At 45.0% G+C, this 144,179-nt stretch overlaps 3 protein-coding genes and 9 pseudogenes across 11 annotated transcripts; 10 read left to right on the top strand and 2 right to left on the bottom strand.

The window, feature by feature from the left end:
- LOC146175787 (iris pseudogene) overlaps positions 1-7,440 on the bottom strand; it is a 9,816-nt pseudogene extending 2,376 nt beyond the window's left edge.
- A 7,081-nt stretch (positions 7,441-14,521) lies between these two features.
- Positions 14,522-15,658, bottom strand: LOC146175786 (iris pseudogene; annotated as a pseudogene).
- A 6,510-nt stretch (positions 15,659-22,168) lies between these two features.
- Positions 22,169-27,529, top strand: LOC146175785 (iris pseudogene; annotated as a pseudogene). 2 transcript variants are annotated; one of them, XR_014701469.1, is made up of 2 exons: positions 22,169-22,524; positions 26,252-27,529. The product of XR_014701469.1 is annotated as an iris pseudogene, transcript variant X1 (transcript). The 2 variants fall into 2 exon arrangements; XR_014701470.1 differs by having other exon boundaries at positions 22,499-22,597.
- A 2,449-nt stretch (positions 27,530-29,978) lies between these two features.
- LOC146175784 (ipis-1-like) lies at positions 29,979-33,726 on the top strand. Of its 3 annotated transcripts, none has more exons than XM_084582150.1 (2): positions 29,979-30,120; positions 32,392-33,726. In XM_084582150.1, the coding sequence occupies exon 2, from the start codon at positions 32,403-32,405 to the stop codon at positions 33,540-33,542; it is 1,140 nt and encodes a 379-aa protein (XP_084438276.1). In that variant the 5' UTR covers positions 29,979-30,120; positions 32,392-32,402; the 3' UTR covers positions 33,543-33,726. The 3 variants fall into 3 exon arrangements, with proteins under 3 accessions (XP_084438276.1, XP_084438275.1, XP_084438277.1); XM_084582149.1 differs by having other exon boundaries at positions 29,999-30,385; XM_084582151.1 differs by having other exon boundaries at positions 30,004-30,201.
- A 3,202-nt stretch (positions 33,727-36,928) lies between these two features.
- On the top strand, positions 36,929-43,183 carry LOC146175783 (iris pseudogene; annotated as a pseudogene). The gene is made up of 2 exons (XR_014701465.1): positions 36,929-37,423; positions 41,259-43,183. The product of XR_014701465.1 is annotated as an iris pseudogene (transcript).
- A 12,481-nt stretch (positions 43,184-55,664) lies between these two features.
- Positions 55,665-72,326, top strand: LOC146175782 (ipis-1-like). Its single transcript, XM_084582154.1, has 4 exons — positions 55,665-55,802; positions 61,111-62,189; positions 68,522-68,532; positions 72,087-72,326. Exons 2-4 carry the CDS (start codon positions 61,146-61,148, stop codon positions 72,181-72,183), a joined length of 1,152 nt encoding a protein of 383 aa, XP_084438280.1. The 5' UTR covers positions 55,665-55,802; positions 61,111-61,145; the 3' UTR covers positions 72,184-72,326.
- Positions 55,667-100,964, top strand: LOC146175778 (iris pseudogene; annotated as a pseudogene). The gene is made up of 2 exons (XR_014701468.1): positions 55,667-55,802; positions 99,182-100,964. The product of XR_014701468.1 is annotated as an iris pseudogene (transcript).
- LOC146175776 (iris-like) lies at positions 55,667-111,826 on the top strand. Its single transcript, XM_084582152.1, has 2 exons — positions 55,667-55,802; positions 110,247-111,826. The coding sequence occupies exon 2, from the start codon at positions 110,247-110,249 to the stop codon at positions 111,387-111,389; it is 1,143 nt and encodes a 380-aa protein (XP_084438278.1). The 5' UTR covers positions 55,667-55,802; the 3' UTR covers positions 111,390-111,826.
- Positions 55,670-78,850, top strand: LOC146175781 (ipis-1 pseudogene; annotated as a pseudogene). The gene is made up of 2 exons (XR_014701467.1): positions 55,670-55,802; positions 77,404-78,850. The product of XR_014701467.1 is annotated as an ipis-1 pseudogene (transcript).
- Positions 55,671-83,807, top strand: LOC146175780 (ipis-1 pseudogene; annotated as a pseudogene). Its single transcript, XR_014701466.1, has 2 exons — positions 55,671-55,802; positions 82,461-83,807. The product of XR_014701466.1 is annotated as an ipis-1 pseudogene (transcript).
- On the top strand, positions 90,338-91,741 carry LOC146175779 (iris pseudogene; annotated as a pseudogene).
- Positions 101,184-103,902, top strand: LOC146175777 (iris pseudogene; annotated as a pseudogene).
- Positions 111,827-144,179: the final 32,353 nt, after the last annotated feature.

The following is a 144,179-nucleotide window of genomic DNA, read 5'->3' as shown; positions in this document are numbered from 1 at the left end:
CAACGTCGGCGGCACCGATGTAAATGTCGACGAGAACAAAGGGAACAAGAAGGTGGCGGTAACACAGGTATCCCCAAGAGCAAGTGGATGAACATCCGTGAGCAAAACTTCGAGAACGTTCAGCAGAAAGAGGCGGGAAGTTGTGGAAGAAATTGCACATTTCGTGCCATAGGAACTGGGGCTGCTAGCTTTCACAGTAGTTGATCACGCTGCGACGCTGTATTGGCGACGACGGTGGACGGCGAATGGCATCACGGAATGCCCTGGTGGCCTGATGAGTTGTGGAGGGGCTCGAGTGATGTCACTGAAGGTGGGCGCAAGGTGTCGTACCGATAACAGTAGTCAGGTGTCGTGCGTACAGGGACAGGGTGCAGAGCACGGCGACACAGGCGGCCTACGTGGCCTAGAATTCGCAGGCATAGGTGATATGCCGATTGCCATTAATTGCGCCAAGGATTGTAGGAAGGTGACGTTGACCGGAGTCGTGGAGCGGCAGACGGTGGCGCCACAGTCGACACGTATGCAAGTGGCTGCTGCGGCGATTGTTTGGCGGTAACTTCGGCATGCATGGAGGCATCTGCGCCGGCACAGAGAGTGGCGGCCCCACAACAATGGGGCCGTAGCTTAAAGGTGCAGTGACAGGTGTGGGTTGCAGTGGAACAGGGTCGACATCAAATGGCACCGGCGCCTGCTGCCCAAAACTAGGAAGTGTACCGGCAACCTCCTGCTTGATGCTGTCGGGTCCTAGGGGTAAGCAAATCAGCTATAGACGAAGGGCTTATGCCACAGAGAAAGCCAAGGTGCCGGGTGACCTCGTCCCGGACGACATTTTTTATTTCAGCCAAAAGGTAATCGCGCACAGCCAGTCCAGCAATGGACGCTGCAGTTGCGGGAGAGTGACGGGTGAATAGGCACTCCTTGCACAATCCGTCGACACTGACACAGGTTGTAGTGTGGTGGGCCTACTTGCCAACAGCAAGTGTAGTACATCATTGTCAATTCCCTTTATTATGTAGTTTATCTTTCCAGCCTCATCTATTGTTGGGTTGACGCGCTTGCACGAATCAACCACATCTTAAAGATAGCTAGTGATGGTTTTGCTTTCCTGCAGAGCTCGCACGCTCAAGGATTGCTCAGCGCGTAGTTTACGCTCTTTGGGGTGACCAAAAACGTCTGCGAACATTGTCGTGAAGGTAGAAGATAGTAAACTGGCCTCCTGTTTCCAAAACCACAGGTTAGCAACGTCGGTGAGACGATGCCCTTGTTGATCGTCATGAAGCCATCCAAATTGTTATGATTACTCACCCGCTCGTACCAGGCCAAGCAGTCTTCAACGTCATGGTCGCTGAACATTGCGGGGTCTCGCTGTCGAGAGCATCTGAGCATAATATGGAGCTCAACGGGGCTAATACAGGCTTATGGCCTACCTAGTTGGTCGCAATGAGTATCGTATGGCTGGGGAACTCTACGCTGATCGCGTACGGGTCGCACCCCGAACCTTCACCAAATGAAGAGATGTTTATTAGAATGTCCAAAGGACTGGAGACGGCGACCGATGGCACTAAGCGATCGTGTTGCAGAGCACAACGTCGGGTCCGACGATGACAGCTCAAGATTCAAGTGGGCGTTATTGTTGATTGGCGAATAATCCAAAAGCCTTCACCGTGTGTCGGTGTAGTAGCATTTTCTTTACACTGAGAACATACAGACGCTAATTATGGGAGTAGGGAACACGCGAGTGGAATATCCGCGCGGGATTGATGAAATTTTAGCGAGGGCCCGCTAGACGATCTGCTGACCGACGCGAATAGCACTATGGCATCATTCTATGAAGGGGAAGGCATGAAATAGATGTCTCATACTTTTTACAACACAAGAAGCGTGGGTAAAATGGGCAGTGTCGCTCACCGTATTTCTTTATAATAAAAAAAGATCGAAATATTCCGATTCAGAGCGCTCTCTTTCTGTTCACACTTTTTCTAGAAAGCCGCAGTTATAGAATCTTCTTCTAGATAACAAAGCCGTCATATTGAACCACTTATGTATCCTATCCACAAACTCAGAAATACCAAGGCAGGAAACATAGCATCAGGCAAGCAGATAGACTTGATTCAACCAAACCACATACCGTGAGGGTTCAGGCTTAATATCTGATGAGGGGTGATTAATAAGAAGGATATTACAGCAAACACACGACTAAAAATGGCATCTGAGTAAGTTTAGGCTGGATGGGCTTTATATTGTTTCTTGGCTTGTGCGCGCCTGTTGCAATTTCGCTCTGAATAACCGACAATCTCGTGAAGCTGTTCCAAGAGCTGAATACAAAAGATACGGCGTGAAAAGGCACGCCGTGAGACAAAAATGCACAGGGTGAAGTGCACAAAGCGCAGCTGTTGTGTAGCCATTATACAATTTGTGCGCAAGGAAATGGCGGCAAAGTTCTTCCCGATTCGATGCGCTCGCTCTCATCCTAATGCAATAGCCTTTCTCGACACATCAGGCAGCGGTGAAAAGAACACACGAGGATTTACGGCGCTAGAATATTTTCAGGGCGTGTTTTCAAAATCTCACTGCTCTCAGGCAAGGGCTCCCAAAGCCTTGATGACGCGGTATTCGTAGTCTTCTCCAGAGGCCCATCAGAATAATACCTTGGAGACAACTGTTAACGGAGAGCAAATAGGTAACGGGGGCGAACATAGGGTGAGATCACGGTGTACGATCCTGCACCATGGGTCAGACCTTGCAATGAGCAAGCAGCGTCGCCGCTGTCGAAATGTGTTCACCATGCCCATCTCTTGAAGACGCTGATTGTTTACTTGGAGGTCGAGAGCGCGTTTGATAAACTCACGGAGGACGACTTCGAGTGCATCATTGTCTTGCTTTCGCAGGTGTAGGTACGAAGTCTACTAAAGTATTCGGCTGTTTACAAAGGCACGCGCAAACCTTAAGGCGTCCTTGCATCGTAACCCCCGCGCTGGTAGGTAATCCGGCAGATCATGCGGCCCACTTGGCCCCCATCTTATGGAGCTTGGCCAGTGTTTCTTCTGACCGTCTGTGTTGATGTGTAAGTGGCCCTATAGTACCCGGACTTTCACACATTTATGTATTGTACCAGTCTCGACTGTACTGTAGTGTAATTTTGGCTGGGCACTTTGGTGATGGGTGTATATGCACAAATTTCGACTGTTCGGGGTGCATTAGATCGCGGCCTGCTGAAGGTTGGCCGCAATGCCTCTGGGGGAGCCTTGCGTCTCTCACCAGATGATGTCAGCGGCGTACAGCACATGCTGTACACCGGTGACAGTACCGAGCTAAGTTGTCAGGTGCATCATGGCCAAGCTGAATAACGGAATAGAGAACGGCGCTCTGAAGTGTACACCTAGCTCCTTAATGAGAGGTCCATGCTCCGTATCCTGAATTCGAATGTAAGATTGTCTATCGGTAAGAACTGCCGAATGTATTGCAACGCCTTTTTGCCGCAGTTAGTTTGAGAGAGGTGCATGGGAATCACCTCGGGGGTAACGTTTTCGAATGCTCTCTTCAAATCCAAGGCGAGCACGACCTTATCATTTTGGGGTGTTCGGCGGGTCGAGGACAGCCCGAAAGAGTTATATCAAGACATTCTGTGCAGATCTGTGTGGGCGCAACCCGAACATTGTGTCTGCGAGAGGGTGTTGGGATTTCATGAACTTGACAACCTGTCGGGTAACATCGTCTCCACCACTTTCGCCACACAGGAAGTCAGAGAGATCGGACAGAGGTTCCCCGTGTTTATGGTCTTGCCAACTTTAGGAATGAAGATGACCAGGGCGACCTTCCAGTCTATACAGAGTGGAATTTCTCCAATCCAGATTGAAATATTGTAATCAAATAAAAATAGGTACGCCGGAATGGAGAGGCTGGCTAATAATTTGACTGTAATTTTGTCCCGATTCAGAGCAGTACCACATTTCATTTTGGTCAGAGCTGCCCTTTGGTCGGGGAGGTAGAACGGTTTATCCAGCTTAACGTTCTCAAAGCCTGCATATAAATAAGCCGTCCCGTGAGGGTACTAGGTGGTGCAGAAGTACTGGTCCCGAAGTTTGTGCGCCAACTGGGTTGAGTTGCCCTGAAAGCTTTGTATTGCCATTTGGAGGTGTTTTTAAGTTTCCATGCGTGTTTGCGTTGGGTCAATTAGGGCGCGAAAGGTCTCCAGGTGTTACTGCTAGAATTTCGCCTCACGGCCGTATTCCATCAGACCAACCAGTTGTAGTAGGTGAGCTGGGCCGCATACTAAGCCGCTCGCTGAATGAGATCGGCGATGCAAGCTTTACTTTTTGGTTGTACTTCTGCCGGCGCCATCTATGAATGACGTAATGCCGGGCCTCCCAGAGGTGGAGGAGGTGGTTGGATACCTCCAAGAGTGCCTCTGAGAGCTGAATTTGAGTTTCGGAGGAGCGAAAGCTATAGTCCAATTGTTAGAACCAAGACTGGTAGCATTGCTCATGTATGTGCGTTGCAGTGTTATAATTTTGCATGAACTTGGTCGGATCTGGGAGTAGGACTTGTGTTGTCGGTGGAGCGAAAGGAGGCACGAGGGTTTCCTCTTTGTTGACCCAGTCTGAATGCTGAACGTTGATCATGAAGGTCAAATCCAGACACGTATGCCAAGTCACCTATACGAATTGGGTGGACAGGGTCAGTGCGAAGATGAGACCGAGCGCTGACGCAAGCTCCACTCTTCAGAGCAGAAATCCCTCGTCTGACTGGGAGCGTTTAAATCGCCCACATTCAGAAGGGGTCTCGACCAGAAACTCCCACCGCATGGCTAAAGAAGTCCGCGAATGACACATTCGGCAATTTGGGCGGGCAGTATACATTGATTATGTGTAACGGTGGGTCCTGATTGCCGAGTGGGAATAGGGTGACCATTACGTAGGAATATTCAAGACAGGTCTTCGTCACCCTGGTTAGCTGAACAATTTCTATGGAGGCATAGACAAATCGACGGTCCTGCTTGAATGTATTATAATTTTTTTATTATGGCATCTCTCCATGGCTGTTGGAGAGCGACCATGACTCTCTTGACTGACTGTTTCGATCGCTGTGACTGCAACTCGGTAGTATATGTGAATGCGCATTCTTTCTGAATAAAGATTTGTAGTTTTCTCTTGTCTTGTCGCCCTTATGTGTTCCATTAAAAACAATCCGCTTTGAAATCATGAACCAACTAGCCTTGAAACAAGCGTCACTGAAATGTATTTCTTTTCTGTTGAGTGTAATTCATTTTCGATCCATGAATCCTCGCACATCGTCAACCAGATCACAGTCGCTACTTGCCGTGCGCCACTGATCTGATGTTCTGTCTGTAAATGCGTAAGCTGAGCAACATTACGGAGTTGCTCAGCTTTTCAGAGCTCTCGATCAGTCTATTCTTTGCCCGCATGATACAAAAGTGTTGTCTTTATATTCGTTCTATGTGTTAGTGCGGTGAAACCACTATGAATAACCAACTAGACCCAATTCTCGCCATTTGAGCGGTTAACTACACCATCATTCTATTATTTAAGCTAGTATGCGTTTGACAGAATCATGTCAAACGCATACTAGCTTCATCTTCTAAGTATCGGCTTATTTGAAGGGGCATTTATCTGAACTACCCTGCTGACCCTTTCAGGTTAAGGAATACGGATGAGCTCACTTAGTTCCTCAGGTGGTCAGTTCGAAACCCACCGCCGGACACCCACCGGTAAAATTGGGTACAAGCGTCTCCCGGCCCGGCGCCCGGCTCTTTCAGGGGTGTGCGTTTGGAAGAGGCTCTGCTAACCCTGCTGTGATCCTTCGGGGGCTTAGTTTAGTTAGTTAGTTAGTGTGGTCTGACAATTTCAGTGTTTATGTGGTGGATTTTTTTTCTCCTTTCCTTTTTTCGCTCTGATTACTTACGTAAAGAATTGAATTGTGACATACAATGACGAAGTAGCCTGCCGCAATAAGTGTGGTGTATTTGTTTAGGTTTTTTTAAAGTTATAAAGCTTTTACATTAGTTTAACGTTCTTGAATGAACAATATGGCCTTTATGAACAAAAAAAAAAGTCTGCATAGACTTTGCGATGCTTCCGATTCTGATCTAGTGGTATTTTCCTGCTGTGCGTAGAACGAAACATAAAGGGCAACCTAAATTGGCTTTGCCCTGCAAGTGCTCATATGCGTGAACGACTAGCGGTGTTAAGGTCTACAGGCCAGCCAGTGAGATAGGTGATGAGTCGAAAGTGTTTAAGGATCAAGGAAGAGGATTAGAATTCACTGTTGAACTGCCCCAAAAATAGTGTTTGCAGTTCTTTGTCTAGGGTAAATTGTGCACAATGAAAATGTATCAGTTCAAGTGAAGTCTATTCCAAAAACTCGCTGTTACATTTTGTCCTGAATAATATCAACGTACCGACCACCCTGTGTAAATACTCCCACCAATTCCAAGACTGGCATAGATTTATGGCTTTACACATACATGAAAAAAAAAAAATGCTGCGTCTTTTTTTTTTTTTTCGGTAATGATTGCTGACGAGGATCACGTCGTTACGGCATTCCCTTCATTCTAATTACATGGTGTTTTTCTTAATACGTTCAGGATTTCGCCTTCAGATTTAATTCTTCGGTGGTTTTAAACTTTGGTCACGCGATAATTTTGAAAATGTTTATGGTTCAAATAAAATTGATGCTTTCAGTGTTTTTAGTGACAATTAACCCGATCCTTTACACCTACTGATTCTCCTCGCTGTTATATCTTTATTAGTAATTTTTCCAAGAAAGTTTTTTAAGGCAGTCGAAGCTTTTGACCAATACGGAATATGCAATAGGACTCGCTTTGTAAGTTTCATTTCGACGCCGGTCCTCTTCGATGCTTCATTGACGTGACGGTGGATTACGGACTGACCCCATAAATAGGATCAAGTTGTCATTGTTGTTCTTGATGAGAAACATGAAAGGATGATCCACGCGGAAAATTATCCTTTCATATTCTTTTCGATGGAATGAGCTTCCAACCATATTAACAGATGTAGCAGCCGCGGCCTCCGTACCGTTCTCGTTGACTTCGACTACAGCTTTGTGGATAATCCCGGAGACCGCCGGACTGTCGCTCTCGAACATTCCCGAAAGGTCCACATGACCTTCCTCGAAGAGGTCATCCACGCCCAGTGCCATGAGGATCTTTTTAACCTGCATTTCGCGTTCCATCTTGAACCTAGGAAGGAACAGCTGTACGTGCGGATACTTTTTGAGGCTGTCGAGGAGAGAGCGCAGGTAATAAGCCGTCAGTCGCGGTTCCATGAAGGACAACCCTTCGACTTCATCTGGAAGAAGGATCACTATGGAGTACTGTCCTCCCTTGTATGCTTTCTCAAGGGCTCTGCACTTCAGCTCGCTGGAATGTGCTATCTTGAAATTCAACTGCTCATGCATCATGTCAACGTTGATACTGTCTTTATAATTTAGCTGGAAGTTGGCAGGGCTTGTATGTCTTGAATTGAACAAAAAACGAACTTTGCCAGTTAGCCTTGAAGTAAATCGTGTTAATCAAAATAAATGTGGTTTCACTATTGACGCTGCCCGAGGGAAGAATATTGTTAATTTTGTGCTGTGTTTCCTTGGGTACCCAATCGTTGGCTTCTTGCCTGACGGCCTCGTGGTTCCACGCGAAGTCAACAGAGTTTATGGTGCTCCTGTAGAACTCTTCCAGAAGTGCCACATACTCTTTCCTAGGAGGGAACTGACGAGAACTGTACAATCTGTTCGCTATGTGGAAGATGGTGCTTCTGGTTGAGAGGCCGCACGAAGCTTTAGAGAATCTTTCCACGTTCTCATCGCCTTCCTCGACGTGGAGTGCGTCGGACAGTTCATCGGCAGTGTTGCCCCGCCCACCAGCGAGGATCATCGACAACGCGGTGGCGATGCTGAAAGGGGAATAGGCGATGTTTTGGCTTGAATTTTCGTAGGCAAAATGTATGTAGAGTTCTAAAGAAATATTGAATAATTGGTATCCGAGTCTCGTTCCTGGCATGATTTGCCTGGTTCTGGAAGAGAAAAAAAAAACAAAGTGCATTGCTTAAGAAATTCCAAACTTCTGTTTAAAATTTCTGCGCCAGATTTGAGCAAGAAAAGCATTAGTTGCGCATAGAGTAAGTTGTTGATGAGTGATATTATCGACGTTCCTGCTTCGAATATGAAGGATCGCAATCGTAAAAAGGTGACTAGAGCATACATATGAGCTAAGATTTCTTGAGGCAGTTCTGCGAAAAGTAGGCAGATGAACAAGAAGGCAAAAGACAAAATCGAAACGTTAAAAGCGACCAAAATATAGGTATGGAGGTGGATGAGTTAATCGGACTCATCAGTGTCATTAACTGACCGATGCGGATTCAGACCACAGTGAACATGGCAAAGATACTGTTCCGGCCAAGGACATCAACCATTTTGTTTTCGCACAATGTGTCAAATGATACTTTCGTTTTTTCCCGCCTTGTGCGATTAGAGTGAATGAGCTTCACTCCATTAGTATGCTTGCACCTGTTGCTGCGGTACAGATTTACTACGTGTTAGAGAATCTACTGGTGCTGCCCGTACCCGAAGAATCCGTAACATGTGAATGATAGTTTTGTGCACGGCACCATGTCAGCGTTGACCGAACACGTAAGGTAGTACATTCTGCGCCAACTAAAGGAAGACGAGTGCGACAGTTCTGACGATACGAAGGCGGCAGTGTTCAACAAGCTTAATCTGACCTCGGCACAGTGGTTTGAGCAGCCTGAGAAGTCCTTAAATGGATGCACGAAGAGTGGGCTGTACTTCGCTCATTACACATGGGTACTTAGAAAGTTATCTCCAGATAAGGAAATCGAGAAAAACATTTGTTCGCTCATAATATTAGCCTGCATTTAAAACAGCGTTAAGCAGAGCTCATGGACTAGAGCACATTAATCTGTGCGAAGTTGAAAATTGACTCACACCTAAAGAGCTTTCGCGCGAGCTCGACAGTGTGATGATGCGAAGGGTAAATGTCAAGGTGCGTGGCAGCTGGTGACACCGCTCTAACACGCAGCGAAACGTGCGACCAACAATGCAAAAAGACCGGCTGCTTCGTGTGCCAAGTTAGGGTGCCGCTGCTGAAAATCGACCCCTTTCGGAGCAGGCCGACAAGAGCAAGAAGAGCAGCACGCTCGCGAAGGTGACGCCTACCGGTAGTGCTCAGGCAGCACCGAAGAAAGCAATCAGCCATCTGAGCGAGTTGACTGCGATGATGCTCTCGTCAGGGGTAGTTGAGATAAAAGCGCCGGCAGTTTGTGCCGATGTGCGTATTCAAACTTACTGTATTGTATTGTACTCCTGAACTGTGTTGTATTCTCCAGTGTACTTACCTAAGTTACAGCTCCGAAAATATTTCATGAAAAAAAAACAACACACAGATCATTACCTACCCCGCAAGGCGTTTTGTTAAGCGAAGCTTTTCATCATGTCTAGTACATAAATATGCCCTGCAGAATTATGACATTAGGCACTCGGCCGCGTAGACACTGAATCGACTAAACGAGAGAGAGACTTTATTCACGCTGCTCACAGCTGTTTAGAGGCGTCCTAGTTACATTAATTGTCCCTCAATCCCGCGTCGACGTCGCGCTGCATGCTATACTCGTTCAAAAGCGTAAACATGCTTAAACCAACACACCTACGATGAGCCTGAAGGCTAAAAGTCTGGTGCGGCCTACTAGCATCGAAGACTTGTGCGGCGAACCGTTGGGTCAGAAGAGCACCTTATGGCTGGATGGCCTTATATTGTTCCCGTGCTTGTGTGCCTCGTATTATCTTCTTAACAGCTGACCATCTGCAACGCCACTCAAAACGTTGGCTATTAAATTTGCATGATGAAAGTCTGTTCATGCGATATAAAAGGATTCGGAATTCGAAAGTGCTGCATGGGGAAGGACATAAAAAGCCTGCGTATATTTCGGTTAAATTTACAGCGTTAGGACTGTGACCGCGGCTAGTTGTTTGAATGATCCTGGTTACGGGCTAAGCTCCCTATTTGAGCGCATAGAAGAAAGTAGCTTCTTATAAGCTGCTAGCACATTTTGCTGCACGGACTGTTCCGCAATAGGATAAGGTCCGGTTTTTTTAAGCTAACATCATTAGCATGCTCATTTATTCGCCTCTTAAAATTTCCACTTTTCCAAAAATTTCCAACATGGGCAAAAACTTTGGTTTTTGTCTTGATTTTTTTTCCCCGATGACCCTGAACACCAAGTGAAGCGCATTGAAAATGTGTCTTTGACTCGACCTACAGCCAAGCAAAACATCTTGAGCCTATGTCCAGTAAATGCAGTTGCGACCAGAGGTCCCCGGAGGCGTGTATAAGTTCATTCGGATGTTTATAGGAGAGCTAAATGTGCTCAGGATCTTAGGGAGACCATTTTGAACAGTACAGTTACCAGAGGCTTTGAAAATCATTTCAGTGATGCCATATCATCAAGCCCATTGAGGCGTATGGCAACGCTCGATACACCTATCGAAACCAGACAACACTTTCAATGAAGTGTTCGCATCATTTAATTATGCTCCTGGGCCTCCATGCTCTGTAGAAACCCAAAATGCAATTTGAACATTCCGAGCCCGTTGTTCGCCACATAAACCACAATAGCTATTTGGGTCAAACAGAGAAAGGGTGGGCCTATGGTGATTTTCCTGTGGCCTTCGACCTGGTGAATCGCCTTCAGTTCAGTTCAGTCGTTCAGTCGTGTCCGACTCTTTGTGACCCTATGGACCATACCACGCCACGCTTTCCGGTCTCTCACTATATCTTCCTCACATCACATAACTTCATCTGCAGTGCCTCGAGAATGCCATCTAACCATCGCGTTCACTGCCTACCCCTTCCCCGGTGACCCTCAACCTTTCCCAACATCAAATCTTTCTCCAGCGACTCCTCTCTTCTCATCAGATGACCAAAGTAGCTGAGCTTTAACTTTAGAATTTGACCCTCCAATGAGCAGTCAGGGTTTATGGTCGACAATATCGACTGATTTGATCTTCTGGCAGTCCAAGGAACTCTCAAGAGTCTCCGCCCGCACCACAATTCAAAAGCGTCTATTCTTCGGCGGTCAGACTTCTTCACTGTTCAACTCTCGCATCCATACATCACAACTGGAAAGACCATAGCACGAGTTATACGGATCTTGGTTGGCAGCCTAATGTCTCTGCTCTTTACTAGGAGGTCAAGGCTAGCCATGGCTCTCTTTCCCAAAAACAGGCGTCTCCTAATTTCATGGCTGCAGTCTCTATCCGGGGTAATCTTGGGAACCAAGAAGAGAAAATCTGTCACAGCTTCCACTTCTTGTCCCTTGATGGTCCAGGACTTGATAGGGCAAGACGCCATGATCTTTATCTTTTTAATGTTCACTTTAAGCCCAAATTTCTCACTCTCTTCTTGTACGCGCATCAGAAGTCTCTTGAGTTCCACTTCACTCTCTGCCATTACAGTGGTATCATCCGCATATCTAAGGTTATTAATACGTTTCTAGCAATCTTCACTCCAGCTGAAGACTCGTCTAGACCAGCCTTCCTCATGATGCACTCAGCATATAAGTTAAATAGGCAGGGCGACAGTATGCAGCCTTATCTCACTCTTTTCTCAATCGGAAACCAATCAATAAGACCATGTCCTGTTCTGACTGTGGCCTCTTGCCCTTCATACAGATTCTTGAGGAGACAGATGAGGTGAATCGGAACTCCCATCTCTTGAAGAGCTTGCCACAATCTGCTGTGATCTACGCAGTCAAACGCTTTCACATAGTCAATAAAGCAGAAGTAGATGGGTTTCTGGAACTCTTTTTTCCATGATCCAGCGAAGGTTGGCAATCTGGTCTCTAGTTCCTTTTCAATCTACGGTTTTTTTCTTGTAATTTTCTTTAATAATAACAATAATAATAATAATAATAAGAAGAAGAAGAAGGAAGAAGAAGAAGAGTTTACAGAAAAGGAAACTCGCAGAATCAGTTTCATTTTTTTTTTCTGTGGACACATGAGCCGCGCCGTAAAGGAAATGTTTGGTTTAGGTTGGTCTACTGGGTTTAACGTCCCAAATTTGTGACGCAGTCTATGAGAGACGCCGTAGAGAGGACTTCAGAAAAATTTCGGCCACCTGAGGTTCTTTAACGTGCACTGACATCGCACAGCACACGGGTGCCTGGCTTGTCGAAAAGCGAGGAAGGTGAACATGACAGAGGAGAGAGAAAAAGGGGTGGTAGTGGATGGCTACGGGTATTTTCGATCACCTAGAGAAAATTAACGTGCACTGGCATCGCACAGCACTCGGATTCCTCTTCATTTCGCCTGCATCGAAACGCAGCCGCCGGCGGTCGGGACCAAATTTCCTCCATGCATTTACGTCACGTTAATATGGAAACTCGCTGTGCGGACTATGGACAAAGAGAAAATGCACAGATATCATGAAGGTCCATGTATTTTTGTCGCGTTAATATGAACCGGTATGAAAACCAAATCGGTACACTGCTTCAAAAGATATTTTCTCTTCTAGATTATGTTGACAGGCGTCACATGAACGTAGTGTCAATCACTGATTGACCACCCTTTTCGCTTGTGGTTTCATATTCCAAACTGCGAAGTTGCGCAGTCGATGCATGTTATGTTTTTTTTGTTTTTTTTTTTTTTTGCATTCCATGAATTAGCTTGAACAAAACTCTAACAGCAGCTTGTGCCTTGTAGAGAGTTGGATTCAGCAACTTTCAGCCGACTGAATGCTGATACGTAGCAGGGGTTCGTGGGAGATGAAGAGTAGAAGTCAAGTAATGTATTAATGAAACGCCATCCATAACAACATGCAACTGCATCACAATACGTTTGAATGGCATCGCATTTGAAGCATAACGGTGATTCGGATAATGTTCTTGTAGCTCCTAATACCAACTTCGCTGGCCTACATTATGTTCTAAAGCAGACCTTATCCTTAACGGTCTTGTTGTTGTTGTTGTTGTTGTTTTGTTTTTGTTTTAAGAAGAAAATATCCGATTCGTTACTACGGACAACTCGCTTCATGGACAGTTTTGTGCGCAAGCCAAAGTGTCTATATTAACGAGACACGACTTATATCATATAGCCGCTCGGAAATGAAATCTCGCAACCCGTTGCGCGGAATACAAAAGCACTCCTTTTCACGTTACAGTTTTTCTCTCTATCCTTTTCCAGTTTGCTTTCGTTACGTGGGCACAGACAGCATACCGTACCTCCAGAAGTCATGTCATCGCGGAGCCTGTCGTCTGTGCGTGTAAGTCGACATGGTATAAAAGAAGCATCATGGTACCCTGAGAGCCGTAGAGAGCATGTTTTGGTTACGATGGCTGTGTGCGGTCAGTTTACGCCGTTTGGCGGAGCTGGTTCCACAGTATTTTGTCATTCAAAACGGCCAATTACTGATGTTTCTTTTTCGTTTTTTTTTTCAGTAAAGAACGTTTTTGATGTTGACAACTTTATAATTCGACATGCACTTATTTGTATTTTCCCGGCCATGTGAAATCAGACTGAGTTTTGCATCATAACTTGGCTGTAGGAATCCCGGATACTAAGGTTACATAGTCGGCTTTGTACCTCAAAGATTCCAGCAGGGCAATGTCCTGAAAACTCTTAGAGAAAGCGTATGGTGAAGACACCTGATACAATATGCCATAGTTACACGATATTAAATGCACATTCAGAAGTTGTAGGTCGCATCGATTACCTACTTCTACTTGCTGTTAATGACAGACAAACTCAATGTCCTGGCATTAATAACCACACTGCGGTTTTTTTCCGTTAATTTTGTTGTCAGACAATGTAATTATTTTCCCATCCTTCTCTAATGAAAATGATTATTGCACTTCGTTCTTTTCTTTCTTTCTAGTAGCTATTCAATGCGCTTCGTACAGTCACGTACTAAAAAAAAAGTTGAAAAATAATATTAAAAAAAAAACTATCTATTGAAATAATATCGGGTTCTGAAGTCTCCCTAGTTTATATTAATTAAACGTTGTCCAGTTAGAGAGTTCTGGTTGCGAGGAGACATGTTCTGTCTTCATGGCTTTATTCATTTGTATTTGCATCAAGTCAGTGACATCTTATAGGGCATAAAGCATAAAATAATAAACGAAGACGGGAAGACGTGATAACACCTATATTATTGACATGTTTATTGCGGTATTGTGGAGTAATCACGAACTCAGAAGACAACAAAAAATAACATGATAGGAGTCGTTACTTTTAAGAGCTCTATGCGCTGAGTTGTGAGCTTACCAATAGCCGGTACCCATTGTAATATCGTTCAATATCAGCACATTTTTCCCTTGCCTTATCTTGCTCGATTATATGTACTTTTTTTTCCTTATACTAACGCGTTTTTAACTAATCAATCTACCTTTTGTGAACACTGAATAAAATATATTTAATTTGGTGCACACACCTAAATATGCCCGCTTACTCATTTCTATCTTGACAACCCCATCTCCTAAAGTTTGCGTATCGATCCCATAAACAGGATCATGTCTTCTTGGATTGCCCTGATAAGAAACATGAAAGGATGATCTACAACAAAATTTATGACCTCATTATTGTCGGGAGCGGACGCATCAGCTCCAATAACCGCGGTAGCTGCAGCGGCCTCCGTACCGTTCTCATTCACTTCCACTAACGCTTGGTGGATGATGGCGGAGACTGCCACAGAGCCGTACTTGAAGATTCCCGACAAGTTAGCATAGTTATCGTCGAATAGGTCGTGAACTCCGAGTACTTTCAGCACATCCTTCACCTCAACCTTCCACTCGACCTTAAACTTTGGAAGCGAAAGCTGCACCTGAGGCCGCATTGCCAGCGTATCCAGAACTGAACCGAGACTTCTCTCCGATAGCTTCTTTTCGAGGAAAGATAATCCTCGGACTTTATCCGGGAGTAGAATTATCATGGAGAACTTTTCTGCTTTGTAGGGCATCTCGACGGCTGTGCAGTGCAGCTCGTCGGAACGGCCAACCTTGAAACTGGACTCCTGTTGCATCATGTCGACCTTGATCCGGTTCTCCGAGTCGAGGTGGAAGTCGGCCTGTCTCGTATCTTTCGGATCGAAACTAGACTGCCAAGTGGCCTTGAAGTAGATAGCGTTGATCAGTATGAACAAAGTTTCGGCATTAACAGTTCCAGGGCCAAGCAGATTTTGGATCTTGGACTCGGTCTGGTTGGAGATCCACTGGTTTGCTTCGTGCCTGACCGCTTCGTAGTTGCGCTGGAAGTTGACCGACTTGATGGTGGCCTTGTAATAACGCTCAAGCAGCTCCACGTACTCTATCCTGACCGGAAACTGTTCTCCACTGTAGAACGCGTTGACTATGTGGAATCGTGCGTCGTCGCTTGTCAAACCTTTCATAAGCTCTGCGAACTCGGCGTGCACTCCGTCAGCGTTTCTTTCGATCCCTAGCACGGAGGCCACTTCGAAGGCTGTGTATTCTCGCGCTCCAGCGAAGACCATGGAAAGCGAAGTGGCGACACTAAAAGGGGACCACACGATGTTATCATTCTTGTTTTTGGAAGACATTATAATGTAGAAGTCTATGCAAAACCGGTACAACAGGTAACCAAGCTGTGGCTCCCACATGACTCGAGCGATTCTGAAAAATAGATGAGAGTACAGGGCTTAAGCTATATAATTTCAAATTCGTGGGCTTTCTGAAGCGGCCAGTTACATTTGGAAGACTCGAGAGGCGCCTAACTTGAAGACAATCAAGTAGTATCACTGGGTACACAGTAAACATAAAAAAAAACTGGCTACACATTCTTTTTATGGACTGGGAAGCTAAGAAATCAGTCGCAGTTATGGAGGCGTAGTATTAGAACTTTAGTTGAGTGGTTTATCCAAGGAAGATTATTAGATCATGCGAAAATTGTGTTACACATTTTCTGGAAGAGGAAATTTGTTTGCATTTATTCAATAAAAGATGTATGTGTTTCCGTGCTCTTTTCCAGAAGTAGGCGTTAAGGGGTTGTAAATGAAAAACGGCAATGCCAGTGACTGCGAACCTCGCATATGCATGTGAAACTGTGAAAACAATTCTAGTGCGAAATACAACCTCAACCGAGCGTTTTTTTTTTCCTACCTATATTCTTCTCTGCGACCTATCTGCGTCTTCCCGAGATACGTCGATTCAGTTTGCGCATGTGGATTGTGCGCCAAGGCTGAGATTACATCCTTGATAGAGCGTAATGGGCAGAATTAACTTAACAGCTTATTTATTCTAGCTCCAGGATAACTCACGGTGTTATGTCTGCTCAGGTGCAGTAATTCGAAAGCATTTTGAGGTCTGTCACGCCACCTGGTGAATTCGCCCGACACTATGCTAATGGAGCTCGGCCGCACTTCGTCAGATGACGTAATTATATGTATGTGGCGTATTTACTCACGTTAAATGAAAGGGCGCGCAGGTGGAACTTCATGTTCACTGCACAGTGCGGGAGTGTACTGCAGTTGGAGCTTGATGAAGACGACTATGTTTAAAGCATAGCGCGAGAGTGTGTTGCAGTTTTGCACGAGATCGGTTGCGGTGATAGCATATTCCTCTCGTGCGTGGGAAAAGGCCCGGAGAAGCTGATCGGTCCTTTCTGGCGCTGGTCAGAAACCAGTGGGGGCGATGCTTTTTCTCTATTGGCAGTTCGTGGGACATGTTCTTACCACACATCTTGACACTATACAGCTCTATGAACACAACGACTGCCACGTCACTGTAGATGAAATCTTAGTAGCAACAAAAGGATACTGTGACGCCACCAACTGCTGAAACCTGACTTTCCTGGTCAATTAAAGATATAAATGGCTGGTTAAACCACGAGTTCTTCTAGCGGCACTGCCACCAAATGGTAAGGTCTACCAGAATATGCCAATATTTTTGTACCCGTCTGTGGCAGTGATTGTCCCTTCAACAGCCTATTGTTACAAATCACACTAAACAAGGAAACGATGCACGGAACACAAATACCAAGCGGAAGACATTAAGTAATATATTCTAGCTCCAGATTTATGAACTTCCCGAAATGAAGTATACTTTTAATGAGGGAGTAATTACACACTAGCATCCACCCGACCGCAGCCATACGGATACGAAGATCTAAGGTGTACAACTTCCGCAGAATCATCGTACAAAAGTAAAAATTCACTTTGAATAAATGATCAGTTCGCTAAATTGGCAGAGCGGCTACCTCAGCCAGGCGGCGGTCCCGAGTTACATTGAGCCAAATTGCTTGGTTTTTCTCCTACGAAATTCCTGTGGAGCAGTATACCCTACCTGTGCAGACGAACGACTGCGCTTCGGCGGATTCTGACGAGTAAATACTTTTTATCATGAACACTATGCAATGCTGTAAACAAAGAAAAAAATTTAATTGAACAGAAAACACTAACAAAAAAAAATGTCCCGGAATACCAAAAACAGGATGAGGGTAGGTACGTTCACTCATTGTCTTTCAGATTAAATAGGATTGCCTACTGCTAAATGGCACTCCTTGGAGTCTAGCATAAATAAACATACCTTCTGAGACAATATGACATAATGACATTCTAGGGTAGAACGAGAGAAAGAAGATGGCTACACAGTACGAAAGTTCGCAGATCAAGTGTTGAAGGGTATAGCCTCAGCTCGTGAGCAGAACCAACGTTTTGACAGGTGGACTTGTCTTCGTCTGGGCCATCCTAAGCATTTCTGTTTCACCTTTAGTGGCCTAAAGCATAGCTAACACTATGTATATAGGAAAAGAACACCTCTTACATGTAGACTTGCTCGATCTACGACACTATTATAATATCATGGCATCCTAGGGTCTTCAAACTCCGCGCGTCAATGCAGAGTGCAGGATCATCCACTTCTAGCACACGGTCACTGCATTCAAAGCAACGTTGCATCTGACGCCCATGGAATTGCGACCAAGAAGTGGTACTTCGCATGGCCTAACACTTGGCTCTTGGCTTTATTGCATGGTCTGGTCGGACGTAATGACACTTTGAAATCAGTGACCGTGTTACAGCTTGAAGTGGACGACCCTGTACATGTATGGCTACAAAACAAAGCCGATACACGCAAGGCTCTTGATGATTATATATATATATATATATATATATATATATATATATATATATATATATATATATTCACATGCAATGCATATTTACACATAAACGTTGTAACATTTCAAATTTGGACAGAAATAGCGTAAAATCTGTGGGCCTAGTTAATTACACACCTTTAGGTCGCTTTCACAGTCAGGAACGTACTGCTGCGAGAGGTAATGGCTGTCGGAGGTAAACTTCACGCCAAAGCTCAGGTTACTTATGAGCTCCGTGACACACATAGTTAAATGGGCGTCCATATGTGCGCCGTAAAACCGTATCGTAAAACCTTGACCAGCTGGATCCCTGTATGGAACGTCGGATGCGCAAACCACATGCATGCAGTGCGCGGCGTCATGGACTCCGTGTTCCTTGAAACATAAAAAGATTGTTGATGGTAAGGTAAGTGTTCGTTTAAGTTCGAAGTATGCATGCCACCAAGGGTAAAGGAAAAATTTATTTTATTTTCTAAATGTTGTGGCTTGTTTAGCCGGGAGTATAAAGGAGCCCCTGAATGGCTAGGCGATCGAGACCGTCCTGAATGTTTGTTTCCCGCCTCACCAGAAATCGTTTTGGAAGGAGCTCAATTTTTTCACAAACAACTTGTTATACTTTTGTTCCACCAGACAGTGACGTAATCATGCTATGGTAAGACTTCCCGAACCGGGCCCTTTTGGAGCGCCATCCTGTATGCATCTGAAGAAGAGGCGCGTTACCATGACTCACATAATTGCACCCATCCGTATTCACAACACCGCAGGAGTAGGCCTGTGGTTAGGCGCTCGACTGCTGATCCGAAGGATGCGGGTTTGATCCCAGCCCCGGCAGCCGCTTTTTAATGGACCAAGGAGTCGATGTACAGTGCGGTGTCACTGCACGTTAAGGAACTCCAGACGACAGAAAATTACTGAGTCATCCCCTATACCCCTTCTTTGATTGCCAGAGCCGTTTTGAGACGCGAAGCACCATAAACCAAGCGCCTTGAAAATTAGTGTTTATATTAGCTCTCGCTGTACTTCCTACGTTTTCTGGACGATAAGAGGCATTATTGATTTCGCTAAACGCAAGGTTTTGTCACTAAAGGGCAGTAACTTCGTGTCACTTGGCAACTATGTATAACAACAGCGCCGGCGGAAGCGTGCAAGTGACCAATAACCCCTTTATAGCATGCAACACGTAACAAGATAAACTAAACTATAGTCTAGGCCCCGGTCTTCAGTAAACGCAAATGCCCAGAAGTTTATAAATCTGCCTAAAAGTTACTGCAAATGCCATTATGCAGTATTCTAGTGCTTGCTGGCAAATGTATAAGAAACAGTCCTTGCTCACTGCCCATTTACCTACCTCTTTTGTTTTAATAAATTGTTTTCAATCAATTAATGAATGAATCAATCAATTACTACCTTTCTATAAATGAAGCTGTAAAATCGGCGGCCAAGTACCAGAAGGAGAATCATCGTTTGAGCGCGGATTTTGTTGTGGAAATGTTTATGCTGGACCATGTATTTTAACTAGGTTGTAGAAGGTGTATTACCAAGAACTACTGTAATTTTTTTGTTGATGCCAACAGCCTGCAACCAAGAGGATTTATCACGTCGCTTGTAACGCTCAAAATGATCCATGCAAGGCCGCAAACATTTTTTTCCTGATTATGCCACCAGGCGCAGCTTCGTCGTTTTATTTGTCGCTCAAGATACACTGAGGTTCATACGGAATGATTGCAGCCACCCGTGGCTGCTTCCATATTGGTTTCACCGCGCTAACACATTGAACGACAGAAAAGACAAACACCACGGTGAAACCAATATGAATAACCAACTAGGCCCAATTCTCGCCATTTTTGCTTCCATATTGTTCCAGATTGTTCTGGCCATCTTTAGCTGCTTTATAGAGATGTTTCTTCGCCCAGTTTAAATTGAACGCTGCCGTGTGCAACGGGCTTTCCTAACTCGACGACCAGCGAGCCCTTTCTCTGTCGTCACTGCTATGTTGCTTAATACTTTTTGCGGGCTCAAATTAGACAATAAGTTGTTTATTTCTTTGCAATTCCACTTTCTTTGTTTTCTAAGCCCTTGTCACAGCCGTGTGACAGTCTTGCAAAATAAGTGTTATTGCTTTCTGTTATGCTTTTCTCAAAGAAAGGTGGAAGAGTGGCAGGAAGAATTAAAGTGTGCTGGTTCTGAAAGCCGATGGAAAACTTTTACGTTGCCTCCACATTAAGGATATGCAGTAATGTGAGTTTGACTCTGGCCTACAAATTGATAAAACCTGGTTAAATATTTCCCAGGTAAACTGACTCCGACGCTCATTCCCATTCGTTCCTGTGTGCTTATGGGGCTCCCGGCAATCCCTCCAGCTCCTCTTTGTTTGAGAAGGATGACACTTTATTAAATCTATAGTGTGTTTCATGTTCTTGCATCGCTGGTGGCGCTCTACCGGCCAAGGACAACATTGTTTCTCCTTTCCGCTTGGCCCGGTTGAGCAGTCGTAGCTGGTTAAAAATGGGGAACAGTCTTTTCAGAAGCGGGCAGTCCCAGAGGTAGTGTTATTTAGTGTTAAAATGTGTTATTTTACTACTGTATTCACAAGAAAATTTAGTAGCATGATGTTTCGTTTTAAGCAGTAAATTTGACTCAATTACTGACGTGTCCTTGTTCAACTGACGTAATGACGAGGCTTAAATTGGCAACCACACCCAGTTACACATAGATGTACACAAAAGCAGATGTTTATTAGCCTTCATTTCTACGCAACTTCATTCGTACTGACAAAATTAGGCTGGTAATGGCTTTGATTGCTACGCAAAAAGTAATATTTGGGCACGGCCATCTATACGTGCGGCCAATGCAGGGATTCTATCCTCGGCAAAAATTTTAATATAAAAACTAATAGCCTATTATGACATCGACAACTAATAGGTGCTTAGTCTAATAGACATAACATCGAATATAAAGAGTTGTAGGCTATTTGATTATCTCTATTGGTTTCCCACTGTTTTCGTACACTAGCCGCCCATGCTTGTGCACGTGTGCCGTGGCATATGAGTCGCCATTAGAAGCACTTGTATTAAAGCCCTGTGAGAACGCTGAGACAGCTTAGAGAGAAGCAGGCTACACGTGCTGTACAACTTCTGTAAATAAAAAGTCAGCTTTTACTGGCTTTTACATCCCTTCGGAACAGCGCACCCAAGTGTACTGGGTGTGAGTTATTGATCAGCGAAGTTGCCTAAATACAATTTACAAATATATATATGTTTTGAATCGTAAAATAGCTGAGCAGGCTTTTTTCCCACGTCGTGCTTGAGGACAGCGATATATTTGCTGACGCATAAAAAGTAGACGCTGCACTTCTTCAGGGTTCTTTTGGATATCGTCTTTACAAAATCCTGTGAGATTAATAGGAGACGTGTGCAGCTATTACGATTCCGTATGAGACTATTAAGGGATCTGTGCAGCAAATACAAGGATTTTAAGGGCTGTACAAAATTCTATAGGGCTTATTCTGAATACATATACGGCAAACAAAAGAATACGTTTGAACATAATGCAAACTTCTATCAAAGTAATACGGAACCGATGCAACAAACACATTGTCTTAGAATAATACAGATTTGTATCAGAATTTTCGTCTCCAGCAGCAGAGCAGCATATGCACGGAACGGTACTTTGGGCGACTATACTTCAAGCCATTATGCCGCATTCCCACCACGAAAGGACACTAGAATGCAAAGAGAGCAGAAAGCGCGTGAACGCGAAGTACACACTCAGTTCCATTTGATTATAACAGCCTAGTAGAACACGGCATGAACCACAGCGGCATGAATGAAAACGCCGAATGGGGACTCTCCGGCGCGGCAAGAATCACGTGCACAAAAATAGGTCAACTCCGCCAGAACGCCCTTGTTGATGGAGTCGATAGCCGTACTAGGTACACCATTTCCCTAGCCAAGGCTTTGCCGTTCTCTAGCCGTTACCCAATCAACGCAGGGGCGAAACCTCCTCAGCGCTATATCAGCGCTGTGCATTGTTATTGCTCAAATCTCCGTTGCCAATTTCCCGGCAACACTGAAACAATCTGCAACATTAGGCGAATCCAGAAGATACCTCTTCCAACCGGGGATCATATCAGCACTCAGCGGTCACGTAGTTCGCAGCGGATGTCAGCTGACTAATACAACACCCCAAGTCGATCGAGTGGGGACCTAGCCGATAGCGGGAAAGAGGCAACTCGCCTTTTACACGTGTGCGTTGGAATCCACTGCTGCCTGACATCGAGCGGCTGTCAACTGCTCCATCCTTGTTGTCTTCCACTGGGTGCTGTGCCAAGAGGATACCTTGCGCCGCCGTTTTGGGAACCGCTGCCGAAAAGTTGGTTGCGTTTGCTTATTATTCTCGGTCGTTTCGCGAAGGCTCTTCGACGAAGCGACTGAGTAGAATTTCGGTGCGTTACATGTTTGTAAATAACAAGGCGTTTCGTGTTTGCAAATAACAACAAATACACATTGCATAGCTTAAGATATATTTGTATGGCCTCCTCTTCATCACAACTTGCAGTATAAAGTAAACAGAAGGGATCTCTCGTCATGCTTATTTCTTCAAAACTCGCGAACAGTATGCGTCATGTGAGGCAAATCATAGGATACGTTTGCAAGGAGGGCTTTACGGGAAATATAATCATCGGTGAACGATTCGCCTTCCTCCTCTTCATCATAACTTGCAGTATAAAGTGAACAGAAGGGATCTCTCGTCATCCTTACTTCTTCAAAACTCGCGAACAGTATACGTCATGTGAGGCAAATCATAGGATACGTTTGCAAGGAGGGCTTTACGGGAAATATAATCATCGGTGAACGATTCGCCTTCCTCCTCTTCATCATAACTTGCAGTATAAAGTGAACAGAAGGGATCTCTCGTCATCCTTACTTCTTCAAAACTCGCGAACAGTATACGTCATGTGAGGCAAATCATAGGATACGTTTGCAAGGAGGGCTTTACGGGAAATATAATCATCGGTGAACGATTCGCCTTTCTTGAAGTTCATAGTGCCTTTATTTCATCGCTTTCTTTCATCTCCTACACAAGAAAGGATTATAGCTCCTCTTGCGATCGTACTTTAATATTTAAAATGAGTCCCGATTTAGTAGGTGTCGTCTAAGGGTTGTCCCGGGAGGAGGAGAATCAATTTCGTCGCATTCGCTGTTCAATATTGGTATTATACATGAAGTGCTACACGAGCTTGATTTTAATTCATCGTAATCAGCGTAAGATAGCTGAAGAGAACTAAGAGCCGTAATTTTTTCCATCCTCGAAAATATGCGCCACTTTCGCGACCACGACTGAGGTGTACTTATTAGTGGCATCTGGTATAGTTTCTCCTAGTTGCTTTCAAATGATGATGAAATGTACTTGGAATTGTAAAAAAACGAATTCGCTTTCATTTCAGAGACAGAAAGAGTCGTCGTTATTCCCTGCGCGAATCTCATTTCGTCAACCTGTTTCTTTAGTCCGTGCCTCATTTGAGATCGCAGATGTTGGTTCGTCTGTGGTGTGGCATCCTGGTCTATAGCTGCTTACTGGCAAGGGTCGGTTTTGTATAAGTCCTACCAGAGAGCAGTGAATAATGGTTCTTTATGGAGTTCCAATGGATTGCACAAAATCCTCTTAAGGTAGATTCATGGCGCCCAGTGTGAAGATCGGATAGATGTCAACTTTCCTCTCTGAAATAGCCATCAGATCTTCCTCTTACTATGTCTTATCTGTAGTAAACAAAAGCTGCTCTTCGGATGGCTCGGTTCGTTATGCACATAATTGTTGGCAGGAAACTAGCTACGTTGACTCATGAAGCGATCCGCGCACATTACTGGCATGCACGGTGCTTTGGACGCGATGTTCTATCATGCGTATCATGGTATAGGTACGCCTCGTCGTTGCCTGATAAACATTTTCTGTGCGTGCACCTGCGTGAAGGAATGGAGAATATTTACATGCTACCTGAACCGGCTCAGTGTCCCACGAGTTCTTATTTCCGCTCCAAACGCTGCCGAGTCCGGACGGCGCGATACATAATTCCACGCACTGTGCTGCGCGTGCATGTAGATGACCTGTGCGGCACATTCATGGCTACTGTAAGCTCGCTCAAACAGGACCTACAGAGTATGAAGCAGTGCACATGTTTAACAGGCAGTTCAGTTCAGTTCAGTCGTTCAGTCGTGTCCAACTCTTCGTGACCCTATGGACCATGTCACGCCACGCTTTCCGGTCTCTCACTATCTTCCTAACATCACATAACTTCATCTGCAGCGCCTCGAGGATGCCATCTAACCATCGCGTTCGCTGCCTACCCCTTCTCCGGCGACCCTCAACCTTTCCCAACATCAAATCTTTCTCCAGCGACTCCTCTCTTCTTATCAGATGACCAAAGTAGCTGAGCTTTAACAGGCAGTATTTATTACTATTGTAGTATTCTTTACTATAAATTAGCAGTATCGGTAAGGATTCCATGAACCATAATTTCATGAATGTTCCTCATTTCTTTTCAAACACGGACCGAAAGGTAGCAATGGCTTCCTCTACTATGTATACTACCCTCTGATATTGGTATTAAAATGCGCGAAGGATTCTCGTACTAAATAATAATCAAAATACATGTCCTGGCCTCTATTGCGTAGACTCCCCACAATTCAGAATATCATCTGGAAAAAAAAGTTGGCCGGATATTGCGCTTTATTTCTGCCGTCATTCATGCACTTCTCGTTCATTTTACGTCGTTATTTTTTCCATGAATGTTAGCAATTTTTTTTTATTATTCAAACTTCAACATGCCGCAAATATGAGAAACACGCGCCCTTACTCGTAGATCCATTCATTTCCCGAGGAGAAAAATGAGCATGATAGCTACTGTTACCACCCCGTTTCAAAGGGGACGCTCCTATATTCCATCCATCCATCCATCCGTCATTTGTTTACTCTCTGATAACGTTCTGCTAGCAAATGAAAAAAATTGTACACCAAGGAAAGAAAACCAGCAAGATTTCGATTTTATTTCACTGTTTGCGAAGGCGAACAAAATCTGCGAAATGTCATCATTCAGCGATCTCATATGTTCCAAAAGGGTTGTGACGCATTTTGATGCCGCATATACTTCACAAAGTATCAGCGCACTACCATAATATTTTTATTATACAAAGTGAATTATTTTACATTATTTTTCCCAGAATTCTTATAGGTAGCCTACCATGCACAAAGAATTAGCATTGTCCACGCAACATGCATTTCGAGTGAGTGAGATCTTAGACCGGTCGAGTGGTAGTCAAGCAGAGAATTTCTTATTTTTCTTGAAACACGTGCAGTGTCATTACTTGCGCTTTCTGGTGCAGCTACAAAACCCTCCGATAATGCAACATGTCTGCCTCATTGTACCAGTGTCGTATCAGATCGGATCATTAGACATTAGGAGTGCTCGATTAACTATTGCCGTATTGAACAGATCTCGTCGTCGCGTGTTCCCGAGTGTTGCTTAAGTGGCTATATTTACAAGCAGGGACAAAGCACTCCCATGCGCATGAACCGGAACAGAAGCCCAGAGCTCTGTATTAACCAGCTAGCTGTTTCAGTGTGACTCTTGCTACACAAATCTGCACTTAATATCTGCGTCTAGCTCATGAAAACATTGAATGGACGTGTTCATTATTGTTCATTTTCCTACGAAAAGGACGAAGGCATTTCCCACGCACAGATAAAGTAGGTACAAGACAAAGAACAGATTTTGTCTCGTATTTCAGAATGCGAGACGCACTGGTCCCAATTGCTTTCGCAATAATGTAACTTTCGATCATTTTCTGAAAGTATTCCCATGGCGGAACCCTGCCGTCTAGTTTCTACGTAGTTTTCTATCTGCATTTTCGTGCACAAGTGTTGTTGTTGCTGTTGAGACTTTACGAAGAAGAAAAATAAAATGCACGGGCCTGCTACTAGCACTGTAGCTGAGCCACCTCCGCTTCCTCGTGCGGAGGGAGGGATAGGGATTAGAGAAATTTCTTTCAAAAGAAGTAAGCGCCCGCTTAAGCAACTACCTTTTTTCGTTACTTTTTTACAGACTAAAAGCATGGCCACCAACTCACTCGCCGACTCCATCCTCAACTTCTCTCTGGACCTGTACAAGCAGCTGGTATCAGAAGACAGCCAGCATGGCAACATCTTCTTTTCGCCGTTCAGCATATCTGCTGCGCTATCAATGGCCTTGGGCGGAGCGCGCGGTAGCACCGCCAAGGAGCTATCTGCAGTCCTTCGTGTGGACGGCGACGTTATACACAGCCAATTTTCAAATTTCTTTTCAAAGCTGCCTGGCTACGCTGAAGACGTGAAGCTCTACGCCGCTAACCGAATGTACTGCGAACAGACTTACCCTGTCCTGGAGAGCTATTTGTCATTTCTTAAGGACAGCTACGAAGCTACGATAGAGTCCGTGGACTTCAGGAACAACTCGGAAAGTGTCCGACAGCAAGTGAACGCCTGGGTCGAAAATGCCACTGAATCAAAGATCAAAGACCTCTTGCCAAGCGGCAGCTTAGATAGTCTATCCACCCTGGTCCTGATTAATGCGATTTACTTCAAAGGACTTTGGAAATCGCAATTCAACGTCAAGGCAACACGCCTTTCTTGTTTCCATATTGACTCGAAAACCAAAAAGGAAGTCGATACGATGTACCAGAAGAGCAGTTTTAAGATGGGCAGCTGCGACGAGCTCGATGTGACCGCTCTGGAGATACCTTACCAAGGCGGCAAGACATCTATGGTCATACTCTTGCCCAACGACATTGAAGGGCTGTCCAAGCTGGAAGATCGATTAACTGACCTGAAGCTGAAAAACCTTTTTAACATGCTCCGTAGTCGCCCTAATGTGGAGCTGTATATGCCAAAGTTCAAATTGGAGCACACAATCGGCCTTAAGAATACCTTGCAGACGATGGGAATCAACGACTTCTTCTCTGGTCGCGCTGACCTTTCAGCAATCAGCGCGGCAAGGAATCTAGTTGCTACCGATGTTGTGCACAAGGCTTTTGTGGAAGTAAGCGAAGAAGGCACAGAAGCAGCTGCCGCTACTGCTGTTGTTATGATGTGTCGCTCGGCCATGCCAATGAGGCAGGAATTTATTGTGGACCACCCTTTCATGTTTTTCATCCGTAGCCACGACCCAGAGATCATTCTCTTCATGGGCTCCGTCCGCGAACTGTGACTACAACTAAACAGCAGGATATGCTTGAATATTATGAATGGTGTTTGCAGCCGTTTCTTTTTTCTTTACAGTTCCAGCATGGTTAGGTGTCGTCATTAGACTAGAAATGGAGATGCTGGAAAAAATAAAATGTATAAATGCAGCTAGTTTGCGCTCAATATTCATCACTGAAGCTTTCCTTCGTACTTTCTACATTTGTGTACACACCCGTTCATATGTCCCATAAGCAGGTATAATCCCTCCCCTCTTCCCCCCCCCGCCCCCCTTTATTTTACCCTATGTATTTTTGAGATGTGTGATGCTGGAGGTAAAGCTTGCATTGCTGCGTAAAGTAATTGATTCTTTATTCTTTAATTATCTGCTTCAGCACTGAGCATCGTTGGGATATAACCTGGCATTTGCAGTTTCTTTAATATAATACTGAGGCTTACTTTCGCTACTGCTGAAATAATTTTAACACTTTTAGTGGACATTTCCATATATTGATAAAGAAATGCGTCACCCGGCATATTTGTGTCACTTATCAAGGCTGGCTTGAGTGTGGTGCCGATGGCTGGTTTTCGAAGCAATGTCTATAGTTTCTGTTCAGCGAAGCAATAGCCTCCCGTTTCAAAACTTCAAATCACCTCTTTATTTTCAGTTGGGGTATAAAGAAGCAAGCTGTGGAGTGCACACATTCCAATAAGCAATTTGCTGAGGGATTTAAAAACAGTAAAGTCACTGAAGTCGTTTGTACTAATAGTAGATTTAAAAACGGCGCGCATGTAGAGCCCCTAGGGAAATTTTAGAGCAAGCAGGGAACATGAATTCCTGAAAGTAAACGTAGGCCCCTCGGGCATAGAGAAACATACTTACGTAAAGAGCGGACACTTCCATAGGGCCCTGCGGCCGAGCAGCGCCAGCGCCCCGAGCGGCTGGTCAGACCGCTAATATCGTCCTCCGAGATTTTCGGCACGTGATTTGCTCTGTTTCAGTTTCGCTTTCGATAGAAATGCTTTCAATTCTGACTTGCTTTAAGTTGTTAAAATATTCAACTACATCGTCTAGAGTTGTGTGCAAGTGCTTTAACGAAGCCATGCATACGCACGTATTAAAGTCACGGATCGCAACCTCTTTACTGGAAATACCGGCAAGGTTCTCGCAGAAAATAAGCGTGGCTGACTTAGTTGATGTAGGTTAGAATAAAGCGATCAGAGCTGTTGTTATTGTAATGTTTTGCCATTATTGAGCCGCTTTTCTCAGTGGCACACAAGCAGGCAGTGGTTCCATAAAAAAAGTTTATTTTCTTGTTTGCATATTGAATGGATTGCATCACACACTTTATACAATACATCATATTAAAAAGACAAACAAGATTGAAGGTATAGTGAAACACGCGGAACAGTGTCACGATGAAGAAATTTCGCATACCGGCTGTGTGTTTTTCCTCTAAAACATCACCCGTGAGAACAACAGGAAAGGAGTTGTGAACTGGTAGACACAAGTAAGGAGGAAAAAATGCAGGCACAGCCTGCGCGGAATTTCTGTAAATCAGCCTTGATCAGTAGGCTATTCAGAAATTTAAACACACCACACTGAATACATAATAGTAACCCAATGCTATGCTTATACTCATGATCGCGGACAAAATTGTCCTCGGCCCGTATGGCAAAGGTATTACAGGGAATCCACTGTTAGAGACTAATAGCAGTATATGTCGTCAAGATGCAGGCCCCGAACAGGCAGCAGCGTTTTTTAGACCCCAACGAGAATGCTTTAGCAATGACAACGAATTCGGCATGTAAAAATGGTGCTTAAGAAGCGGCAAAAGCCCATGCATTTTGCAAACACAGCGAAGTAAACACCATTCACAAAACGATTACAAATGCGCAACACGCCGTTCTTGTAGGGCCGAATAAAAGTTTGTGTGAAGATACATCTGAGCCACCGAAAAATTATTTGTCTGAAAGCTCTCTTAGAAAAATAATCAATCGAAGGAATGCACATGTTCTTCAGAAAAACACGACCCAAAAATTTACAGTAACTGCACACTAAAAGTGTTTCACGGCTCCTATTCTATGTCACACGTGCAAAATACGTTCACGTTGCGCTACAAACGACTTGATAAAAGCGTTCTTAGCTAAAAAAAGCGAAATTATTTCTGCAGACAAAAGGAAACAAGTTACCGGCCAAACGAGGTGACGCTTTGAAAAGCACAGTGAGGTTGGCGTAACCGGCGGCACATGACCGACTCAGTATCAACGTTTATATGGAAAGATTAAGGAAAGAATACGCTTTGATGCAAGCCAGTGTATGTATGATAAGCTATATACCTTTGAGGTGGAGTGGAAGCGAACATCGCTACGCTGCCTCGCGGGTGGTCAGACCCTTACTTGCTCGGCCGCGAAAAGGCTCAAGTGTCCGCTCTTTACGTAAGTATGTTTCTCTATGCCTCGGGTCAACGCACCACGGCCGGTCTCGTGGGAGAGAGCGCTTAGAACGCGCGCCCTCTCCCTCGAGACCGGCCGTGAACGCACGCAGCTGGTTCGTCCCGTCTCCGAGGGGCGGCGCTACTGTCCTTGAGTCTGCCACGCGCGTGTCGCAAGCGGATGCGACGTCATCAACGTTGACCCGTTGGCAATAGTTGGCTAGAGCACTATACGTTTGCCGTTGGCCCCGTCCTCACGAGCCGCGCTGTCTGCGTCGGGCGTTGTTTTGACAGCAGTCGTCGGGTTTTTCCCTCGTGCAAGGTAACGAAGAGATCGCTTCAGTCTATGACCGACGTCACTTGCGTACACTCCGCTGCTTTCAGCTTCAGGCGCAACACATGTGTGAGTTCGCCGAGCGTTCTTTCCGAGCGGGCTAGTCTTGCTCCGTCCGTCAAGAACCGTCGCATAGGCTCAATTTGTGTTCTAAATAAAGTCGCTTGCTACGGAGAAAGCGCGGAATATTGTTTTCAGTTAGAGCCAATTGAGAAAGCGGAGTATCGTGCCTTCGTCGTGGAGTCATTGTCAGGTGTGTTCGTGTTTTGTTTCCATCCGCCCCATTCTCCTTGCTTTTTCTCGTATTTATATTATTGTGAGAGACTTCTCGTTGTTCCTCCCTCTAGGGGAACGTACGTATTGTTCTGTATGCGTCATGCTCCTTACTCTGCGGGTGTGCACTTTATACTTGCATATTGTTGACTGAGACCATGATATGCTTGTCCTATTTTTTTCGCCCGCCTTGCAATCATGTCCCTGCCGAGTAAGCGATATCAACAATGATCGGCTTCAGCGCAAGGACACGATAAGTCTTTTTTTTTTTTTTTTATAAGGGTGTGATGACAGAGTGTTTTTACTTTCTTTAGTAATAAAGGTCTAGTAAAAGGTATATGCAAATATTTATAAAATTATTGTAATCAAAAGTGCAGGGGAGAATACACAGGAGAGCATGCATCTGGATAGTTAATTCGTGCACTCCGCTTAAAAACTCCAATCATTTTTCGATTCGAACAATAATTAGTACCTCAAGAGGATTAACAGAGGACTAATAATACTTTTAAGGAGCAATTTTTAGGCTGATGTCCAAAGGATACATTTTCAGACCAGGACAGGTACCACGGTTAAGTTATGGCAGTCTTTTGTAAAAAAAGAAAATTCCTATCCTGTTCGAATCCAAGACACAGGCATGCAGCGACTTGCTTTCTCTCTCTCTCTATTTTTTTGCAATGAAGCTGCACCGTCCTGTGTTTAGCATCAACAGTGTAAACTCTAGTTAAGGTAATGCTTCTTGATCAGTAACCTGCAGCAGTGCCTGGGGCAACAGTTGAACAACATGGAAACACTACTTCGTGTCTTACAACACACTGCAGCTTGACCGTCAGGTTGGCTTGCGTGTTACATTTAAAAACGTAATTGCTGTTCTAGATCCCTATAATCTCGCTCTTCCACTTCTCTATTACAATTGCGAATTGCAGTGTCGTATTGTGTTCTGCGATAGTTTTGGATAGCACAATTATCAGCTTCAAACATAACAATTCTTCTTCAAACCGATGCTTGAATGCTCATCTGCAGTGGACAAGTCATTGCTTATTACTCAGGAGTAAATACCAATGCTGCATAAACGTACTTCGGAGCGCAATGTTCTGAAACGCCTGTAACCAAAAAGAGAAGCTTAGCCATTTTGGAAATGTTTTTACGGAGCCACCACTAAGTTCCGTTCACAGCTCGTAATTCAGCGAGCAGCCGTAGCGCCAAGGAGGTGAGACAAATATTTTGTACATCACGTGTTTGTTACGATTGCTTGTTTTTTATGAAATGCTGCCATACTGTTGCGAGTATTGTTCGGTTGTTTTTCCCAAAAATTGTATACTTTGTTGTCCGCATTTATTGGAACTGTTTAGAATTCTTTCATTTCTTTTATATTGTATGCTTGTAACATAACATGTATGTTTTTGCCCGTCTGCTAGGCTCTAGGTTGAGAGCGGCAGTATTGTTAAATAAATATTAAACATTAGGGCTGAACAGGCAACCGACTGTTGCTTACAAATATAAGTGGTTAATTTCCGATGCGCAAATTTGCGTTTCACGAGAGAATCATTCAACAGCTGGTACGACGTGCTTATAGTTACAATTTAAATGCTATCAAACTCTACCTCGTATGTGTCTTTTCCGTCCTCTGTCTCTTTTGTGGAGTGGCGGAATAGCTGCATATATACATCTAGGTGACATCAACCACTGTGCATCATAAAAGCCCCAGTCGTATACAATATTATTCTATATTGCCGGGGACATAACGAAAATAGATGCTAACTGAAGAAAGCTACTATATGTAGCGTAAAGCAGCGTTGTCGTCAATATGTGTCCGTTTTTGTTGGGCACCACAGTATATACCCCTGATGAATGCCACCTACTCTGTCGCGTTACGACATTCTCGTAATGAGCCGTTTCCTCTCACAAATCCTTCAAAAACTTTAAACCATCGCTAAATACTAAAGCCAGCCTTCTAACAAAGGTGATTCATTTATTCTTTTTTTACAGAAGCTGCAAAGATGGCCGGCAATCCGCTCGGCGATTCCATCCTCGGCTTCTCCGTAGACTTGTACAAGCAGCTTCTTACAGAAAGCAAGCAGCACGGGAACATCTTCTGTTCGCCTTTCAGCATATCGGCAGCTTTGTCAATGGCCCTAAGCGGAGCGCGTAGCAACACGGCCGAGGAACTAGCTGCTGTTCTTCGGGTGGACAGAAGCACCGTACACAGTCATTTTGCGGATTTTTTCTCCAAACTTCCCGATAAAGCTCAGGACGTGAGCCTCCACATTGCCAACCGCATGTACAGTGAACAGACGTATCCTATCCTGGACAGCTACCTGTCGCTTCTTAAGGACAGTTACGAAGCGACGGTTGTGTCTGTGGACTTCATAAATAACTTTGAAAGTGTTCGCAGGCAGGCGAACGCCTGGGTCGAGAGAGCCACCCAATCGAAGATCAGCGATCTTCTACCCAAAGGAAGCGTAAACGCTCTGACCACTCTAATCATCGTAAATGCCATTTATTTTAAAGGCCTTTGGAAATTACAGTTCAACGCCAGTCGAACACGGCGATCTGATTTCCATCTCGACGCGAAGAACAAGATAGAAGTGGATATGATGTATCAGAAGGGAACTTACAAGATGGGCGGATCCTTCGAGCTCAACGTCACTGCCCTGGAGATACCATACCAAGGTGGTAAGACTTCGATGGTCGTACTTTTGCCTAATGACGTTGAAGGACTTTCAAAGCTTGAAGAGCAACTTTCCGCTCCCCTACTTAAGGCCATACTGGGATACCTCCACAGTACGTCTAATGTAGAGCTGTACCTACCTAAGTTCAAGTTTGAACAGACCATCTTCCTCAAGAACACATTGCAAGCCATGGGAGTCAGTGATTTCTTCGGAGCGAACGCAGACCTGTCTGGCATCAGTGATGCCGGAAACCTGGTGGCCAGCGATGTGGTGCACAAGGCTTTTGTGGAAGTGAACGAAGAAGGCACAGAAGCGGCAGCCGCTACGGCTGTGATTATGTTGTTTGGTTCAGCTTCTTCGCAGCCTGTGATCCCTCGCAAGTTTCTAGTCGACCATCCATTCATGTTTCTCATTTGTAGCCATGACCCGGATGTCATACTTTTCATGGGCTCCGTTCGTGTATTGTAAACTGATTCAGAGGACACGATACGCTATGATTACCATTGAGTGAGGTCGGAGCACAGTCTTCTTAATTTCTTTGGAACACACAGTGGATTGACGTATTCACCAGGTTGTTATTTGAGGTGTCAACAACGAATCTCGAAATAAAAGGCGTACAAAAACACCAATCCCTGTTTCCTGTGCATTTGACATGGCTTGAGATGTGAGTGACGGGTCTTTTATATTACACGACGCAGTTGATTTACTGAGACCTGATACAGGACAGACTTTTTAATGGAACTATTTCGCTAGCTATAGATGACAATAGCCGAGAGACTGTAAGAGGTAGAAAAGACGTGTTACCAGTCTCACTCTGACTGGGTGCCTGAACCGTTTTGTGAATAATGGTATAACAACGAAGATTAATTTAACATGGGTTGCATGGGTATTTCTCATTTACCTTTAGCGCTGCACCTTGGGACGCAAGCTATCACTCAGCCAGTTTATCAGATAGTTAACGATTTCATTTTAAGGCATTTACTGGAAACTTCAAAGCACTGAGTGGAAGTCGTTGCAAATCGAAAGGAAACAGAGGTCACTAACCATTCCGATCTTAAGTCTGATCTCAAGTACCGAGATGTATACGTGATGATTCGGAAGGCTAAAAGCTAGATTCTGCAACAAATTCGAGACACGAAATATGAGCAAAGCGTTTTGAGGACAGCTGTAAGCAGGTCGCTATTTTATTTATCATTCCTTGTTAATTAAGGCATTGCTGTAAAAATGAATAAAGTATGTGTCATGAATGCCGAAAGCAGGCCAATTCTATTGCCATTTTCAGACTAGCCATTTAGCTACTTTTGCAGTACGGTTCAAAACAAAATCGTAAATTTCATGCGAGATAATCTAAAGCAGTTGTTAAGGTTTACGCCGCAGGGCTAATGCTCAAATGAACTCAAGTAAAAAGCATCTTTTTCAAGAAATATCTGGAGTAAGATTCGCACCGCATCATTTAACCTGAGGCTATTATGCAATATAAACCTAATTTCCTGAATGTCCAAGATGACTTGTTTATGGCTGTTTGGCTAGCAGATGTTGGGCTCGAAGTTGTCTGCACGGATCATCATGCAGTGCTGGTACGTAGTGTGTATGATATGACGACGGTAGTTATTGGCTAGAGAAGCAATACTTGTTCGTCTTTCTAGCCTAGAGCCGCAAGCTCACTTACTAACATGAACATCTAGAATACTCATGCACTACCGTGGAATCTCCCCTTCAGCGTAGATGCTAGGAATTGTTAAAGTAATTTAGTTAGCTATGATTCTTTTCCGCCGTCAAAGCACTCAAATAATAGAATAGTTCGCAATATCGCACTTCCATATCCCCAGCGTGGTTGCACCCGGTTGGCTCTAAACTACAAGTGCACTAGTACTGACAACCTACGTAATTTTCAGCGGAACCAAAATGGACGTGTCTACCCAACACAACACAGGAGCTACATGGCACGTTCTGACTTGGGACAGCTTGACTTAATTATGCTTGCATCTTCGGAAACTCTGAAGAAGCGGTGTGACGTTGTGCCTAGCTTAAGTCATTTTTCAGGTGATTTACTTTGTTTTTTCTTTCAAATCTCTCAGTGACCCTCTTTGCGTAGCCTTGCACAAGCAGCTGTCATCTCAAAGCGGTCTCCTTGGAAACATCACTTACCCGTCGCTGCATTTTCGATCGCCCTGGCCAGAGCACTGAAAACACTGCCAATGAACGTTCCGCACTTCTGTGGGTGCATGACATACTTACGCGGTGACTCGAATTTTTCTTTTTTTCTCGGAACTTTCCCCCTACGTCGATGCCACGAATTTTCATTTGGCGAAACAGATGTTCTGTGGGCAGGCGCTTCCAACTTAGAAACCTAAATTTCGCTTCTGACTGATAAACGGCGGCCGACGAATGCCCCGAAGGAGCGAGAGTGCGGCGTGGGGCCAACGCGTAGAATGTGGCCGCCTACTTTCGGTACTGCTGCCTCGATCTCCTCAACGTCTTGCTTAGCTCGGCTATTTTCCCCTCATCATACCCTTCCCTCAATTGATCCAAGCCGTGCTGACAGTAGCCGGGCAACAGAAAACGAGTCTTTCTTCATCAAGTCACCATTATTCCTCCCACGGGCGATGTATGTACGTCCGATTTTTCCCCCGACATCCCACTTTCCCAATTGGCTCCAAGCAGCCCTAACACCATAGCCGGGCAGCAGAAAACGAGCCTTTCGCCATCTCTCGTTGAAAAGTACCCTTATGGCGACGTTTCAGTGCTTTCTGCAATCACAACAAGATGTCTCAACCTACTTCACCACCCAATGTAACTGTGCACCAAACTGCGGTTAGCTAACAGCCGCCAATACTGCAAGTTAAATTCGCATTGTTTTTATGGGCTCGCCTGAATGTGGTTTCAAACGTGGCACCCAACTTCTGCCATTTACTGCAATGGCTGCGCATTCTTTTATCGGCGTGAAAGGTCATTTTAAAATCACAGTATAATGTGTATGCATGACGTATTTCCCGATTAAACGTCAGCCAATCGTATTTCAGAAAGCGCCCCTTGACAGCAAACAGTACATTTCCCCCCATTAGTAATACAAGAACAAGTGCTTTCTCCCTACCGCATAAGCTTCTTTTTTCCCGCACAATTACTTTTATTTGCCATGTAGGCAGCATGAATAGCTGCGCTAAATATCCGTTTGCAAGGCCAGGTCATTTTGACGTCACCGCAAAACGCCATTTCGGCACCTCAAAAATTTCGCACCAACAATTTTAAACACGTGACTATTCGAAAAATCAATCAGAAAAACAATATGACGCCAAACAACGGCCATGCGGGTCGAGAATAGGGCTCCTGCAGAACATAGAGCGAAATTGACCCTTTTCTCACAAAGCAACGCGTGCAACCTTTTTTGATAACTACTTAAATGTGTAACGTGTACGTGAAAAAAAAAGAAAAAAAAAGGAACAAGACGCTTGAAGTCATGCAGTGGGGCTGTTGTTATTATCACTTCGTCCACTCCTTTTAAAGGCCGAAAATTATCAGTCTCGGTGGAGACCAACCGGTACCACTTCACGCATAAAGCGTAGATGCAGTCTTGATTTACATTCACAAGTCTACTGCATCAACATTTGCTGTCCTACATACCTGTATTGACCGAACCTATTTAGAGAGACAGGGGCGTATTTATGTACATATTGTTAGTCCAAGAAGCCTGCTATAGTATTCGTGCATGCATGTAACGCTACTGAATATCTTCGTGAAATGCCGCAAATTGTGTAGGACTGTTCACGAAGCGACACAATCACCAGAGAAACGTGCATTGGCACAGATAAGCTAGTATATATGGCAAATCGCTTCATCGTAGCAGTTTTCTCTTTTTTCGCTGGCAGCTCGCGATGTTACCCACACAGTCCACCGTAACCGGACCGTCGGTTCACGCTAGCATACAAACTTGATATCACTTATAGCGTGCGATATAAAATCTTGGCAATCGAATGATAACGACAGCTATGCTCTCCTGCTGGTTCATACATGACCATTCCGCGTCAGTCTAGGTGACACTACAGGCCTTAAAAAATTCGTTCGTCGAAAGTGGTTCGGTTTTCGTAGCGATCGTTCCATACCCTTTCCGTGCTTTAGAGGACTGCTCAAGCCTTCTGAGACGTGGTACATTCGTCGGCCGTGCCCCGTGGGCTCCGTTTACACTCGCCGATTCAACAGCGATTGACGGATGTTGAAGCTACTTTTATACCTGTCATAAGGTTGTGGTGGTAACTATATACCTCAAGCGACTTCAGCAGCGACTCGATCTGTTAACGCTTCTGGTTTCCCCTGGAAGTGACATCTGGCATCGCACCGAGATACGCCGTCTGGTACGTTTCCATTTGTTTCGTCATTTTCCTGTTTATTATATTGACAGTACTGAATTCATACAGTGTCGGGCGGCGCGCACTTGTTGAAAGACACAATACAGCTTATAAAGCCGAGAAGCACGTAAAAACATTTTAATGCAACGTATATGTAAGAAACGCGGTAACAGCGTATGTACGTACTTTCAGCTGCAATCGAAAAATGATTAGCATAAGTGAGTCGCGACAGGACCGGAGAGATTGCGAGACGCGGTGCCATTTTTGCTGTAGGCGCCGACACCGAGAGTACAAGGCGCATTCCGTTTTGCAATGTGTGGGTGGGCAGCAGAAAGGAGCACATACTAAACAACATGCACTTTGCTTTTCACATTGCATCGTCCAGCAGCTATTAAAAAGGAGAACTGCGATAAAGATACCGTAGCTCGCAACAGCAGAAAAAAAAAAAAACTCTAAAACATGTGGTTTCTGCCCATGATGCTGCCGATTAAGATAGTGCAAGTTTTCATTCATGATGCAGGCTTTCGAATGGGCCAACGTCGCGATGGGCTTCTTTTTACCGGTTGACGCATCTTCGGGGAATAGAATGTGCCTGGCACTTGCTAACGGCCCGTATGGCTGCAACAACGCCGCGTTTAACAATGTTTCTGCTCCGGTGATGAGTCTTTTTTGCTAATTTTTTTTCTGTTTCATCTGTACGCGGTTGCGTTCCCCAGGAAGCGATAAGTGTCCTCCCCCATCACCTATAGCGCAACGGACTCGAATTAAGATGGCGCATTGATCTGAGCCCTGTTCTTTTTCATCTGTTCTTTACGAGACACAACCACTTTTCCACCGTTTTTCATCTCCCAACCGCAAACAGCTTCCTGCTACCAATGAGAACTATTGTACCGGACAGGAGGAAGAGATGATACGTCACAGCCTTCTTTGAATAACAAAATATCTGCGATTGTAAGAGGCGGCCAGGATTGCACCGTAGGAACGATGCATAAAGTGCAAGAAAGGCACGCCCCCTTAGGCTTGCCGACATTCATAACGGTGCCCAATGCATGTTAATCGAGCATAGTCTTCTCAGCGTCTATCTTCTCAGCTCTTGCCCATCTAGCAGTGTGTACGTACCAGTCGTTTACTGATCTCCACTCGGTGATTTCAGAATAGCTTGTGGATGCTAGGGAGGACAGAACACGCGAAAGGCCACCGGAGCTCACCTTATCTCAAACCGAGTCGCCGACTCGCAGCCAGGCCAGGCCGAGGCTTTTATCGGCCGAGAGCAAGAGCTTTTTCTTTACAGAAACAAAAGCTTACAAGAAACATTTTTGTATTGAAACCGTGTGTTATCGCAAGGCACTAGTTTCTTGGGTCACCTTTAGAGCGCTGACAATGTCTTGAGTCGTTTTTTTTTTTTTTTTTTGTATGTTTGTGTGTGTGTGTGTTTGTATGCGCTCATTACGGCTGCCTGACCAAGTTTATTCTGTACTGGACCGTCTACTAGCCCCCCGGCTATCGGTCCAAATATTCTTTATGTATTTCGTTTCCTACAAATAAAGATCACTTTGATTGATTGATTGATTGATGTCAAACACGTGTAGTAAGCTTTGTAATAACGCAATGACGTTAAAGCCATCGTTCTGCATAAAACCCTGAGTTGAGGTTATCGGCGTTTTGAGTTAAAGATCGCGGGCATGGCTTTAGCAGATAGTATAGTTAGCACTTGATATGGCTCAGCATTGATTCGCCGATTAATTGTGCTACAAATCGATACATATGTTTGCGAATTTGGGAGCCGCTACAAACTCAGGTTACCATTTGAGGTGAGGAGGTTGGTATAGAAATCAGCCTTCCAGGGCTCCTGGATAATGAATCAAGCAGGTTATTGCTATAAGCCATGCAGATGATTTCATATATCTTGGTTAAAGGAAGGCTGTATATAAATTACGGGCGGGTAGCTTTAAACTTGGTAGGTTAGAACAGTAATAAAGTGGAACATTGAGCTATAGCTAACCTTCACAATATACAGGTTTTGAGAAGTAAGGACAGGTTAACAAGGGAAGTTTTAGAAGCATGTGCGATCAGGAACTCAGGAAACCAATGCGTCAGCACGCCTTCACTGGTACTGTTATAAAAGAAAATAGGTTTTTTACGCTTACTGGCAGAAAGTTGAAGTTATGGAAGAAGTTAGCTGCAGAAGTGAATGGAGAAGATGTGCGGGATCAGGTCAGCTTATAGTTGTCAGTGCAGCATTGTCCTTGTGTCTGTGTGTGCTTCTTTTGTTTTGTTGCCTGCTCTGCTGCCTTTTTGCAAGTGTGGTAGGCTAGCACTGTGTGCTAATAATAATGTTGGAATATTAAAGGCACAATATAAGGCGAAGAGAAAAGGAAGATAGGCCAGCAGCAACTACACACATGTGTGGGAACGAGTACCCACAAGTGTAGCCGCAGACAGAGCGCTGTCGCGTCTAACCTGAACGCGGGCGGACCGTGGTGGACGCAAAGGGGCAGTGAAAGAGCTCGCGACGGACCGAGTGAAGCACGGAAGAAAGAGCGAACGGCAGATGTCTACTTCATCGTCAATCTGCGGTTCTTATACCGTGCAACAGGTTCAGATAGCGCCCGAAGGAGAGCTACTCAGTGAAGGACCGTTTTGTGGCGCCTACAGAAACTAGCGAACATAGCAAAACTATGAGACTGCTCTGTGCCCAACTGTTTATGTTGAACCGTGGCCATGGGTAAACACGAGAATACCACCGTGAGCAATTGGTGCAAAGTGCTCCCTAGCGCCCCTTGGCGGCAGCGGAAGCAGACGGCGAGATTTCAGCCGACCCGTCGCGCAGTTTTCATGCTTCCATTATTATACTAGCGCGGGCGATGCTTCATCGCTTCATTCCGTGTCCGGGAGGACCAACTCTATTGTTTCGTGCAGAACAATTTAACAGTGTTGCTTGCTTATAACTAAAAGAGTTCGTAACAGGTTCGAGACCTCGTGTTTCCGTGGGTTCGAAACCGAGGCTCTGCAGACAATGGCCATTTTTATTACGCGTAATCTTTAAATGTTCCGTTCTCCAGAAAATGTGGCATCTGGGTTGTCAACGTAAGATATCGTGGGCATGCCTCTCGAAGGTGGCAGCTAGTAGGTGTTATTGCCGTGTTCTAACCGGTTGTAAGGTATTATGACGTCACGAAAACACGAGAGATAGCCGCGTTGACGGAAGTAGCTAACTTTGGCTTCTCCTTCGAGATCGGAGGCGGAGAGAATTGGAACCCTCCAGTTCCATTAGGATTCATAGTGAGACAAGTTACCCCTAGGACACACAGGCAAGTTGGTATGCCTTGGTTAAGTGGGCATTTATGTTTGCCTGACGGTCTTTTGTATAGTATGGTAGCTTCCGAGTGTAGGTTGAGTGCGCTTGAGATAATAGAGGCACGAATTAGAGTATCAGTGATAAAAAGAATCGGAAGTTTAACGTATAAGAACTAGTACCAGCAAGGTTAGCCGCGGAACTATTCATTCACGCTGTCTCTTTGTAGCCTTAAATGCGGCGCTTGTGTCCGAAACTTTTTTTTCCTGTCTAGCTGGCTTAAAACAGGCGATTGTCGATCGTCTGACTGAGACACTAACCTTCGAGCATTATTGCCGAGCTGTAATATAGTCCGACGTCTTTAGAGAGAAAAAATAAAGTCCGTCAATTTATCTATTAGTGCTTCCTTAGTGCTACTAGTGTCTTTGAAGACTTTCTCATTTACATACCTTTTTCATATACCTGCAGTGCAAACGGTGAACTACAAAATTTAAATTCAAATCTTTAAAACCGAAGTGATTTCAAACGTTGCTCTTCTTTGCGCAGGTATGCGCAACAATGGCATCACACCAGCTCGACAGCCCGATCTTGAACTTTTCCGTGGCCCTCTACAAGCAGCTCATCTCACAAGGCGCGCAATGTGGAAACGTCGTCTACTCTCCCATGAGCATCGCCGCTGCACTTTCCATGGCGCTCGCAGGAGCGCGAGGAAAAACTGCCGCTGAATTGTCCGCAGTTCTTCAGGCGCTTGGCGGGGACAGCCTCTGCCGTCACTTGCACGGTTTTTTCTGCAAGTACGCTTCCCTCGTGGATGACGTGAAGGTGCATTCCGTGAACCAGATTTACTGTGAGCACTCGTTTCCCGTTCTGGGCTCCTACCGTTCACTACTGTGGAATAATTACGGCGTCGAGATCGAATCCGTCGACTTCAGGACTGACTGCGAGACTGTTCGCCAGCGAATTAACACCTGGATTGAGGAAGTCACTGAATCGAATATAGACGGATATCTGTATCCTGGAAGCCTAGATACACTGACCACAATGGTCATCGTCAATGCAGTCCACATTAAAGGCTTCTGGGAATCTCAGTTCAGTCCTAGAAACACGATTCGTTGCCGTTTCCGTGGGACAATGGGAATTAAAGAAGTGCAAATGATGAACCGGTTGGGTGAGTACAAAACGGCTAGCTGCGATGATCTCAACGTTAGGGCTGTAGAAATACCCTACCGAGGCGGCTACAGTTCTATGGTTGTGATTGTGCCGAAAGACAGCGGTGGGCTCCTGGCGCTTGAAAAACGGTTGACAGGTCCGAAACTCGCTCAACTTCTGCAGAACCTCTCCATTCCAAGCACCGTGCTCTTGTACCTGCCCAAGTTCAAGTTGGAAAAGTCTTTTGACTTCAAGGCCGCTTTGCAAGGTATTAATATCAAGGACTTGTTCACTCCAGAAGCTGACCTTTCTGGTATCTGCGAAACGGCGAATCTCTTTCTCACAGACTTGTTCCACAAATCCATTCTGGAAGTTAACGAAGAAGGTGTAGAAGATCACCCTGCTTACACTATGTCTTTGCTGCTCAAGAACGCCACAATTTTGAATTTGAGTTGCAAATTTGTCGTAGACCAGCCATTTATTTTTCTTGTGCGTATTGTGCAACCAAACGTCGTGCTGTGCATGGGGTCAGTTCGAGACCTATGAATGGAGGCAACCGGTGGGTTAAAAGTTTTAACTGTCTTGATTCTCGCGTCACTATTTGCTTGGTTTTAAATTGAAGTAAAACTAAAAAAAGAAACACCATTTTTAGCCAAATTATGACCATGCCTCTGGCAGGAGGTACTTTGCAGACATGTGCCGGCAATGACTGGTCGGCGAATTGGGTGACGTCATAAGACCAAGTGACGTGAGAGTATGTGTTCGGTAACGTGAAGAGGCCGAGTGACATGGCCGTGGTGACAGAAGCTGCCAACTCGTGTAACTGCCCAACGGCAGAAATCGAGCCATCCGGTACTATCAGATCCCAAATCAGACTGGTTACTCTTACGTCACGCATACATGTTCGTACGGTTGGTTAAGGCGGGGCTTCCTATCTATGTCGGGTGGCCTTTGACAAACTGCGGTGCCCTACGACTGTATGCGTTACTAAGAAGTATGTATGAAGTGATAGAGACGCACACTACGGGATTAGTGATAAAGCTAGTAGCACAATGCTTGTACACGAACGAGCATACGAGGGGGATCAGCAGTAGGGGGCAACTAAAGCTGTCGCGTGATGCGCTTAAAGGCGGAGTTTTAGTGTCCCCAAATAATTTTTCCCGTAAAGCCGTATGAAAATAACTTCAAACGCACATGCCTTCTCACTCTATTGAAGACGGCTAACCTGCCGGCAGCAAAAATGGTTCATGAGTCGGTAAAGTGGAATACGACTTGAACGAACATCACTTAAACGAAGTATCGGTTTTACGAACTTTATTAAATCCCCAACCGAAGCTTCATTGAACGCTTTGCAAACGCCCTTAATTTTAACGCAATTCAGTTGTTATTCATTCCTGTTTACGAACATTTTCCGCAGCGTGTCTCCCACGTTATATATACTGAGCACTTTAGGCGAAACCCGCCCTTCTGTTGCATATTTTTATGTTGAGAACCACGTTTCTTTTACCGAGTGACGAAAAGTGGCTGTGATTAAGCTTTAAATAGAATTGACAATCTAAACAAGCTTCTAGCCAGTTGAATCCACAGTGATAGCCAGCTATAACCAGAGCTTTAGGGCCCACTAGAAAGGAGTACGTATTCATGCTGGCAAACCATGATCCGCTGAAGCAATGATCTGCTTGAAAAAAATGAGGGCCTTTGCTTCCCAGCAGGCCGGTGTGCTGGACAAGGTTCACAGAAGCTTGCACACAGTGACTGAGGTCGACTACAGCAGTCCCAAGTTCAAAAGTGCTGCAAAAGGTCCGATGTTTCTTAGAGCGAATGGAGACAAGCTTGCACGCGTTTATTTCAGTTCAACGAACTTTCACTTTAACAAACTTTGAAGTTTCAATTGTGTCCCCAATTGAGGTGCTAAGAGAACCTTTGAATTCAGGTCGGAAACTACATTGGGCTTGCGTAAGAGACAAAGCCTTCATATTTCTAGCATATGTTTTGGAAAATTGAAAGGTTACCATTAGCTCTGCGTCTCGATACTGAGGTCTTACGTCTCCAAGCTATACGGTCTTGTGGCGCGTCTTTCTTTGAACATGCTCTCTGGGGGTTGTCGATTGATGATAAACATCTTGCTGAAGATGCAAGACACATGTCAATCGGTATCTGCGTTGATGTTTTCTTTTTTACTCGAATTTTACGACAGTGCAACGCGGATTCGGTGACAGCCGTCACAGGTGAAACCTACTGAGTTTGTCAGTCGCTACACCCTTTTTTTTTTTATCATCGAACGGACAAGCCGTTGCTACTGTATTTATTTTATTTGTAATGCTGCCAGTCTCTTTGATACTGCAGCACGTGGTTAAATGTTATAGTGAGAAGTTCCAGGTAATAAAATGCCCACGCACTTTTCATTTCACTTGTCCATTTGATTGTCCCTTCGTTTGTCTGTTCACCTGCCCTACAGGGGCGGCCGCATTGATGGAGGTGAAAACCAAGGCGCCCGTGTGCTGTGCTATGTCAGTGCGCGTTAAAGAACCCCAGCTGGTCGAAATTTCTGCAGTCCTTCACAATGGCGTGTTTCTTTACTTGAGTCACTTTGGTGTGTTAAACCCTGCAAGTGAAAGGAAATAAACCTGTGCATGCTTTTGTTCCGACATTTCTACGCATATACACTTCTCCCCGAACTTTTCTTTCAATTGCCTCTCCAAAGTCAATGCGCAACAGGTCGCGCTACTTGGAAGAAAACGTGTGCAGCTGCCTATTGCCAGCGGCATCAACTCGATGATGATGATGATGAACGATGTAAATGACCCCTGCGAACTGTGTGGGAAAATATTAAAGCACAAAAAATAAGATTACTCCAAAGAGTCAGTGGGATAGATGTGTTAAATGCTGAAGTTGAAAATTTGTAGCCGCACACCAACTCCCCTCAGCGACAAATGAAGCGAGAGTAAAACAATGGAATCGCGAACAGGGAGGGAAGCTGTGTCGCAGTTATTTTCACTTCGCACACACATCAACTTCTAACTAGTAACAATCCTCGTTTGAATTGCTTACCTAAGCTCTTATAGCTATAGGTGTTCTAACGCTAGCGTAACAGTTATTCCGTTCGTTTTTCTTTGTTCTTTGACACTGATATGTACTTTGCTTGCTCGCTAAATCTCTTGGCCTTTGATAATTTTACCGCGTCTCGTTTGCAGACCTATACGGTCGGGTCATTTTATTAACACGAAGATTACATGAAGACTATGACAGCCGAATGACGGGTGGTCGCATTCCTACAGTTCAGGATTTGCATTGTCGAGACGCCTCTATGTATGTAATCGGGAGTTTAATAGAGCTTGGCTTTCGATACAGCACAGCTTCCCTCTTTATGTCCTTAGTGAAATTCCTCAAGCCATGTGATTCTTATCTATATGCTTGTCGAATTCACTTAAAGGCCCTTTATGTTCAGAAACGTGCCCGAAGGAATGAGGCCCAGGATGCGTTAACATGACGCTCCACGAAAGACTAGCCTAACGATGACGGAGCCAGAACGATGCTATGATAGGGTGGTTGAAGATGCCGTAACATTTCGGTTAATGTAAAACTTGACAGTAGAAATATAGTGCTTTGTTAAGAAAGGCAGGATTAGAGTGTTTAGAAAAGCGGCGCCAACATGATCGATTAAAATGTATATACTTGCTATACAACGATAAACTTGGTAGAAACAAACGCGAGTACATTCAGCCAGTGTGCAGGCAAACCACCCGATCACATCATGATAAAAAAACCACAAGATTATTTCTGCCATTCGAACACATTCGCGAACTCATTCTTTCCAAGGACAATACGTGAGTGGAACCGACTGCCAGCAAGTGCTGTGCAAAGCCCAACCACTGAATCATTTGTGAAATGCCTTCTGTTGTGATGGTAGGCGTTTTGAACACTGCCTCGTGTACCTTACTCGTTTCTCTGTATATTTGCTTTTCTTTCTATTGTTTTAACAGAATACTGATCTGTTACCCATGGTTGCATTTACCCAGTTGTGCGTGTCGGTTTGCGGAAGCAGGCTTGTTGTGCCTTGTCTTGTTTTTCGGATGTATTATAATATTATACTATACTTCATGTCTCCCACACCTGCTTACAGCCTCTCCTTGAGACTAGCAGTACTGTATAAATAGAAATAAATAAACAAAAATGTTATGTAAAGTTGGCTGAACAGTTACGGTGTTCATTTCTCCGCTTTATCCGAGCGTCGTTCCGCCACCGTCACCGTTGGCTTTTTTTTGTTTTTGTCTAAAAGTAAAAAAAAAAAGCATTTATTCCCCGCCATTGGCACGTCATTGTGACGTCACGCATTTGTGACGTCACAATGTCACGTGTTTGCTTTGCCACACAGTTCGCAAGGGCACCACGAAACTAAAGCCTCGCTCAGAGTCTACAAGCAGGCTTCTATGGGAGTTTCGCTACCATTTACTCTTTCTACCATGGTCTCTGCATAGCGCCATTAACGCCATTCATCACTTGTTCCTACGTTTATCTGTACACGTTTTCCTACGCTTGTCCCTTCACTAAACCTGAATCGAGTTACCTAACTCTTCGACTGGCATGATAAGGATTGTAAACCACTGCTGGCTCTGAATTTTGCATCACACTAAGGAGTAACACGCGAAGCGATTATTTTTCTGTGCGAGGTTGCACACACCGAATAAGGTTCAACACCAATTCGAAGAAGGGCGACGCACTGTGTTTCTTTCTTTTTCGGAATTAAAGCCACCGCGCAGGAGCTTTCTGTAACGGAGTACCCAAATAGCTGCCTTGGCAATTGGCCGTAAGCTGCATTCCACCGTGACTGCTGTGTGATGGTTTTTGAACGTAGTTCCGAGCCTTCGAGGCTGCCAATATAGCAAAACGCACGTGGCCCTTGTTTCCGCTCTACGACGCAACAAGAGGGCGGCACAAGCCTGAACTTGGAGGTTCCGTTTTTCCGGCAGCAAAAATATACAGGCGCTGTGGTCGCTCACTTCATAGCTTCTCCTCGTGCGTATTCCCTTTCAGCGCTATTTTTGCGCGACCTCGGTGCTCGTTCGTGTCTCGCGAAGTGTATACGGCGATCACAGAGTAGGGAGAAAGGACTCCGTTTGCCTTCGTTGAGCATGCACATGCTGGAAATTGCCGCACCTTTGAAAGCATGAGTCTGCCATTATTGATGGATATCGTACCGTGGAAAACTTTTGTCAGATGAAAAGTTATTTTGATCTAAATTTGCAATTACCACAGTATTTTGCTAGTTGCATCGATATACGTGTATACCATATAAAATTGTTGTGTAAGTTCAGGGCGCCTCGTCCTGATTGGCTCAGATCACCCTTGCCGTTCGTAGCGCTGCATACAGCCTAAACAAACACCATGCGCTGTTGAGCGTAGCTCGAGTGAAGAGCGGACTTCGCTTTTCCGAATACACCGGGCATACATGTCTTCGTGTGGGTTACAGGTAGCCATAAGGACATTAGCGAAATCAGTACTATGTGAGTGTACACGTGGTTTGAGTCGGGAAAAGCGAAACTAAGGATGTGGCGACCAGGGCAAGAATTAAAAATCGCGCAACATTTAAGTTATAGCTCTTATAGAGTTTCGCCATTCATGTATCATGATATATACTACAACCTTTTCGTCTGTTCGATTCAAATACCGGCACTTGACAATGAGATGGTAAAATGACATTGTCAACGAGTTTAAGAAAATTGTTTTTGTGCTTTATGTTTATCCATATGCGGTTAAACTGCTCAGTGTGGCGTAAGATGGCAGGATGTCTTTTGGTGTAACGTCCGGCCGCTGGTCATCGAATCTGAAATTGAAAGTCAAAGCTTCGCCGTTTCTCCTTGTTGACATCCATCGCCCTCGTCTTTGTCTGAACACCGAGTTAATAAGCACCAGGACGCGTCAACAACTCGAAGTTCCTCGCTGTGAGAACTGCAGCTCAGTTGAAATACAGTAGCGCATTTTTTAAGAAACTTTCTTAAAAAATTACGAGGGACTTTAGCGACTCAAGTAGTGAAAGGCGGAAGCCTGAGTGCCGCATTCGGCTACGCAACAGACACTAATCAATCAGTAAATTAATTAGTCGTTAATTAACTAACTAAATGGTCAATAAGCAGATAATTAATTAATTGTTGATCAGTCATTGATAAGCAAATAATGAATTACTTCAATAGTCATTTAGTAATTGATTGAATTGATTACTTAATTAGCCATTCATTTGTAATTGATCATTGATTCGCATAAGGCCATATAAGGCACGCATTCGCTCATACTGCGGTGGTGCTCTGTGATTGATCAAGACCTCAATGACGTCATCCCGCCTGGGCCAATCAGAGCCGCCGCAAAAGCGGGACACATTTTGTCCACGACAGCATGAGCCATCAAAGGCTTTCGCCTTAATAAGCAGCAGAATGAATACCTGTATGCAAAAAATGTAGAAGGTAACCGAAGAGAAGTCAACTTGTCGAAACGTTGGCTCGGCTTGCGAGCTGAGGCTCCCCCCCTATACTTGTTAAGCGCTCTTTCAAGGCACCACCATGCAAAACAGAAGCTCATGGAAATGATACAAGCTATAGTAGTGTCAACTAGAACTTCCCGTGATATCAGCTTGGAGCGTTCCAATTGCGCGAAAATTATGTCAGCGTTTTTTTTTTTTCATTCTCCTTCGTATTTGCCATCGGATTGCGTAACATCGCGTCGCACACGCATAATACCGACGGTACCAACATCAATGTACACTCAACCCTGGATTGCACAGCATCGCGTAGCTCGCAGCCACGCACACCGCGTGCGGAGAGAAGACGAATCATATCAAAGCAGACGAGATGCCAGCCGTCAACACGAAAACTCCCTCCGCGCTCGCTGGCCGAAGCGATCGTTCAGTCACCATAAAGCGTGCCATTCATGGGCACAATAGAAGAAAGTGTATGTTTCGGCGTAGCGAAAAAGGACGTATGGTTTTCTGCCCCGCTCGCGGACAATCACACAATAAATGATAAGACACATAAACAAAAAAAAAAAAAAAAACGACGCTCCAAACCTTACAACTTGGTTTCGGCGGCTTAAGTGAAGGTTTCAGAAAACGGAATCCTAAGTTCGTGGCAGCTCACAGGACAAGATAGACTAAAACGACAGGAGACCGGAAGAAAGGAAAAGTACGCGTGTATTACTGCGGTCTACGGCTACTCTGCACTTGGTGACAGAAAGTCAGGGACCCAAACACGAATTGTCTTTGTATAGTATTAAACATGCCTATATACAGATTATTAAGTCCTAAACAACTCTTATGTACTTGCTGGACAAGTCAACTGAATATGTCACACTGCTGAATTACGAATGCGTGATGCATTCTCCACTAAACCATGTGCACAACCTCGCAGCAAGCAAGTAGCATATGTCTCAATAAATAAACACGATTGTGAATCCTTTTCCATTAGTTTCTACAGTTGCAGCAGATTACGCCCAAGGCGTCGTCATTGTTGAATTCGACTCGTGATAGTTAGCCCATAGTAAAAATAACGTTTATCTTGGACGCTATGCATCACTGCCCCATGTTGAACACATGCCTGCAGCAAGCCTACAGATGGGTCTTTTGCACACCAATTAGGACATGATGTTGGTGCTCCCTGTGAAAGCAAGAATCAGTTCCTCACTGTTATACCTCCTTATGTTGACTGACTGCAGTGGTTCGCACGGGGAAAGCCTACAGCCTCCAAGCTTACATGTCGCGCTTCTTAAAATGTGTCCTGGACGTTTCGAGCAAGTAATGGATGTCGGGAAAAATATGAGTTTATTCCTCATTCTCCTCCTCACACACCCCACCGAAAAATCCGGATGCTCTTCCACCGAAAGCACTTTGAAAGCCTCTGTCGCCATGCCGTTTTTCTTTTTTATAATAACTAGTCAAGTTTTTATAGAGAAACCTTTCGTTTCCAATATCAGGGAAATAACGGAACGATGGAGTTGCCACGAATACTGCTCTTCCAACGAAAGCACTTTGGAAGCCTCAGTTGCCATGCCATTTTTATTTTTTTATAATAACTTGCCACGTTTTTATAGAGAAACCTTTTGTTCCCAATATCAGGGAAATAATGGAACGATGGAGTTGCCACGAATATTGCTCTTCCACCGAAAGCACTTTGGAAGCTTTAGTCGTCATGCCATTTTTATTGTTTATAATAACTGGCCAAGTTTTTAAGAGAAACCTTTCGTTCCCAATATCAGGGAAATAATGGAATGATGGAGTTGCCACGAATATTGCTCTTCCACCGAAAGCACTTTGGAAGCCTCAGTCGCCATGCCGTTTTTCTTTTTGATAATAACTGGCCAAGTTTTTATAGAGAAACCTTTCGTTTCCAATATCAGGGAAATAACGGAACGATGGAGTTGCCACGAATATTGCTCTTCCACCGAAAGCACTTTGGAAGCCTCAGTTGCCATGCCATTTTTATTTTTTTATAATAACTTGCCACGTTTTTATAGAGAAACCTTTTGTTTCCAGTATCAGAGAAATAATGGAACGATGGAGTTGCCACGAATATTGCTCTTCCACCGAAAGCGCTTTGGAAGCCTTAGTCGCCATGCCATTTTTATTTTTTTATAATAACTGGCCAAGTTTTTATAGTGAAACCTTTCGTTCCCAATATCAGGGAAATAATGGAATGATGGAGTTGCCACGAACATTGCTCTTCCACCGAAAGCACTTTGGAAGCCTCAGTCGCCATGCCGTTTTTCTTTTTGATAATAACTGGCCAAGTTTTTATAGAGAAACCTTTCGTTTCCAATATCAGGGAAATAACGGAACGATGGAGTTGCCACGAATATTGCTCTTCCACCGAAAGCACTTTGGAAGCCTTAGTCGCCATGCCATTTTTATTTTTTTATAATAACTGGCCAAGTTTTTATAGAGAAACCTTTCGTTCCCAATATCAGGGAAATAATGGAATGATGGAGTTGCCACGAATATTGCTCTTCCACCGAAAGCACTTTGGAAGCCTCAGTCGCCATGCCGTTTTTCTTTTTGATAATAGTTCAGTTCAGTTCAGGCGTTCAGTCGTGTCCGACTCTTCGTGACCCTATGGACCATGTCACGCCACGCTTTCCGGTCTCTCACTATCTTCTTAACATCACATAGCTTCATCTGCAATGCCTCGAGAATGCCATCTACCATCGCGTTCGCTGCCTACCCCTTCTCCGGCGACCCTAAACCTTTCCCAACATCAAATCTTTCTCCAGCGACTCCTCTCTTCTCATCAGATGACCAAAGTAGCTGAGCTTTAACTTTAGAATTTGACCCTCCAATGAGCAGTCAGGGTTTATGGTCGACAATATCGACTGATTTGATCTTCTGGCAGTCCAAGGAACTCTTAAGAGTCTTCGCCAGCACCACAATTCAAACGCGTCAATTCTTCGGCGGTCAGCCTTTTTCACAGTCCAACTCTCGCATCCATACATCACAACTGGAAAGACCATAGCACGGGTTATACGGATCTTGGTTGGCAGACTAATGTCTCTGCTCTTTACTAGGCGGTCAAGGCTAACCATTGCTCTCTTTCCCAGAAGCAGGCGTCTCCTAATTTCATGGCTGCAGTCTCCTTCCGAGGTAATCTTGGCGCCCAAGAACAGAAAATCTGTCACAGCTTCCACTTCTTGTCCATTGATGCTCCAGGACTTGATAGGGCAAGACGCCATGATCTTCGTCTTTTTAATGTTCAGTTTAAGCCCAAACTTCTCACTCTCTTCTTGTACGCGCATCAGAAGTCTCTTGAGTTCCACTTCACTTTCTGCCATTAGAGTGGTATCATCCGCATATCTAAGGTTGTTGATACGTTTTCCAGCAATCTTCACTCCAGCTGAAGACTCGTCCAGACCGGCCTTTCTCATGATGCACTCTGCATATAGGTTAAATAGGCAGGGCGACAGTATGCAGCCTTGCCTCACCCCTTTCTCAATCGGAAACCAATCAGTAAGACCATGCCCAGTTCTGACTGTGGCCTCTTGCCCTTCATAAAGGTTCCTGAGGAGACAGATGAGGTGAATTGGAACTCCCATCTCTTGGAGAGCTTGCCACAATCTGCTGTGATCTACGCAGTCAAACGCTTTCGCATAATCAATAAAGCAGAAGTAAATGGGTTTCGGAACTCTCTTGCTTTTTCCATGATCCAGCGAAGGTTGGCAATTTGGTCTCTAGTTCCTCTGCCCTTGCGAAACCCAGCTTGCACGTCCGGAAGCTCCCGATCCACATACTGCTGCAGCCTACCTTGCAGGATTTTTAACATCACCTTGCTAGCATGCGAAATAAGCGCGATCGTGCGGTAGTTGGAACAATCTTTGGTACTGCCTTTCTTTGGAATGGGGATGTAAACTGACCTCCTCCAATCCTGTGGCCACTGCAGGGTTGTCCAAATCTTTTGACATAATGTATGCAGTGTGTTAACAGCGTCGTGGTTGAGGTTTTGAAGCAACTCAGCTGGAATACCATCAATTCCGCTAGCTTTGTTCTTAGCAAGGCTGGCTAAGGCTCATTCAACTTCACTCTTCAGGATGCCCGGCTCGAGATCAGTAATCACAACCGTCCCATGTTGGGTTTGCACATCCGGTTCCTTCTTGTACAGTTCTTCTGTGTATTCCTGCCACCTCTTCTTTATCTCTGAGGCTTCAGTGAGGTCCTTGCCTTGTTTGTCCTTTATCACGCCCAGCTTAGCACAGAAGCTTCCTTTGATATCTTTGATTGTCTTATACAGAGCTCTTGTGTTCCTTAATTGGCTGTTGTCCTCAACTGCTTGACACTGTATGTTCAGGAAGGCATTCTTATCTCTCCTTGCTATTTTCTGAAAATCCGCATTGAGAACCTTGTATCTTTCTCTTTCCCCCATACCTTTTGCCATCCTCCTTTCCTCAGCTATTTGCAAAGCCTCTTCAGATAACCAGTTTGCTTTTTTGCATTTCTTTTGCTTTGGAACTACCTTAGTAGCAACTTCTTGTATTATATCACGAACATCAGTCCACATCTCTTCGGGCTCTTTGTCTTCTAGATCTAATTCTTGAAATCGATTCCTCACTTCCACAGCATATTCTAATGGAATCTGATCCAGATCATACCTGAAAGGCCTTCTAGTTTTCTGAGTTTTCCTCAATCGAAGCTTAATTTTGGGAACAAGAAGCTGATGATCGGTGCCACAATCGGCCCCAGACCTTGTTTTTACTGCTTGTATAGCGCTTCTCCATCTCTGCCGGCAAATAATATAATCGATCTGATTCCTGTACAGACCGTCCGGTGAAATCCATGTGTACAGGCGCCTCTTGTGCTGTTGAAAATGAGTATTCGCTATGGTCAGGTTGTTTTCTCTACAGAACTCTACTAGCCTCTGCCCAGCTTCATTTGGCTCGCCAAGACCGAACGTGCCTGTAATTCCGGATATTTCTTCACTCCCGACCTTAGCATTCCAGTCTCCTATGAGAAAAACGACGCCTGATGATGGGGTGCGGTCTAAAAGGCATTGTAGGTCCGCATAAAATCTCTCGTCACCTTCTTCAGCAGCAGTGGTCGGTGCATAGACTTGGATAACTGTTATGTTGAAAGGGTGACCTTGGATCCGAAGTGAAATCATTCGGTCGTTTTTGGGGTTGTACCCTAGCACTGCTTTGCCCATTCTTCTGTTTACTATGAGAGCGACCCCATTCCTTCTCTTGGATTCGTGCCCACAATAAAAGACATAATGGTCGCCGGAGTTAAATTCTCCCATTCCGGTCCACTTGAGCTCGCTGATACCCAAGATATCAATGTTCAATCTGTCCATTTCTCGCTTGACGACATCCAGTTTACTTTGCGTCATAGATCTTACATTCCATGTTGCTATGTGATATATCTCCTTGCAAGATCGGACTTTCCGGTCGCTTCCCGACACATCCACAACTGAGCGTCCTTTTGGCTTTAGCCCAGCCGCTTCATTCGTCCTGGAGCTACTAGGAATCACCCTTTGTTCATCCCCAGTAACATGTGGGACGCCTTCCAACCTGGGGGGCTCATCTTCCGGCGCCATATCGATAATGGTATTGTGACTGGCCATAGGGTTTTCTTGGCAGGAAATACTGGAGTGGGTTGCCATTACCTTCTCCAGTGAATCACATTTTGTCAGAACTCTCTGCCGTGACCTGTCTACCTTGGGTGGCCCTACACAGCAGAGCTCACGACTTCATCGAGTTTGATAATAACTGGCCAAGTTTTTATAGAGAAACCTTTCGTTCCCAATATCAGGGAAAGAATGGAAAGATGGAGTTGCCACGAATATTGCTCTTCCACCGAAAGCACTTTGGAAGCCTCAGTCGTCATGCCGTTTTTCTTTTTTATAATAACTGGCCAAGTTTTTATAGAGAAACCTTTCGTTCCCAATATCAGGGAAATAATGGAACGATGGAGTTGCCACGAATATTGCTCTTCCACCGAAAGCACTTTGGAAGGCTCAGTCGCCATGCCGTTTTTCTTTTTTATAATAACTGGCCAAGTTTTTATAGAGAAACCTTTCGTTCCCACTATCAGGGAAATAATGGAACGATGGAGTTGCCATGAATATTGCTCTTCCACCGAAAGCACTTTGGAAGCCTCAGTCGCCGTGCCGTTTTCCTTTTTATAACTGGCCAAGTGTTTATAAACCTTTCGTTCCGAATATCAGGGAAATAATAGAACGATGGAGTTGCCTCTTCCACCGAAAGCACTTTGGAAGCCTCAGTCGCCATGCCGTTTTTCTTTTTTATAATAACTGGCCAAGTGTTTATAGAGAAACCTTTCGTTCCCAATGTCACAAAAATAATGGAACGATGGAGTTGCCACGAATATTTCTTGATTGTAGTGTTTTTTTACGAGAACTGGTCGGTCATTTGTCACAAGTAGGTGGCCTGGAGTTTCATTTATTGCCCCACTTTTCGCATTTTTTGTTGCAGGTAGGCAACAAGAGGTGACTGAGACGTCGTAACGTCAACACACTTCACAAGAACTTTTCGCTTTTTGCTCTTGCCCTTCCCATTCGCTCCAAAGTGTAAAATCAAGAAGTAAGGATAAATGGCCGGTACTGCACAGGCATACACAGGCAGCAATATACGTATAGGTTTCTTAGACAAAAATTTATCTTGTTAGACAGATGTCTCACCTCTTCCACTCTGCGACGAATGACGAAAACTGGCGCGACGCAAAAAGTGAGTGATTTAATGCAAATTATTTTTTTCAACACGCTTGCGGGTTACGTTCACTAAAATTTTGAATCTGCATAACACAGCTTGTGCTGAAAGTCTCGCCACCAACTGTAAACACCTGAAAGCCTTGGGGCTTCATAAAATGACACGAAATAAACTCTATCATAACTGCGTATGAACATACGCTTCAAAACAGGCGCGCCGGGAAAAATATGAAGCCGCCACAGGCATCTCATTACACATGGGGAATCAATAAACTTGCTAGGGAATGCTGGCGCCAGGGAGTCTAGGGAGCTTAACATGGGTACTTACGCTCCCTAGGGGGCGTCGCCCCAGACGGCCTCCGTGCGCTGTCGGCGTGTCGCAAGCGAAAGCAACCAAAGCAACGTTCCGGTTGCCGCGCCTAACCGTCATTGTTGCGGGGCGTCGTGCAGCATCCGTCCATTCTCTAGGCACTATCGTAAACTTGTCGACTTCGACCTGAGATAAAGCACGTAGTACTTGTTTTCACTCCACGTTGTAAACGAATTTGCGTGGGGCGGTTCCGATCGTCGTTCAGGTGAAGTCAGACCGGGTGAACCGTCACAAGAGCGCCCACTCGCTTCGGATACATTCACCACAACACAGCCGGCGCCCGAGGCGACCACGCCGCCAGAAGCAGCTTGCCCCCTGTTTCTACTACTTGGTGTGGACGGCAACCTGTTGACGTCGTCGCTGGACACCTTGCTTTCTCAGGTGCGTGTTTTGCGTGTTTTTACTGTTTATTTGGACGTTGACACCACCTCGCTTGTTCATGGAAATTATGATCGTCAAATTATGTATAACAGGTCTTCCTGGTCTTGCTAGTCGTTTAACAGGCATGCGCCGACAGTTCGTTTTAGAAGTGCACATTCAAAGAGTATGGAAGCAGTGACATTTGATCGCTTACTATTTAATTATTACTTATTTAATTAAAATTTCGCTATCATGAATGAGCGGCACAATGCTTTAGTAGCTTCTTTATTCTGTAAGGCTCTTGATCACTCGAATACTTTGTATGGTTTCTGCGTTCTGTTTTTTAACTGGGGGGATATTCACAACTGATGAGTTTAACCCTAAATATTATAATTTAACTATATCATAAAACTGATGTAACTGGTGCTCGAAGTCCGACTCCTAGAAACAGATAATTTCTAAGCAATTATGAACTGGTTCCTATTTTTGTGAAACCTACCGTATTTATGGGTGCTTTTGCGAAATGTGTTGCAGGTAGTGTGTCGAACGAGGGCCCTCGTTCAATGTCGCGATCGTGAATATGTGTTCGGCCTTGCCGGCAGGATTGCAACGGTAATTTTTCCACCCGTCCACGCTTTACATTTTCAGTTCTGAAGTATGCAGGTCACACACCTATGACCCAAGCAGTAGTCATGAGGTGTAAATTTCGTCAGCGTTTCAGATCATGAATAAAAGTGAGAATGAAGCATGTAGTAAAATCGGTTGATCTTTGACGTCATCGCTTGTAAACGAAAACACAATTTCCGTCCTTGGTTATGCAAATAATTCGCAATATTATTGGCAAGCACAAATGCATTACTACACGTCACGTGTATTTTCAGAAATATTCCCCCTAACGAGTAAGATTTCGACACGTCTCTAGTAAGAACAACAAAATCGAAAATAATAACGCCTAATTGAAAAACAAGCAGAGAATCGTTCAGACTGCCGTTCTCTCACGTTTGTTGCCGCAATAAACAATATTAAGGATACATCTGCCAAGTTATTTTCAGACAGGCATGAGACATTAAGATGGCCGTGAAAAAGAAATTGCCTACAAAATAACCTTACCCTCAGAAAAGTGGAAGTAAATAAACGCTATAGCTCGGTCCTTTTCTAGGAAAGTAAAGAGGTCCACAAAGTTTCTACCATATTTATTAAAACATTATAGTTTGAAGTTTCTTAATTTTTTTTCCGACTGAACCTGCGTCTTTGAAGGTTTATATTGACTCAACTCGTGTAGTTGACTCATCTTCTAATGCCATCACCGATATAATTTGATTATTCTCTTACTATATTCAGTTCCCTTTCTACACCAAGTAGGCTGCTACATACCGGTATTCAAACCGGAGATATCCCTCTTGGTCCGCCGAAGCTGGGTGCAAAGAATATAAATGGAAGAGAATCATTCGAACACGCCCTTTTGCGATCATACATACGACCATTTCTCGAGTGAAGGGAGCTTTAGCTCTCGTATCACAGAGTGCGGGGACTAGACAGCGCAAGAGCTAGTCGCTACCAATGTCCTCGCCACAGCTATAGTCCCATTGGTTACTGTGACTGCGCTGTGTAATCATACTTAGTAATACTCTTTCGCCATATGTGGTGTTAAAACTTTAATATCCAACAGATAGGGGATAGGCACCAACCTATCCGCCTAGACGGTGGCCTGGAGTCCTTGGACCCGGGCGGCGAGTTTGGCCAGTCGGATTAGACCGAGCTAGGTTTCAGGGCGTGAGCTCAGCAGTAGAGCCCCCCAAAATCCTATTTTTGTCCCTTGATCTATGCTTTGGATCACATGTAAAAAGTTTGAGCATTTTGGCCGGACCAAGATCTGGGTATTAGTAGACTGTCACGACACCTGCGGTATTTGATTCGCAAGATAGAAATTTAGCTTAGAAAAAAAAACGTTGCTGGACGTAACCGACAACCATTTTCCACCATCCAAGTGGCGCCACAGAGTGTAAACCTCCGCAAAGTAAAGAGCTACGTGTGTTTCGACAGTCGTTTTGCAAATAGTGTTATTAAAGAGCAATGGCTGGCTATCCGGCTAGACGTCACAGGCTCTAGGGATTATATTAACAGATCCGAAAGACTAACTCGCGAAAAATAATCACTATGAAATGAGCCCCCCTGGTTTCAGCAACGTGGCGCCAAGAGTGTCCGCAACGTGGCGCCACTGAGAGTCCAAGAGATTTGAAGCACTCAACTGCATGTTTGGAGGCAATGGTCGGGTAGAAGGCAAAGAAGGCGCATTGAATGAAAGCACCCCTTGGACGGATGCCAGGGTGTGTATTGAGTAGACACGATCGATAAGAAAGAGTCCCGGCGCTAAGAGCAAACTCAGGTCAGCGACACGAGTGGCAAACGCCGTTTATCACTCCCTGTCGGGGGTGATGCTCACAGTTGTTCCTGTAAGCCATCAAGTCAGCTATTATTGTTCTGCTGCTGCGCGAATAACTCCCTTTGAAAGGCAGCCTCATGAGCCGACGTTTTGGGGAAGACCAAAAATGCTAATTTATTAGCCACCACAGAACCGCGTTATACGCGACAAATATAACGAAGGAGAAGCTACAGTGGTGTCACCAAGCTACAAGTCTAACCGACTCTGACCAGTCTCTGAGGGCATAACTGCTGAAGTTATGCAGTGGCGTTGGCAAGTCGGCATGTATACATATTTGAAGGAAACGTCGCAGTCAAACCACAGCAGGGAAAAATAACCGGATAACCGTAAACATGTAAACAACAAATTCTATTACTAGGGCTGAAGGAAGAATGGCGCGGCAATGCAGTCTAACCAAAACTAACGTGGCATGCATGACGTTTGCTCTCGGCAGTAAATACACAAACGCGAAGAACAATGATCCACGTTATTGCACATCAGGAAAAAAAATGTTCTTCAACGATATTTCAAGTTCTCTGACAGTCATGAGGGAAGACAGTCCTCACCTCACTCGTACAATTGTTTGCCGTGACACGCGTCACAATAAATAACCAGCTGTGAATGCGGCCTGCCCTTCCAGTGATGAATGATGTTCTCTCAGATGATTGTTCAGCACCTGCCGTGTGACCTGCACCCGCAAAAAAAGGCAACTATATAAAAGGTCCCTTTCTCATGCCGATGATAAACCGTCAGTTTTTCGGTCAACTGAAACACTGCTTTTTCGGTTGGAAAAAAAAAAAAGAAGAAGAAACAAAAACTTAACTGTCATCAATGTCTGCATCGCGAGCTTGTCGGCAGCTATGACATAAAGCTATATTAATACCTTCATATCTTCTTGTTTTCCTCAACTGCTCATCTTCTGTATATTCTCGCGTTCTTTTATATTCATGCGATTTTTTATTTTGGTTTATATGTTCAGTCCCTAATTTGCTGCCAAGCTTATTAATTACCCATGTTTTGCGACTTCTAGAATGTGTCCTTGGCAAATGTTTGCCGCATTATTCTATAAATGAACTGTTTATTCAGGAGTGAAGTGCACGCGAGCTGCGTGGCTTTGTAATATACGTCCGCACCAAAAATCCAGGAAACCCATATGTGTAATCCACTTCTCCAAGACTACCCCGCTACAGTGGCGCACTGGTTAGGGCGATCGACTACTTTATAAACCAAACCTAGGCCCATAAACCAAACTAACCAAACCCTCTGTAAGACCAACATGTTTAACAGAAATAAGTTCGGTTTAATGTATCGATTATTAGGCAGTGACTAGCAAATGAGCCGGCGGTGTGTTCGAAGATGCGTACGAGCGCCGTGTTTTTCAACGCCTATGGCTGCCCTCCTGTGCTACGTGTAGTATTGCTGTCTTACTTTCATCCTCCGATCATTTCTTCCAACTAACGCAAAGTTGTGCCGCCCCTGTATGCGCTGTTGTTTTGCCCACGCTTCATCGCACGCGCGCCACTACACGACGATATTCGAGAGCTCCTCTGATTCATCTGAGTGTCGCGCGAGACGCCGTACAAGGCCGTGGGCTAACCTTGGCACGTACATTTCGTCACGCGCAACTTGGCTTCACTTCCGCTCGATCCTCTTGCAGCGAAAAATGTGCCTTGTAGGTTCGGTGTCCGTGCGCGTGATGCATTACTCGTATTAAAGAGGTGGGTCCTTTTTGTTTAACCTGTCTCCTTTTAGTTTCGCCTAGCCTCTCACTTTCTTAGAAAAGGGGGGGGGGGGGGGGCAATAAGAGGGTAGAAAAGAAGGGGTAGGAAATCAAATAATTTAATGCCTCCCAATTGGGTGACTATTATATAATGTCAAACGATGAAGGCAAAATTCTTTAGATTGTGAACGATCTCTTCCTCCTCATTTCGCGTGTGCCCCACCCATAGAGAAAATGGCCCTAGTCAGAATGTTATCGACATATATTTCTTAGTTGCTTTTATTTTCTACTATAAAAAATGGCCCTGCTGCCATATCAGTCTCGGCACACAGTATTCTTCGCCGCCTGCGACCTACGCTAGTTAAGGTGTTCGGTTAGGACCTTAACTAAGAGGGAGCGCTGCATATTTTCTTTCTTTATATCGCCCCGACAGCGTAGGTTTCTACCAACCCTGCTGACATGCAAGCCTGTTAGATGACGTAGTAGCAACGGGAGGAAATAAAAATAAATGAGACAAAGAGGTACTGAATATTTACGCACCCTCTGATTCATCCCCTCTCTCCACCCACGAGAGCCGTCTACGAAATATCAAATCCGGCAGTAGGGGCTGGCATGGCCTAGGCCCACGCATGCCTGGCCGCCACTGTAGGCGGAAATCCTGTGATTGCTTCACAGAGCCAAAATATTTACATTTTGAAGGTATTAGCGATTCCGGGCTTGAAGGCATCGCCGGCCATATCAAACCGGTGGCCATACATAGCCGGTCTTTTGGCATACAGCAATTCGCCATGGCCTATGAGCGTTAGTGTCGTGCACGCCGAAGACGACAAAACTCTAATTGTGTGGCCAGACATGTACCAGTAATCATCGCACTAACCACTGCGCCTCGATCTCAGCCCCGAAGCAATGTCCTAAAGCTTCAATTCCCCATGCATGTTCGCATTTGTGAACTCTACCATATACTGGAAGGACTTCCAGGAACTGAGCACACAGTCTCAAGATGTGCTATCATCTCTCCCTCATGTTGACATGCAAGACAAAATTTGACATTGCTTACACCCATAATAAATGAGAGTTTTCTTATGAAGTCTTCTTTCGTCACTAGGAGAGGAAAAAGCGTTAATCCGCTGCCTGCATGATGCAAAGAAAATGAAGATTATGGAGATTCTTCCGTTTGCTGCGTGCAGGTGGCCACTACACTCCTCGGAAATAGCAACAACACATGACTACCGCCATGGAAGCCAACCCACTCGGAGAGTCTGTCCTGGATTTCTCCATAAGCCTATACAAGCAGCTTGTGATGGAAAAAAGCCACAGTGGAAACGTCTTCTATTCCCCGTTTAGCATATCTGCTGCACTATCAATGGCCCTCGCTGGCGCCCGTGACAATACTGCCGATGAATTATCTACAGTACTGCGGGCCGACGCTGCCAAGATACATAATCACTACTCGGACTTTTTCTCCAAGCTTGTCTCATGCGCAAAGGACGTCAAACTTCACGTCGCCAACCGGATGTACTCTGAACGGACCTTTCCTATTCTGGAGGGCTACCTGTCTCTTCTTCGGGAGAGCTATGGGGCAACGATCGAGTCCGTAGATTTCCAGAACAACTACGAGAGTGTCAGGCAGCAAGTTAACGCCTGGGTCGAGAAAGCCACCGAATCGAAGATCAAAGACCTCTTGCCCAGTGGGAGCGTAAATGCTCTGACCACCCTCATCCTGGTAAATGCGATCTACTTCAAAGGCTCCTGGAAATCAACCTTCGATCATCACTTTACACATCGCTCAGACTTCCACCTCGATTCGAAACACAATGTAAAAGTCGACATGATGTACCAGAAGAAAGATTACAAGATGTGCACCAGCAATGAACTGGGCGTAGCTGCTGTCGAGATCCCTTACTTCGGTGACAAGACTTCAATGGTCGTGCTTCTGCCCAGGGATATCGAGGGGCTGTCAAGACTTGAGGATCTATTGACAGCTCCTAAACTTGCGGAGTTGTTGAAAAACCTTCACAGCAGCGTAAACGTCGAGCTTTTTCTTCCCAAGTTCAAACTGGAACAGGCGATTTCCCTGAAGGAAACCTTGCGAGCTATGGGGGTCAAGGAATTCTTCACCCCAGAAGCTGATCTCTCTGCGATCACCGAGAAGAAAAATCTGATGGCCTCCGATGTGATCCACAAGGCATTTGTAGAAATCGATGAAAAGGGAACAGAAGCTGCCGCCGCGACCGCTGTTATGGCGGTGGGCTTCTGCTTGTCGGCTGTATCGCCTGCATAGGTCGGCACACTCACTCATGAGTGCACTCATATCGCCTCACTCACACTCACACTCACGCCGTGAGTGTGAGTGTGAGTGAGTCGACACGTATGAGAGTGGTCGTGAGTGTGAGTGGGAGTGAGTGGCTATGAATGGCAGCTGCCATGAGTGTGAGTGCGAGTGAGTGACCGCGAATGGGAGCGGCCATGAGTGTGAGTGGGAGTGAGTGGATGTGGGCGGTAGTGGACGTGAGTGTGAGTGCGAGTGAGTGGCCACAAATTTGAGCGGCGATGAGTGTGAGTGGTAGTGAGTGGATGTGGGCGGTAGCGGACGTGAGTGTGAGTGCGAGTGAGTGGTTGCGAGTGGGAGTGGACGTGAGTGTGAGTGCGAGTGAGTGGATGCAAACGGGAGTGGACGTGAATGCGAGTGAGTGGTTCTGAGCGAGAGTGGACGTGAGCGCGAGTGAGTGGTTGTGAGCGAGAGTAGATGTGAGTGCGAGTGAGTGGACATCAGTGGATAAGTGTCAGAATAGAAATAAGACTATCAATATGATCGGGTCGGAATGCTTCTCTTCCCAGACATCCAGATACAAAAAGATCATCAACCCGTATTCCTTTATTTTTCCTCGGCAGGAAATAATTTCCTTCACATTTTCAGGCGTTTTTATCAAATTACCACGCAGATAGTAAATTCTCAGTACTGTACAGCCACAAGGATCAGCAAATTTTTATTACCAAACAGCCAAACTGATCGGGGTGAAAGGAAAGCCTCAGTCCATTAACCAACAGTTCAATGAAAAAACTTCTTTGTCATCCCAAGTACGTCCATCATTAGCTGATGCCATGTGCGCTCCTCACTTCAGGAGCAGGGACCAGCGTTAAAATAAAAATGAAGAACACTTAGACTTGAAAGAAATATCCGAATGCACAGGCTGTGACTGCTGATCCAAAAAGCAGGGTTACTGGTCGTGATAACCTGAAAAGAGTCTTTTAGAAACAATACAAGCAAAGCAATCATGAAGGTGAAAAGTAAATGGCACCAAGAAAAGCAAAAAATAAAAATAGCACAGACAAAGATGAAAAGTAAGACAAATTCATTTGCGCTAGCACTGCCGTTATTCCAGACGTGGTCAGGGAATACGTAATAGTTTTAATGGGTAGTGTGCTCTTCGTTTCAAGCATACGTCTGCTGAGGATGAATTATAGCCATTGAGAGAAGCTAGATATTTTCGAAGTGCAACGACAGTGCGCGCTATGAAGAGCCACCTAGTGCGCAGTCAAATTAGCATTCTTTTTACTGCAAAAGTTTTAATCGAAAAAGAGCATGTTCAGAAATCCACATTTCGCCTGTTTTCTTCAAACATGGGTGAGTTTCGTCTTTTCGGGCGTCAAATAAATACCACGATGTACAAAATATGCAAATGTGACTATGTTTTCGTGTCATGTTTTGACCTTCAAACTTCCCATAACTTAGGAGATCGTTAACGAAACCAAGGAAAGCAGGCCACCGGTTATATTGATGGCCTGAACGTTTTGTTAGGATCAAGGTAGGGCAAAAGCTTGCGACACACCGCCGCCCCTTCGCACTACAGAATAGATTACCGCTGTCCAAATTGCGCGTATGTTTTACTGTCATGATTTTATAGCAAAATTAGATGCCTGGCTGATATCCGAACCAATAGTGTGACCTCTTTACTCACTGTGCAACTTTATGCCACTGAACGCTTTCTAGGTTAAGTTAACGCCGCAACTCAGGAGCGCTCAGCCTCTTCCAAATTTTAAATCTTGCGGGCCGGATTAATCGTTAAGAAGGAACATGTGAAAGTTACTAAAGAGTATAATTATCGCTAAGTAGTCAGTGAAATGGCCCCAAAAATAAAACAGACTTCCTGGCTTGGTCAAAGCGACTGCTTACAAGCCTGTACTTGTTAACGCATTGTCAACCATGTATCACAGCGCCATTTAAATATGTAACTTTGTGCCTATAAAATCAAACAAAATGTGATGAACCTGCTTACCTAAAGGTGGCGTCAAATAAGTCCGCTTGAATTCTTGCATATCACTTGTCTCCTCAACGCCGGCATCCGAAGAAGTTGCTTCTGATGCGCCGTGCTGCCGACGAAGTCGTAATCAGCTTTCAGGCCAGCCGTCAGCAGGACTTCGATGTCCCGGGCCTGAAATGTCCTTGCCAACTGGACTGTGTGCGCCTGTGGCAGGATCTTCCTTGAAGATGGCTGAATTGAGTTTCCCCCTTCATGTGGCGACGTTAGGAGCACTTGATGATGATGAAATCGGGTTTCTTGAAGGATTGATGGTTCGGACTCGCAAACATTCACATTACTCAGCGGCAGGAAAAAAAGGGTAACTATTTATTTACACATAAATAAAACAAGCAGCACGGAGAAAACTATTTACATGACTGACCCGTTGATCAGACAAAATCAGCCCTGGTTTCACTCAGAGCGCTTACTTTTAAGCCCTCTGTCTCCGCCCTTGGCGGGGACGGCAATCAAAAAGACAACACTTCTCACCAATCGACGATTAGGGAAAGGAAGATAAAGTTTCCGTCAGCTAATCGAAGACCGGGGAAAGGATGTTAATCAAAAACTTGGGAAATGAGTGGTCCCAAGCACACATACGAACAGCATTGATGTCACTGCATTCGGAACCTCTGCTTTCCCCCACGTTTTCTTTTCCGCACAGGTACGTATGCCGCAGGAGCAAAAAAAAAAAAAAAAAAAAGTTGTCGCTGAGGGGTGAAATGCTTGCACCTGCAGCCCAAACGACCATTGGTGCCTCATCCCCCCAGTGTGGGATGAGGCACCAACGTGACTGTACACCTGCTTCCGCACAATAGCCCTGAAAAAAAAAAAAAAAAAAAAAAAATGTCCACTGGCTACTGAAGTGGCATTCAACACTGTGAATGCTGTCTGAAGTTGGGCGCTGGAAAGACATCTCTGGTAGGAATGCAAGACGAGGGGGGAACGAGTGCTCTGCAGCACAACCGAGCACATCGGTGGTCCCAGCACATCGGTAAATGGTACAATTTGGTAATCTCCGTGACCGGGGACAGGTGCACAGTGATTGCTACCTCGCGCCAACCATTCTGTGCGCATCCGAAAGTTCAGCGAACTTCACAGATATAAAAAAAATTCCACCAAGCAGTTATGTGTGGAAGAAGGAACCCAACTTAGAGGGCGGGAAGGCCTCTCTGTTAACTTGCGGTTTTCTGTTTCCAGGCGCTGAAATTTGTTGAACAGAATATATATTTTTTTGGCCATACTGACGTTCATACAACCGAAAAAGACGCAGTTATCAGAGTGAAAATATGTCAAAATCAGAACATTGTTTCTCCCAACACTAGATTATAGCACCTGACGGAAAAACAAATGAGTTCTATGATCACCGGTTGTAAGGTAGTTCATTGCCGGTTGCCTCGCTATAATTCCTCACGCCTTGATATTACTTAAATTATCATGTATCTGCTGCATATGTTGGTGAACCAGATAGTATTTCCCAGTCATTAAGAAGCCGAGACATTGTTAAATGAAATCGAACTTCGCCGAATGCAAGAGATCAAGCAAAAAAAATTGCCTTTAATTCTGACGTTCATCTTGTTCCACATTCTAATAACGACTGTACAGAGATCGAGAGTTATAATATTTTGTGCTCGTCACCGTCTATTTAGATTTTATCGACGCATGAACAAACCAGCCTAACGAATGCATGAATGTACAGTAAGGCGTATCGACCACCCGTTGTTTCATATGCGCCATTGGGAGTCGTATATTTTAAATCTTTTTCTTAGCCGCAAAGAATACGTCGGGGACAGGCCACTGGTGTCAGCAAAAGACTGCAGGTGCATATTCACAAAGAGAGAAAAAATATTTGGTGACTTGACCATTCACTGTCCTGAAAATATACACTGCAGCTGCTGCCCTCCGACATTTACAAACACAAGTATGACGGCAAATAGAAAACCAGCTTATTCGCGAAATACTTGATGCAGCCATCACCTGTAATCAATAAGCAATCTGAATTGTAGCACACCATTGGAAAGAAGAAATTTCGTCCATCTCTGGATCAATATATATTCCACCTGACTTAAGCCCAATGCTGTACTTGCCACCATCAACGATCCCTTTCAAATTTTCAATTTCTTTTGTTCCCTCATCCTATCAGCGTTGTGCCTTGTCAATTATTGCCTCAAATATATATGACTCCTTTTTAATTTTACGTTTAGTGCACCATCACTTTTGCAATGCAATCATCATAGCCACTTTGGTTGTTGACATTTGTTTACTCGGCGTTGGCTGAGTTTTCTTATTAAATTGGTGTGTTGTTGTCTTTCCCTCTTTTGTTTGTTTTCTTGAGGATATAGCCTTGTCGACAAGTCATTTCATGAGTGCCTGCTATGGAAAATTTCTACTGGTACCTTTGACCGTAGGTCACAGAAATGTGCGTGTGCACGTCACTTCCTTTTGTAACAATGTAAAGTATGCATTGAATGCTTCAGAAATAAAATGAATAGTTCGGGTACCATAGTGAATATATTTGCTCAGTTCAGAAATCATTCGTCTCTGAGCGCAGCATGCTTTGTTCAAAAGAGTTAAACCAACTTATGTTCTTTCAGGAGTCCAGACTTCCTAAGGGTCTGTTTTGGTCTCGGTATTTGTTTTTTTTTTTTTAATCTATATAAATAATGTCGTAGTCTTTGAGTACAAATTTAGTTATATTGCATGACTCTGTCATTTATCATGCTGTGCAAAATGATCACTATACATGTTAAGAGTGTACTCAGCAACCTATGTTTCTTAAAGTGGGGCATGCCGATTAATGGTAAATGTCAACATGTGCTAATCACCCGTGCGCGTCTGTTGACGTCTCGGAAGGGTTTACATCATAAATATCTTGGGGTCGAGTTTTCAGTAAGCCTGACACGGAGTAGATATATTCAACATCTAATGCGTATCCTCAAATTCTTAGCCTCATTCGACGTCACTTGCATAAGGTCACCCCCCCCCCCCCCCAAAAAAAAAAAAAAAAAGAAAAGCAAAAGAACAGCTTTTCATTACAAATCTGAATGCCATACGCTATTCGCTTGTATCCCCGAGAAAAACTTGAACACATCCAAACTCGTGTTACCAAGTTTATTTCTGAGCATAATACTCCCGCAGCAATGGTTCAATGATTAAAGTAAACCTTGGCTGGAAACAGATAGCTACACCTCCAACTAGCCGCGAAATTAGGGAAATTTCCAAATTTATTCCGCTTTTTGTGAAAAACAAACAAAACAAGAATTCGCGCATTTTACCACCATACTTCATTTATAAGCGATAAGCGATCATGGGTTGAAAGTTCTGGAAAGGGCTGCCAAGTAGGCAGCACGTGGTTGATATGATTTTGCTTGTGAATACAGCCGATGGTAGTGATATATCTGGTAAATATTTTGCCTTCCCTGTAATAGTAATACAGTTGTAGTAAGTGGTTTTATTTACGTAAACAAAAACGGAAGTAAAAAGATGGTCGCCAGCACCGATATCTGCTATCTAATCACCAGAAGCCCCTGTACTGGAGCGGCGGAATTAAAGGGATAGTAAGGAAGACGGATAAGAAAAGGTTTGAGCGACAGGAAGAAAGGACAAGTAGTTTTGCCTTTCCTCCCTTACAAAATCCCCGTTTTGGTCTGATTATGATATGGTATATATAACTTTAATGAAATGCCGGCAAACGACAGTTCTATCTTTGTTAGTTAACACATCAATAAAAGCCAACGTCAGTCTATGTCCCTTAAAAGCAGGGCGTTATAAACGCAGAAGACAACAATTAGGCATGGCGAGAATTAAAAAAAAAAAACATGACAACATCTGACTAATGCACTGCAACGACCGGGGCGCACCGGAAAGCCGAGCTCAGCCTGTTCCACATCTGTTGAGATCTTTCGGCTGTCGGGCGTGAGCCAACATCGACAGCCATTTTTATAGGACCTTTCAAGCAGTTGTACTACGTCAATCCGTGGTCTGTGCTGTACTGGTTGCAAGAATGATCAATTACTTGTATACTTTGTCTCTATTATGCTATACAATTCGATTTATTTCTGCTCTAGACTGCTATCCATAGTGTTTCCTTTAACTGACAAAATGAATGGTCTCTTCTACGAAAAGTAAAAAGGCTGCAGTCCAAATATCAGGGCATTTATTACGATGTTGCAGTACTTGAAAGGGCTCCACGTGTCCTTTCTTGCTGTCGTTCCCCTCTGCACATCCCCTCGCTATCCTCTCCCTATCCCTTTGTTTTCCCGCCGGTCGCAGCTCGCTTGCTCCAGATTTTAGGCAGGAGATGCCGCGGCAGGCAGCACTCTTTTCCTTCCTGTCGTTTGATTATTCAATAAATAAGCACTACCGCCACCAGTCGTCAAATCTAAAGACTTGCGACTGTTAGTGAAAGCCGCGTTCAAAGTATAATACATCCAAAGGAAAGAATAAAACAAAGGCCAACTTTGAACGATTAGAGAGCCTTATATGAGGGCCATAACTCTGAGAATTCCAGCTCTGGCTTTCTCAAATAAAATGTCTGAATGAAACCGGAAATTTGAGCACTGACAGTTTTATAATTACGATTACTGTATGTCCTTTTATTTTTTTTTCTGCATTGTTTTGTGTGTTCCTATTGCCTTTCATTCGTTCGTATAAAAAGGAGGCAATCTTCAGAGCATAATTTTCTTTTTATTTCAGTTTAGAATGTTGCATACCTTTTTTTTTGGTTGGCGCTTTGCAGTGCCCTTACGCCCTTGCCATGCGAATACTCAGCAACACGAGCGATCTATGAAGCCTTAAATGAAGGCTTCAGGCATATGAAGTAATTTTTTTAACCGTATTTCTTTTTCCGCCGGCTGCAGCTCAGGTGCTTAAGATGTACCAATGGACATTTTTCAAGTAACACTATTACGCACGCGCGATGTCTCCTCGGCCGCCACTTTCGCCTGGATTTGAACGAGAACAACTTCAGCGGAAATCTGCCTGGCTGGGTTCTTGAAACAGAAGTTTCAGAAACACTATCACCAACCAAAATTTTTATTAGAACCCGACGTTTCAGGACCAACTCGGTCCCTTCCTCAGGGGCGGCTGAAATGCAGGGCCAGCAGTAGCAAGCAGCGGCCTTCGCTTCCCCTTTCCCAGCACTTCGCGGAGTCCAGTTGTGTACGCTGAGGGTGGCGTCCCCAAATTCCTATTTACAGCTGCTGCTGTCATTCGGATGAACCAAGACTCGACGTGTGGTCTTTTGAAAAGATTGGTTGGCAAGGCCGCTCACCTCTTCAAAGGCGATTTTGTGGTCAGCGCAGTGCTCGGGGGTTGCTTTCATGCCATGCGAAAATGATCGGAGGTGTTCGCTGCCCGTGGCTTTCCGCGAAACGACGTCCTTTGCTTCATCGACGTTGCACAATACTTGTGTACAGTGCTAGCATCTTCTAGGCCTTCGGAATGTACGCATTGCATTGTCCCTGTCTCCCCTAGCTCGCTTCAAGCGAGGAGACATGGCTAGGTTCGTCACCGTCCTGTTGTCAAGGGTTAAAAGGGTAGAGCGGAAGAAGGATCGGAGGGAGGAATGAGTCACGGTGGGTCCACAGATGACTCCAGCTCTGCCCAGGTTAGGCGAAACAGCTCTGCACACAACTACTGCTTGGAATATAAGCCCACCTCACCATTGTGAAATAATGTCTGCACAATTTTACAGCAAGGCAGGAAATGAGCTTTTGTCCCCGTGCAGTGTGTGTGCGTGTGTGTGTGTGTGGGGGGGGGGAGACGAACAATCACTAAAGGGATGAATAAGCCCGAAGCTAATGTTAACCATATGATCAGTGAGCAGCAGTAGGGCCCTGTCTTTCACCTCCCCTCTTTAGTTAGCTGGTGGGCGGAAGGGAACTAGCGAGCTAGCGTTCCCAGTAATCTGCTTGCAGTCGCCCTTGTGAGCTGGGTGTGAGGGCAGTATGTTTCACAGCTCACTTTCTCGAAGGCGATCTTATGGCCAGGGCACTCGCCGTGCTCGGCGACGGGTCGCGTTCGGTGTTCCTTGACCGCTATTTATGTGTTGCTGAATTATCAAATATAGGACTTTAATGCGATGCGATACATATGAGAAGTGCTGTGGCGAAAAACGAGCTTTTAGTAAGTTGGATGGAGGAATGGGCAAGAACGAAAGAAGCCAGGACGAGAAGTATAGATATAACCGAAAAGTTCAGTGAGATGAAATATACGGGTCGACCCGACCCGGCAAACTTCACCTTTCATACGCTCCAGGAGTGCGGTATTGTCAAAAATGTTCATTAACTGAAAAAAAAAAAGGGCTATACTATGCAGAGCTCTAGAACCCAATCTTCTAGAGAACCACAGCTATACTCGATCTCTGTACTTCTTGGCAGCGCTACCAAAGCTGCGATGAATATGTTCAAACGCTGCAGGATAAAATCGCCATGGGGATAACTGAGATACCGTACTTTAAATTAATTTAGTGCGCTTGCGCCAAACGAAAATATTGATGTTGATGTTGCAGTGTGATTTTTAATTAGGGCTTTCGCATGCCACGCTTATGCAGTGAGTACAATTCGACCGACACACAAGGACAGCATGCAGGGTTGCTTGATGTTTGCATAGGGAATCCGGGATTTCTCGCTGTAATGTTAACAATAAGGAATGCGTTGATATTAAAATCAGTGCGCTTTCAGATTCAGTGAAAGATTCAATTTAACTAGAACAAATAGTTTCACCTCTGCCGCGGCAATTCCTCTCACGTGACCGTACATCAGAAGACGTCCCGGTGTTCGTCAGTGTTCGGACGCAGAGCGAGCACAGTGACGCTGCTCAGACCGTTTGAGGCTAGACATACACTGTTCTGTCACAGGCTGATGATGATCGCAATGTCCGCGGGTGAAACCGCTCTACATAAAACGGACGTTTAGCATGCGCGAATCTTGTTCGTGTTTATTGTTTCCAAAATCACGGCTCACTTTGACGCCGGACCCATCGCTTAGAACAAATCTCGTAGCTCTAATTTTAGTTTATTTTTATTTTTATCCGGAGTGATGATTTTGCCGAAGAAATGGGACCTAACAAGTGTTGTTGTTTTTTTTTATAAAAACGGCTACTGTTTTAACAACAAGATGACGCCAGTAGACTGAATTAACGGCTGAGCCAAAAGCGCAGAAGTAACAAATAGCGTAATGTCCTGCATAATGCATTTTTAGCGTGCGTAAACCTATCTGCTCTATTCTAATACTTTTTTGCATCGGTCGGCGCACTCCCTGATGAGTGCACTCATATCGCCTCACTCACACTCACGCAGTGGTCGTGAGTGTGAGTGAGTGGCCTCGAGTGTGAGTGAGTGGCCGGGAATGGGAGCGGTCATGATTGTGAGTGGCCATGAGTGGCCATGAATGGGAGGGGCCATGAGTGTGAGTGAGTGGCCGTGAGCAGGACCGGGCATGAGTGTGAGTGAGTGGCCGCGAATGGGAGCAGCCATGAGTGTGAGTGCGAGTGAGTGGATGCGAGTGTGGACGGACATGAGTGTGAGTGTGAGTGAGTGGCCGTGAGTGGGATCGGGCATGAGCGGGAGTGGGAGTGAGTGGACGTGCATGAGAGTCGCCGTGAGTGCGAGTGTGAGTGAGTGGCCGTGAATGAGAGAGGGTGTGAGTGTGAGCGTGAGTGAGTGGATGGGTACCAGAGTGACCGTGAGTGCGAGTGTGAGTGAATGGCCGCAAACAGGAGTGGCCATGAGTGTGAGTGTGAGTGAGTGGTGGTGAATGGCAGCGGGCATGAGTGTGAGTGCGAGTGAGTGGGTTGAGAGTCACTGGTCGCGAGTGTGAGTGTGAGTGAGCCCCTCCTCATGGTGCCGACCTATGATCGCCTGTGACCTACAAATTTGTGGTGGATCGGCCGTTTATGTTTCTAATCCGCAGTCACGATCCGGAAGTCGTTCTTTTCATGGGATCCGTTCGCGAATTCTAATGTCTTTTGTTTTTATTGTTGCAAGATAGAAGAGTACAAAACAGCATCCCTGTACGAAACCTGAATAACACTAGTCGGCATTCATTTTCAGTGCACTGTAGGAGCATTCGATGCGGCACAATAAAGCTGGAATCATATCAGTGCTCATGACACACTTATTTCAAGAATAAATCGCTCTTCGAGTGATATTTTTTACAGGACTATACAAAGCTAAGTTCCTACTCCAAATCTCGTTATTTGATGCACCTCATTCTTGCTCGCATTGGCGTAGAAATTGCATCTGGCCATCTGGTAGTTTTTTCTTATCATATAAATGAATTGTTGACAAAACTTCTCATAAACATTTCGTTCCTTATTTTTTTCAATGTTGTACGTCGCGCCTCTAGTAGCGACCTGCTTTTAGGCGTTCATGATTTTAGTATTTGTGAACTCTCCGAACAGAACGTCACTATCTTAGAAGGCTCGTAAGAATTTGTAAGATACTGTGCGTTGTGAACGTACAATCCTGTTTTTCTGGACATTGTGAAGACTGGAAGGGCGACGAGCCTTCGTAATCGCTAGAATCGGGGATATGTAAGCTACAGCATGTTTCGGCCACTCAAATGTGACATATACTTTCATCAAAAGTGGACATTCCCCGTGGGTCGTGCCCAGAAATTCCTGGTAAACGCAATTTTGAACAGGAAATTGTTTAATTGCACAGTTTCACGTACCGTTTGGTAGAATGAGAAAATAAAATGTACCCGCAGATCTTTCCTCGGGATGGTGGTAGCTTTTTTGTATTTGTTATCAGAAGCGTACAGCCTTTTTCAAAAGTGTGGAGACCAGGGGGTCTGCTTCTGAGCCGTGTAATGGCGCTTATTTAGCATTAGTGAAGGTCTTTTCTATTGGGGAGGGTAGGACAAAAAATCGTTTTACCATCAAGAGATTCGCAACACTGGAAATGCATTACAAGCCGCACGAAGTGCCTCAAAAGCAGACCCCCTGAATTCTAGACTTTTGACAGAGACTGTACATCATTTGTGTTTAAAACTCGCCTTATCTACTATAGTCGCGAGCGCAGGAAAAAAATTTAACATTGGACTTTGATTTACGTCGAATGGCCATACCATGAAACTCAACATATTCTAAGTGTCTGACAGTGTTCGACAGTTACCTCACAGTTAGTGGTGGTTTCCAAAAACGCTGGAGCTGATGCACGCAGTTTTGTTTTCCAGGTTTAAGTCAAACAGATCTCCCGTGAGTTGCGTAACGACGTCTGAAGACGTATACATTTAGAAACATATATGCAATGCACAAAGTGTATTTTGAGTCGTCATTCCAAATAATATCATGAAATAGACTGTATAAACTAGTACATAGTTTGGGCGGCAAGGAGCACACGGATGATTTACATAAAGCAATAATTTTTATGACTCGTTAGAGAGATGCTATTGTCGCACAGTCCTTAAAAAACTGGCCACGTTGGAGCCCAGTGCAGGCTCTCTGGCTTACAATAACGCTAAGGCTGCAGAAGTGATGCATTTTCCTTTTTAATGTCACAAACGCAGGATCTGGCCAGGATGTAATATGGTTACCAAGAATGCAACCGTTGTGCGGCGCGAAGTTTCCGTACAGCAGGGCATCCGAAAACCTAGGTGAGACTAGTTCTGAGAGGCGCCCAGGTAGAAATATCAGCCTCGTAGTTTCTAAACCATAAGTTGGCGACGTCAATGAAATAGAAGATTATGATGGTGAGTTTAACGCTGTCATCCCACTTATTGTAGGCACTCGTAGCAGGTCAGTCAGTCCTCCACGTCTGTGTCATCCGTTCCGCTGAGGATGGATGGGTCGCGCAGCCGCACTGGCCCGGAACAGATGATGGCGTTGGGGACAAGTAGGCCAGATTGGGTCGTGGTGTCGGTCATAGTGGTAGAGCCAGTAAGGGTTCGACTTCAGATCTTCAGGATGGGAAAAGGCGGCACATCCACCAAGTGTAATAAGGCGGATTAGGCAGTTCGCGCGGCAGTATCTGTATCTAAACGTTGCTGCTGAGGCCAGCACTCTTCAGCGAGAGCTCGAGCGAACTAAGTTAGCTTCGTCATCTTCGTCAACGTCCCCTTTCTGCTCTTAATTCTTGCCGGTTTTGCAAAGGCGCCTGTAGCATGTACAATATCCCTGTGGAAACTGTCCAGCATCTGCTTTCCCACAAGTGTAAAGGTACTGCTACAGGTTGCGCAAAACAGTGAGGCCCATACCAAGAACGACTGTGATACTGCAACGAATCAACGTATCGTCTTTACCTGTGAAGATCAAGCTTATAGGCTGACTGGCTGCTTCGCATGAATAAATTGCTGATAGAAACCATGGTCCCACAATAGCTTGGTGATAGATAACGGAACTTCTTTATGGCATTTGAGTCGGCCGTGTGGCAGCGGCACAACACCACCGAGTTCGAACTTTATGGAATATCTCAAAACCCAGCAGCCAAACACCAGTGTGAAAATGTCTTTATGACATGAGTATCAAAGAGGGGGCAGAAATCATCCCTTTCACAACTTTGTCCCGAAATGAGGCGAAAAGTTGAGGCGGGTGTTCGTTTTTTAGCGCGAAAGAGCTACGGGTGCCGCACTCCAGATCAGCTCGAACATCTGTTTTGGTCCAGTGGTTCAACACTCTTTATGAAATCAAAACTGTTTAAAATATTTAATAAATTGCGATTATGAGGTCACAACATCACTCATTAGTCATTCCGATATTATGAGTGGATAGTGCGCTCGAAATAGAATTAGGGCATAGCTGTAAATCAGACCTGTCTCCCTTGGGTCGCGAGTCAAGAACACTACCCTTAGGCCATCGAAGCACACTTTTTCGGACGTGAGTGCGTTGCCTAGGGGTTTTGTGGGTTGAGATCGAAGTGTCCTGGTGGGCTCAATTCTTATACCAAAGAAGTTACCTGAGTTGGCAGCTCCTGCCAAATGGCAATGTCATGTGATAGATAGACGTCACGCAAGCAAATGAAGAATCAGTGGCAGCCATGCCAGCTGCCAGCTATCACGTGCTAGGTCGAACCACGCACGTGATTTTTCGCTCACAACACAGAAACCGCACTTAACAGAGAACGGGGCGTTTCGCGTCAAAATCATCTTTTTAATAGCAAGCAACATTGACAGCCTTTTTACTTCGTGGACACCTCAACCTGTTGCTGGGGTAAGGTGAAAGGCTAGGATAAAAAAAAATATAGAAAGAAAGAAAAATATAGAAAAATATATACGTGTTCCAATTCGACCACATGAACATCTTTAACGTGATCTAACATTGCGGAGCACACGAAATCCTATTACGTTTCTCCTTTACGGAAATGTCAAGAACAGGACGAGGTGCGAGAGTCAGCAGCGCGCGAAAGACAGAGAAGGTAGCGCCGAGAGGAGGATGGCAGGTTGAATAAGCGGTGGCTTTTGGGGCCGCCGCGGCCCCTACACTATAGAAGCACGAAGCGGTGACGTAGATAGCCAGTCACGGCACAGCGGTCCTATAGAGGAGGCCTCGCCACCGCCCCAATGGCCGATCAGCAATGGGCACAAGCTCAGGACAAAGATGCTACAATCATCAACGAATAAAGAAACATTCCAAGCACTTTGGGGTTCTATATCCTGTCAGTCACTGCGGAAGCAAGGACAATAGAGAAGCCACAACGTTGAGAGAGTAGGGTTCTGTGTAGGATATGTAAGGCTTCACATCGAAAGGACGGACATAGGTTATGAGAGATGCCGTATCGAATTCGAAAGCAAGTGTCGTTAGCACGCTCTGTCATTGCGCATTTAAGAGTGCATTTGCACTTTGCCGCCAACGAAATGCAGCTGCAACGGCGGCGATTCAATCAAGCCTGCTTTGGCACAGAACCAAAACGCTATAGCGGAAGAGATGTAAGGGAGGGAAGAGTACAGAGACTAAGCCTACTTTACCGGTGATGGTTCTGCTCACTGGAGCGGTCTCGAACATACATGGCCGAAATTCCCAAGACTGAGTCTGCAGATGCCACGGCGAGGTGGAAGACCGCGCCAATGTGCGGTATACACATGCTCCGGAAATAGTTATCACCTAATTTCGCAGGAACCAAAATTGCGCACTTCAAGGCCTCCTCGGAGGCCAGGAGCTACTCAATCTTTCCCGTCGCAAATATATTTCCGCCTGAATGACCTTATTATCTTCCTTATTAACCACCTTCGCCAAAGTAGAAAGTCTAACCACCGATACATAAGGCATAATTTGGTCATTAGGAAGCGCTAAATCTTCTATAAGCAAGGTCAGCTCGGAAATAGTTTCGGGTCCAGTTACGAATATATCGTGCACAGCCAATTGTGCTGTTCTTTTCTTCTTCTCACGAAAGCAAGTGTTCCATGTAATTAAGAGAGAAATTAGGTTGGAATCGCAGAGCACCAAAAGTGTATTTAGAAGCATATACACATTTTTGAGAAATGTTCCAAAATTGTTTGAGGTGCAAACATCAGATTATCAGTATTTCTCATATCAGTACTCCAAGATCACAAATTAGATCCCACAATTTTTAACCAGCATTTATAAAGCTTGAAAAAATGTTCTTATTAACTTCAAAATGTTTCCAGAAATGTTTACCCCCATCGCTACCTAATGTTAACAAGCCCCAGTAAGGCAATGTGAAAAGCGCTAAATAAGTGTGTAAAAATATTTCGCGCTGGCATGCTCCCAATAACACCACCAATTTCGAATGCGCACAATTGTATGCACCCTCTAAAAAAGTATTTACCGATATAACAATGCGCAAATACACTTACCTCTGAAAGCGTGTTGAACATCAAGATTTAGCCAATCAGCATCTGAACTGTACGGCCAAAAAATATATGCTAATTTGTGTGAAAAAAAAAAATGATTTGCCACCTTCGAGGGGTATATCATACGTGATCATGCGGAGCATATGAACTCCACGCTTCCGTGCCATCTGCTTTCTTAATTTCGTGAGCACTGCATAACAATTGCAGAGCTTCTTATGAGAACGAAAGACAGCCTCAAGGTAGCCGGCTCCTTTCAGCGAGCTAGAAACCAATCCAGATTCCCGACTTCTTGTTTCTTTTACTGTATATGCATTCCTTGTAAAAGTCATTCCTTCCTGTCAGTAAGAAATACCACTGCGCTCAGCTGTTGCGAGCTAGGTACGAAGGACACGAAGTACGAAGTTTCTGAAGATGTATACATCCGCTGCAGGTGGTCACTACACGCCTGGAAAACAACAGAAGCAACATCTGACTACCGCCATGGCAGCCAACCCACTTGGAGAGTCTGTCCTGGATTTCTCCGTAAGCCTGTACAAGCAGCTTGTGGCGCAAAAAGGCCACAGTGGAAATGTCTTCTATTCCCCGTTCAGCATATCAGCTGCACTCTCAATGGCTCTCGCTGGTGCCCGTGCCAACACTGCCAAGGAGCTGTCCACAGTCCTGCAGGTCGACGCTACCAAGATACATGGACACTACTCTAGCTTTTTCTCCAAGCTTGCCTCATATGCGGAACACGTCAAACTCCACGTCGCCAACCGGATGTACTCTGAACAGACGTTTCCTATCCTAGAGAACTACCTGTCCGTTCTTCGAGACAGCTACGGAGCCACGATTGAGTCCGTAGACTTCCGGAACAACTACGAGAGTGTCAGGCAGCAAGTCAATGCCTGGGTCGAGAAGTCCACCGAATCGAAGATCAAAGACCTCTTGCCCAGTGGGAGCGTAGATGCCCTGACCACCCTCATCTTGGTAAATGCGATCTACTTCAAGGGCTCCTGGTTGTCACCCTTTGATCCAGACTGTACACATCCTTCGGACTTCCACCTCGATTCAAAACACAAGAAAGAAGTCGACATGATGTACAAGAAGAAAGCTTACAAGATGAGCAGCAGCAATGAACTGGGAGTAGCCGCCCTAGAGATCCCTTATCGCGGTGGCAAGACTTCCATGGTAGTGCTGCTTCCCAACGATATCGAAGGGCTGTCCAAGCTCGAGGACCTCATTACAGCTCCTAAACTTACGGACCTGTTGAGAAGCCTTCGCAGTGGCGTAGATGTCGAGCTTTATCTCCCCAAGTTCAAGCTTGAACAGGCAATTTCTCTTAAGGCAACTCTGCAAGCTATGGGAATCAAGGAATTCTTCACTCCAGAAGCTGACCTCTCTGCGATCACCGAGAAGAAAAATCTGATGGCTTCCGAGGTGATCCACAAGGCATTTGTAGAAGTCGATGAGAAGGGAACAGAAGCTGCAGCAGCTACTGCTGTTGTTTTGAAGGGCCGCTGCTTGTCGGCTGCGCCCCCGGTGACTTACAAATTTGTGGTAGATCGACCGTTCATGTTTCTCATCCGTAGTCACGATCCGGAAGTTGTACTTTTCGTGGGTTCCATTCGCGAATTGTAAATGTATCTAACGATCTCTTAATGCGCTTTTTGTCTGCATTGCTTTTCATTGTGTTGTAACAATGATTGGTGTGCTGAAATAAAACTTGAACAGAATGACAACACATCTCACAGTTCTCTAAAAGCCGACGCAAAGCCTGCACTTACCTCGGTGTCGATGATCGTCAGGTTTTGATTTTCGAGTGCCATCAGGCTCACATGGAAGAGGGATTATGGTTGACTGTTGCCAACCGTTGACTCATTTCTCTAGCGTCAGTTCTCAACTTACTCGCTCACCGTCTCCTCAAAAGATGTAAACGTCTTTTGCGGCTGTGCGTAATGAAACGCATAAGTGTTCAATTATTTCATCCCACCTTCGCCGTCGTGCGCTTTTGAAACACAAGCCTGTTGTTGCCAGACCGGGTCATGCTACCGATTTTGGATGACAAGGGCGCTACATAAACCTTCCACCCTTACTTCCCCTTCTCCTGGACGCCGAGTGACGCTAAGACGTTTGGCCCACATTACACGCGCCCAGTATCCCTTTCAAAACCATCCCACGGTAACAACAATAACAAGGAACCCGGAGTAGCCATAAAATTAAATGATCTACGGCTACGCCAAGCTTAAGGTGTATAAAGTCCTTACTGTCACTTCCACTACTGTCGCCTTATACTGTATACTACAGAAGCGTGAGGCGTTGACACAGCAGCTAGTCGTCACTCCTGGTGAATATTTGGCGTCAGCTGCAATAATTGACGAACATCGGGCCTGCGATACTGCGTGTAGGCGATGAGTCTGTGTCGTAAGCGGGAAGAGGGCGCAGCAGCGTAGCCTCAAATCATCATCATCATAGATGCATGGTGGCTTAATCACTGGTCGCAGTGACATCTGCAGAATAAGTGTATCGCACTTTAGTTGCAGCAGAATCTTGGTGAACCTAGTCATCGCATGCTCGATATTAGCGCTGACGTTTCTGCGTTAAAACTTCTGTAATGGGCACACAATTTTTAGCGCCGTATTAACAGGAAATACCATTCCTTCAATGTCTCCGGCATTTCTGTATGCGTGTATATGATTTGAAGGGAGTGATGTAGAAAGATGGAGCGACCATACCGGCTCCTTGCCCGATACTTCGACGGATAGAGCGTGAAGCGTAACAGTCCGAACGGCTACTACGCTGCGTAATAATCCTGGTAAATCTTTTTGGAGCGCGTCAGCAGTAACCTGAGCTAATGTCTATACTGTTAGCTACTCCGTAGACATCAACTTATGAGGGAATGTCGGATTCAGGTGCACTGCAAATCCCATCAAAAAGCGAGATCCTAAGCGCCTAGGGTTTTGGGTGTCCTTGAGATATTTATAGCATATAGTACGTAGGAGAGATCATGCGGGGAAGAGGTAGGGTAAAAGAAACATTCTGTAGACTTTAAGGGATTAGTCTTCCCTATCGGTACAAGTTTTCTCCCTCGCTAATTCAGGTGTAAAGCTGCACTGCAAGGTTGTTCTTGGGGGCAGCACATTTTTTTTAACAACCACAACCTCTGTCACGTGGCATGCGGGTCCTGGTAATTGTAATAAATTAATAAATTTTTCATGGGTCAAGGCAGCTCTTTAATCGCGCTATAATTTACTAATATCGTATTTTAACGTCTTAGTATATCAGTTTTTTTTAAGAGGAGCAAACAGGTGGAACTGCCTATCTTCTTAACGCACTCATTAAACGCACCGTGAGGGGAAAAAGGAAGGAGGAGTGAAAGAAAGGAAAGAAAACGAGTACCACAGCAAAGGAATTACGGTAAATTTCAACCGCCTGATGTTCTCATAAGTCACAACGAAAGCATGGACAAGACAGAAGCCGGAAAGTTAAGAAAGAACGGTGTTGTATAAGATATGGAAGTGGGAGTGGGTCACATCCCAAAGCTACACGTATGCCATGAGAGAGACCGTAATAAAAGGTTTCGTATCCATTTCGACAGCATGGAGTCATTTAACATGCACTGTCATGGGTGTATTTGCACTTCTCTTCCATACAAATAGCACTGCGGCGACTGGGATGAGGTACCACATGCTTTGGGCACAAAAACAAAGCATTGTGGCCGGTGACAAGTTGAGGAATGAACTGCACACAGACTGAATATGTTTAAGGCCGGTGTTTCTGCCCACAGCAGCGGTCTAGAACAGATACGAAAGAACTGCTCACGACTTTGCAGATACCCCAGAGAGATGGGAGAAATGCTAATGCAGCATACCGCACCAATTTGGTCCCAAATATTTACCATCATCCCATTTCGAAGCAAAAGAAATAGAATTCTTCAAGGCCTCCTTTGAAGGCCAGGAGCTCGAGCTCTCTATCTGGTAATATGTTTTTGCCTAAATACATTTTTTAACGTGAAAGCTTTTGTATAACCATGAGTGTGGACAGGATTTGAGCGTCCACAGGAGGGTGTCATCACCATAATTGTCAAGACATTAGTCAATTTATTAGTAAAAGAATGGTTTTGCGGAGGAATTAATTTTTTAGTAAAAGAATGGCTCTGTGAGCTGGGCGATTAAAAATTGACTTTGTGCAAACTTTTGTTGATGTGGAGTTGTTAGTCAATTCATTGGAAACAAAAACGTCAATTCGAAGCAAAAATATCCAAGGACGTCGATATTGTGTGCATACGTCAAAATAATCGAAAAAGAATAAAGTAGAAAGAGTAAAAAAGCAAGAAAGGAGGAAAAGGACCAAATAAAAAAAATAATATAAACAATTTAGGCGGAGGAGGAAGCAAGTAAGTGAATAAGCTGCAAATGACTGTAAAGAGTCGCAGGAAAGACTTTCGCCTTGCCGCACTGAGGCGAGATCTCTGCAGCGAATTATTTCTTCTTTATTGCATAACTTCGCCTAAGATTGGCCATTAGGAAAAGCTATATCTGCTTGAATTGAGTCACCTCGGAAAATAATTCGCATCGAGTTACGAAGATTTTGATGTGCACGGCGCACCGCACTAATATTCGACATGGCCGGTAAATATTTCACGGGTGAATATTTCATAGAATACTAGAAAAATAATTTTGAATAGAAAAGAACGAAATTGCATTTAGACTCGTGTAGACACGCTTTTTAGGAATGTTTCAGAACTTCTTATAGACACCGCTGTATCTAAGTATCTGAAATCAGCACTTGAAGTTCGCCACTGAGGATCAAGCGTTGTTTTCGAATGTGCAGATGGTTCCTTAAAAAAAAAAAAAAAAACCTTACCGTCAACGAGCATGACGACAGAGTGCTTCCGAGCTGCTTCAAAAAATATTCTATTTTCCTTTTTCCAGCCAACATGAACAAGCACCCCCGATGTGATGTAAACAACTCTAAATTGGTTTGAAAGACATAAATCACTCCTATCACTGTTATATACACTTTCGACGTCAGTGAAGTCCTGACTACGCAGTGCATGAATAAAACTGGGCACCTCTATTGTATCGCGCAAAAGCGCTCTTACCTCTGATAAGTAGTTATGCACGTGCGCCATGGCCTAGCCAATCAGTGCTAGAACTATGCATGCTACAGGTACCATATCCATGAATGCCGAACCCCACATTTACCTCCTTCCCATATATCATATGTGACACTTCGGAGCATATCTCCTCCACAGTTCTATGCCCGTGAGCAGTGCTTAACAATTGCAGGGTTATCTGCGTAAACAAAAGGCTGCCTCAAGATAATCCGTGTCCTAATCGGCGCGCTAACAAAGGAGCCCAACCAACAACTTGGAATTCCTTTTACTGTATAATTCTTTTAATGTGAGTCATTTCGTCGAGTCAGTAAGAGGGACCACAGCATCCAGCTCCCGCGAACGTGATACGAAGAAAACGAAGATTCTGAAGATGTATCCCTCCGCTGCAGGTGGTCACTACAAGCCTGGAAAACAACAGAAGCGACATCTGACTACCGCCATGGAAGCCAACCCACTTGGAGAGTCTGTCCTGGATTTCTCCGTATGCCTGTACAAGCAGCTTGTGGTGCAAAAAGGCCACAGTGGAAATGTCTTCTATTCCCCGTTCAGCATATCAGCTGCACTCTCAATGGCTCTCGCTGGTGCCCGTGCCAACACTGCCAAGGAGCTGTCCACAGTCCTGCAGGTCGACGATACCAAGATACATGGACACTACTCTAGCTTTTTCTCCAAGCTTGCCTCATATGCGGAACACGTCAAACTCCACGTCGCCAACCGGATGTACTCTGAACAGACGTTTCCTATCCTAGAGAACTACCTGTCCGTTCTTCGAGACAGCTACGGAGCCACGATTGAGTCCGTAGACTTCCGGAATCACTATGAGAATGTCAGGCAGCAAGTCAATGCCTGGGTCGAGAAGTCCACCGAATCGAAGATCAAAGACCTCTTGCCCAGTGGGAGCGTAGACGCCCTGACCACCCTGATATTGGTAAATGCGATCTACTTCAAAGGCTCCTGGATGTCACCCTTTGATCCGGACTGTACACATCCTTCAGATTTCCACCTCGATTCAAAACTCAAGAAAGAAGTCGACATGATGTACAAGAAGAAAGCTTACAAGATGAGCACCAGCGATGAACTGGGAGTAGCCGCCCTAGAGATCCCTTACCGCGGTGGCAAGACTTCCATGGTAGTGCTGCTTCCCAACGACATCGAAGGGCTGTCCAAGCTAGAGGACCTCCTTACAGCTCCGAAACTTACGGACTTGTTGAAAAGCCTTCGCAGTGGCGTAGACGTCGAGCTTTACCTTCCGAAGTTCAAACTTGAAGAGGCGATTTCTCTCAAGAAAACTTTGCAAGCTATGGGAATCAAGGAATTCTTCAGTCCAGAAGCTGACCTCTCTGCGATCACCGAGAAGAAAAATCTGATGGCTTCCGAGGTGATCCACAAGGCATTTGTAGAAGTCGATGAGAAGGGAACAGAAGCTGCAGCTGCGACTGCTGGTATGATGGTGGCCTGCTGCCTGTCGATTGCGCCCCCGGTGACTTGCAAATTTGTGGTGGATCGGCCGTTCATGTTCCTCATCCGTAGTCACGATCCGGAAGTTGTCCTTTTCATGGGCTCCGTTCGCGAATTGTAAACGTATCTAACGATCGGTTATTGCCTGAACGAACGTCGCCTTCGCTGTGTGTGTGCTCTTCATCGGCATCTGATGAAGCGCTTTTTCTTTGCATTGTAATAGTATTTGGTGTACCACAATAAAACATGAACAGAATGATCGTACATTCTATAGTCGACTGACAAATGTTTAGCTTCGAGAGGCCTTCTTACAAGCCAATTTGAAGCCCGGACTTAGCTTAAGCTCAGTGATCGACATGCTGTGACTCTGAGGTGCTCTCCCGCATTCCTGATTTATGGGTCGTGTTTTTAGGTTTCCACTTGTTGACGCGTTATTCGCTAATTTGTTTACTTCATTTATTAATTTGCTTCATGTAATTTATTTATTATATTCATTCATTCTCTAAAGCAGAAAACGCGCTATGGGGCAGTGTGATTAAATACACGAGTTTTATTTTCGCTGCCGAGCGCCTTTGGAAAGGTGAAGAAACCCACCATAGCCGTTACAGGATTTAGCCATTACTAAGCTATACAGAAGTCCTGACCGATGTGTCCGCTCATTGCACTTGAGTTTGTTACTTTCTTAATTAAAAGCTTTTCTCCTCCTCAACTCCCTACCTTTTTAACGCGGTAGCGTTAAGGAGCTCGTGTCGCAGAAAAGCCGGTGTCGTCGGCGGCGTTGGCCGTGAGCGATAAATCCCGGCATGCACTTCATAAATAAAAAGCAACTTCCAAGATGGGCTGGGTGGGAATCGAACCAGGGTCTCCGGAGTGTGAGACGGAGACGCTACCACTCAGCCACGAGTTCGATGCTTTAAAGCCGTACAAAACCGCTTCTAGTGAATGCGGTGTTGCCTTAGAAACGTGCCGTAGAACGTTATACTGCGGTGTATATCGGTAATTATGAGCATGTTACTTAGAGAAGTCGCAGTTACACGAGTAGCGAAGTACGTTTTCGCTACATTTCTTCTGCGCTCTGCGCACATGCAGAGCCATCTTGCGGCAAACACAGAAGAACCCCTCCTCGCAATGTGCGGCGCTGCCCCAACACGTGGCGCGCCACTCGCCCCTGACGTTTCGCCGTGCACCCTCACGGGTTGTAGAATCAAGCGTCTTTCCTTTCTTTAGATCACTATCTTCGCTCACCCGCTTCTCCCCTTCGGGCCGCGCGAGTACCGGTGCGAGGATGCCCCGATACCCTTGCGTTTAATAAGTTTTCTCGACGAGATGCAATAACGCTATCGCGTTCCACTCTTGAAGGCGAAGCTTAAGCGTCCTCCAAATTTTTTTTTTTACTTTAATGCATTTCAGGATAGTTTGCTCTGAAATAACTGCGTCTCTGTGGCCGTCGATTTCATAGTGCGTATGCAATGGAACCCAGTGGGCTACAAGCTCGCCATTGAAAACATTTTGCCTCTGTGAATGTTGTTTGTTACCAAGGGAGATGGAGCAGTTCGGCTGCGTCCCCTACGTGACAGCCTGATCGATATCGACGTTGATGGAGTCATTTTCACTAGAGGCACGTCGTAGATGCAGACTGCAAGCAGGACTAGAAGGAAAGTTATCGTCCCTTGATTACAGGAGAGGAATGTGTGGAAGTTTCTCGTCCCTTTCTTACCCACTAAGGCCTTTTTTAGTTAATTTTCTCTCCCAATCGTCTCTCCCTCTCTCTCTCTCTCTCTTTCTCTCTCTCTCTCTCTTTCTCTCATTCCTTGGTTTCCTTTTCCCACAAAGTTTGAACTTACTGCTTGACGTCACTTTCTTTAAATAAGCCCTTCTCCTTTCTTAACGTCCATGAATTTCTCTGTCACTCGCGCGACTGCCCAAGACTTACATTCTCCACTGTCGCTTCCAGTTACCTATTGTTTTACATTCTTTTTTGCTACTTCCTCTATTTCCTCTTAACGCTTCATGTCCTGTCACCTGTATATCCACGTTCTACGGCCGAGCTGTAACAGTTACGCCTACTTGCTCCAGAATCGTTAGCCATAACTTCTTAGCAATCATTGTCATGTTTAATGGAAGCAGCGAGCTTTTTCCCATTAGGCTTCGGTGCAAGAGCGGTCTTATTGAAAAACATCGGAGGATGCACTTCCGGTGACAGCATGTCAATTGCCTTGGTACTGCCTGGATATAGTTTTCCTAAGTGCACACGCTACCGATGCCAGCGACAAAACTGGATGTTCGTACTTAGACGTACGCGATGGTAAGTACAACTGCAAATTAGTTGCATTCTGTTGAAAGCAGCTTCTTCACTTAAAGGGTGTCGCATCGTGTAGCTGTACCAATTACGGCAAGCTTGAGCGGAAGATGCTCACTGAGATTGGAGGCCACACGAGTAGAGGGCGATGCTTCCGCTCTGCCGTGTCCACATCGCGGTAGGAGTGCCGTGAACTCAACAATCTGCATGAACACTTTCCAAAGCAGTTGGGCAAAATAGCACCCAGCACCTCCACCAAATGTTAAGGAAAAGAACACAATGGTAAACGCTAGTTCACTGGTAGATGCACACGACACACCGCACACCACAGAACGAAGTCAGCTAGCCTGAGCGCCGTCTTCTTCCCTACTTCACATCAGCACGTCGTCGTCGTCTCCATACTGTGCTCCGTAACAATATCAAAACAATTTGTCGACCTAAACGTACTTTCTTGAGAAAAAAAAAATGTTTGTAAGGACAAATTGCTACTAGAAATCACATACCAATGCGCCCTCCACGGAAATCTCCTGAGTCCGCACCTGTGTGCGTATAGAGCCATATTAAAGAAATATCTCTGCTCTTAGCCCTGTTTCATTACATGGTTATGACGTGATTCTATTATCGGATTTTTTAAGTGAAACGCACGATAACAATACCTGTTCATGTTGTTGACATATCAGCGCAGAACCCGAGCGCGTAACCGATGATCGCCTGCTCTGATTCATTACCAAATCAAATAAAAGCTGTCTTTTTCTTGATCTAGAAAAGCTTCAGAGTTAGGTTCATAGAAGTTAGATGACAAGAGCTTAAATGTATGTATGTATAGCTTTATTAAGGAGCCGGCAAACGACAGGTGAAAGCGTCGTGACGCTGGCCAAGCGTCGACCCGGGGTTATGCCCTACTCTGCTCTACCTCATTTGGCAAGAGCTTAAACTTTACCCGTCTTGCAGGCTCCTACTAAAAAGATGTCAGCGAACTCACTCGGAGACTTAGTCCTCAGCGTCTCTGTGGACCTGCACAAGCAACTCGTGACACAAAATTTCATTAGGGGAAACACGTTTTAATCGCCATTCAGTATCTCTGGGCGACGCAGCGGCGTGGCTCGACCGCTGCACGGCGCATCAGAGCTGCGCTCAACAATACACGCGACGGTATCTATACGAGCGTGTGCTATACCGAAACGAAGAAGGTGCCTTAAATGAAGGCACTCTGCGCCTTCCTGAATGACAAAGGTTAACGTTTTCAATGAGACACGTTTTGGTCAGATAGCGAGGGTACTGTCCATTCATAAAATGATAAGCTTCAGCTCACGAGTGGTGTTTTCTTTTCATATATGCTTCTTTAAGAGCTGAATGCTTTTGCGTTATTAGGTATAGATGCAAGCTTAGTGATGTATTCAAAAACACTAAGTTGATTTTATTAACTCACTGAAACGATAGCTGTCCTTATAAAAATGGGAGTACATATATGCTTTTGATTTCACACCTACGGACCTAGCTGGGGTTTTCGTTACGCAGTCCGGAGGTCCGAGTTTGATTCCCATTCTATTCAAATAAGCCCATTTTTTTCACTCACGTACTCTAGCTACAGCAGCCTTACAGAGAAATTTGGCTTCAGCCCGAATAGTTTTGACCTTCAGAAGTTTAAGGCCCTGTTAGTAATTTCCGCGCTGTGCGAGCGACGAGGAACGGACAAATAGAGATGAAAACGTAACCGTTAAAGTCGTTCATAGTTTAAAAGATGGCGTTGGCAGTCAAGTAGGTGCTTCCTTCACTGAACGTATTAGAGCTAGCCGGAGAGAATACTCGCAACACTTCCATCACGAGAGGCATAAAACGATTTCATAGTCATTCGTGACAAGAAAGCTCAAGCCATTCTAACAGGTTAGGCAGAGTAAGTCACTCGAATTGGATTTACTATCCTGCATGACCTCAGTGCCTTCAGCAAAGGTTAATACTACTGCCGGACTCGGTGGGCACAAGACAACGAGTAGTAATACACCCGGAACGCGGCTAATTAGCCGAGATGTCTTATTACCTTTAATTTTTCACCTTTACCAGAGTGTTGCAAACGTATATTTGAAGACTGTTGATTCGGGACAAATTCAATTTACATATATTGCCAAAGTGCAATAGGTTTTGAGAGATTTTGCTGTCGTTTGCCTGCTCTTTCGTGCCTATTCCGATATTGGGCTCTCAGCCTGTGCAGGAAATGTGAGCAGTGGTAGAAAAGACGCAATTTAATAAGGAATGTCTCAAGACCTGTAGCACTTACGCGAGTACTATAACTAGATTGGTTTCGGACTATCAAATCAAGATTGTAATTGCAACATGCAGTTGAGAGGAAATCATTCAAATTTTACATATATAATCTGTTTCTTGGGCTTGTTTGGGCAAGGCTGTTTTTTGGGCTTGTTGATGAGGTTTACTAATTTTGGGGAAGGTTGAAGCCCGTGCCTGTCTTTTTTATGCTTCAGGCTTCGCCAAAGCGATTAGTCTAAACATTCGCGCCACCATGAGCTCGACCTGGTTTATATGCAGTAGCCGGCCCTAACACACACTACGAGAAAGTAGCATCAACGTGATCGTATTTGTATAGGTTTAAAGCCTGGAAAATTTATGAATAATCACCAAGTGTTGTCAGAATCATAGTCTGCATCAAGAAGGAACCCGCATAATCCTCCTGGAGCCCTGCAATTCTACGTTAGAATTTTCACGATGGAATGTGTGAACACACACCACAGCTTTTAATTTTCCCAGGCACTGCTTCATGCGTTAAGTGAACTCCTTATCTTCCGTTTTTTTCGGTTGCACAATAAATTACTTTGTTTCTCACGCACGGGTATCTATAAATAACCACTCCATTCATTGCCGACTATTAATCAGGCGCCCGTCATGCAAGAATCAATATATTAAGTTTGCACCTCTACCTATAGTTTGTCTTTACGGTCATAAGTGTCTAGGTCACACTTTAAGCACGAAAATTAGTCCGAGTCACGTATTTTTATCTGAAGACTTCATGGCTCACCTGCTGGCACAAGAAAAAATTTTCCAGGTGGTCACGAGCCATGATGAATGTGTTGACTGCAGAATGACTGGTGTGAACGCCGTTGCTGTCTATGTAGTTCAGCTGTGCCTAGCAGCGCAGGCACAGGTTGCCACTTCCAGTTCTTGCCATCGAAGAGTGACGAACAAAATAACGGCTTGAGGGGCAAAGAAGAGGAAAATGAGAAGAAGAGGAAGTTGAGACGTGCCTGAGTGTAGAAGAGGAAGTGTTTTCCGGTTCTTCTTACAGTTGGTAGTGTGCGCGTGTGCTGTGTATCTTCTCCTGTGTTTGTGTTTATTTGCGCCACATATCTGAAGTGACGAACAAAGTTTTAAAGTTATATTTTTGAACTATTCATATGGTATGCGATCTAGTGAACCGTAGATCTAGTAGTGTTCTTTACTCTACATTTCAAAGTATTGTTCCGTCAAACATTTATGCTGAAACAAGTCTTGAGCCCCACTAGATGCACTCACGTTTTTCAAGACCACTGTGCGCCAAGAATTACCGTATTTACTCGATTCTAAGCCCCCCCCCCCCCTTCCATTTTTCTTTCATGGTAGAGATTCGAAAAACCTAAAATGAAGCCACCCTCCCCTTTAATTTGGCGGCTGAATCTTGACGAGACGGCCGCAAGAAATAACAATTTATTTGGCAAACATCTTCGGCAAACGCGGTAACAGTCTGCTTAAACTTGAAGTTGTAGGCAGCCGTCTACAAAGACGTTCCGACTTCCATTATGGCTCTCAAACAACTGATGTGTTCCCAAGGTGCCGTGAAACACGCCGAGCGCGGCCAATGCGACCCACGTGACAACACGATGATAAAGTTGTCGGGGTAGCTTTCGGTCGCTGTTATCTGCCGCGGTATCTGTCATATGTAGTGTTGGAACCGAGTAACACACGAACTCGCATATCAGGCCGCGGACGTCGCACCCCCTCGGAACTCTGACAGCTCCGGCTCGATGATAGAGTGAGCAAACGCGCTTGGATGCCTAGGATACGCGCTTTCTTGAAATTAAAAAACGGTGCTTGGAACCGGAGGTTGTTAGAATCGCAAAAATAAGGTATGCTACGAACAGGTCAGTAGAGAGAAAACTGCTTGGGTCAAAATACCTGCGCACCGACAGACGGGTACTCCAATCTATTCCGAAAGGCCATGCCATCGCCTTCCTTCTTCAACCGCGGGCATGGCCCTTCGATGCCCTTACACTCCTTTTTGTAAACTATCAAAGTGACTTGGAGCTATGCTGGCCAATGTAGCATCGTTATTATAAAACTACTACGACCACAAGTCGATGCGCGTAACCAATGTAATTTTATATTATCGACATGCTATGATGGAAGTAGAATGTGGAACTGCAATTGTTCATTCTCTTAAATAACCATTTATCATTTTCTTCATTTACCAAGTTATTTCCATTTCTAGGTCCTACAGGCAACGTCCAAGAGCTCCATTTTGCAGAAGGATGAAAAGAAGAGAGGCATTCTGAAAGTTATTCCTTCGTTGCAGGCACCGAGCCTAGCGATGGCAGCCAACTCGATCGAAGACAGGGTGCTCAGCTTCTCTCTAGACCTGTACAAGCAGCTCGTCTCGCAAAATGGCCACAGTGGAAACATATTTTACTCTCCGTTCAGCATTTCCGCTGTGCTTTCAATGACCTTGGCTGTAACGCGCAGCAACACTGCCGAGGAATTGTCTGCTGTTCTGCACATCAACAGCACTGAAGAACACAAGCAATTCTCCAAATTCATTTCCAAGCTTCGTGCTTCCAGTAATGACTTCAAGCTTCACATCGCTAATCTAATCTATGTCGAAGAAACAATTCCTATCCTGGACAGTTACCTGTCCCTTCTTCGAAGCACCTACGAGTCCACGGTCGCATCCGTCGACTTCAGAAACGACTACGAGAACACTAGGCTACGAATCAACGCTTGGGTCGAGGATGTCACTGAATCGAAGATAACGAGCCTTCTGCCCAAGGGAAGCGTAAGTGCCTTCACCAATGTTCTCCTCGTGAATGCCATCTACATGAGGGGCTTCTGGAACTTAAGCTTTGAACCGAGCGAGACACATCGCTCAGATTTCCACTTAGACTCAATGAACAAGAAAGAAGTCGATATGATGTATCGGAAGGGATCCTATAAAGCGTGCAGTAGCCAAGAACTTGGAATTGAAGCGCTCGAGATACCTTACCGTGGAGGCAGTGCTTCTATGGTCGTTCTTTTACCGGACGACATCGAGGGACTATCTAAGCTTGAGGAGTTTCTGACGGCTCGAAAACTTCGGGAGTTATTGCGAAGCTTTACAATGCACAACGACGTCGAACTGTATCTTCCCAAATTTAAGTTGGAGGAGACGGTTAGCCTCAAGGAAAGCTTGCAAGCTTTGGGAGTGAAGGATCTGTTCACTTCGAAAGCTGACTTCTCCGCCATCACTGAGAGGAAGAATGTGGCTGCTTCTGACGTGATTCACAAGGCTTTTGTTGAAGTCGATGAAGAGGGTACAGAAGCGGCTGCCGCGACCGCTTTATCGATGGTGGACGGTTGCAGGCCTCGTACGCAGCAAGTGACGTCCAGATTTGTGGTGGATCGGCCGTTCATGTTTCTCATTCGTAGTCATGATCCTGACGCCGTGCTTTTTATGGGCTCCGTTCGCGAACTGTGAGCAAACCGGGCACCTTTGCGGTGCTCTAAAGAACTTTTGTTTCTTGTTTGTTTCTTCTGCTTTCTCGGACAACATGGACGAAGCCCATATTTTCATTGTGCAATATTAATAGTTTTTTTAGAAGAGAATAAAACTCGAAGCACCAGTAATGAGAATAAGAATCGGTCTTTACTCATATTTGCACAGCATATATAATATTTCGTATGGGACTTTTCCTACGCCATTTATGCGTGTCAAGGTGAATATACTTGAATTTGCTATATGGGTGTTGGCAACGAATATCGTGCAGTTTACAATATTTGCCTGAAGCGTCCAGCCAACAAGGCTCACTGTCAAGACCTTTAACATGGCACTTATAACATTTCCTTGTTACTTAGAGGTGGCGAGACGTCTCGCCTGTAAGTCACCGCTGAAAACTATCGAACTCCTACGGGAAAGAAAGTCCTTATTACTCTGATCGACCTTTGAAACAGAAGTTTCACTACGTCAGCCAGCTCGAGCATTTAGCTTCAGTGTCGGTGGGGGCCTGAAAGAGCTCCAACTCAGGTCTCTGCTTTCATGGGGAAGGGTGACATAAAAATTAGCCTGCCATGACATTTCAATTCACGTTACCCCTATGCTACAGGCAAGAGCTGGCAACTCGGGTCGCTCCTTTCATATGTGAGGGTGATATCAGAATCGGCCTGCCAGAACCATTTGCATTCAAGATACCCCTACGACACGCAGGCATGTCCATACGGCTTGGTTGAAGCGGGACTTTATATGTGTGCTTGCAGCTTATACGCTCTCGCGTCATACACATAAAGGATGAGCTTAAGTTTCCCAATAATGTGGTGCCCTACACTGATAGAGCTTGGCAGGGGAATAATGTAGCGGGCAGAAGAGGCTCTTCCATCCAGGTATAACCAGAGCTAAACCACAGCTAATTTTTTAACACTTGAGTGCTAGTAACCCATGTAAGGAAAAAGTGCCCCGCAGCGTTAGCGTCTATCAGTTGAAACCACGCACCGACAAGCATTCTTCTAGAAGGTGACTGCTGGCGAGTGGCATGGCTGGGCATTGATCGGCCGGATGTGCACTGCATGGCGCTCTATCCTTTTACTCGTTGAATTCGCTGGACGTGTCATTGGGCGGCTTACTGAGTGACGTCTCTGACAGCCTCGGGAAGGAACAGCAGTTTACATTAGGTAGCGAACTACTGGAAGTAGTAGGCGAATATGTCTACTTAGGACAGGTAGTAACCGCAGATCCAGACCATGAAAAAGAAATAACAAGAAGAATAAGATTGGGATGGAGCGCATTTGGCAAGCACTCGCAGATTATGACTAGCAGCTTACCGGTATCGCTCAAGAGGAAAGTATACAACAGTTGCATCTTACCTGTACTCACCTATGGTGCTGAAACGTGGAGGCTAACCAAGAGAGCTCTGCTTAAGTTGAGGACAACCCAGAGGGCTATGGAACGAAAAGTGGTAGGGGTAACATTAAGAGATAAAAAGCGTGCAGAGTGGGTCAGAGAAATAACTCAAGTTACCGACATTCTAGTGGAAATTGATAAGAAGAAATGGGCATGGGTAGGACATGTAGGACGAAGAGAGGATATCCGATGGTCGCTTAGGGTAACAAACTGGATTCCAAGGGAAGGAAAGCGTAGCAGGGGGCGGCAGAAAGTTAGGTGGGCGGATGAGGATAAGAAGTTCGCAGGGGTCAAGTGGATGCAGCTAGCACAGAACAGGGTTAAGTGGAGAAATAAGGGAGAGGCCTTCGCCCTGCAGTGGGTATAGTCAGGCTAATCGTGATGATGATGATGATGATGAGTGACGTCACGAGACCAGATGACGTGGATGAGTTGGAAAGCGGTGTCAGCTCGGGCAGTTGCTTTCATATGGAAGGGTTAGGTAGGACCCTTGCATCTTCCGTTAGAAACCTCCCAGTCTCGAAAGATCACGGAGACGGTTGTGGGATGGGGTAAGGGATTATCCACTTTTGTAACCACAAGGCTATGATGGTTTCATTGCGCTCTAAACATTCAATCAAAGAAAGGTCGACGTCTTCTGGACATTCTTTAAAACCTAGATCACCCAAAAGATAACTATCCCCCCCCCCCCCACACACACACACGCAATAAATGATTAGAAGCCGGCATTGATTTCTCTCTCATCTGTTTTCATAAGCGATAACATGATCGCGTAACATGGTGTACAAAAGTGATGAGGCTCACGCGCACGTGGCGCTCGAATCTCACTGATCGATAGGTAAATTTTTATCTTTAATGCATGAGAACACAGTCAAAATAAAGTCTCAAGCATGTCGTTCCATCAAATAAACTATGCGCATTGTAAATTCCAGCCGTATCAGCACACTGTACACATCGCCCTAAAAATACACTGTCGGGAAGGCGCACATATGCATCTACATAGTGCAGCTAATCAGGTGTTCTCCTTAGAGAGCATATATTCACGCATCAAAACCCAATGCTCCCTGAAGACTGATTTCAATTATCGCGGCATTTCGGCACGTCATGCGGCTCTTACACTAAGTAGCCCCATGAGCACAAAGCGATCCCAAGATGTAATAGTGTTTCTCTTAACAGGAAAATATCTAGTTCTCTGGAGGGATCTAAATTTTGTCATTAACTGTTCGAATTTTAATGTGTCCCCAGACATATCATCACGACACCGTAAAAACAATGATCGACATCATCTGGCGTACTAAACAGGCCGCAGTTCGACGACAATGACACCAATATCTTAGCGTGAAGTCATGTCTTGACATGACTTCCAACCCAGAGGACTATGGAACGAAACATGGTAGGGGTAACATTAAGAGATTGGAAGCGTGCAGAGTGGGTCAGAGAAATAACTCAAGTTACCGACATTCTAGTGGACATTAAGAAGAAGAAATGGACATGGGCAGGACATGTAGTGCGAAGAGAGGATAACCGATGGTCGCTTAGGGTAACAAACTGGATTCCAAGGGAAGGAAAGCGTAGCAGGGAGCGGCAGAAAGTTAGGTGGGCGGATGAGGTTAAGAAGTTCGCAGGGATCAAGTGGATGCAGCTAGCACAGAACCGGGTTAAGTGGAGAAATATGGGAGAGGCCTTCGCCCTGCAGTGGGTATAATCAGGCTGATGATGATGATGGTGATGTCGACAAGTAGCGTCGAAGTGTGTAATTAAAAAGGATATCTCTAGCCCGCTGCGGTGACTCGGAGGTTAGGGCGCTTGCTGCTAAACCCTGGGATGTGGAATCGAACCCCGGCCGCGGCGGTTGCTTTTTGATGGAGGTACAAGGCGCCCGTGTTCTGTGCACTGCAGTCACGGTGCATATTAAGGAACTCCGGTTGGTTGAAATTTCCAGTGGCCTCCATTACGGCGTCTCTAACAGTCTGAGTCCCTTTGGGACATCAAACCCTTCAAACCAACAACCAAAAAGCAATGCCTCAGTACAAATTAAACCCCGCGTGAAGGAACCTCTGATAAGGCTTCCCATACAAATTTATAGAGGAAAAGGCGCATTAACGACTTTATTCATCGCCCTTGCAGACAGGCTACAAGGATAATGTACAAAAAAGCGCACAGTAAGAAAATTTACGATGTCAGCCTCTTATTTAAAAAACCCATAACGATCTATCAGGAGCCCTGCAGTCTAGTTAGTGCAAATAGGTAAAGCAAATGGACACTAAAGCGCATAATGAGTACATGCAGCTTTGAATAATAAAAGTAATAATAATAATAATAATAATAATAATCAATCAATCAATCAATCAATCAATCTTTATTTAATGTGCGCAGGAACAACCATGTGGTCTTTGTGCTGCAGCACCAAAAAAAAAATGAAAAAGCACAAACATGTTTACACACACAGAGAGAACACAAAAAAAAAAAGAAATAAATAAAACATGAAATGAAACTGAGAAGAAAAGTATCACGGAAATTAAGCAAACAATGAGTATCATCACTTATATACACAGTGAGAGAATTTTTTAGCACACCAGGAAATAAAGAAAAAAAAAAAAGAACGGTAGGTAGAAGAGGGAAGAAAAAAAAAAACAGATGACTGACATTGATTATAGTAATATAGAAATATACATAAAATAAACAACCATTCCAGGCGCAACAAGTGCATGGTACTTAAAACACAGGCTAGAAATACAGAATAATACAATAAAGAAGTAAAATTGAACAAGGGACAGTAAGATTCGAATATAAAGTTTAAAGTTGAAATATAAGCAAGAAACGGATAAAAAGTAGTTCAAGATACAGACAGCATTGAACAGGAGAAAAAGCAAAAAGTGAAGTAAATACAATTTAAGGCTAGAAAGTGGGAGTTATATGTGATAAAGTACTATTTAGAATACAACGCTACGAACATCCAATGTAAATGAACAGAGCGAGTTTTGGAAGATGTCAAGGTGAGGACAAAAAGAGTTAAATAACCACTGCATCCTGTCCAGAGGGGAGTGGGAATGAAGAGGAGAAACCTGAAATGGTCTGAATTCCCTCATGCTCTTTCGCGGAACGCGCAGTAGGATGTACTCTAAGAGCTGAGGGCACATAATGTGGCCATGAAGGAGTTTGTACAGAAATATGATATCAAGTCTGATACGACGGCAGTGAAGGGAAGGAAGATTCAGTTGGGCGCTCCTGGTGGAGCGCCCAATAATAATAATAATAATAGTAATAATAATAATAATAATAATAATAATAATAATAATAATAATAATAATAATAATAATAATAATAATAATAATAATAATAATAATAATAATAATAATAATAATAATAATAATAATAATAAAATTGTGTTTTGCAGATTCAAGAAGAAAATAACGCGAAACAGTTAGATGTGCGAACAAATGAACAATGCGACACTGAACCATCCAGAGGTAAGAAAAATCACGGCGAATGGGTACCAATGGGTGCCACACGAAAATTGCAAATTATTCGTTGCATTACCTGCACTTTCTTTCTGGCACAACGTGAGATTTGGAAGGCACAGGCAAACAAGAACGTGCGGCCGACTTGTATCCGAGCCAGCATAGAGTGCCCATTTACGCCTCTGTCTATGGCTTCGTTCACAATGCCTCTGAATCCCAGTGGGTCACGCTGTTCTGAACCTGATACAAGGTGAAGTCTAAGATACTGAAGATCTCCTCAGTTCCGGCTTATGGCACCTGAAAGTCAGCCTATAGGCTAAAATCATAATTTCATGCTCGGCCAATGTGAAACCTCGGATGACGGTACTGTTGTTAATATTACGGCAAAAAGTGTTCAAGATACAGGGCAAAGAAAAACGGTGACAGTGGACAACCTTGGCGAAGAGATGATTTGTGTGGTATATACTTGGTACTTCCTTGGTTAACAGGTAACATAGAATTTGTAGCAAAGCCGAATGACCAACAGCAAAACACCAACAATATTCACATGCTCTGAGGCCGCAAACAATTTATCGTGGCAAAATTTATCAGACGCCTTTGCAAGGTCAATGCGTATAATAGGTAACTGGTAAATCGCATGTGATACTGCAATGCTACTGAACTGACACCAATACTGATCAGGCCACGAAGGCTCGGTGATTGAAGCTACGTAAGGGTGGGCATAATAAAAGTGTTCTGGTCTTCCGATTGGCGAATTGGGCTTGTGACACGTGATGATGCGTGCATGAGTAATTATATGAGCATGCTAACTCTGAATTTGTCAAGCATATGAAATTAAAGGCGGATGTTCATCACACAGCGTGGGACTTGCTGATCCGTGACGCCATTATTCATCTTCATGGGTAATGAAGTCCGCCATGTTGCCGCCGATAGACGCTGAAAATGAAATGAAAATTGTTTTTGAGGAAACTAAAAATACATCAGCTCTCTCACTACGTGATCGACAATTACATTTCAAACGCGCCGTGAGGAAAAATCTGAAAGTATGCGTGAAAAATTAAAACGAGGTACTGGCGCTGTAAGGGCTGGCTACGATAGACGGGGGTGTACACAAAAGCCTATCCAACCGTCATTAAAAGAGGAGCGGAAAGTTGCCACTTCTAGGGTAGGCTGGTAAGGGGTAGGGCAGCTACAGCAAATGTCGGTACCAAGCTGTTATTACAGGGAGCACACACTGAAGAGGCGTTGGAGACAAAAAAGAGTCTCAGAGCAGCTTAATCGATAAAGTATGCACCTTTTTGTGAGGCCAGTAACCACAGCAACAAAACAAAAACAAAGCAAGGTTCAAAAGGCATTGAGGTACGTGCCGTCTTAGTAACAACGCAGCTGCCAAACGTATATGGAAAATCGTACGTGCCGTAGTTATCGGCCGACTCTAAAAAGTAATTATGATAAAATGAAGTTTACAGCTTGAACCCGGGCGTAAATCTGTGCTGTACTTCAACATGAACATCCAGATCGGGGTCGATCTAGTTAGCGGGCTAGTTAGTTAGATGAATCTGAAGACTTCTGGCGCTGCATTGTCCATCACACACACAAGCACATGCACGCACGCAAGGCACACACACGCACGCACGCACACGCACGCGCACACGCACGCACACACACACACGCGCACGCACGCACGCACGCGCACACGCACACATGCGCGCTCGCGCACACACGAGATTATGGCAAGACGTTCACACCGATGATGCACACACTACCAACTGGCTATCAATTGTGGTATGAAGAAGAAGAAAACATGACAAAGAAGAAGTAAAGGAAGGGTACAAAAAGAAGAAACGACTTAGAGAAAAATTCGTAGAAAATATTGAAGGAAAAATACAACGAAAATAATGGCAAATTGCGCCTATGTTGTTGTCATATTGCCCAAACGAAGAAGTAGCAATTCCTTCCTGCTGAGTGCTGCAGACGATACACTCACGTATTCCCCTTCTTGAACCACAATAAACGAAGGCATGCCAAACCGTCGTTCCTATGTTGGCATGTGTGTCGAACAGGCGATGAGAACGGGACGTGATAAAGGTGTCGCATTCTGCCCTTAAAGGCCCAATGAAATGTTTTCATTCCACAAGGTGGTGCATGGAGGATGGCAAGAACAAAATACCGCTCAGACATAACGTTGTACACTTTGGAAAAGAAAAATAGACCTTAGTGCATGCGGTTCGCACCAGCGCTAAGCTTTTATAACACAGACGCAAACTATGTACCCGTTGTCTACGTTCTGTTCTTCTCTACGGCACGGAAGAATAAAAAACTATTCAAAGGTAAATATCAATCTTCTCCTAGCCCTATTTAAAATTGTCAAACTCATTTTTGTCAATGTTTCGTTAGCAAGTCTAGCTTAGAAACATTCCCAAAGGAATAGTTAGCCGCCATATGGTCATGTGGGGACCAAAACTATAAGTGGTCGTACAGGGCCTAATATTATCCACGCCACCCAGCGGAGTCGCTCGCCAAGGACTTTCTAGCCGTATACGACCCGTGGCAATTACCGACCAAAGGCGCTGTACAGTAGGTGTCCTGCGTACTTGCGTAATGCACATATTTTGGAACTGAATTTGTCAAGAAAAATTGAATACCTGGTGATCTTTTTTCCTTCTTACGTGCCGGAAAAATATTCACTTTTTTTTTTAACTTTTGTAAATTCTGAAATTGTTACATCCTCGGTTGGATCAAATTTTTTACCTTTTCTCGCAGATATCGAAGAACATGGCCGCCACATCCCTTGGCGACTCACTCCTCAACTTCTCCGTCGACCTGTACAAGCAGCTGATCTCAAAGAGCGGCCGCGATGGGAACGTCTTCTATTCTCCCTTCAGCATCTCTGCTGCTCTATCGATGGCTCTAGCTGGCGCACGGAACACCACTGCTACCCAGCTCGCCGATGTACTTCACGTGAACATCAACGACATCCACAAGCATTTCTCTGGCTTTATTTCCAAGCTGTCCGACTTTGCCCCTGACGTGAAGCTCCATGTAGCCAACCGGATGTACTCTGAGCAGACATTTCCCGTTCTGGACAGCTACCTGTCCCTTCTGCAGGACTCCTACGGGGCCACCATAGAGTCTGTGGACTTCCGAAATAACTACGAGAAAGTCCGGCAGCAGGTAAATGCTTGGGTAGAAGAGGCCACCCAATCGAAGATCAAGGACCTTCTTCCTGCGGGAAGCGTGGATTCCTTGACCAGCCTGATCCTCGTCAATGCCATCTACTTCAAGGGCCTCTGGAGTTCCCAGTTCGACCCCAAGTCGACACACAGTTCAGATTTTCACCTCGACTCGAATAACAAGAAAGAAGTCGACATGATGTACCAGCAGAACGATTACAAGATGAGTCGCAGCGACGAGCTCGGGGTCACGGCTTTGGACATACCGTACCGAGGTGGAAAAACCTCCATGGTTATCCTTCTGCCAGACGATGTCGAGGGACTGTCCAAGCTTGAGGATAGTTTGACCGCTTCGAACCTCTCTGACCTTCTGAAGAACTTGTGGAATCGTTCTGATGTCAAGCTGTACCTTCCAAAGTTCAAGTTGGAGCAAGCCATCGACCTTAAAGAAACGCTGAAAGCTATGGGCATCAACGACTTCTTCACGCCGGCAGCGGACCTTACTGGAATAAGTGACAAAGGAAAGCTGCTTGCTTCGGAGGTGGTCCACAAGGCTTTCGTGGAAGTTAACGAGGAAGGCACTGAAGCTGCCGCCGCCACTGCCGTTGTGATGATGTGTTACTGTGCACTTTCTGTGGACACTCGATTCGTTGTCGATCGCCCGTTCATGTTCCTGATACGCAGTCTCGATCCAGAGCTCGTGCTTTTCATGGGGTCCGTTCGTCAGCTTTGAGCCGCCGAATCAAGTGAACAGTAATATAGCGTCTCATTGCTACTTCCTGCATAAGTCCTTGCTATATGCCAGAGTGGTCCGGTAGAGCACAGACGTGCTAGTGTACTGCTGCCCGTTAACGGGTGTGCGATCTATGTAGTGCAAACAAAAAATTCTAGTGGCGCACTTATCTGCGGCTCTTCATACACCTTTCACCCTTGAGACAGCTTCAGACACCCTTCAGTAACATGCATCAAAATCTCACAAAGTATTGTTTCCAAATGTTAACTTCCGTAATACTCTATACATTGAACACGTACCCTAGATACCTGAACCTTCACTGCTACATATGTCTGATAACAGACACAAAAAAGCTACCCATCAATATATCTGCAATCAATAGTTTTTCTTTGTGCCCTAAAGTTTAATTTCGATGTGTTGTTTGTTTGCTTCTTTTGGTATTATGCATGTTTTATCTGTGCACTTTTGATGCCACTCGCTGTAATTTTATCTGTGATTTGTTTTGATTTACCAATTTGCACTGCAAATATTCGTTTTTTCTTTTAGGACAACAGATGTCTGGTCACTAACAGGTGTCTATCAGGTGTTGTTAGACGCTTTTAGCCTGCTCTCCTTCGATTCGCAGTCCATGTACTGGGAAAACGAAATAAACAAAAATACAAAAATAAGAAATAATGCTCAAGTTGCCTTGCAAAAACATCCTGCACTTTAATCTAATAATGTCCTTTATTCGTAATATGCATGTAACTGCTGACGCTGTATTGTAGTGATAATAGATGCGTAGCGATTACATTCAATTTGGTACAATTTCTTTCTTACCTAACTGCAGTTTCCATAGAAGTCCGCTCAATGCTTGTATCAGGTACTACAACTAGCCACGCAGAACTCAACATGAACATAAGAAGTCCGTCAGAGTAGCAGTTTTATCCATAAAGTCATATTTTCATAGCAGGCTTACGGACATACTGGGTGAATTTTACAATTACGTCGCGGAAGTCCCCTGATCCTCGAAGCACTAGTGTTTCTGTCCATGCAGCCCCACTTCTAGTGCCCCCGTATTTCCCTTATGCGAGACGGCAAGGGGTGAGGCTGGCTGTTTCGACGAGCTGAATGGCCATGGTGAGAAGCGCTTTCCACACAAGGACAGAAAGAAATGGTCAGCGCATACGGTCATTTTTAAAGCTGCAAAATTAGCAGATGTTTTTCACTTTCATCCTTCCTTGTGTGTCAAGCGCTAGACATTTTGTTTCGGCAGGAGTCGGGTGTTCTATTCAAGACTAATTCTACTCAGATCCCACACCAAACTACCTCGTACGAAGAGCCCTGTTCACTAAGTTGCGGTTGAAGGTTGCACTCACAGTCGACTTTTTAAAAAAGTGGGCGCATAAAAACCTAAATCCAACTGCCCACCATGCCAACAGCTGCTTTGAAAATGTTACAAATTTAGGCAGCACACTATTGCTCATATTTTGCAGGACTTTCCGTGCCATATGGACGACTGCTTTGGACACAGACAGACAAGGTTCATGCCCCCCGACTCAATATACACCTAATCTGTAAAACTTCACAAGTGAACTTTGTAACGCTTAAACGTAGCAATGTTTCTTCGCTCGGAAACCCAATAGGACAAGATCTCTGTTGTGACAAAAGATGCGACTAAATGTAACTGGAAAGTTTCTAGCCGCGCTAAACTCTTTCTATGTTGGTCTAGGTTAACGTAGAGGATTTTGACTCCTTATTTCGAAATGTCTTGTCAGTTTTGACTTGAGTAGGCGACGATTCTGTTCTTCAACGACCGTAGAACACGTTTGCTGCCATCATCGCCGTCGACTCCAAATTTTAGTAGGCGCAAGTGAGCCCAACGCAGAGTTTTCTTCATAAGATTTTCTTCGTCTTCCTGGCTGCTGGACTGCTGTCACCACTACTTGGCAATTGGTATAATTAAGTATATTCGATTCTTTTTCTAGCAGAAACAGTGAGCAGCGTTTTTTTTTGTTTTGAAGCAGCCTTTAGCTGAGATAACAGCCATTCTGGGTTGAGAGAGTCACTACTCCGTTCCAGTATGACTATGATTACTTAATAATTGTTATATCTGTAACACATCATCAAGGTTACCTGAGTGAGAGGACGCAAGACAAACATCTTATTATATATTATAGTCCCTGCGCGTTTCTTTAAGCACAGTTGCCAAAACACGACAATATATTTTTTTCTTGCAGATATTGCTCAGCTATGGCCGCCAGTTCGCTTCACGATGTGCTGCTCAACTTCTCTCTAGACCTGTACAGGCAACCTGAACAGGCAGCGTGATAGCGTTGTCTACTCTCCGTTCAGCGTTGCTGCTGCACTTTCAATGCTTCTTGCTGGTGCACGAAACGATACCGCCAAGCAGCTGTCCACCGCACTCCACAGTGACCTGGCAGAGGAAAGCTTGCATGACCTGTTTAGCGCTGCCCTCACCAGGGTTCGCGACGGCAGCTCCCAGGTTAAGCTTCACGTTGCAAACAGAGTTTACACAGATATGTCCTTTCCCATTCTCGACAGCTACCTGAACTTCCTCAATAGCCACTACGACTCCGAATTGAAATCGGTGGACTTCAGCAACGAATATGAGAAGGTTCGTTTGGAGATCAACTCCTGGGTGGAGCAGGTCACTGCCTCCAAGATAAGGGACCTGCTAGAGGAGGGAAGCGTCGACAGCTCTACTACTATGACACTCGTCAACGCCGTCTATTTCAAGGGCATGTGGGAGACGCAGTTTCTGACGGAAGATACTCAACCGCGGGATTTCAAGGTCGACCTCAAGACTACTGTTCAAGTGGATATGATGAGCCACGACGGCGATTACAATATGAGCCGTAGTGACCAGCTCAAAGTAAATGCTCTTGAGATACCCTACCAGGGCGGCAAAACGTCCATGGTGATTCTTCTACCTGACGACGTTGAAGGACTGTCTTACCTCGAGAAACACTTGTCAGCCAGTGCGCTGGCGGAGATTCTTCGCAGCCTTTCGGTCTCATCGGAAATACAACTGTTCCTGCCCAAGTTCAAAGCAGAACAGTCGATAGATCTCGAGGATTCGCTGCAGGCCCTCGGTGTCGAAGACCTGTTCACGCCGGCAGCAGACCTCAGTGGCATCAGTCCAAAGACGGAGTTGCGGGTTTCTGAAGTTGTCCACAAGGCTTTCATCGAGGTGGACGAGAAAGGGACAGAAGCTGCAGCCGCTACAGATGCCTCCATTTGTTTCTAATGCGATTGCGAAGACGCAGAATTTGTGGTGGACCGACCGTTTATGTTCTTTACACGTTGTCAAGACCCAGACCTCATTGTTTTCGCAGGATCAGTTAGGCGTCCATAACGATTGTCGCGTGATCTATAATGAATGCCTCTTGACATGGAAGACCCTGTATAAGACATAATGTGCAATGGTAGTTTATTGGTTTAGTTGGACAATAAAATATAAGAATGTGGGTTTCAATTAAGCTTTCATCGCGATGACCTTTTGAAAGGGAACACACTGTATAGGACAAAACGTGTAACGGTAGTTTTTTTGTTTGGTTGCGCAATAATAAAGGCAATCCGGGTTGAGTTTACTTTTCATTGCGATGACATTTGCACAAGCTTAATTTCAACGTTCATTAAAAAAGTGTTCTCTCGAATTTTGAACAGGGTATTTTATAGAAGCTTGATTCAGCCTAGGATAGAAACTGGTATGGAAGCGAATAGCCAGTTTTGTTGTGCTTAGACACTTGATTTCTCCAATTCGCCGGCTAAATTGTACAAAAGTCCAAAGCTTGTAATATGGAGCTGGCTAGTTTGCATATATAAATATATTTGTCTCTGAAGCGATTAGAATATTCGATTGAAACGATGCATAAACCTTACAAACAGTAATCACAAGGACGCGTGAGTGCTTGCGAGTGGCTCTGTATAGCATAATACTGCTATGAGATCCTGATTTGCAACAGAATGTCTGAAAACAAAATTAATACTGCAAGGCACGTTGCATTTCTCTCCCCTGTTTATTCTTCTTTAACTGTTTGTTAAATAAGCCTCCCACGTGTATACGTTTTAAGGGGCTTGAGAAACTACAAAAAGACGGCCTTCTCACCATAAAGACCAGAGCGATAAATAGCTGTTTTCTCCTAATTTTAGAAACGTTCAATACCCATGCTAAGTCCTGTAATTTCTGCAATCTTTCGCACAAGGTGTCCATGATAGCCGGATTCGCAAAGCACTACGCAGTAGTGTCTCAACTAAATGTTAATCCAGTGGTGCTGGAGAACACTGTCATAGATAGGTTGCACGCAACATAACCACCAACGGAGGTAGAAAACTGAACCGTAGTCATTTGATAAGGGCACCCTAACTCTGTTTACGGTGGTCATCGCTCCTGATCCGACCGATGGCATAGGGTCGTTATTTTTTTCGAATTTATAATAGATTACCCTCCTCAATTACGTTATTTAATCTGTATCAACTCAAAAAAAAAATGTGCTCTTCTGTGTGTCATTGGTTGTTGGCTAGCCTCCTTCGTATACAACAAGCCTTCCTATGGCGTATGTACAAACTCGGCTCACCCTTGCCTTTTGGGTCGATTCCTTGCAGCCAAAGCGACGGTCGCTCATCCACGCACTCTCTCTTCACACTGTTCGTAACTACGGTCACAGCCATTATGATACCACTCTACGTAAAAATGTCACTGTAACACGGAACGATTACAGGCAAAGTGGCACTTAATAAACTGGCGAAACTCTCTTTTCACACCTCATGATCTTGACCTGTCCCATGACAGTTTGCCTTATTACAATGAAATACAGTTACAGACGGGCTCTTCGAGACATTTATCTTTTCCCAAATGTGCTGAAGTGTGAACAAACATTATCTTTCAACTTATATCCATTTCAGACCTTCTTAAAGCAGCGAGTAATCAATTTTTTTACCTCATTCTGTAGGTAGTTTACGTCATGAACTGACTGGGCTGACAGCACCGCCAATACTTTGGACAACTTCGTATTCGTGCATCATCGTGAAACAACATACCAACACTCACAAAACACACTATCCCCTTATCGTACATCATCCCCTGATGAACTGTCCTTCGACAGCACTTATTTTAGTCACCTCACATCCGGACCTGGAGAGAACCACAATGAATTGGAAACTCCTTTGGGAATAAGACGCTCTCCCCCATCTCAGCGGAATAAAGTTTTGCCGAAATAGCGCTAATGCTGAAAATGTTTCAGCTTCATGCGTTTTGCACAGAGCGGAAGGCAAGCCGAAATATATGTAACTCTTATTAAGCAGCCAGGCAATTTCTCGAATCATACGGTCTGCATCCTCAAAGAAAACCATATAATAAAGGTTATCGCTGTGAAAATACTGCAACTGGGAGTGATTAACGTTAAGGGTCACTCCTTTTCAATACCCAGTTTTCTGCCTACGAACGTCTAATAGTTCTAAGATGGAGTAAGCGTCGTTAGCACCAATAAGTTAGTTACAAATAAAAGCAGGTAAACTCTCATACCCGTGCCACCCACACCCGCTGAAAGCAGTGTCCACAGGCCAAGATTATGATTAGTTGTTCACCCTCGTTACGTCTCGTTACCGACCAAAAAACAAATCAATTGCTGCTACCAGAGAGCGACAAAACACCCCGGTGTGGCAGAAAGGGAAGAAAGACAGGAGATGTTCACAACACACGGATATAAGTTATGTGGTTGGAGACCTCAACAGCCACCACTTGACGTCCACTTGTCGTTGGTGCCTAAGTTTCATAAAATGTCTAGCACACATCGCGAGAAAGTCCTAAAAGCAAAACCAGTATAAATATTTTTGCTGTCGGACCAGAAAATAATTAAGAGCATTAATGGGCATTGTCATTCACTCTCCGTTTATTTAGTGTACTCAGGAACAAACCCGGCGTCAGTGCTGACAGATCACCCAAAAAACTATAAATATAGCTGTTGAGGAATTTGGAAACTTCATTCACCACTTGGCATTGAAGTTAGACCGCACGAACACAGTCTTCAGAGAATTGGCCGCGCAGAAAGTCGACAGTGTGTGTGTAGCCGTGACGATAACTGGTTCATCTTTAATGCTCACAGAATGAAAACTACAGGATGCGATTGAAGTGGTACTTAAAAGCCTTTAATAAAATACTTTTTTCATCGACACATGTGTGAGCCATAAACAAGGAATGGCGCGGTGATAATCCCTCGACAGCAATGGCATCATTCAATATTGCAAGATGTTAATCTAATAGAATTAGTTGATGCTAAGGTCTCTTCATATCTAAATCGATGCCTCTTGGCTGTTTCTACTGCATGCACATTGTTCATGTTTTTTTCTTTGTTGGAATTACAAATTATTGATTTTAATGGTTACCTGACGACGAATTTTCAGACCATAAACTCTACTGCTCTTTTTTATTGCACTCAAAATATACAATATTTACACAAGAACCCTCAGCCGCATACATTTGACTGAGGTGACATGACAAATTATTTCCCTAACTGCAATGTTTCAATGGGCGAAACCCAGTCAGGTTCTGGGCCCACAAGTTTGATAACATCACAGTATCTTACAACGGATATCAAAGTATTCTCTCAGTGCCTACTTGTTCATACACTATGCAGGTCTAACGCCATTACAAGATCATATTCAGAGTTCAACTTCGAATTTCATCTCGCTAGTTTGGTTTGATTTATAAGGTTTAACTTCCCAAAGAGACTCAGGCTATGAGAGGCGCCGTAGTGGAGTGCTCCAGAAATTTTTACCACTTCGCGTTCTTTAACATCACTGACATTGCTCAGCACACAGGTTTCTTTTCTCCTCCATCTAAAAGCGGGTTTACATCCTGAATCATCGAGTACAACCGTCGAATGCCCTAATCATACACTGCGCCTCCGCTGCGGGGCATCGCCTCTGGATCCAAGTGACCTTGACTTAATTAGGTTTATGTACCCGCCGAAAAGTGAGATAGATACTGCGCCTGTCTTTCCTCAAAAACCAAGTTTTAAAAACAAATTGCAGAATGAAAATGCGATGTTAAAGGCGCTGTCGTATCTACCGTTATGGCGAAGCTTGAGTATTCCCCTAATACCAACCGTCAAACTGTGTACAATCTTGCTAAACCATGAAAAACCATGCAAAACGAATTCTTAACAAAGTTTTCGTGCGTATACATAAATTCAAGTGGTGCTTAAACACCCATCATTTCTTTATTTCACCTTCGCGATTGCATCGGTAGGTCCTTGCTTAAACGAGGACGTACTGCTCCCGTTCTTATGCCGCTTGTTTAATTTTACGCTCTTATCTCCCCGCCTATCGAGTAATGCCCTATTATTGAGTTCATTTAATGCATAGATGCATAGGTAATGCATAGGTAATGGCAACCCACTCCAGTATTTCCTGCCAAGAAAACCCTATACTCGTGCTATGGTCTTTCCAGTTGTGATGTATGGATGCGAGAGTTGGACTGTGAAAAAGGCTGACCGCCGAAGAATTGACGCGTTTGAATTGTGGTGCTGGCGAAGACTCTTGAGAGTTCCTTGGACTGCCAGAAGATCAAATCAGTCGATATTGTCGACCATAAACCCTGACTGCTCATTGGAGGGTCAAATTCTAAAGTTAAAGCTCAGCTACTTTGGTCATCTGATGAGAAGAGAGGAGTCGCTGGAGAAAGATTTGATGTTGGGAAAAGTTGAGGGTTGCCGGAGAAGGGGTAGGCAGCGAACGCGATGGTTAGATGGCGTCCTCGAGGCACTGCAGATGAAGTTATGTGATGTTAGGAAGATAGTGAGAGACCGGAAAGCGTGGCGTGACATGGTCAATAGGGTCACGAAGAGTCGGACACGACTGAACGACTGAACTGAACTGAATGCATAGATATTACTGAGGTTACAGACGATTATTATTGTTGAATATTCTGAACTGTGCGTTTTGTTCTAATTGTCCTTTATAGTTGTATGTGTGTATTGTATTTGTTTCGTGTTTTGTAGAGTTTTAGAGACCAGTGATTTCTTCCTATGAGTGAAAAGGAGTAGCCAGACATATTCCTAAAGAAGCAATGGGCCAAATGAAATACTCTAGTTGCCGTGACGCTAAACAGTACCGAGTGTTAACGAAACCAGTAAACAGAGGAACAACTTGAATACTTCGCTCGGAACGACAATATCTCACGCTGTAATAGGCACAGAGGGGTCCTAGTCCAACTCCGGAAGAATAAGAAATGGAAAAAAAAAAAACGACCCGACCATACAGTTCAAACCTTGCAAGAAACAAAAAATAGGAAACGTACGTGCACACTTGTAAGCCTCTGCTAAATTTCCACCTTTTTGAAATCGTCCCAGAAGAGGGGCATGCAATTCTGAAAAGTGTAGAAAGGTCGGAGTACTATATGAATAAGCCATCTGTCATTGGGACATTTTTTCTAAAACAGCGCAACAGGGACGAGAGAACGAAACGTACAACACAAGCGCTGACTTACAACTGATTTATTGAACATAAGTGAGCAATATATAAGAAGAAAACTGGGTGATAAAACCAGAAGTAGTCGACGTCAAACATTTGACATGTTTGACGTCGACTACTTCTTCTACAGGCTTCTATTTTGTCATTGGGAGAACGCCGATTAGGGAAATGGTTACTTCCGGAGAAGTAATTTGAGCGAAAAATCGTATACCGCGCGAATATTTATCTCCTTCACCAGGTAATTATAGGTTAACAGCGCAAAAAATGTAACGGAAACACAGGATAAGAAGCCAAAGCGTTGTGTCGTCCTCTTCTCCTGCGTTCCCATTACGTTGTTTGCGCTGTTAACCTATAATGAATCATAAAAAAGCCCAATCTGCCGTTCTGGTTAAGCGGATCGCCACCAAATAAAAAAAAACAGACATTGTAACGAAAAAAAGAACATTTGTTGGTGGGTCCGCCGAGTCGAGAGAAAAATGCACGCAACGTGATAGGACTATCAGTTCTATCCAGGTATAAGAAACGATTCTGATAACTGGACGAGGACATATCGTGGACCTTTCTGGTGAGATCATTTTATGTCCGTACCAGTTACAGTAACGCTTACACTACACGCGAATCGCGTCGTGGAGGGAGGAATGAAGGAGTGTGCAAAAGTGCCCCAGTAGCCGAAGACACTTTATTCATTTGTACTACATGATGTGCTGTCATGGTCTATTCCGTACTACGTCAGAATGCTGCGGTGCTTCTGCATGGCAAGCGTGGCGCACCTCTTTTCTCCCAGGTTCCTTGCACCAGAAGCAACTTAAACCAGTCAAGCGTTCGGTGACGCATGGCAGAAGCATCGACGACTCTTAATGTACAGTGTGCTCTAAAACGATCTTTAGAAATTTTAGCACGTATATTGCAGAAATGAGAACAGGTCGAAAAATCCACCTCTGCGGAGTAATGCTCGCACAGACGTAAAGTTTTGTTTTGATTTCTTGCAGTTTAATACGCTAGATGGAAATACGGCTCAACAGTGTTTATGTTTGGTGTGGTCCTTATGGCAATGTGATAGGTCTTTCTTTCTTTGCAGAGACGTAAGTAACCTCGACAGATATATCAACCTGGGCATGTTGAAAATTTTTGCATTGTCATAGACCCAAGAACTGAAACACGATCACCTCCCAGCAGTAGGGTGTTGTTTATCATTGAGCTTCGTCATTAGGGACGCCTTGGACCGACAGATTTCCAGGTCGTTTGTCTCGATACCATGGGAGTTGTTTAGATACTATTGCGCCTCCGCTAAATCTCTCACATGTGTGCGAACATTATGCAACAAGTCGCAAATTTTTATCTATCCCCATTTTTGAGATATATGTGATCAAAGTTATGAAGAACATTTTGGAATACCTTTATATTGTTTGTATACCATTATCATACTCTCATTTCAACCTTTTTGCAGATGTCGGAAGCCATGGCTGCAAACCCTCTTGGAGACTCACTCCTCAACTTCTCCATCGACCTGTACAAGCAGCTAATCTCAAAGAATGGTCGCAGTGGGAACGTCTTCTATTCTCCCTTCAGCATCTCTGCTGCTCTATCGATGGCTCTAGCCGGCGCACGGAACAACACTGCTACTCAGCTCGCTGATGTCCTTCACGTAAACATTAACGACATCCACAAGCATTTCTCCCGCTTTATTTCCAAGCTGTCCGACTTCGCCCCTGACGTGAAGCTCCATGTAGCCAACCGGATGTACTCTGAGCAAACATTTCCCGTTCTGGACAGCTACCTGTCCCTTCTCCGGCACTCGTACAGGGCTACCATAGAGTCTGTCGACTTCCGGAATAACTACGAGAAAGTCCGACAGCAGGTCAACGCTTGGATAGAAGAAGCCACCCAATCAAAGATCAAGGACCTTCTTCCTGCGGGAAGCGTGGATTCCTTGACCAGCCTGATTCTTGTCAATGCCATCTATTTCAAGGGCCTCTGGAGTTCCCAGTTCGATCCCAATTCGACGCATCCTTCAAATTTTCACCTCGACTCGAAGAACAAGAAAACAGTCGATATGATGTACCAGAAGAACGATTACAAGATGAGTCGCAGTGAGGAGCTGGAGGTCACGGCTTTGGAGATACCGTACCGAGGAGGCAAAACCTCCATGGTTATCCTTCTGCCAGACGACGTCGAGGGACTGTCCAAGCTTGAAGATTCTTTGACCACTTCGAACGTTTCTCAACTCCTGAATAGCTTTCGGAATATCTCTGACGTGATGCTTCACCTCCCGAAGTTCAAGCTAGAGCAGGAAATCAATCTCAAGCACGCGCTGACAGCCATGGGTATCAAGGACTTCTTTGCGCCGGCTGCGGATCTTACAGGAATCAGTGCTAAGGGGAATTTGCTTGCTTCTGAAGTGGTCCACAAGGCCTTCGTGGAGGTCAACGAGGAAGGCACTGAAGCTGCCGCCGCAACTGGCATGGCATTTATGTTACTGAGCGCGCGCTTTCCACAGAATCGGTTTGTTGTCGACCGCCCCTTCATGTTCCTCATTCGCAGCCTTGACCCAGAGATCGTTTTGTTCATGGGGTCTGTTCGCGAACTTTGAGCGATGACTGCTTCCTGGTCTGGGCTGTGTAATCAGTAGCAATTTCCTGACATAGCTCTGATAGGCTCTTATATATTGCTGATCGAGGAACACATTCATCATTTCGTTTACTAAACAAAAATGCGCTCTGTATTTGGTAGCGGTTGGGTATTACTGTCTTGCACTGCCGCAGCGCTCTCTGGCTTAGATGTCGGAGTTTGTCCTTGGTACACTCGACTCTCTCTGTAAACCAATGCTTTGTTTCGCTGCGTTTTTATGTGTACGTTCTATTTGGCAGTGAGACATATCAATGGGGAATGCTGCAGCAGTTTTTTCTAGTTCACTGTGACCTATATGGGGCTCTATTGAAAAATAGAGCCCACTACACGTGGCTAGCGCACTAGTAGCGGATGTTCATGAATTATGATTCAATAAAGAATACAATTCCAAAAAGTGAATTACTATGATTTGTTTTCCTTTCGTACGCTTGCCATGAGTCATAACTTGAATCGCTATGGGAAATCGCGTGGAGCATTATCTTGCAGGTACCGGAGAAGCCATCTGCTCTTATTTTGTCGATCAGCCATTTGGAGATATCCTCCTCTCTCGTAGCCGTTAGCCCCACTTCCTTTATACTCCCACATCATGTTTGCCCTTGTCATTGCACAAGTCCATGGCAGGTGGCGAACGTCCAACGTGCAGCGCACCGAAAACGTGCGCGACGTTCTACGAAAGGCTGTGCTTTATGTGAATAGTGGGTTGTGGGCAGTACGTGTTCTGGCGCATGGCCACTTCCGTGGCAGGCCCCATACTCTGGCCATCATATATGCGGTACTTAAATGTAGCAGACTATATCATGTTCCGCAAACGTGCTTTCTTAACGCGTCGCGTTCAGATTTCCGCTTGGAATGTGCATGCATCGGAGATTGCACATGCATTTGCTGCATCGTAAACAAGTACCTTTCGAAATAACCGGCTGAGAAATGTTGCAAACAAATTCGACGCCATTATTTTGTTACTTTCGCGTTATCTCGGCGGATTCTGTCATGCAAAATACGCTAGCGCTACTAAACAATTTAAGAAATATATGCAACAGTGGGTATAATTGCGAAAGCAAGTACTGTATCAGTCAAAAATATGCGGAACGTATTGCTGATTTTCACATGGCCCTTTACTATCCATTTCAATAAATATGCACTGCGAAGAAGTTTTATTTCGTTGGAGATGTAAATTAAAGAAGCTGTAAATTCAAGCGCGTCCGTATGGCTGCGCTTGGGTGAATTTCAATGAGTAATTACTCCCTTATTACAAACTCAAGAATAACGTTGAAACTGTTGTCTCTTAGCACGTTCCAGTGTGACTTTACTTCGCAGTAGTCAACTGTTGCCCGCTTTCTTTATGACTGAAGCATCATGAGCATGTCCTATACACGGGTTCTGATAGTGGAACCGTACCAACCATGTGTATTTTACCTGTTTCAGAAAGTGTGTCCCAAATATCATCCTTCGATCTATATTTAGTTGTTTTTTTTCTACCATCCTTACTTACTACCTTCGTGTTGGTATTTCCTTTACCTTTACGTTTTCTTGTCTTCTTCTGTCTTCCATATATCCTTCTTCCTTTACTCATACAGCTTCTAAGATGCAGTCGCACCCAAGATGTCTAGCAGGAACACCCAGAAATTGCTGGGGTCAACATAGAAGGGGGTAAGTCTTTTATAGCGATAGCTCTACTGGATGCTAAAGTTGACCTCCATATCGGTACGATATTTGACATTGAATGACCTTGATAAACCAGCATAGCAACAGAATCACTTTATGTCAAAGTAGGCCTAACAGAGGTTATACCATGGCCAAAGCAATTCACCATAGCGGCCATGTCCACCGTGGTGTCATGTCACTTGGCCTTCACCTTTACCCTGACCTTTTATTTTGGTTGTATGCCAGTGGCGACCTCGTTATGACTGCCTGATCATAAAACATCATTTACGTACCAACAGTGCGAAACCGAAGAGTAATATAGTTCAGTAAAGGGTTTAACCCATCAAAGCTGCGTCTCGCCAGTCCAGAGCTGTTGCTCTGGTTTTGAGTGTAACCATAGTCAAACCGCTGCCACTTATTTCACAAATCCTTTGCTTAAATTACGTGAATAAGGTTAGGCCTCCCATTAGAAAATGCGTACAAAAATAATGTGCATTAATAGTACTGTGACAAGGATACGTCTTGGCTTGCTTAGTAGCAGTCAAAGAAAATTTGACTAAACCTGAAAAGCATATCAAGGACGGAAGCTGTACGCCAGTTTCCTTCCTGTCGCAGACCTTACAATTTCACTGATGCTGTGTGACGTTAGTACGAACAAGCATGGCCTCCTACAGTGCTGAGAGTAAACGTTACCGTCGGTGTACAAAGTACTAGAAAGATTTACCTTACCGTGATTCGCGATCCGCCACCGTGACCCGCTACCGCGCATGAGCGGGAAGCACAATCTGATTGGTCCCGACGCGGCAGGTCTATGCGCCGACATCCAGTATGTGGCGCCATCTATCGACGTTAAGGTGATCTGGGCATGCGCAGTGGAACGCGCGGTGGCGGATCACGGTAACGGATCGCGGATCACGATAAGCTAAATCTCTCCATTACCAGAGTCCGCCAATCTAGAGGCTCTCGTATTACCCGCAATAAGAAGCGTCAAAGGCGGCATGCAAGAAAATGCCCCCGTACTGCGACATAATCCCATCTTCTCAAAGTTGCAGCACAAGATGCTGTTAGGTTGTCCGTGAAAAGCTGCGTCAACCCAGTGACGCGCGGCCCAAGTCACGGTTGAAATCCCGAGCAGCGCGGCGACGTCTTCGGTTTGTCTACTCGCTTGGCGGTGGCAGGTTGGCAGATTAGACGCGGAAGTTGTCGACAGCTGGCGCCACTTTTCCGTCGCTAGTAGTTGCTCCGAAGCGCAGCGCGCTAACTTTCGATTGCGGAAGGAGAGCTCGGTTGTAAACGACTCGCCATATATATGATCACCATAGAGTACACGTCATAGCTTCAAGACTAGGCTTTACGCTAGGAATAAGACAGACAGCTTTGCAATATTACGTCCGGGCGCCTTGTTGATAAAACTGCGCCTTCACAGCTGAAACATTGGTTATGAATGAATGAATGAATTAATTAATTAATTAATACCAAATTATTAAATTATTTAATAATTAATTGATTAATCTTCCGTCCAGTCCCAAGAAACTGAGTGGAGTCCTCAGTCCCAGATCTAATCTGGAAAGTACAATAAGCTAACTTTCATTACTGGCCTTACATTGCTGCAGGTGAGCCTAAAGTAATCCTTAGTCACCTGAATACACCATAGCACTTGTATTTCCGTCTCTCTTCAGTACAGTGCATCATCATGGCGCGTTATAAATGCGCCGGGGCTTATTTTGCGTGCTTTTGAAAGCCATTTTTGTTTGCTCCGAGTCCTGTAACCATCTATAAAAAATTGCTTGGATTAACAAAGGCAAAATAAATGTCAAAGCTATACATGAAATTGACCGTACAACATCTTTGAACCAATGCTACTCGGCCTCGGATGATTTCTTAATAATCAATATAGATATGTATAAAAAAACTAAACGGTGCACACAAAGGGATGTCCCAGTCCAGGATAATTCAGACAGGTGGTTCTATAGCTAGTACGGATGCTGAATGTATGAGAGAGGATACTCCTATAGACTCCCAAAAGCTCAGTGGATTCTTGCAAACCTGGCGGTTTCCCTTCTCGGGGATGGAGCAACTGACCCACACTTCTTGTTCGTGTTTCACTTGCGCGAACTGCGGACAGCTCGCGCGTTGCCTACGTTTGGCTGTTTGGCTGTGCCCGGAAGCAGACATATAATGTCCAGTTAAATGCGCGGATTCGTCGTACCGGAGATATTTCGTCGTAAATGCTAGCTAAAAGTATACCTGTTCTATCGACGCTCTGGTTGACAAAGCGAGCCGTTCGCATTCACGAAAGAAAGCCCAAAAAATTACAACTTTTTTGCAGAAAAACGTCTTAGCAATAATACCTGCTTATATTCATTGCCCTAGGCTGTGCACTGGAAAGTAGTGAAAACTTGTGCGTTCTTTATTTAGTATCCTGGTCGTACTGGGAAATAACGCGAATGAGTTTAAAATTCTTACAGAGGTCTACGAGACATCTAATGATGTCCCATGGCGGGATAGCTTATCTCAAATAGTGTTCACACTCAACGGACCACCAACGCTTATATGCAATGAGAGGGCTGACATCAGAGAGAGCAGTTTTTTACATGGGACAATTCGTTCACAATATTTCATGAATGTTCCGAACGGTAAAGCCCGACGGCCTTGTATCTTATAGCGGAAAAGCATAAAGCCGGAAAGACATCATTCACACATCAGCTCATTACCACTGCCTTTCAATGGTATCCAAAATACAGGAAATGGCTTATCTAGTTAATAATAATAATTGGTTCACAGGAAGGGAAAGGCACAATATCTATCACACTTGTGTCTGTGGAACCTGAGCCGCGCCGTAAGGGAAGGGAGGAAGGTGGTAATTAAAGTAAAAAGAGAGAAAGAGGAGCCGTAGTAGAGGGCTACGGAGTAATTTCGACCACCTGGGGATCTTTAACGTGCGCTGGCATCGCACAGCACACGGACGCCTCTTCATTTCGCCTCCATCGAAATGCAGCCGCCGTGGTCGGGTTCGAGCCCGGGTACTCCGGCACAGTAGTCGGGCGTCTTACCACTGCAAACTTGTATTTCGGCTCGTCAGTTATATGTTAGTACGGTAATACTAAGCGATATACCGTAAAACTCAGTCATAAGACATTATAAATAGGTGTGCAGTCAAGACTAGTCATATGATGTCATATGTGACAAGTCACAAATTAAAGGTGGAAAACTGTTCATGTATTGTTATACGAGTTATATATAACTTGATACTAATCATGCGACTTCATGACTAAGTCCTAATAAGAAGCTACAATGATTCAGGATGACTCACACAAAATGATGATGTGACACCGGAGTCACGTGAAAAGTGTCTCGTGATTAAGGATGACTTGCAAATAGTGGTGACGCCACGCAGGAGTAATGCTTGAAAGAAACGTCATATGATTCAGGATGGCCTGCAAAAAGTGTGACGTGGCACCGGAGTCACGTGAAAAAGAGATGACTCGGGATTCATAATCAGCAGCAGCAATAAACGCTAATACCTACGCATTTCGTCTCTGAGGTAGACTTCAGTACCTTGGTAAATTTTTATTGGTATACTATCGCCCATTATACAGGCCACCATTTATTTCATAGGCAGCTAACATGTGATCGAAGTTGGTGGCTGCAGGGCTGCTCAAAAAAAGAGCTAGACTATTTATTGTTCGTACTCCTGTTGGTCTCTTTGCCATGGGTTAAATACTTAACCCTATTTGTGCAATGGCTACATCGTCCCACAGTTAGGCGTTTTCATTTTACAAGTGCGTCTTCGGAGACTAATGGCCACCGCTGATCCTGAAAGGACGAAAAATCGCTTGGAACGTGTGAAAGTGCCCTTCTGCTGTTTGACAAAGGTGGCCGCAGAGACTATAATACAAAATATGTGAAGTCGGTTAAGGAGCAGGATCAGGTATACTACCACTTTCAGGAGTTGGTAAAGCTCATGGTTAAGGCAAACACAAATGACAACTACACGGGACAACCAATATGAAGCATTAAGCTTATCTGAATCATGCGATTACTTCCATCCCACGTCGACCGCGATAGTAACGAAGCAATCCCGTTCATGCGAACTTATTCCCCAGACAGAAAAATTGCACTCTGGCTCCTGTCAAAGAAGATAAGAGTATGAGCTTCTTTTTCGAAATCAGTTCCTTAGAATGTGCAGGCTCATCTGGATGAACCTACAAGTCGACGTGTAATGTGGAGAAGAGGCCACCTGTTGTGTTTGAGGGTATCGTACGCTATAGCTGATTCCGAGCGTAAGCAAGCGTAGCAGGGCAGGGCAGATTGTAACCGAGACTAATGGCCAGGACAGCGAATCAGATTAGTGTGAAACTGACGTTCGCAGATGATGTAGTACAAGTATAATGGGAGATTAACGAGAGTCGACCCGATCATCTTTTGTAGCTTATTAACTCGCTCAGTGCCTGGGTCGTCGTTCTCTCCTCCTCGGGGAACAATACTCCGGCAGCGGGAGCAGCGACAATTTTAGTGATCGTATACGTATAATGGCCGCTGTGGGCGCTGTGGGCGCTTTATCTGGAAGTGAATCAACAAAAGCAGAGACGCACCGTAAACCTAAACCACGCGGCCGTGCATTGAGGTTCTACGCGTCGCACAGAAGGAGGAACAATGCTAATGGAGGGCCAGAAATGTTTTGTTGGTCACCGAAAGAGGAAGCGCAGTTTTCCTTGTTGCGGCGATTCGCTCTTGCGGGTCCGCTCCGCGCTCCCAATGTCTGCCGCTTCCAGTGAGGTATGCATCATTATTATCGAAAGCACGGAGAAAAAGGCTGTCATTCCTGAACTCTGCCCGCAGCGAAGAACCGGAGGCAATAGATGCTGCGTGCCTGTGCGTCGTAAACCTTAAAGTGTGCACCGTGACCTTTTTTTCTCCTTTTCCTAACAACCAGTCTTATACCTCTGTCACACGAGCAGATTTAATGTCATTCGAATCGAATGTCATTCGGTTTCATTCGGTGCTACACGGTAAAATATCATGTCATTCTCAAATGGTGGCAATTACGATCAGTTATAAAAAAATGCTCCACTTAAGGAACATCAGTGCGCATAAAAGGCGTTTGAAATCACTGTGTAACATTTTAAAGCTGATCAAAACATTTCTGTACGATAATTCAAGCGAAAAACATTACTTTTGACTATGCAGTAGCACTTTAGCCATAAAAATCCATACCAAGTATCGAGTCACCCACAAAATGCCCACAAACCGATAAAAGTAAACAAACAATATGGCTGAACACAGCGGAGCGCGGATACACAGGCGAAGACGCACGGAGACAAGTAGAGCATGCGTTTGGCGTCCAAACTGTGAGGCGCTCAGTCAAAACTTTAACTTAGTTCCGAGATAAACATACGGGGAGATGCGGCTACCAAGGAACTCAGAGCCCAAAATGATCGTGAGTCGCTGCCATGACTGGACCACTGCTGTGACCGAGAGTAATGCCGTTCCGCGAGAGCCTACAGTGCTAATAATTTTACACCTAAATTAACAGGTTTTAAAACAAAACTTTAGAATATAATTTTTACATTTCAATGTGCGCAGAATATGTTGTTGGGTTACTTGTTTCTGCTGCGTATCTGGCGTCAAGAGTACACATTCGGTTCGCGATCGAATGCGAATGAGTTCCCCAAACTCATTCGATGAAGAATGTCATTCGAACCTAATGACATTAAATTTTCTCCTGTAGCACGGGAATAATGACATTGGATGCTAATGCCATTCGATACGAATGACATTAAATTTGCTCGTGTGACAAAGGTATTACTTATACGTCTACCAATTCTGCTATCACCACAGCCTCCGCTCTTCCTTTTCAATACCTCACAAGTTTGGCGTATAAGTACGTTAAAGCAAGAGGTAGTACGGTAGTACTTATTTTTGCGAACTCCCGTAGATATGTATGTATGTATGTATGTATGTATGTATGTATGTATGTATGTATGTATGTATGTATGTATGTATGTATGTATGTATGTGTATGCATGTATGTATGTATGTGTATGTATGTATGTATGTATGTATGTATGTATGTATGTATGTATGCATGCATGCATGTATGTATGTATGTATGTATGTATGTATGTATGTATGTATTCATGCATGCATGTATGTATGTATGTATGTATGTACGTACGTACGTACGTACGTACATACATACATACATACATACATACATACATACATACATGTACGTACGTACGTACGTACATACATACATACATACATACATACATACATACATACATACATACATACATACATACATACATACATACATACATACATACATACATACATACATACATACATACATACATACATACATATATGCATACACATACATACATACATACATACATACATACATACATACATACATACATACATACATACAAACATACATACATACATACATACATACATACATACATACATACATACATACATACATACATACATACATACATACATACATACATACATACATACATACATACATACATACATACATACATACATGCATACATGAATACATACATGAATACATACATACATACATACATACATACATACATACATACATACATACATACATACATACATACATACATACATACATACATACATAGAATCTTCTACATCTTGCGTGGATTCAGTGACTTATCTAATCCAATACGCACGTCTACATTAGTGTCGTGGCTGCGCAGTCGGTTTCTGACTTGAGCAGCAGCGGGACGAGTTGGCTAGCATGAGTACCTTACCTTGATCATCATCAAAATGCCGAGAGGAATGCGCTTTTTAGAGAAAACACAACAGAACTTCAGCAAAAGAGGCACTAGTGTGCCTAAAGGGGTTGAAACTCAATGACCCCTCCCCCCCCCCCCCCTTGTGCAGGCATTCAAACGAAAAAGCATAGAATTACTTGCTCAATTCGCGGTGTTCATCCAAACATTGTTTTCATTTATAAGTGACTCTCTGGCCTCTACAATGTATACGTTAAAGTTTACCCCGCAGCAAAATACGCAATCATCGGCTAAAAAAATGTAATTTAAAGGTCTTCCTTCCCATATATCTATTTTAATGTTTTGAAATTTACTTGAGTTTATGAAGTCAGGCGGTTCGCGTGCTAATTTTAATTCACGTGAATTTCACTTAGCTGCGGTGAAAATCTTCGCTGACACAATTTCCTCAAGTCTGTGGAATTGTCATTTCACTATAGCTGTTTCCGCGCTTCTATTCTGTAGTTCAGTTTTTTGCCCAAGTTCTCATTCTGGATCTCCGTACAGAAAGAAAATGTGTTAGCCGGTCTTAAGTTGCCTTTATGCATGTTTTCATCTAGAGGGAATTTTAGCAAGAAAGAGCAAAAAAGCACAAAATAACACAAAATGGGCCGAAATACAATCAACGAAAACCGTTACATTTATCAAACAAAAAGAAAATTCACTAGAGCTGTCTACAGTAAGATCCATACCTTTGTTAAAACTAGAACTGTCATAGCGAGCTAGAAAACTCGATAGACTGCATCCCCGCGCAAGCAAACGCGTACATTCAACTCGAGCTCTTATATATCACCTCACATGCTGCCCGCGGTAGGTGAAACAAAGCATAGTCGCTCGCATCCCTTCCAGCTGCGGAAACGCGACGACTGTGAGTTACGGCCCGACCCATTTTGCCGCGTTTATTTCTAGCCGGCCGCCTAGAATTGAAACCCTGTGCTAGGAACGACGAGACAGGCTGGGCATAGAACGACTCTTGCAAAGGATCTTCAGCGAAAAGTCTGTATACAGTGAGTATGCAACACAGCCGTCGAACTATGCTTATCGCACATAATTTGAATGATAAGGGCAATGAACGACGTTATATTTTCTTCTCAGTGTCGGCAATAACCTGTTGTATCGTTACCAAGAGCGACCACTGTATGGGCTCGTTCTGCAAGTTAAGTGCGCCACCACAGTCTTATGTTGTAACCGGGAACTCCCGGATAACTCAGCTGTCCACTTTGAGCGTTCTCTAGTATATATAGGGACTTGCGATGAGCGCGGTCGAGAACACGTTCATTATGGTCATGGGACCCTGGCACATAATGTCCATTCCTCTCTGATAGTGGGCGCACTAGTGGATTCGGTGGCCTAACGCTGTAGGGATATCGACGGCTGTACAGATATAGACTTCAAAATGTCTACAGCGCGTGTTCGCTAGCTGCGTCAAGTCTGTAACACCTGACAACTGGTGTCTCAAGCCGTGCAGAGAGCAGGTATGACGAAGTGGACTCCAAGGGAAAGCAAACGTAGGCAAGAGGCGGCGCATGCGCAGAAGAGGTTATGGAATTAGCGGTGACCGCGTGCCGTTACTGAGCGTATAGGACGTGGCTGACTGGAAATACTGCAAGGAGCTCTCCTCTTGCTGTATAAGTAACTGGGTTAATGATAACGACGCTGATCGGTCGCTTCCAAACTGAAAGAACAGCTAGCACAATGAGCGTGGTGGAAGGACCCGTCCGCGTCAAGTTCCGAACCGTGCCGCCGGCATGCGGTCCCATCTGGCGGTGACCTTCCGCGAGGACGAGATCGCCGCAATGTACAAGCTTCGACGTCAGGAGTGCGTCGTCCGGTGACATGGTTCTAAACTTGATAGGAGGGTCTCATACTTTTCGTCTCGATGGTGTAAACATATTACTTGCGCTGTATATACATTAAGACGCCTTTCTTGACTCCATATTGCTTCCTATGCTCTGTATAGTAGCCTCACAGGGTCATCATATCCGCCCTTGTCATCTGGCATGTGCGCTGAAAACGGAGGCAGTCAGGAAGTGGTTCCGCACTCTGTTCAAGCGTTCTGTAAAGGGTATAAAGACAGGATTTCAGGTGATTGGTGCCACAAATTTGATAATGTATGAAAATTAGCAGGACACGGATATTAAAAACCAGCAGAAAATTGTTAGTCGTTACAAAATAGCTTTTGTTGTATTTTGGCAGATGGTCATCGCTGAAACAGCAAATTTTTTTGTATATGTTGCCCTGTTCATGGCGCAGCAACAGAATAGATAAAGATAGAGCAGTTCTGAAGAACATACTACAATATTACAGAAAACGTTATTGTTCCGAATGGACGACAAATCATGTTGGCGTAATTTCAGACTGGGGTTGGCAACCTGTCCAATTACCAGGCGATGACACGGGCGTTTAACCTCTGTCCTCCCATAAGTTAGATCGGAACAATGGTTTATCTCCGATCGCTCCCACAGTGCGTCAGCTGCTGCTACCGTGTCTGTGTGAATGGTTACAACCTCAAATTACTTCATATCATCCGCCACCTCGTCTATACTGTGACCTGCCTTCCGCAGGCTCTGTCGCTTTCGCACGCCAACAATTACGAGTTCCGCCCATTACAGGCGCCGTAGTAAGCTGGCTGTCGTCGATTAAATAGTCGGCTCGAGTTTTTCTTTCCTCGATACAGCCAGGAGACCTCACGTGTGAATGGCTCGATTACAGGTTTGACAATCGAGGCGTAATTTGTTTCCTTTTACCACCATGTGACTGGCAAACGAGGGTATTGGGACGAAGTTCGAGATTTTCAAACAGCATCGATAGATTGCCAAGACCTAAATCGATTACCACTGACCGACTGTCACACTTGCGCAAGTATCTCCGCTAACATGCAAATAGATAAAAGCTTGCGCATAGGAGTCTACGGCCAGTTGTCGTTAAAGAAAAGAGAGTGGAGTAGTTAGGTATATCCGTGTTAAGTGCAGTGGAAGCCAACACTAATGATCCGGCTATATTGCTTGATTATTTTACTGATAAATAATTAACACTGTCGTGGAGACATGTTTTTTCTGCGACTTTTTTCGTTATCAAATGACGCCGGCACTTGAAAACGTTCACTAACATTTGTGTCGCATCACTAACATATTTTGATTACTTTACCGCTACGGTACGCCTTTATAAAGCTATGGGAAGTTGTTATCTTCTACTGGATACGACAAACGAGACTCTCTCTATTCAAAGCCAACTACACACAACTGTTCCCAGCAGCGCCTCCATGCCTCGCTGGTCGCTCAGATATAAATACGCACACGCTCGAGCGTACGCGCCTTACCGCAAGGCGGCGGCGTTCGCCTTTTTGTTCCGCCATAGCCAGCAGCTGCCCGTAGTGAAACAAAAATGGCAGACAGGAAAACTAAAAGAAGTACGGAGGAAAGGGTAACTGGCGGCTCGAGACTCGCGCGAGGCGACCACACGTTGCGCTGTTGACCTGGATAGGCGCGCCGCCACGCCAATAGCGGGGACGCCAAAACAAACGCCTCCGCAAACAGGTTACACTGGGGAGAGTAAATGAGCACGACGCGGCCGGTGTAGAGGAAGAGTTGCGCAGGGATTTGGAGCTGCTTGGTTTGCGCGACAAGCCTTAAGACAGGTGTGACCCTGTTTTACGTGATCTGTTCCCCTTCTGGAACTATCCTTGTTTCGGCCCTCCTGTACTCAGTCGCCAACGAGAGACAGAAATGCTGCAAAATATATTAAGTGAATCTCTTATATCACGGTTTGAAGACGGCCCGATATATCTGACATCAGGTCATGTAATGAGCATTTCGAGCTGCGCCGCATTGACAGGTCAAAACATCGTTCCTTTGGCGAGCACCTGTCGTAGATTAGATGGCATGGCTCGGAGTATATAGAACGAACACTTGCGGTGATGACGAAACCTCACGGTCACGTTTGTTTTCTACAACATGTCAGGCACCACATGCCTGTGGAGTAAGAATGGCACTCTTTGGCTCCGGTGTTGACAGGTCGGCGCACTCCATGAGTAGCTGTGCCAATCATAAAAAGCAAAAGTGAAACAACGAAACGGATCTACAACCGCGAAGTCATGTTATGGTTGTTACAAGTCAATGAGCAACGTTGGCGGTGAGGTCGCCTCATGCCTGAAGCCCACTTCCCCACTTCAGATCTGATGTCGCAGGTCGGAAGGGAGCCCTCTTGTAAAGTCACGAACTATGTTCTCGTGCTTACAGCGCGGTCGCACCATGGCCACCACGTGATTTTCTTATAGATAAATTGACAGCTTACAAATATTATCTGATTTCTTTCTCGAGTGAAGCCCTTCACCGAAATGTGCGTGGAAACGCTGTGATGTACTTTTGCATTGGGCCTACTGCTACAGTGGGCCCTTGACGTTTTGACGCCAACATCGACCAACATCGAGAATCTGTTTCCGAGGCAAATACGTGTAGAAGATGGAAACAATTTGTCAATAATGCATTCATTTTGACCAGAAATATTTTCCTGTATCCGTATTTAAGAGGGTAAGAGATCGACCTATGAAAATTTTGCATCAGGCTGCAGCTTTTAGTCGGCATCTTTTTCTGCCGCAGAAGTCGGCCAGTCAACCTGACTCAGATAGAATCCTTGCCAGACCTTGCTTGTCAGCCAGTCGATGGAGAAATGCGTCCTGCTTAGAGCAATATAATTCCTTCGTGTTGAAGTCCAAATTAGCGGAACGGACTTGGGGTTTCCCGAGGAACGTTTTTAAAAAAGTTTAAGCCGCTAATTCAAGTCAGTTACCGGTATGTCGGTGAAGACAGCAGGTGGTCGAAAGGTTTTAGACGCGCTGCTTCCAGTTGGCCTGCACATGCTTTCCATCGCCGCGCGGGGCACACGTGGTCACCTCGTGGTCAGGCATAAAACCCCACTCCCGGCGACATGTTCTGACCACCGGTAGTCCCTTTCCCAAAACGGGCGGTTCGTTTATCTTTTTGACTCTGGGATTTCACTTCAGAAGAGCGGCGCGTGGAGCCGGCGCCACTCGCTTCTTCTGTTTCGCTTTTTCTTCTACTTCCCACACCACCAGCACCAGCACCACCACCACCACTACTACTGCTACTACTACTACTACTACTACTACTACTACTACTACTAGCTACTATTAATACTACTACTACTACTACTACTACTACTACTACTACTACTACTACTACTACTATTACTATTACTACTACTACTACTACTACTACTACTTACTACTACTACTACTACTACTACTACTACTACTACTACTACTACTACTACTACTACTACTACTACTACTACTACTACTTCTTCTTCTTTTTGTCACACCTGCAAAACTTTATTCCTACCGGTACATATCTCCACAAATATACAGCATTGCCCGACAGAATGTTACAGAGCCTTCCAGTCCCCTGCCTACCCTTTCCCTCCACGGCCACCGCTGCCCATATAGGTCCATAGGATGGAAAGTCGGACTAGTTGGAGGCGATTCATGATGTAAATACGGTGGCGCAAACTGCAGTTTGCGCCCGCGTATTAACCTCATATAGCTCACAACCTGAGACTTCCCCCCTTAACTTACTTTAGTTGTTGTTGTTGTTTTCACTTCAAAGCACGCATTCCTCTCTTTCCGCGTTCAAATCGTGGAAAAAGGGGATGCGTGGAAACGGGCAACTGAGTAAATGCAGTAGTATAATCTCCTCTGAGTGCCTGCTTATTCGGAACCTGCATTTCTGAAAAAGCAATGTTTGCCTTTCAGTCTACTAGTCATTGTTTCTGGACTAAGTGGTAGAACTGCGACAGAACGGTGACGTGTGCATGTTATTGCACAGAGACTCCGTGTGGCCAGTTCGGCACACATATAAAATATGCACGCATTTTGTTTCTAATTGTCCCACTTGGTCACTCATAAAGTTTATTTAAGATGTCTCTGCATCCACGATGGAAGTCATTCCTCGATTATCCAAACAAAAATGACGCGCATCACGATGCAACTGAAGGCTTAGGAAGCATATTATAAGAACCGGGTCGTATATATCTCGTTTGCAGCACTCTTCGGGGCTGTAACATTTCAGTTTATGCGCGTGAAGTTTATATAAAAAGCGGACCAGTTAGTCTGTATACACTATTCTTCATCGCAAGCACCAAGAAGACGTGAATCACGGTCGACAGACTCCCACCCTGCTGCGTCCTGTTCTTGCGTTACCCACCCCGCCTTCGAGTGGTCTACGGAGCCCCAAAGGAAAAACTCACCGACACAAGCAACATCCCCTACTGACTTCCGTACTCTACAACACGCAAGGGACCCCTACGCTTTAAATATCTGCTGCAAGTAATGGGGCGACCAGACACGAGGAAGCAGAGGAATGAATAGAACCTCTTCTTAGCACTGTTCATCCTATAGAAATCAACCACCAACTAACCCAGACTTTCTCCTTACTAGACTGCTCCTGTCACGGAAGTCTACCCTAGAAAGCTCACTGGTAGACACTCACTCCAAGATAACGTCAAAGAGCAGAGTTCTTGTGAGCACGGTACACGTTCAACGTCCTCGTATGAGGCACACGCCAGGGCACGTGCATACGATTATAGCAAGCCGCCCAACTTGAGGTCAACAACGGCAAAAAGCTCCGACCGAAGACCGTACAGTAAGTCCAGGGCAGTAACTGTGGGAAAAGAACTGATGACAGACTGTCTAAATGAGCTCAGACGAAAGTGGCAGGCTATCCACGGGAGCATGCCGAAAGGTCTACACAGCGTCCATACGACGACGTTGAAGCAAGATACGACCGGGCAAAAAATAGCCATTGACACCATTCCAGGGAAACGAAGCGCACGTGTGCATAGAAGAAGACGGCACGTGCTCGTGTGGAGAGGAAGGGAGACGAAAAACAGGTTATGCATACAGGCTTATGCATACAGGTAAATTTGCAACTCAAATCGTACCCACCGGGGACTGGCTCAGTGATTATGACATTCTGGTGATCGTCACAGCGGTTTAACAAGTACTCTTAATAAACAGAAGCAAGAAACATAGCAAAACTGCTCTTTAAGTCTTGGACATACCCTCTGCAGCCGCCAGAATTGAAATGGATAGCGATGGTGATAAATAAGGAGAAGTGAATACCAGTCATAGTGACAACTAATGCTGGAGGTAAATTATACTACGATGCAGCTATTGACAAGGATCGCATTAAAACTGACATGCTCGCGGAAATAAAATAAAATTGCGGATAACTGTTCACGTCCAGGTGACCTGTCAGTTGCAAGTTCCGCACGTGGTTCACTGCGCGTATTTATCTAATACGCACATCCCTCACACGTTGGTCGGGTCGACCTCGTTATGCTCAAGGGCGTCCAACCAAAGGCCGGCCGCTGCGGAATTTCGGTAAAGACAAAATGGAAGCACGTTCTTTTGCAGCAGGATTGGTCACTTTATTTAGACAACTACACACAACTTTTAGATTGATTTACGAGAAATTAAAGTCGCAATATCTGTCGCAGTTCTTGGTAGTCATGTGAACCGCGCTGTAAAGGAGGAGACGCCGCCTCATCTACACGCCATTCTTTCTACCTGGCTCCATAAGACGTCCCATTTGCGCTGGGCATTATTCCAACCCCCCCCCCCCCTTCCCCCTGCTCGCCTGTGCTGTGGTGTCTTCATTAGCCCCTGTGAAATTTCGGCATGCACCCCACGCTCCATACATACCAGAAAGATGGAGAGATGAGATGGCTTTATTAGACGCCAAAAATACATTGAATCTCTGAATGAAAAGAAAAAAGGAATCCTGCGTACTTTCGAAGCATCGGGACAATGCACCTAGAGTTCTACCCCAGAGCATCAGCACTTCGTTCAATCAGCACAAAAAAGATTCGTTATAGATGCTCATCAGATTGCAAAGACAAAGGTCATCTTACGTATACAGAAATAAGAAGCGCATTTGATACAAAAACAATTAGTTATAGAAAAAACTTTTTTAAGAGACAGTTATCATGCAGGCATTTGCGAAATCAGGGTGTAGATGAGCCGTATGGGAAAGTAGTGGAAGATATATGTAGTGACTGCACAGCAACCATAGTTCTGCCTAAAGAAAGTAACAATATTCCCATAAAGAAAGGTGTTAGGCAAGGAGACACGATCTCCGCAGTGCTATTCACAGCTTGCACAAAGGAAGGGCTAAGAGTGTTGAAATAGGAGAAGTTCTGAATATGGGTTGATGATGAATACTTCACTAATCTGCGTTTCCCTGGTCGCATTACCTTGCGAAGTAACTCAGAGCGCGAATTACAAAGAATTATCGATGACCTAGACAGTAAAAACCACCAGAAGGATAAGGTAAGGTTCAACAGCCTCGGGAAGTAACAGCTGCATGCAGTAAGTAGCGAAGCACCGGAAGTGGTAGGCGAATATGTCTATTCAGGACAGCTAGTAACCGCAGACCCCAGGCCATAAAAGGGAAATAACTCGGAGATTAGGATGGAGCGCATTTGGCAAGCACTCGCCGATCAAGCTAGCAGCTTACCGGTATCGCTCAAGAGGAAAGTATATAAAAGTTGCATCTAACCTATACTCACTTGAAAAGCTGAAACATGGAGGCTAACGAAACGGGTTCTGCTTAAGTTCAAGACAGCACAGGGAGTTATGGAACGGAAAATGGTAGCTGTAACGTTAAGAGGCAGGACGCGTGTAGAGTGGGTCAGAGAAATAACCCAAGTTAACGACATTCTAGTGGAATTCAATAAGAAGAAATGGGCATGGGCAGAGTATGTAATTCGGAGAGGATAACCGATGATTGCTTAGGGCGACAAATTGGATTCCAAGAGAAGGAAAGCTTAGCAGGAGGTGTAAGAAAGTGAGGTGCATGGGCGGATGAGGTTAAGAACTTCGTAGGGGTCAAGTGAATGCAGTAACATGGAAATTTGAACTAGTTGGTTCGCCTTCATTACTTTTACCAGCGCTGCGACAGGAGACAGGGAACAAGTCATTTCGTCTGTTCTTGTTCCCTGTCTCCTGTCGCAGCGCTTGTAAAAGTGATATATGTGGATGCAGTTAACTCAGGACCGGGTTACTTGGAGTAATATGGGAGAGACATCCTCCCTGCAGCGTGTATAGTCGGGCTCTGCTGCTGATGATGATCAAGATCTGAAAGAGCGAAATAATGCATCGTTTTGGCAAACCAGTGAAGTAATGACATTGTTGTGGGGTTAGGAAATAAATTACTCGGTTTCCAGTGTAGTGAATAGCGCTTGAAAAAAGGGCTGTTTGAGAACGGCAACGTTCGTGGTAAGCGCGTCGTGGCGTAGTACAAAACGCAGCCCTCATATCATCGGTATCACGCTGGAGCTCAAACATCGCTCCATGACGTCATAATAATTACGCTAAGACGACATGATTAAAACAAAAAGAAGGAAGAACCAGTCTCGCAGCTCTGGCGACGCGTAAGCGCTCCAAAATGGCGACGGCTGGAGGGAGCGCCACATACGGCGCTCGCTTCAGATCGCCAGGTCAGCGACCTTGCCAAGTCTGTCGGTTGGTTCGTGGCCGACTGCGTTCGGTCAACCGGGTGACCGGAGCGCACGCTGACGGACGTCGAGTGAGGAGGAAAGAGAGCAGCCGACGCCTTTCCACTGTCGGCCCAGCTGCGGCCTCCATTCTGCCCCCGACTTCATGTATTGCGCTCCGAACCAGAGGCTTCCGTCTTGTTGTTTTGGAGGAAACGCCGAAACAAAAACCGCTAAGCTGCCTCCCTCGAACGCCTGTTTGCGAACCTCTACGCTTCCTTCCCCGCATAGTGTACGGGCCTTCGGTGCGCAGGAAGGTTAAAAACTGATAAAAATAATTCAGACTGAACAAAGCAGTGAACCCATCTGTTGTCGTTGTCGGATACGTTGTCATTCTCAGCCGCGACAACTGCAACTTACCCTTGAAGCGTGTTCCAATGAAGCTTCGGCGTCGTTGTGTCAGTCAATAAAAGGATGATAATTACTTCAAGATAGTAGTGAACGAGCCAAGAGAAAGCTGGATAAAGTATTGTTACGACCAAGCATCCGCATTTGCGCGCTCTATTGTTCGCCTGTGGGCATGGATAAGTGCTGTGAATATGTGGTGATGGTCCAATGGCTCTAAGTGAGCCTGTTTCCAGGAATCCTGTTTTGTAAGCCTGTTTTGCTTTGTGGACACTCTGCAAATGCCAAATTGACCCTGCCAAGAGTACGTCTGGAAAAACACAAAGAAACGTCCCCCTGCGGGAAATGCAGGAAGTGCTTTCTTTCTTTTGTTCACCCTTCCAGTCGATAAGCCCTATCGTCCAGTGAGGAATGTCTACTTTCCAAAGGAGACGACAGAGTGACATGTCCGCTGACGTGCAGGACAAGAAAGGAGCATGACGCATACAGCCATTAAGTGATTTCCCGGGAATGCAGGAAAGATTTGCAATTGTCGAAAAGGGACAATGTTGGGAGCCCTATGCGGCGCGCACGTGTACTTGGGTTTCTGAGAAGTACATCCTCTTGCCGGAACCAGCTGCCTATCGATTCTTGGCTGAAGAATAGAAATGTACCTCCTCTCCTCGCCGTTCCCAAGCTTTTCCCGCCAACAAGTGATCACGCCCAACGAAACAATGCCGGACCAGTCAGTGCTTCAGACCATCAGTGCAGTGATGTGTTCGATTGGATGCCGATATCTGAGGGGCGTGCCCTGGATTTGGTTGGTCAGCATCTTCAGAGAGGGGCTGGACATAGGGGGGGTTTTAAGGACGCTGCAGAGCACGAAATGTCGCTCTGGGCCCTGGGTAAACGGCTCATCCAGTCGCTTCTCGCTATGAACTCTTAACGATTGCCATTTTGCTGATGTACCCATCTTTTTCGTGTAAATAATCTTGTAAATAAGTTTTCTCAAAGTGCCATTAAACCTGCTTGTATATATTTTACCAACTTCGAAGATTCAGTCCTTCTTCAACCCCGAGTCTCTGCACGCTACCAAGTGAAGGCCGGGTCGACGTAGCCCCAGCGTCACGACAACTGGTGACCAGCGTTGGGATCTGAATCTACAAGCCACAACATCTGATGACTGGAGGTGGGATCTGGATCTACAAGCTACAACATCTGGTGATTCGAGGTGGATCAGAATCTACAAGCCACATCTTGTGATCGGAGGTGGCATCTCAAGCAACAAGCAGGCGCAACAATCGGCCAACAAGAGAGCAGCTCGGAACATCGATCGCATGTGTGGGTGAGTGCTTGGCTTTTCTTCTGATGTGGACCAGGTTCTAGAACAGGGTTAGATTTTAGAACTGGTAAAAAGTGTTGAAACGCCTTTAGGTTTGGTAGTTTGCACGGTTGTTTTGGAAGTAGCCGACACTCGGAGCGATCATGGACCTACAAAAGCTGCAGAAACCGGAACTGTTGCAATTGTGTGAGGAATTGGGAATTGATACAAGAGGTTTGGCACGAAAACCTTTGATTATAAAGGCAATCACAGATTTGGGAGCCGATGATGAGGAGCTCAGTGAAGCATGGAACCTCATCGCCCAAAAAAAGGAGGAGCAGCTCAGACAGCAGAAAGAGCGGGAAAAAGAGGAAATGAGGCGTGAGCGTGAACTTGAGAGGGAAAAAGAGGAAAGGGAGCGCGAACGTCAGAGGGAAAAAGAGGAAAGGGAGCACGAACGTGAGAAGCTTGAAAGAGAAGCAAAAAAGCTGGACCAAGAAATTGAGCTCCGGAAATTAGAACTAGAGTTGAGCAAGAGGTCGGGCGATTGTCCCCAGCTAGCGGTACCTCGTCTCAACATGGAGGCAGATTTCAAGATGTCAAAGTACATGCAGCCATATGTGATATCAGGGGATATCGGTCTGTATCTGGCTAACTTTGAGCGAACCTGCGAAAAACTGTCCTTCCAGCGAGACACTTGGTCTCAGAGATTATTGACGGTTCTGCCCAGCGAGGCAGCGGAGGTTGTCGCGCGGCTAAGCAAGGAGGACGCGGACAACTACGAGAAGGTCAAAGCTTGCCTTCTGAGAAAGTATAGGCTTAGCGCCGAGGCGTTCAGACAACGTTTTCGGAACGCTACTAAGTCCAGGGACGAGAGTTACCCTGAATTCCTGTACAATTTAAGAGTAAATTTGGGCGAGTGGCTAAAGAGCACAGATTCCTACAGTGATAGGGACGCTGTAGTCGAGCGAATTCTTTTGGAGCAGTTTTATAACTGCCTCCCAGAAAAAGAAAGAAATTGGTTACAGGACAGAGGCGAAATTAAGTCGGCAACTGAAGCTGCCGAACTTATTGAGGAGTATGCTTCGCGCCGACAATTCAGCAACCCAGCAGTGGATAGGCCCCGCAATCCCAAGTTCAGTGTGAAAAACCGTCAGGAAAGGCACTTTGCTAGAGTTGGAAACGAAGAAATGAAGGTTTCTTCAGGCAAATTCCCTAGAAAGGACGGCAGTGAGAAAAGTGGGGAAGTGACCAACGTGCAGAACACAAAGAATAAGCTTGAGGCTAGGAAGCCGCTCACATGCTTTAGGTGTAATGAGCAGGGTCACATTGCCGTCAACTGCCGGAAAGAAAAGATTGCTTTCTCGTATGTCAGGGACTGCGATGAAAATATGCAGCTTTTAGAACCCTACCTGCATGACCTAGTAGTCAACGGGAAGCCTTGCAAGGTACTGCGCGATTCGGCCGCAACGATGGATGTTGTCCATCCGGCGTATGTATCGCCTTCCGACTATACAGGACAGTGTGCATGGATCCGACAGGTAGTTGAGGAACAGAGTGTGTGCTTGCCGATCGCGAACGTGGTCATCGAGGGCCCTTTCGGCGAATTAACAACCGAGGCTGCCGTTTCAGGAAAGCTTCCTAAGTGCTATCCGTATTTGTTCTCCAACAAATCGGACATGCTACTGCGAAAGAGGGGCATCCTGTTCGGAGACAGAGTTGTGCAAGCCTTAACACGTTCAAGGGTGCGAGAACTAGCTACACTGCTCATACCAGAAAATTCCACAGCGGAAGAAACGGCAGTTAAAACAGTGGTCGATGTGGAAGATAGCAGGTCAGAAAACTTTGAGAGCGAGGCATCTCAGATATGTCAACTTGAAAGTGAGCTTGATGAGACGCGGAATGAGGACGTTCTTGAGAGTAACCTCTTGCCGCCAGTGTCTAGTAATCTCACGAGACTTTTAAGTGGAACCCGAGAGGACTTAGCTATGGAGCAAGCCAATGATCCCAAAAATAAGCTCGAAGTACAGTGGGAAGGACCTGCTGAAGTAGTTGCAAAGCTTTCTGACACTAACTACGCAGTGAAAATCCCCGATAGGCGTAAAGCAGTGCGCATTTATCATTGCAATCTTATGAAGCCTTATGTGCAGAGGGAAACCATGGTAAATCTAACGTTAAACCTTCCTGAGGAGATGGGGGACAACTTGATTTGCCTCAGCGGAAAAGGAAGCAACGCTCAGGAGCTTCTCAAAAACACGGAGCAGAGAGGAGAACTAAAGAAATCCCAGCTGTCCGATCTGGGCGAGATAATAACAGAGTTTGAGGCCTGCTTCGTGGACAGGCCAGGCAGAACTGATTTGACTGAGCACGATATTGAGCTGACTTCAGACGTGCCAGTGCGATCAAGGTGCTACCGATTTTCTCCAAGGCAAAGAGAAATTCTGGATAGGGAAGTAACTCGCATGCTGGAATTGGGAGTAATAAAACCCTCGGAAAGCGATTATGCTTCGCCTATGATCTTAGTAGAAGCTCCAGGTAAAGACCCTAGGCCTGTGGTAGACTACCGAAAGCTAAATTCTCTCACCAGGGATCAAGTGTATCCTATTCCGAATATTGAGGAGAGAGTAGAACAGGTCAGTAGAGCGGCATATGTGACTACGCTGGACCTTACTCGAGGATACTGGCAAGTACCGCTCACTGAACGCGCCAGCAGATACGCGGCTTTCGTCACTCCGACGGGCAGCTACCAGCCAACAATGATGAGTTTCGGGCTCAAAAATGCTCCATTTTGTTTTTCCCGACTCATGGATAGGGTTTTAAAGGGATGTGAAACCTTCGCGGTGCCTTATTTAGACGACATTGCGGTTTTTTCCGACTCATGGGCGGACCATATGGTACATCTAAGAGCTGTACTGAGCCTTTTGCGTCAAGCTGGACTAACCGTAAAGGCCGAGAAATGTTGCCTGGCAAGGGCGACCGTGGACTACTTGGGTCACAATGTAGGTCAAGGTTTCAGGAAACCCAGCGAGATTAAGATTTCTGCGGTAGCAGACTACCCGCGGCCGAGCACGAAGACGGAAATTCGGGCATTCTTAGGTCTGACTGGGTACTACAATCACTACATCCCTAACTATTCAGCTTTGGCTAGCCCTCTGACCGACGCTCTCCGCAAGACAGAACCGACAAATGTAGTCTGGGACGAACAAAAGGAAGCCTCCTTCGTAAACCTGAAGGCTGTGCTGATTAGCCGTCCGGTATTGCGAGCTCCAGACTATGGCCGAGAATTCACGGTCCAGTGTGATGCCAGTGATCGAGGGTTAGGTGCTGTTCTCTGCCAGAGAGATGACGACGGTAATGAGCACCCCGTGCTCTACTTGAGCAGAAAACTGAGTACTAGAGAGAGGGCTTATTGCGCGTCAGAGAAAGAGTGCGCTTGCATTGTATGGGCCATTCAAAAATTGCAGTGCTATCTTGGAGGGGCCAAATTCACCGTAGAGACGGACCATTGTCCCCTGGCTTGGCTGCAAACTGCGACATCGAAGAACAGTCGCCTTCTTAGGTGGAGCTTGATTTTACAGCAGTACAATTTTGAAATAAGATACAAAAAGGGGAAGTTAAATGGGAATGCGGACGCGCTTAGCCGCTCTTTCTAAGCGGTCCGAGATGTTCCTCACCATGTATCCAAATTGATAATCAGGTTTTTTTTTTTTTTCGTGCGCTTGTATATGTGTGGCTATGTAAAGCAGCACGTTTGGTTTTCTAGGAATACGTGGGTCCTGAACGTCTTGAGAGTGGGCTTTTCTCGAACAACAATGGCAGATTTCTTTTAGCCTGGTCTCTTCAGACGGGAGCCGAGTGCTTGCTTCGACATGTGGTTGAGTTTCAGAGACAGCTCAAGCAAATTGGCCTACAACAATCAAGACAACGCGACAAGCAACAGCGAGCTTCAAGCGTTCACGTGCAGGCCATTAAGTCGTCTCTTCATGCAGCAGCTGGGACTGCTGCCCTCCGAGACTCTTCTGGCGGGGGAGGAGGCTGTTACGACCAAGCATCCGCATTTGCGCGCTCTATTGTTCGCCTGTGGGCATGGATAAGTGCTGTGAATATGTGGTGATGGTCCAATGGCTCTAAGTGAGCCTGTTTCCAGGAATCCTGTTTTGTAAGCCTGTTTTGCTTTGTGGACACTCTGCAAATGCCAAATTGACCCTGCCAAGAGTACGTCTGGAAAAACACAAAGAAACGTCCCCCTGCGGGAAATGCAGGAAGTGCTTTCTTTCTTTTGTTCACCCTTCCAGTCGATAAGCCCTATCGTCCAGTGAGGAATGTCTACTTTCCAAAGGAGACGACAGAGTGACATGTCCGCTGACGTGCAGGACAAGAAAGGAGCATGACGCATACAGCCATTAAGTGATTTCCCGGGAATGCAGGAAAGATTTGCAATTGTCGAAAAGGGACAATGTTGGGAGCCCTATGCGGCGCGCACGTGTACTTGGGTTTCTGAGAAGTAAATCCTCTTGCCGGAACCAGCTGCCTATCGATTCTTGGCTGAAGAATAGAAATGTACCTCCTCTCCTCGCCGTTCCCAAGCTTTTCCCGCCAACAAGTGATCACGCCCAACGAAACAATGCCGGACCAGTCAGTGCTTCAGACCATCAGTGCAGTGATGTGTTCGATTGGATGCCGATATCTGAGGGGCGTGCCCTGGATTTGGTTGGTCAGCATCTTCAGAGAGGGGCTGGACATAGGGGGGGTTTTAAGGACGCTGCAGAGCACGAAATGTCGCTCTGGGCCCTGGGTAAACGGCTCATCCAGTCGCTTCTCGCTATGAACTCTTAACGATTGCCATTTTGCTGATGTACCCTTCTTTTTCGTGTAAATAATCTTGTAAATAAGTTTTCTCAAAGTGCCATTAAACCTGCTTGTATATATTTTACCAACTTCGAAGATTCAGTCCTTCTTCAACCCCGAGTCTCTGCACGCTACCAAGTGAAGGCCGGGTCGACGTAGCCCCAGCGTCACGACAGTATAATGGACCAGTTCGCTGTCTTGGTGGTCTGGAACAGGTCAGTATTTTACTTCTGCAACAGTCTTAGTCCAGTAGCAGAAGTTGAGCAAGTATAATTGAAATGCTCCCAGGGCGAAAGATAACTAAACTTCCTACTCGGTACGAAATTAACAGCGAGGCATGTGTTGAGGCAGAATTATAAATGAGAAGTATATTAATCTGTATCAACTAAAGTAACAAATATTTTTTTTTCTGCTGGTTCGGAATCAGTGGCTATTTTTTTTTTCTTTTCATCTTGTGCAAATATTCGGTCAGTCTTTTTTCCTGCTCTTCACGCTGGGAAATTTTTATTGCTTATATTTCATTGGCAAACCAGAATAAACGCCAGCTATTATGTTTTATTACAGGAGTGAATTTTAGTTGAAACGCCAGCTGTTTAGACATGTTATGTTTCCTGCTATTTTATGAAGAGGTCTCTGCATTGATCTCTCTGCGCGGCATGGCTTAGAGCGCATTAATAATGTTTTTTTAGCAGTGACCACTTTAAATCTCAGTTTAAGCATGTCTTGCACGTTGACGTCCACTACAAGTATATTACAATTGCTATCAATCCAATGAAGCCTATACTGCAGCGCAGATACCTCTCCCATATGCCTCCTATTGCCCCCCTCTCTCCCCCCCCCCCTTCCTCTCTCTCCATACTACGTGCACTGAAGCAGCGGCGAACATCTAATCCTATCAAACTACGTAAACTCAACCGCGCTGTCCGCGTCTATAGCGCTACTGTTTTTTATGATTCCAGCCAACTATTGCTTGCATGAGACCAACTATCGCAGCTTCCAGCTTTAAGCTACCAGAATGGGCAGCTCCTGGGAACTCGGCCCTGTCACGGTCTTTTGACTGTCCATTACCTGCCTACCAATCAGCGCCAGGTCAAAAAGAACCCGCCGAAGACAAACTGGTTATTTTTGCCTGCAGTTTAACAGCGCTTACGCCAATGCTAGATTTTCTGAATTGGGCCTTTAAAACTGTCTCGTTTTTAAACAAAAGATAGCTGTCAGATATCGCATCGTTTTCCAAAACGCAATAGAGTTGAACCCCGCTTCCTCAAGCTCACATTACCATGCTAAAACAAGTAGCTCACTCTTGCTATCCAGAGAGCTACCACTTCTTGACAGGCCTATGTGGACTTTCAAAATCCAACCTCCTTCTCCGCGAGACTACTTGGATAACTTCCTCTATCCTTTGCAGCTGAACGTAGGACGTCACGACTGAGATAAGCAGCGATGCAAACGTAATCCAAGGCAGGTAAAGCAACGCAGCAAAATTCGGCTATCCTGGGAGAAGGGAGGAGGTACAGGCGGAAGGAAAGTTCCGTTGAGATAGTTTACGTTAATCCACCCCAAAAAGAGTACCCCGCCGGGGTGGCGCAGTGGTTACGGCTCTCGACTACTGTTCCCAAGGGCGCGGGATCGAATCCCGGCCTCGGCGGCCGCTTTTCAGAGGAGGCAAAAGGCAAGGTGCCCGTGGGCTGTGCGACGTCAGTGCACGTTAAAGAACCGCAGGTGGTAGAAATTTTCGGAGTCCTCCAGTACGGCACGTCTCTCATAGCCTGAGTTTCTTTGGGGCGTTAAACCCCACAAACCAAACCAAAGCAAAAAGCGTCTCCGGTACTGCGGTTGCAGTAAACGTTTCCTACGCCGTTTTCATGCTGCCGGCAACGCACGGTTGTGCTAACCGAGCAGCCCCGGTTTTACCGTCTTTCTTGTCGTGGACATGCAAGAGCGTATAGTGCAAATCGAACAGCCTCGTCCTCTGAAATGCACCAAGCCATGCACACTCCTTCTTCCCGCATCAACCGCAGTTTCTCTTCCTTTAGCCGGCAGTGACCAGCGGAACAGAAAACTGGTAGGCGTTTTTGTGTTTCGTAAACAAGGAAATTTGAGCAGCGAGGTTTGCCAAAGAGGCGAGTAAGGAAGGTAAAGTGTCTTGGAAAGAGGAGGGTTTTCCTTAGCAGTAAAATATAGAGCAAGACGAATAAAATAGATTTACAATGAATGTCCCCTGCTCACCGATTGCGACCTTTGCAATGGAAGAGAGTTCCATAACTGCCGCTGAACTTAACGCATCGCGAACAGCTTCGGCAGATTGCCGACCACGATATAACTTAGACGTTTGAAGCAACACGTCGTTCGCGCTGTGGTGCCTGAATGCAGCCTTGGCTTCAATGGTTAGGTCATGGGAACACGGCCGCTATGGTTCCATCTCTCACGTGGTTTCGCCATGTCGCCCTACTAAAAAACAGTTCGGACCTCGCCTACCGACTACTGCACAATAGCTCGTACAGGGAAAGTCCATCCCGCCGCTTCATAGTCTGGGCTCCGGCCCATTCTGGGCTAGAAGGAAACGAGGCAGCAGATGCCGCCGCCCGCGCGCTTTCTAACCAGGCAACCTCGTCTCCTTCCTTCTCAGAAGAATTCACACCAGCCTACACTTTCAGATAAATTACGCAGCTGTACCAAAACAGACACAATATTTACCCCCACCCGTGTAAAGGGTTATCAAGAGCGGAGGAAAGCGTGTTTCTTCGCCTCCTTAGGAATACCATGATGTGCCCGGCGTCACTTAAACACTTTGACAGTGCCTTCTCCGGGGAGTGCCCGCACTGCGGGGAAATGTCCTCGCACCTTTTCCACATGGTGTGGGCGTGCCCCTCCAACCCTGCCTTTGCACCTAACCAAAACACCGCCCGGGAGGACTGGGAGGCGACCCTACTCGCCTGCTCCGACCTGAAAGCCCAAAAGGCCTTGGTCAAAAGAGCAATGGCGGCAGCGGAAGTCACTGGGGTCCCGTACTAGGGACTCCACCTAGTGTTTGTGAGGGGAAGGGCACTAAGCCTGACCCCAGAGCAACCTTCATGTAACTCCATATTTTATTCAACGTTTTCACCACCACCATCATGTCGCCCTGAGATATCAGTTTTAGTGAACCGCCGCTTAAGGTCTCACGGAAGCACTGGAACCTCTCGAATGGTTTTTCGCCTAGACTCGCGTATAGCGTTTCTTTGATGGGATAGGTTCTGCGTAGGTGTCGACTTCGATTGGAGAGCGTTAGGTCTCATCTCCAGTTGCATCACTACAAAATTCGTTTTCTCTAACTCTCGAGCTCCTTTCCTGATATTGCCCTCTAACTGGCTCTAAACAAAATTTTCAGAGGTGTTCATCAATGATTATGAAAATGCCGGTTGTTTTATAACGCGACATGTTTAAAGGCCCTTTTCTAGGGAAAGTCTGGCGTCCGCGTCGTGAGCAAAACACCACGAGCATAATACCTTTGGCGTGTGGTATATTTGGCAAGTGTCATGGCCAGGCAGTGACTTCACAGGATCTCGAGTCAGCACGCTGTGCTCCTAAGCCACGTCCATGTTCGGATGGCTTGGTTAAATCAAGGCATTGCCATGTGGTCTTGCACATGATTTGGCAGCGTGCCACTATGACAATGAGTACGTTTGAGGTAACGAATGCACTAATTAAATTATTAGTGATTAAGCGAATAGCAAAGCGCTTGCACGCGAACGAGGAGGAGGCCCGCGTGGGAGCATCTAAAGCTGTTTCGTCATACCCTCAAAAGCGATGCTTAGGTGTCCCCACCCCTTCCCCGAGTCTTCATCTGAATGCTACTAGAATTTTCAGCGCACATTGTATGGTGGTCTGCTATTTTTATTGCGAGATTGCGGGAGTGACAGTGCGCGCGTGTCAAAAAAAAAAAAAAGAAATATGCGTGACATTTAGGCTCCGTTTTTGAGGGTATATGACGCAATAGTGTAGTTATCATCATCATCATCATCATCATCAGCCTGACTATACTCACTGCAGGGCAAAGGCCTCTCCCATATTTCTCCACTTAACCCGGTTCTGTGCTACCTGCATCCACTTGACCCCTGCGAACTTCTTAATCTCATCCGCCCACCTAACTTTCTGCCGCCCCCTGCTACGCTTTCCTTCCCTTGGAATCCAGTTTGTTACCCTAAGCGACCATCGGTTATCCTCTCTTCGCACTACATGTCCTGCCCATGTCCATTTCTTCTTCTTAATTTCCACTAGAATGTCCACCAGCCAACATATAAAGCCCGTAACCAAGCCGTAAGAACATGCCTGCGTGACCTAGGTGTAACGTGAATCCAGGTCTCCTGGCAGGCTGATTCTGCTACCACCGTCCCGTGTGAAAGGAGAGACCCGGGTTGGCAGCTCCTGCCAAGCGTAACGTCAGGAAACCGTAGGTTCAATCAATGTGCGGCCATGCCAGCTGCCAGCTACCCCCTTCCAGCGCCATGCTGATCCTGATTTTTAAATTTCTGGTTAACGGGATCTATAACACTATCGCCTTAAAATTATGGAGGACAATTTAGGTCCGTCTTCAAGGGTATGAAGCGATGGCGTATAGGCGGCCTCCTGACACATAAAGCCCCGTTTTAACTAAGTCGTACGGATGTACAGTCGTGAGCAAAAGCGGTATACAACACTCAGCCGGTTGCGAAGGTCGAGAAAACTGCATGCCAATTTCACCTAGCAACAGCTATGTAAGATCAAGACAATGGTGGCGGTGCCCCATTTTATCCACATGCATGTGTTACTGTCACTGTCACTTGCGCTGTGGCTTGATGGAATTTCGATAGAATTTTCTCGAACTCTGTCACTGGCGGAGTGTTGTATACCACTTTTGCTCACGACTGTCATCATCATCATCATCATCAGCCTGACTATACCCACTGCAGGGCGAAGGCCTCTCCCGTATTTCTCCACTTAACCCGGTTCTGTGCTAGCTGCATCCACTTGACCCCTACGAACTTCTTAACCTCATCCGCCCACCTAACTTTCTGCCTCTCCCTGCTACGCTTTCCTTCCCTTGGAATCCAGTGTGTTACCCTAAGCGACCATCGGTTATCCTCTCTTCGCACTACATGTCCTGCCCATGTCCATTTCTTCTTCTTAATTTCCACTAGAATGTCGGTAACTTGAGTTATTTCTCTGACCCACTCTGCACGCTTCCTATCTCTTAATGTTACCCCTGCCATTTTTCGTTCCATAGCCCTCTGGGTTGTCCACAACTTAAGTAGACCTCTCTTGGTTAGCCTCCACGTTTCAGCCCCATAGGTGAGTACAGGTAAGATGCAACTGTTACATAATTTCCTCTTTAGCGATACCGGTAAGCTGCTAGTCATAATCTGTGAGTGCTTGCCAAATGCGCTCCATCACAATCTTATTCTTCTTGTTATTTTTGTAGTATTGGAGTAGCGTGACTGACCAGCCAGGCAAGGGCACTAGAAGGTTAGTTCTTATTCCACCTTCCCACCTCAAAATAAGAACCTAAGTGGACAGGTCCTCCCAACTTCCTGATATCATGCGGTCTAGTTAAGTTACACGGATATTTAACATTAAAGAGCTATGGTTGGCTTCGCCATTTCGACATTTTGGAGGCGCAATGGAGCACAGGTGCTGAGTTCTCCCTCGTACATGGAATCCGCAAGATTTATCGATGTGTTCTGCAACGACTCGAGCCAACATTGCATCACCGAGTTGGAACGAGCTGTTTACTCGAACTCCTTTCATATTGAAGAATGAGCTGGGAATCGAACACACCAGGACCCTTGTCCCCCAAATTCGAATCCTCGCCACAACTAAAGTTATTTGTGGACGTCACGAAGGTGGCACAGGAGTGTCCACTTCCTGACCACAAAGCTGCGATAGCCCATTTGAGCCGGTAATATTAACCTGAAAACAATGTCGACAGCTACAGGACATTCCACGTGGTCTGCGTCACCTAAACGAATTACCTCCGCTCTATAAATGATTCAGAAACGAGCAATAACTGATCTGTGAGTCTGTTATATCTCCACATAGGCGACAACACAGCCATATATCATGCGGTAGAAAAGTAACACCCTCATGTAAATGCTTCATGAATCTCATTGATATTATTGATATTTCATTATGTATGTATATATATATATATATATATATATATATATATATATATATATATATATATATATATATATATATATATATATATATAAATTTCCCGAAAATTTAGTAGAAATCAAAACTTATTTTACTACATTCAAAATTAAAGACACACACACATATATACATATATATATATATATATGTGTGTGTGTGTGTGTGTGTGTGTGTGTGTGTGTGTGTGTGTGTGTGTGTGTGTGTGTGTGTGTGTGTGTGTGTGTGTGTGTGTGTGTGTGTGTGTGTGTGTGTGTGTGTGTGTGTGTGTGTGTGTGTGTGTGTGTGTGTGTGTGTGTGTGTGTGTGTGTGTGTGTGTGTGTGTGTGTGTGTGTGTGTGTGTGTGTGTGTGTGTGTGTGTGTGTGTGTGTGTGTCTTTAATTTTGAATGTAGTAAAATAAGTTTTGATTTCTACTAAATTTTCAGCAAATTTTGCATCGCACTGAAGAATTGAATGCATGCGTGGACCTCTCACGACAAAACCGCCCCATAATCTAAACACGCGAATTTAAATGCGCACAAAGCGGTCGTCAGTCGTGAGTGATTTACTTTTGTTTCTTTGTTCACTGCCATTCTGTTAGCAATGCTTACTCTATGGTCCTACAGGAAGAAAACGACAGGTTTAAAAGGAGTAACTATTAGTAAGAACTTATTTCTGTCTATCTTCGGTCAAGCAGAAGTGTAAGTAATAATAATAATAATAATAATAATAATAATAATAATAATAATAATAATAATAATAATAATAATAATAATAATAATAATAATAATAATAATAATAATAGTAATAATAATAATAATAATAATAATAATAATAATAATAATAATAATAATAATAATAATAATAATAATAATAATAATAATGGTTCACAGGAAGGGAAAAGCGCAGTATCTGTCACACTTGTAGCTGTGGACACCTGAACCGCGCCGTAAGGGAAGGGAGGTAGGTGGGAGTGAAAGTGGAAAGAGAGAAAGAGGAGCCGTAGTGGAGGGCTACGGAGTAATTTCGACCGCCTGGGGATCTTTAACGTGCACTGACATCGCACAGCACACGAACGCCTCTTCGTTTCGCCTCCATCGAAACGCAGCCGCCACATCTTTGTTATACTATTCGTGAGACAGACCATGGTTTGTAAGACTGGCATAGTGACTCCGTGAAATGCAGACGGGACGAGTGTCTCGTCAGCAGGGCCCCCACTTACAATGTCATCCTTCCAAATGAAAGGAGAGGCTTAAATTAGCTCCAAATATTCTTCCAATAACTCGCTGTTATTTCTAATTTGTACCAGACGCGGGCCTATACGTTATTACAGCACGTTTGCTAAATGTTTTACTCGATCTAACTGGGTCTTCCTCGCTCATGCCTGTATTCTGCTGATATCTATCCTGACACCCGGGCAGACTGCCGGTCTTTAATGCAAACGACGAGCTCACCGATATTTAGACTATACATTATGGCGCACATACTCTACAAGGAAAAAGTAACCAGGAAGCAAGAAAAGCCATCTGCCATGGTCTATAAATTTCATGGTAACCACGATCACCTGATTTGAGCAAGGGACCATAAATTACTTGAATCGAACTATTAGCTCCACAAGAGCGGTCCCTAGCTAGCGGCTAATATAGAAGAGATGTCAGGCTCAGTTGCTCCAGAAGACTTAACAAACCAAACAGCTTCTGAGAAGGTTCTGTTAGTCACTGCTCAATGACCACTGGAATAGTTTTGCTGGAATATACCACTTTTACGACAATGAAAGAGCCGAACTCTGACGCACCCGATCAACACTGAAGAGAGAGTCAGAATAAATTGGTTGGTAACGCTGCTCGCGGCAAAATCAAGCAAGTTCTTGCCCTCACAGGCTGATTTTATCGCTACTGTGAAGGTTTCCTTAGTACTTCCCCGTTATTACGTAAGTCCTTGCATGGAGCAACTTGGGGCTGCATATTTTCCTGTTTTCCTTCGCGGATATGATGCGGCCAGGCAGCGGTAGTGTAATACGAATCCCAGCCTTCGCTGCGAGTGGCGAAAGAACTGGTTGCGCGTCTC

The sequence above is a fragment of the Amblyomma maculatum genome, chromosome 10, assembly GCF_055883805.1.
Source record: "Amblyomma maculatum isolate TAMU_Amacu chromosome 10, ASM5588380v1, whole genome shotgun sequence".
Classification (NCBI taxonomy): Eukaryota; Metazoa; Arthropoda; class Arachnida; order Ixodida; family Ixodidae; genus Amblyomma; species Amblyomma maculatum.
This window is presented reverse-complemented; position numbering and strand designations above follow the sequence as displayed.

Coding starts and splice junctions, on each gene's coding strand:
- LOC146175784 (XM_084582149.1), top strand. CDS start 30,145: ATGACCGACGTCACTTGCGTACACTCCGCTGCTTTCAGCTTCAGGCGC. Junction 30,386..32,391: donor CGTCGTGGAGTCATTGTCAG/GTGTGTTCGTGT, acceptor CTTTTTTTACAG/AAGCTGCAAAGATGGCCGGC.
- LOC146175782 (XM_084582154.1), top strand. CDS start 61,146: ATGACTACCGCCATGGAAGCCAACCCACTCGGAGAGTCTGTCCTGGAT.
- LOC146175776 (XM_084582152.1), top strand. CDS start 110,247: ATGTCGGAAGCCATGGCTGCAAACCCTCTTGGAGACTCACTCCTCAAC.